Source organism: Panthera pardus, unplaced genomic scaffold (assembly GCF_024362965.1).
Source record: "Panthera pardus isolate Hobbes unplaced genomic scaffold, ASM2436296v1 HiC_scaffold_6, whole genome shotgun sequence".
NCBI lineage: Eukaryota > Metazoa > Chordata > Mammalia > Carnivora > Felidae > Panthera > Panthera pardus.
In genome coordinates, this window is record NW_026526991.1 from 112262517 (window position 1) to 112406695 (window position 144179).

General features: G+C 37.6%; 1 protein-coding gene, 1 non-coding gene and 1 pseudogene across 2 annotated transcripts; 2 read left to right on the forward strand and 1 right to left on the reverse strand.

Annotated features, from left to right (window-relative positions):
* The first annotated feature begins 36942 nt into the window (after positions 1-36942).
* Positions 36943-85876, forward strand: KIF5B (kinesin family member 5B). Its single transcript, XM_053894657.1, has 26 exons — positions 36943-37068; positions 44394-44481; positions 53193-53266; positions 54428-54532; positions 55134-55182; positions 55739-55794; positions 56086-56173; positions 56336-56460; positions 57560-57664; positions 57967-58112; positions 58813-58961; positions 59405-59598; positions 63220-63288; positions 65426-65632; positions 68368-68511; positions 72854-73042; positions 73576-73693; positions 74225-74290; positions 74387-74492; positions 75253-75354; positions 76716-76776; positions 76888-76959; positions 77132-77236; positions 78527-78743; positions 79475-79625; positions 83054-85876. The coding sequence occupies exons 1-25, from the start codon at positions 36943-36945 to the stop codon at positions 79603-79605; spliced, it is 2892 nt and encodes a 963-aa protein (XP_053750632.1). The 3' UTR covers positions 79606-79625; positions 83054-85876.
* A 9675-nt stretch (positions 85877-95551) lies between these two features.
* Positions 95552-95657, forward strand: LOC128775154 (U6 spliceosomal RNA). Its single transcript, XR_008419805.1, has one exon. It is a non-coding gene; the product is annotated as a U6 spliceosomal RNA (small nuclear RNA).
* A 12465-nt stretch (positions 95658-108122) lies between these two features.
* Positions 108123-108729, reverse strand: LOC128774980 (60S ribosomal protein L34-like; annotated as a pseudogene).
* Positions 108730-144179: the final 35450 nt, after the last annotated feature.

Sequence of the window (144179 nt, forward strand, 5' to 3'; positions counted from 1 at the left end):
ATCAATCATTAACATAAAAAAGATTCCAGGGGCCACATTCCTAGGTGTTGGCCAAGGGTCTATTATGGCTCCTTTGGAGACATGTAAGGAATAAGCATACAGACCTGCTGTGATAACTCTTTAATCACTGGTATTTTGGTATGAACCAAAGGGAGCAAGCTTGCAAGTGATAACCCTGAGAGCATGCCTCGTCCTTTCCCACTCTTCCATCACTCTTCCTTTCCCAAAGTTTCTCCTCCAGCAAGAATGTCTTCCACATCCTCTCCTGTCCTAATTTCTGAATCCCATATACCCTTCAAACTCCCAAGGTACTGGTTGATTCCCCAGAGACCCATGCTGAGCTGGTAGCCATTATCGTGCAGTCAGGACCAGCTACAGAATTTGCAGGGTCTAGTGAAAACTAAAAATACCAGGCCACTTGTTCAAAAACTATTCAAAAATTTACTACAGTAAAGCTTGACAGTGACAGTAAAATTTTAAATCAAGAGAAAGACCTAGCACAGAGAGCCCTGTTGCATGGGTTGCACACCCATGAAGCCCATCCTGAGTGCAATGATCTTTCAAGAGGCCAAATTACTGATCAGAAAGATGACTTGATGATACGTTCTGGGTCCATCCATGTTGTCACAAATGGCAAGAACTCATTCTTTTTTAACTCAGACAGAGAAAGGCAAATATTATATGATTTGACTTACATGTAGAATCCAAAAAACAAAGCAAATGAAAACAAAGAAACAGAAACAGCTCATAAATACATAGAACTGGTGGCTGCCGGGGGTGGGGGGGGGGAGATGGGCAAAATAGGTGCAGGAGACTAAGAGATACAAACTTCCAGTTATAAAATAAATAAATCACAGGGGCTCCTGGGTGGCTCAGTTGGTTGGGTGTCCGACTTTGGCTCAGGTCATGATCTCACGGTTCGTGAGTTCAAGCCCCACGTCAGGCTCTGTGCTCACAGCTCAGAGCTGGAGCCTGCTTCAGATTCTGTGCCTCCCTCTCTCTCTGCCCCTCCCCCACTCTCTCTCTCTCTCTCTCTCTCTCTCTCCTTCAAAAATAAATAAACATTAAAAATTTTTTTAATAAATAAATAAATCACAGAGCTAAAAAACACAGCACAGGGAAGATAGTTAATAATATTGTAATAATGTTATATGGTGATAGATGGAAACTACATTTATCATGGTGAGCAATGAGTAACGCATAGAATTTTCAAATCAATATGTTGTACACCCAAAATGAATATAACACTGTATGTCAATTATATTTAAGGTGAGTATACTCACCTTAAAGTCAGTTCGCTCAGTCCTGCCCATCACTGGCAGTGTGACCTTGGAAAGTCACTTAGCCTCCCAGACTATTTCCTCCTCGATATAACAGGAATGATATTGACACTGAGTTCATAGGGCAATTGTGAGTGTTGAAAGAGATAATGTACATGGAGGCACTTTGTAAACTAAAGTGCTATGCAAATGTTATTAGCCTTCTCTGCCTAGATATTTCCTTCTAGGTAATGAATACTGGCTGTTATTTCCTATTCCCTGGATAGTACTCGAGATGCACTGGCAAATACTTTCTTTTCTGATCTTTTCCCCCAGACACTAATACTTCTCTCATGATAGCATTATAACATAACCTCATATTATGCTTTCCAAGTCATACAGTACAGTTGCAGTGACAGCTGATATGTCAGGAGAGACTGATACATTCATATCATCCCGGTTGAATATCTTCTATGGATGGCTAATCTTCTGCACCTGATGTTTTATTCCAATTAACTTCAAATTCATAGTGTCATTTCCAAAACTTGTCCTAAATTGCAGATCCATCATGCTATATAATGCCTGCAGTTGTCTATGAGCAAAGCACATTTTTCTCTCATAATCTCTTAGCTTCTTTACTACGGCTATGTATACATAAAGATCTTGGTAAATATTTTGCCAAATGAATGAATCAGTAAAGGAATAAATGAAGAAAGGTTATAATCTGGAGATACCAAAAGATTAAATGCTGAAACTTGTTTATGATCACCAAACATGATTACCTTTGATGTCAGAAATAATTGTTTTCCTGATTGCTACCTAAAGACTTCCAACACACGGAATTGTATCCCAGGTAGTCACAGTACTCAATCCTAGGAAAGACACAGTCGTAGTGAGAGCAGCTGCTTGGGCTGATGTAGAGTAGAATGAAGTGAGATGAGCCACAGATCAGCTTATGCACACCAGCCCTTCCTGGATGGGAACAGAGCTCTTGCCTTGGGGTTCTGAGTCAGTTTCAAAGTTGTCAAAGGAGGCATCCTAGAGCCAGATCTGGAAGTCGGTGGCACTATTACTTCCTGACTTCCCTCCTTACTCTCCATCTCTCCCCTCTTCTTCCCCCACCACATAACGAACACACAATCAGGGCCACTGTTGATCTCTCTTAGGCCAGATTCAAACCATGAGTCAGCTCTAGGACTGTCCACATCCCCATGGAGCACAGGAGTTGGACTGGTCCTCTTAGAAGAAGTGTAGTGTGGACCTGAACTCTTGGCTCTGAAAGACTAGTCTAGCTTTTGGAAGGTGCTTACAGGAAAGAAACCAATGATTTTCATTCCAAAATGAATGTTTTTTTATATGTCTTTGGGTGGCATGTATTATCAAAACTCAATTAATGTGTGCTGTAAAACTGAGTAGAACTCCCACTCTGGTCAACTCACAGAAATGGAGAGGTCAAGTATAGAATGTGACTGTGATCTCTGATAAGTCTCTTTGTCTGAATATTTGGAGACTACCCAAGAAATTCCAATGAAAGTAAATTGCTTACTCTAAAAATGGAAGTGTTCAATTTTTAATGCCATGAAAGAAACAATTGAATGACTCAGAGCATTCAGCCTTTAGGATGATTAAGAAACCCCAAATTGTTACGACACTAAGTACTTCAATGAAGCAGAATCCTCTTTGAGCAAGTTAAAATCTTTGCTGCCTGTGCTCCCAGGGCCCTCGAAACAGAGTGAAAATAATTAAAGCATGATTATTGCAACTTTGACAGCACTCCTGATTTGGAGATGATCTTCAGCCTCAGAGATCACAGAATGCTTCAGTTATATACTGGCTCTATTAAATAGAATAGTAAGTCAAAATGTGTCATCTTGGAGGAGCTAATGTTTCCTAGGGGTGGATTTAGTGAATAGAATTTTTAGCAGTTAGAATGAGATTTTTTCTTCTTGCTATAAGAAGTGGCTTTTCTCAGCTAGACATTGATGAAACTCCCTACTGTTGGAAAAGGAGAGAACAGTCACAAACTATGTTATAATGGAAGACTCAATATGAACTTTGGCTTTTAAAAAAAGCCATAATTTGGGGCGCCTGGGTGGCTCAGTCGGTTGAGCATCCGACTTCAGCTCAGGTCACCATCTCACGGTTCGTGAATTCAAGCCCCGCGTCGGGCTCTGGGCTGATGGCTCAGAGCCTGGAGCCTGCTTCCGATACTGTGTCTCCCTCTCTCTCTGCCCCTCCCCCATTCATGCTCTGTCTCTCTCTGTCTCAAAAATAAATAAACGTTAAAAAAAATTTTTTTTAAAAAGCCATAATTTTCTAGCTTGATCACTATTAAATTTGCTCCCACCGCAACAGCAACACTTTTGCTCCTTACAATTTTTGGTCCCTAACACTATTCTCTACCAGAAGGTGAAAGGACTCCTAGAGGGTACCAGATTCCATGTCTTGGGACAAGAAAAACCAGGATGGTTTTAGAAGATCACATCTTGCCAAAAAGCAAAAATGTCTCTAAGGAAGCTAGAAACAGGGCTAAAGGGCAAAGCAACTTGCTTGAACAGTCTCCTGCTGTAAAATAGAGCCTCAGCGAACAATAAATGTTATTGTTAATATAGTTAGGACAAGTTGAATCTAGGAAAGGCCATGACTTTACGATACCCCAAAAGAAACATTAACATAAAATTATACAAAAGGTCATTGTGGTACGTACACAAGTGAGTGTGAGGAAATATTTTATTTGTATTGAGTATGTGTGTTTTCTTTCTTTTTTTTTTATTTTAGAGAGAGAGGGAGAGAGGGAGAGAGCACGTGCAAGCAGAGAAATGGGGCAGAGGGAGAGACAGGGGAATCTTAAGCAGGCTCCATGCCCACCACAGACCCCAGCATGGGGCTTGATCCCATAACCCTGGGATCATGACCTGAGCTGAAATCAAGAGTCAAATGCTCAACTAACTGAGCCACTCAGTTGACCCTTTCTTTCTTTCATTAAATTTATCCCTATTTATAAAGTATGGACATTACCATCACACTCTATCCATGTGAGTGAAAATAGTGAATATAAGCTAGTGGCAAGTCCCAGAAATTGTGGACACAGTACAAAGTACAGGACATTTCTGGTGGTCACACATAAAAACAGGGAAGAAAGGGTTTAACATGTAATCACTACAGATAGTCATACATAAGACAGCAAAAAAGGGTTCAACAATGAAAAATGAACCAAATGTCCTAAAAGAAAGCTAACTATGCTTCTAGGTAATTAAACCTCTTGATGGCCCTACTAGTTATAATGAAATACCAAAAAGGAATAAAAATGGTTTTAATAATGGTAACAGATGAAGTGGACCTATCAAAATGGAAAACATGTTATTTCATACTAGCCAGCCAGGAGTTTAAAAATAAATCATTTTGAAGAAAGATACCAAATTGTAAAAACAAAAAACAAAACACCTAAAACATATGCTAAAAATGATCTTGAACAGTTTTACTAATAAATGAAACTGATAAATGGAGCTTGACTGTACACAGGAACTTCTGCCCTATTGCCCACAGACTCACTCAGGTCTGACTCACATCAGATCCTGTGCTCTGACCAAAATTTAGTTGATCAGCTCCATCTTATAAATGGTCCAGTCCGGGAATATTCTTTTGGATCTGGTAAGATCACTGCAATCCTGGGAAAGTATCCAAATAATGTAATGAAAACCTTAGAAAGATATTGAAATAAGAATAGCTGTAACCCCCAAACAGTATAAAAACAAGTTCAGGGGAAAATGAAGAAATATGGTAGGGCCATTTTGATGATATCTCAGAAATAATCTGAGTGTGATAATACACTTTATAATCATTTGTGTATGTTTTATCAACTGTTCAAAGGATTTCAAATGTTTTTAAAAATCATCAATACTAATACATATACCTGTAATCATTTAAATTGTTTAAGGGAATTAATTAACTTGATTTTTAAAATTTTATTTTAGAGAGAGAGAGAGCACACGAGCAGGGGAGAAGGGAAAAGGGAGAGCAAGAGAGAGAGAGACAGACAGAATTTCAAGCAGGCTCCACATTCAGCACAGAGCCGGATGCAGGGCTTGAACCAACAATGTTTGGCATTGGGTGCTCAACTGACTGAGCCACAAAGGTGCCCCTAATTAATTGTTTTTTAAATGCTCAAAAGAAGTTTTAGTTTTCAGTGATACTTACTAAGGTATATGAGTTTAACAACCTGAGCATTAAACAAAGTATAAATAGTTGTGAATATTCCTTTCCATGTCCCAAAGCATTAAAGAGTGTAAACATTAGGAGAGGTGACATGTGGCAGGAATAGCCTGGACTAATGACAATGCTTAATCAGGGAGGTGGTAATGCACTGGGGCAGGGGAACAGAAGGCCTTCCTTGTACCAGATTTATTATGTAGGCTTGTGGGTAAAGAGATGTTTATAACATTATACTCCATACATTCTTCTGTGCTAAAATATTTCATAAAAAAACAAATTTACAAGTGTACTTGAAGGAAGAGAAACTCTCTCTGATAAGAAAGAAGGTCTTAGTCCAAAATGAATGGCTAGATTAGCTCAAAATATACTGAAAAGTGTTCACACCTTGTAATCTTAACTCCAAAGGCAGAATTTTTCCAGTTCAAAGCTATTTTAAGATATTCTAAGCAACGTATGATGACAAATGGTAGCTCCACTTGTGGTGAACAGAGCATATTGTATAAACTTGTCAAATCACTATGTTGTGCACCTGAGACTAATAACACTGTGTATCAACTAAACATTTTAACAACTGGTCAGGTTAGATAACTACATTACAATTATCTTGTATCATTTGATTCTAATGGCATTAACCATTAAGCATACGTTAATATATTACATGTCTTAGATTTTTATGAGATTGTTTAACATAATTTCCAGAAATTAAGTCACAGTGCCTCTGCAGACTTTTGCTTCTGCTGTGCTTCAAAAACTGCATGTCTGGGGCGCCTGGGTGGCTCAGTTGGTAGGCAACCGACTTCGGCTCAGGTCATGATCTCATGGTTCGTGAGTTCAAGCTCCGCGTCGGGCTTTGTGTTGACAGCTCAGAGCCTGGAGCCTGCTTCGGATTCTGTGTCTCCCCCTCTCTCTACCCCTCCCCTGCTCACGCTCTGTGTCTCTGTGTCTCTCAATAATAAGTAAACATTAAAAAAAATTAAAAAAAAACCTGCATGTCTATGTGGGAAAACACTGCACTAACAGTGTTTGATTTGTTGGCTTAAGCAGGCAAGTCAACAATAAGTTATTTTTAGCTCTTAAAACTCCAGTCTGGTTAATGTACAGTGTTATATTAGTTTCAGGTGTACAGTACCGTGATTCAATAATTCTACAATTCAATTCAATTCTCAGTTTTCGTCATGATACGTGGACTCTTAATCCCCTTCCCCTATTTCCCCAATTCCCCACCCACTTCCCCTCTGGCAACCACCAGTTTATTCTCTATAGTTAAGAGTCTGGTTTTTTATTCATCTCTTTTTTTCTTCATTCATTTGTTTTGTTTCTTAAATTCCACATGTGAGTGAAATCATAAGGTATTTGTCTTTCTCTGACTGACTTTTTTCACTTAACGTTATACCTTCTAGATCCATCCATGTTGTTGCAAATGGCAAGATTTCATTCTTTTTTATGGCTGAGTAATATTCCATTGTGTATATATACCACCTCTTGTTTATCTATTCATCTACTGATGGACACCTGGATTGCTTTCATATCTTAGCTATCTATTGTTAATAATGCTGCAATAAACATAGGGGTGCATATATCTTTCCAAATTAGTGTTTTCATATTTTGGGGGTAAATACCCAGTAGGAAAGTTACTGAATCCTATGGTAAGTCTATTTCTAACTTTCTAAGGAACCTCCATACTGTTTTCCATGGTGGATGCCCCCATTTTCATTCCCACCAATGGTGCACAGTCCACATCCTCACCAACACTTGTTGTTTCTTGTGTTTTTTTTTAATTTTTTTTTTTTACACTTTATTTATTTTTTTTTTTTGAGAGAGAGAGAGACAGAGCACAAGTGGGGGAGGGGAAGAGAGAGAGGGAGACACAGAATCCAAAGCAGGCTCCAGGCTCTGAGCTGTCAGCACAGAGCCCGATGTGAGGCTCGAACCCACAAACCGTGAGATCATGCCCTGAGCCGAAGTCAGTTGCTTAACCGACTGAGCCACCCAGGCGCCCCTCTTGTGTTTTTTATGTTAGCCATTCTGACAGGTGTGAGGTGATATCTCACCATGGTTTTGATTTGCATTTCCCTGATGATAGAAGTTGTTTTTATATTAACTTTGGGAAGCAACAGCTATCATGAAAAACAAAAATACAACTAATTCACAGCAATAACCCATTAGTGCAATATAGTGGATTAACTTTACAAGAGAAGACAAATACGAAAAATGCACATCTAGTGACATTCTGTACCTTATGCAGAACTTTGCAGTGGTGCAAAGCTATCATTTCATGGTCTGAAAATTGTGGTCCGTCTAGGACACAGAGAGGGCCATTGTCAGCACAGGGAATTTTGTTACTAAGATCCACTTAAAATGGGTTCTTTTGTAATAGTCTTCAAAGAGAAGCTCTGTATTGAAGTCATTGGCAGGCCTCATGTCTGAATTAAGAACTCAATAGCCAAATTATGAAAGAGCCCAAATGTCCATCAACTGACGAATGGATAAAGAAGACATGGTATATATACTCAATGGAATATTACTTGGCAATCAAAAAGAATTAAATTTTGCCACTTGCAACAACGTGGATGGAACTAGAGTGTATTTTGCTAAGTGAAATAAGTCAGTCAGAGAAAGACAAATCTCATATGATTTCACTCATATGTGGAATTTAAGAAACACAACAGATGAACATAGGGGAAGGGAAGGAAAAATAAGATAAAAATAGAGACAGAGGCAAACCATGAGAGATTCTTAAACACAGAGAACAAACTGAGGGTTTCTGGAGGGGAGGTTGGTAGGGGGATGAGCTAAATAGGGGTTTAAGGAGGGCACTTGGGATGAACACTGGGTGTTGTAGGTAAGTGATGAATCACTGGGTTCTACTCCTGAAACCAATACTACACTGTTTAACTAACTTGAATTTAAATAAATACTTTTTTTTTTTTAAAAAAAAGAACTCAAAATCTCTAGACTTTTCTCATGTCTGGAATCAAGAACTCAAAATCTCTACCTTTAGGAAAGATTACTTTTTTCCCATAGTTGCCCCTGAGGTTTAGCAGCAAAGTGGAAGCTGAGAGAATTCTTCACTCATTCCAACTGGATTGATTCCAACTGACTATCCTTAATGCGTGTATACTAAAACTTTGTGTTGTAATTTCAGTTAATCAATTCTGTATTTGCTGATCCCACAGTTTCAGAAATGTCAAGATTTGATGCTTGTTATTTGAATCCAGACTGGCTCCTAAACATTTTCTTTTTTCTTGGTAGCTTGTAATATTACCTCTCTGTTGTATCTTGTAATAATTACTTTTTTATTGCTAAACTCAACTCTAAGACAATGGGGTTTTGGGACATCTCTCCTTATTAACACAGTCACTATCTGCTAAAAGTGAAAACAAATAAAGGAAACATAACACAGGTACTCACAGCACTGCCCACAGGATGTCTCAGCTCTGCAAGGATCCTGTGGTAGAGGGGAGGCACCACCATGTGGTCCAACACAGCTGAGTTGGGCCTCTGGCTTCTGGCATTTGGCTGTGTGACCTTCAGCTAAGTATTTTACTTTTCTGGGTCATAGTTTTCTCAGTGAAATGCCTAACAATACCTTTCTTAGTACGGATGTTGTATTCAGGGCCAGGATTAGGATGAAGTAGAATAAGATGGTTACATAAGCACAGAATTGGAAACTTTCTTTACTTAAAAATGTTGATATTTGTTACATTGTAGATTTATTTGCATTAATTTTGATTTTTAAAATAGTGCAGGGGTGTTTGGGTAGCCCAGTACATTAAGTGTCTGACTCTTGGGTTCGGCTCAGGTCATGATCTCATGGTTTGCAAGATTGAGCCCCGAGTCGAGCTCTGTGCTGACAGTGCAGAGCCTGCTTGAGATTCTCTCTTTCCCTCTCTCTGCCTCACACCCACCCCTCAAAATAAATAAAATAAATAAACATTTTTAAAAAGTCTTTAAAAAATGGTGTATTAAAGTATATTATTATTTATTTCCTTAACTGAATTTTTGTGAATCCCTCTTAATTTACGCTTGAGACATATGCCTCATTTCCTCACTCTGGTCTCAGCACTGATTGCATTTTCTATCTTTATAATTTGCACCATTATCCAAGGCAGAATTCTGGGAATAATCCCAGATCCCTCATTCTTAACCCCCTTCTGCATCTAAACAATTTGCAAACTTCATAGATTCTACTCTTCCTCTCTCTCATTGCTCTTCTGTTCTCCATTCCTATAGCCCTATTTGTGTCTCATCACTTCCCTCCAAGATGACTCCAAGAGCATCCTAACCAGTCCACTCTAACTAGTCTACCTGTCTTCCTTCCGATGCATCCTCCAAATCATTGCCAGTGATATCTTTCTAAAAGGCAAATCTGATCACATCGCTCTCCTGCCTTCAAAGATTTCTCCTAGCTTTCAGAATAGCCTAAGCTCATTCCCAACCCTTTCATACCCTGGCCCTTGCCTAGTTCTGCAGCTCATTTCCTGCTGTAGCCTACATACACTCTCCGTACATTGTGCTGTTTCATGTCACCGTGCCTTTGTACATACTGTTCCCTCTCTCTGGAATGCTCTTCCCACCTCTTTATCCAGCTGACTTCTTTTGTTTCGAAGTTCACCTCAAGAATATATCCTCTGGAAGGACACCTGTGTGGCTCAGTCAGTTGAGCATCCAACTCTTGGTTTGGGGTCAGGTCATGATCCCAGGATCATGAGATCAAGTCCATAATTAGGCTTTGCATTGAACATGGAGCCTGCTTAAGAGTCTCTCTCTCTCTCTCTCTCTCTCTCTCTCTCTCTTTCCCCCTTCTCCCCAGCTTGCTCTCTCTCTCTCTCTCATTCTCTCTCATTCTCAAAAAAATTTTTTTTCCTCTGAAAAGAATTGGCTGCCTACACCATTGAATTTATCTACCTAGTTTCTGTGTTTTCAAAGCACTTCATGTATCTATCTCTATCTACTATCATGCTATGCTGAATTCATTGATGTACTGACAGTACGTTAGACAGTAATGTCCTTTAGAACAGGAATCGTGACTTTTTATCTTTGTTTTCTTTTTTTTTTTATTTTTTTTTTTTATTTTTTATTTTTTTATTTTTTTTAATATATGAAATTTACTGTCAAATTGGTTTCCATACAACACCCAGTGCTCATCCCAAAAGGTGCCCTCCTCAATACCCATCACCCACCCTGCCCTCCCTCCCACCCTGCCCTCCCTCCCACCCCCCATCAACCCTCAGTTTGTTCTCAGTTTTTAACGGTCTCTAATGCTTTGGCTCTCTCCCACTCTAACCTCTTTTTTTTTTTTTTTTCCTTCCCCTCCCCCATGGGTTTCTGTTATGTTTCTCAGGATCCACATAAGAGTGAAAACATATGGTATCTGTCTTTCTCTGTATGGCTTATTTCACTTAGCATCACACTCTCCAGTTCCATCCATGTTGCTACAAAAGGCCATATTTCATTTTTTCTCATTGCCATGTAGTATTCCATTGTGTATATAAACCACAATTTCTTTATCCATTCATCAGTTGATGGACATTTAGGCTCTTTCCATAATTTGGCTATTGTTGAGAGTGCCGCTATAAACATTGGGGTACAGGTGCCCCTATGCATCAGTACTCCTGTATCCCTTGGATAAATTCCTAGCAGTGCTATTGCTGGGTCATAGGGTAGGTCTATTTTTAATTTTCTGAGGAACCTCCACACTGCTTTCCAGAGCGGCTGCACCAATTTGCATTCCCACCAACAGTGCAAGAGGGTTCCTGTTTCTCCACATCCTCTCCAGCATCTATAGTCTCCTGATTTCTTCATTTTGGCCACTCTGACTGGCGTGAGGTGGTATCTGAGTGTGGTTTTGATTTGTATTTCCCTGATAAGGAGCGACGTTGAACATCTTTTCATGTGCCTGTTGGCCATCTGGATGTCTTCTTTAGAGAAGTGTCTATTCATGTTTTCTGCCCATTTCTTCACTGGGTTGTTTGTTTTTCGGGTGTGGAGTTTGATGAGCTCTTTATAGATTTTGGATACTAGCCCTTTGTCCGATGTGTCATTTGCAAATATCTTTTCCCATTCCGTTGGTTGCCTTTTAGTTTTGTTGGTTGTTTCCTTTGCTGTGCAGAAGCTTTTTATCTTCATAAGGTCCCAGTAATTCACTTTTGCTTTTAATTCCCTTGCCTTTGGGGACGTGCCGAGTAAGAGATTGCTACGGCTGAGGTCAGAGAGGTCTTTTCCTGCTTTCTCCTCTAAGGTTTTGATGGTTTCCTGTCTCACATTCAGGTCCTTTATCCATTTTGAGTTTATTTTTGTGAATGGTGTGAGAAAGTGGTCTAGTTTCAACCTTCTGCATGTTGCTGTCCAGTTCTCCCAGCACCATTTGTTAAAGAGACTGTCTTTTTTCCATTGGATGTTCTTTCCTGCTTTGTCAAAGATGAGTTGGCCATACGTTTGTGGGTCTAGTTCTGGGGTTTCTATTCTATTCCATTGGTCTATGTGTCTGTTTTTATGCCAATACCATGCTGTCTTGATGATGACAGCTTTGTAGTAGAGGCTAAAGTCTGGGATTGTGATGCCTCCTGCTTTGGTCTTCTTCTTCAAAATTACTTTGGCTATTCGGGGCCTTTTGTGGTTCCATATGAATTTTAGGATTGCTTGTTCTAGTTTCGAGAAGAATGCTGGTGCAATTTTGATTGGGATTGCATTGAATGTGTAGATAGCTTTGGGTAGTATTGACATTTTGACAATATTTATTCTTCCAATCCATGAGCAGGGAATGTCTTTCCATTTCTTTATATCTTCTTCAATTACCTGCATAAGCTTTCTATAGTTTTCAGCATACAGATCTTTTACATCTTTGGTTAGATTTATTCCTAGGTATTTTATGCTTCTTGGTGCAATTGTGAATGGGATCAGTTTCTTCATTTGTCTTTCTGTTGCTTCATTGTTAGTGTATAAGAATGCAACTGATTTCTGCACATTGATTTTGTATCCTGCAACTTTGCTGAATTCATGTATCAGTTCTAGCAGACTTTTGGTGGAGTCTATCGGATTTTCCATGTATAATATCATGTCATCTGCAAAAAGCGAAAGCTTGACTTCATCTTTGCCAATTTTGATGCCTTTGATTTCCTTTTGTTGTCTGATTGCTGATGCTAGAACTTCCAGCACTATATTGAACAGCAGCGGTGACAGTGGGCATCCCTGTCGTGTTCCTGATCTCAGGGAAAAAGCTCTCAGTTTTTCCCCGTTGAGGATGATGTTAGCTGTGGGCTTTTCATAAATGGCCTTTATGATCTTTAAGTATGTTCCTTCTATCCCGACTTTCTCAAGGGTTTTTATTAAGAAAGGGTGCTGGATTTTGTCAAAGGCCTTTTCTGCATCGATTGACAGGATCATATGGTTCTTCTCTTTTTTTTTGTTAATGTGATGTATCACGTTGATCGATTTGCGAATGTTGAACCAGCCCTGCATCCCAGGAATGAATCCCACTTGATCATGGTGAATAATTCTTTTTATATGCTGTTGAATTCGATTTGCTAGTATCTTATTAAGAATTTTTGCATCCATATTCATCAGGGATATTGGCCTGTAGTTCTCTTTGTTTACTGGGTCTCTGTCTGGTTTAGGAATCAAAGTAATACTGGCTTCATAGAATGAGTCTGGAAGTTTTCCTTCCCTTTCTATTTCTTGGAATAGCTTGAGAAGGATAGGTATTATCTCTGCTTTAAATGTCTGGTAGAACTCCCCTGGGAAGCCATCTGGTCCTGGACTCTTATTTGTTGGGAGATTTTTGATAACCGATTCAACTTCTTCGCTGGTTATGGGTCTGTTCAAGCTTTCTATTTCCTCCTGATTGAGTTTTGGAAGAGTGTGGGTGTTTAGAAATTTGTCCATTTCTTCCAGGTTGTCCAATTTGCTGGCATATAATTTTTCATAGTATTCCCTGATAATTGTTTGTATCTCTGAGGGATTGGTTGTAATCATTCCATTTTCATTCATGATTTTATCTATTTGGGTCATCTCCCTTTTCTTTTTGAGAAGCCTGGCTAGAGGTTTGTCAATTTTGTTTATTTTTTCAAAAAACCAACTCTTGGTTTCGTTGATCTGCTCTACCTTTCTATAATAACACTGAATGTAAATGGATTAAATGCGCCAACTAAAAGAAATAGGGTATCAGAATGGATAAAAAAACAAGACCCATCTATTTGCTGTCTACAAGAGACTCATTTTAGATCTGAGGACACCTTTAGATTGAGAGTGAGGGGATGGAGAACTATTTATCATGCTCCTGGAAGCCAAAAGAAAGCTGGAGTAGCCATACTTATATCAGACAAACTAGACTTTAAATTAAAGGCTGTAACAAGAGATGAAGAAGGGCATTATATAATAATCACAGGGTCTATCCACCAGGAAGAGCTAACTATTATAAATGTCTATGCACCAAATACCCGAGCCCCCAGATATATAAAACAATTACTCATAAACATAAGCAACCTTATTGATAAGAATGTGGTCATTGCAGGGGACTTTAACACCCCACTTACAGAAATGGATAGATCATCTAGACACACAGTCAATAAAGAAACAAGGGCCCTGAATGATACATTGGATCAGATGGACTTGACAGATATATTTAGAACTCTGCATCCCAAAGCAACAGAATATACTTTCTTCTCGAGTGCACATGGAACATTCTCCAAGATAGATCATATACTGGGTCACAAAACAGCCCTTCATAAGTTTACAAGAATTGAAATTATACCATGCATACTTTCAGACCACAATGCTATGAAGCTTGAAATCAACCACAGGAAAAAGTCTGGAAAACCTCCAAAAGCATGGAGGTTAAAGAACACCCTACTAACGAATGAGTGGGTCAACCAGGCAATTAGAGAAGAAATTAAAACATATATGGAAACAAACGAAAATGAAAATACAACAATCCAAACGCTTTGGGATGCAGCGAAGGCAGTCCTGAGAGGAAAATACATTGCAATCCAGGCCTATCTCAAGAAACAAGAAAAATCCCAAATACAAAATCTAACAGCACACCTAAAGGAAATAGAAGCAGAACAGCAAAGGCAGCCTAAACCCAGCAGAAGAAGAGAAATCATAAAGATCAGAGCAGAAATAAACAATATAGAATTTATCTTTGTTTTCCATCTCCTAGCACAGTGCTGATGGTACTCAGTAAATATTTGTTAAATGAATGAATTATATGAAAGACATAATAATACCCAGGATACAGTAGGTACTCAAAAGAATGGGTCTTCTTTTTTTGTTTGTTTTTACACCCAACTACCCTAATAATAAATTTAGAGTCATCGTTCTCAATAACCAGATACTTTTTAAGAATTGATACTTTTCTTAAATAAAGAGTCTCAAGGCATTTGTTGATTTTATCACCACTGGTTGGAGGCTTTGTTTGAAGTTATTTTAAGTTAACTGAACAAACTGGGTAATGACGTGTGCTTGTCCCTGCACCCTAAAGGATGGATAAGAAATGATTGCTGATCTCAAATAACTTTCAATTTAATACAACTCAGTATGACAAATACTCACTATATGCTTCTATAGGGCATATTGCAATAAAGTGCCAGAAAGTGTCATACAGAAACTATGGGGATCACATAACTTGTACTTGTAGAATCAGTGGAGTGAGATGCTGGAAAGGACATTCCACATGGAGGGTACAGAGGTGTGGATGTGGGAAGCCACAGAACATTTGGAAACAGAAAACAGGTCCAATGGGGTACATGTAGGAGAACGGAGGGAGCAAACGTCATTGAGAATATACTGCAGAGGATGTAAAATACCACAGTGAGGGATTCATGATTGACCTAAGGCAACAAGAAACCATAGAAGGTTGTTGAGCAGAAGAGTGTCATAACCAGAGATTTGTTTATGGCAGGTTACTTTGCAGTAATAGTAATAGTATCATGGATGTTTACCATCTCAAAGGGATCAAGCCATTGTGAATTACTTAAAAAAAAACTTACAAATACACTAAAAACTGTACCTCTCATTGAAAGACTAAATGTGAGAACTCATACTTAAAAAAAAAGGAAATATACACTACATTTGAGTAACCTAAAAGATTTTAAATTTAGGAATATTTGTGTGCAAAATATGGTTTTTCTCAAGTTAGAAGGAAATGTTGGTGGAAAATTGTTGCTTCTTATTTACTGAGTTGGTGATTTTCCATTCTTCCTACTCAAGGACAATCTGTGGTCTGGAGGTCTTGCCATTCATCCACCTAGATCTAACAGTCAACACAGAAACTGGCTACAACTCATCTCTTCTCTTCCACATCTAAAAAGACCCTGAGTGTGGCAATCTCCATGAAGAGATATGAACTAGCCGATTTCTAGAACCCAGAATAGCTGTTTCTCTAGAACATATGTTCACAGTAAAACACCAGTAGTGTGCATAAACTATTTCAAAATACATGATGTAAGTGTCATCTTAGGAAAATCTGATGTAGAAATGTTTGTGAAATCTGAAGACATAGATAAATAAAAGTGTGATTCTTCATACTTATTTACCTTTGCATTTAAGACAATTAGATGTATATATGGACTTTTGAGGACAAATGAGTCATGAGAAACCAAGTTTTTCCATACTTCAGCTCTCTTAAAAATCTCAGGTTACAGGGGTGCCTGGATGGCTCAGTTGGTTGAGCATCTGACTTTGGCTCAGGTCATGATCTCACAGTTCTTGAGTTCAAGCCCCACATCAGGCTCACTGCTGTCAGCATACAGACCCTTCAGATCCTCTGTCCCTCTCTTTCTGCCTCTCCCCCGCATGTGCTCTCTCAAGATTAAATAAAACATTTTTTTTTAAATCTCAGGTTACAAAGAATCAGGTGAAACAAGAATAAGGAGGCACAATACAAAAGCTAAGAAGCTTTTGAATTATTATTACTCCCAGGAAAACAACTTCTGGAGCAACAGGGCAGTGGTGTTCTCAAACTGTGGTATAAACTAGAATCATGAAGAAGTTCTATAAGGGGCACCAGGCTGGCTCAGTCAGTGGATTGCATGACTCTTGATCTTGGAGTTGTAGGTTTGGGCCCCACATTGGGTGTAGAGATTACTGAAAAACAAAATCTTCAAAAAAAAAAAAAGAAGTTCTATAAAGAACTGTGCCTGGGCCCCATCTCTGGAGATTGTTTTGGTAGCTCTTGGGGAGGAGAGGAATCAGTTATCTGCATTAAACACACATATATAATTTTGATACCAGCAAAGTATGAGAACCACTAAAAAAAGGACTACTCAACCTCATGTCTCCCAAATCCCCAAGGACCCAACTGTCTTTTTATATTTGTCTTTAAAAAAAAAATACTTGTCTTTTTATATTTGTACAGTATTTTCTAAAGAGAATGCATGCTTTAAATCCTTTATGATTAGAGTAAAATTCTTCCAGATGGTTGAAATTCCATCATCTTCACATTCTTTCCATATTTTATAATGAGCTGACATATGCCCATGGAAAACTAAGAGAATAGAAATAGAAATGCCGTCGGAAGATGTGTCGGTCCAGATGCACTGAGCAGCACAGGCCAAAATGGGATTAAAATGTGCGAGGTTTTTATTAAGGAAAATGATGCTGTGAGGGAAAGTGGAGGCAGGACGAGGGGAACTAGGGAAATCTGGGGAGAACTCACCAGCCCCGCAAATCTGACCCCAAGTGAAGGCGGAAGAAAGAATGCTGGGCAGCGGCATCTTAGACCACTGTATAGAGCAAGGAAGATTCAGCAAAGCTGTCAAGGATTTCTCAAGATGAAATAGACCTAAGTTCTTAAAAAAGGATTTAGATTTTATTTCCAGATTCTTCCTACCTGGGTGATCCTCAGAATCAACCTAGAAAATGACCTTGAGAAATTAGTGGCTTTGAAGTTCATCGTATCTCCTAAAGAAAATTTCCAATCACCACTGAGATCTTGGAGTATTTTTTTAAATTGATTATTTAAACCTCACCCCTGGAAAAGGGAGAATTATCACCATTCCATTGGGGATTCTATATCATTCATTCATTAAATTAACAGAACAAACAAGATTCTAGAAATAGCTCCTTAAATGCAGAGTGTTCTGATGTTAAGCACTTTCCACTATTCTGGCATTACCAATATTTTGGATATTCCCGTGCATATCACAGTCTTTGATTCTCAGGCAAATCCTAGAAAGACAGCTGGGTCAATAACAATGATTACTGGTGGCAGTTCCATAGAGTAGATCTTCATTATTTCAATTGTTTCCAGAGCATCCAGCAACATATTAGGATCTGCCTAATCCCTACCATTTTAGAGCTTCCTTTCCTCATATGGCATCCATTTACCCTCCAATGACATAGTGCTTAACATTTCAGTCTGAAGCTTCCAATGAAGTGCCTAAATATAACTTGTGTCTAAGAGGAAGGTTTTCCAATAGTAGTATATGCAAGCAGCCCCCACTTTGTATAGTTCCTGTGTGCCTGAATTTCAGTTACCATGGTTTAGGTAAACAACACTAGTTCTCCACCAGTAGTTCAAATTTCAGTTACCATACACTCGACAGTATGGAGTAATTGCATTCAGTAATTGCTCCTAGGCCTTCAGTCCACAAATCTCTATGTAAATAACAGATGTGCAATACAATCGGCATCCAACACATCACTTCTTTCCAGGTCTACCAGTTATTGGCCGTTGCACGTCTGCTATTCAGTTCTTGCACAAACAGCAAAGTGTGAAGTTGTGTAGACTTTGTGTCTCCCAGCAATAAACTCACGTGACATTTCACAAAAATGGGTAACAGAAAGAAGGAATTGGCCAACAGAGATGAGAATGCAGCAAAGAAGCAAATAGTGATAAAGCTAACAGGGAAACTTGAACAGAACACATGAGTTCTAGAAGAACTAACAGTGGGAATGGTGTCTCTGCTCCTGTGGACACCTCTAGAGGTACAGCCAGAGGAATTCAGTGAAGGCAACTTATCGGCATAAACGGGGAAAGCGGTCATGATGGGAAAGGATGAAGATATCCCAGAGGAAGTGAGGTTGGCAAAAAATTCACACTAAAGGAACTCACGGAGACACTACACCATATTGAAAGCACAAAAGATAAATGTCGGAAACTTAGGAATGTGACAATTCACTAAGGCATATAAAAGTTGCTTTTTCCATATTGCAAGTTACATGACAAGAAGAAGGCAAGCGCTATCCAAATTATTGATAGCTTTTTTACAAAGAAATTAAACACATTAATCTTTAATGTTTCTAATGTGTTAACTTATAATGTACTAAATGTCAGTTCTACTATTTTTTAATTTTTTAATTTTTATTTACTTATTTATTTAAAGTAGGCTGTATGCCCGGCATGGGGCTTGAACTCACAATCCGGAGATCAAGAGTCACATGCTCTACCAAGTGAGTCAACCAGGCACCCCAGGTTTGTTTGTTTGTGTGTTTGTTTGTTTTTCTGTGCCTTTATAACTGACAGAGTTTTTAACGTTTTGAGAAAGTATTTAAAGGTCATAGAACAATTGTCATTTTTTCCCACTAATAGTTAAGATTGTTTTGCATGTTTCCAACTTACACAGTCATTTTTACAGTCCTGCCCTACTGTGCAAAGTGAGGACTGCCTATATACATTTCAAAGAGTCAAAATATCAAGAAACAAAATCACAGAAATTTGTATCCAGTTGATAGTCTTCTGTAGTACTGAAACACACTTCTTCATTCTACCAATTGCAAATTGTCATTTAAGTTTTTATTTAAAAGAAGCAACTGTTTAAAAATGTTCTTTGAGAGCAAAACCCATCACAAACCATGTTTGACAGAAAAACACAACGGTTCAAAGAGCCTCAGAAAAGTCACCCTTGAATACATTTTACTACACACACCATTGTAACAGTTACTGCATTATACCAAATTTCCAACTCCTTTTTCCCCCAGTAAAGCTTAACGTTTACATTCAATGCCATAAGTCTGAGGCAACCAGGAAGATAGTTTCTTAAACAAATAGAGTTTGGAAGTTGCAACCTTCAACTTTCTGCTCTTTGCTCCATATATTCTCTGTTTTTCCCCCCACCTCTTGTGGAATCCAACCCCCCAAATTACATTTCCAGCCCTGGGTGTTCCCTGGGCCAGCATTACTACACCAGCTGTACTGAGAACACCACTGTACTACTTAGAGGGACATATATTTTACATGTGCACACAGACAAACATAATTGAGTGAAGGAAGATATGAGAAGCAGATCTGGGATTGTGCTTCTGCACCGAAGGACTAATGAATTAAAGAGTAAAGCTGGGGTTGGGATTTGGGGGAATTAGAGGAAGGTGGTCAAAGGTAGAAACTTCCGGTTGTAAGACAACTAAGAACTTAGGGATGTACTGTAGAGCATGACGACTGTAGCCACTACTGCTGTGCGACATATAGGAAAGTTAAGAAAGGTGATCCCAAGCGTTCTCAACACAAAGAGAAAATTTTCCCCTTTATTGTTTTCCTTTCTTTTCTTTTTACAGTATCTATATGTTCCCTGAATCTGTTGTGGTCATCATCTCACAATACGTGTAAATCAAACTGTCATGCTGTATGCCTTAAACTTATGCAGTGATGTACATCAGTTATTTCTCAATAAAACTTGCAAAAAAATAAAGAGAAATGCTTTCTGCCTGACATGACCCTTGTGCTGTGAAAGCAGCCAATGGCTTGGTCAGGATGGAATTCCTATGAGACACCTGGGACAGTTGCCCTGAGGTGGGCTGCCAGGGATGAGTCACAGGGAGAACTGGGAATCTACCCTTCCCAGCCCCTCCTTTAAAGGATGAAACTTTGATGACACTTCATCAGGGAATGCGGTTGCCAGAGTATGTGTGGCAGTGAAAATGTGTAACCGTGGTTACGTCACTACCCTGATCTCCCACTGTGGGCTTCACCCACTCCTGGACAGTGCTGGATCTTCCCTGCTTCCTACTTCCCACACAACTTCCTATTCTCTCTGCTCTGAAGGCAGACTGGGAAGTTACACTTTCAAGGGAATAGGTGGTTACATTTTCAGGGCTTGGCAACCAAGAAGAATGGCAATTCCATATACAGAAATTTCTCTTCTTACAAAGACATAAACAAAGTCATTTTTTCATGTTTATTTATTTATTTTGAGAGAGAGAGAGAGAGAGAGCATGAGCAGGGGAGGGGCAGAGAGAGAGGGAGTGAGAGAGAGTCCCAAGCAGGCTCCAAGTTGTCAGCATAGAGCTTGACATGAGGCTGGATCCCACAAACCAAGAGATCATGACATGAGCCAAAATCAAGAACTGGCCACTTAACCAACGGAGCCACCCAAGCTCCCCTAAACAACGCCATTTCTTAAGCTGTCCTAAGTGACACCACATTACTGATTAGTGGTGGTAGCAGGGCACAAGTGATGTATTTTCCCCCTAGATCAGCTTTATTGGTCTCTAAGATGATGGAAAAGCTGCTAAAACATGGGGCACTTGGAGATGACTGCTGGGAAGGGGAGGGGGGATGTGGGCCATGCCTAGAGGTGGCGTAAAAGATAAGACCACCAGGTAATGCTAGAGGCAGAGTCTCAAATTCACACATGAAGCCTCAGTCCCATACCTTAGAATGTGATGGTATTTGGAGATTGCGTCTCTAGAGAGGTGAGTAAGTTAAAATGAGGCCATTAGAGTGGATCCTAATCTAATCTGACTGGTGTCCTTATAAGAAGAGAAAATTTGGCACACAGAGAGACATCAGAGATGTGCACCCTCAGAGGAAAGACCATGTGAAGATATGTTGAGAAAGTGACCATCTGCAAGCCAAGGAGAGAGGCCTCAGAAGAAACCCGTTCTGTTCACACCTTGATCCTGGACTTCTAGTCTCCAGACCGTGATAAAATAAATTTCTGTTGTTCAAGCCACCCAGTCTGTGGTATGTTGTTATAACAGCACTAGCACGCTATTAGAGGCTTGATAGACCATAATTAAAATTAAGATTCACCTGAAATTTTTTTAAAAGGGAAGAACTGCCAAGGTCCCCCCCAAACAAAGAAAGTCTGAGGAATTGTCACAGGCAAGAGGAGCCTAAGGAAATATGATGATTAACTGTAAAGTAGTATCCAGATGAAATCCCAGGGGAAAAAAGGATATTAGGTAAAAACTAAGAATATCCGAATAAGGCTTGGACTTTAGTTGATAATAATGTGTCAATATTTGTTTGCTAAGTGTAATCAAAATACCATATTAATGATAGATGTTAGCAGTAGGGAAAAATGGGCAACGGGTGTGGGATTCACAAAAGCATTTTGCATTAACTTCACAATTTTTCTGTAAATCTAAAACTTTGAAGTTTAATTTTTTTATTTATTTTGAGAGAGACAGAGAGACAGAGAGAGGGTGCAAATGGAGGAGGAGCAGAGAGAGAGGGAGAGAGAGAGAGTCCCAAGCAGGCTCGGTGCCCTCAGTGCAGAGCCTGACACAGGGCTTGATCCCACAGATGTCGAGATCACAACCTGAGCTGAAACCAAGAGTCTGACGCTCAACTGACCAAACCACCCAGGCACCCTTGAAGTTTAATTTTTAAAAAAGAATGGGAAGCAATATATAAAATTCTAAGACGCTCTAGTGGCAGGAATGCCATCAGTAGTTGCCTAGGAGGGGGGTTTGGGAGAGAGACTCACCTGCAAAGGGGCAGTTGGTGGGGGGTAGAGGGACTATTATGGTGGTGGCTACAGAATTGTACACCATTAAGAAAATTCATCAAACACCTTAAAATGTGTGAATTCCATTGTATGTAAATAATACCTTCATAAAAGAGACAAAGGTAATGGAAAGATGTTAAAAGTCTCTTAAGTTGTTGTATAAGTGGTTGTGGAAAATCACTTTAGCAGCAGGATAGAGAATGTTTTGGGGATGAGATCAGCCCCAAGGCAATTGCAGAAGCCCAGGCAAGAAGAACAAGCCAGAGTCTGAACAAAGAGCTAGTGGGTTGAGATGGATGATTTCAAACTGCACTGGAGAACAGCAATGGCAATTTAAACAGCTAGTGCTCACACCTGTTTTCTCTTTTCTCCCAGCCCCTGAGAAGGAGAGGACATCATCCTTGCTTTACAGAGAAGAATTGACTCCAAAAAAGTTAAGAAAATCCTAGGAGCTTGGAGAGATGTCACAAATGGGCTGCTGGCAGGTATCAGGACACTTCTCTTCCTGTTAGAGTTCACTGCAATTGATCTTTAGGTCTTAATATTGTCCTTGGTTATAATATTTGTTTACGCTATGGAAGGTGATAGTTACCTAAAATATAGCAGTATTAGCTATCACGTAGTCTTCCATTTTAAAATTTATAGACCACAAAAAATAAATAAAATAAAATGTATAGACCACAAAGCTCAGAGATTAATAGCACATTGCATATCAACTTCCAGATCAATAACACATCTCATATCTACGTTCAGGGAAAAGAAAACCAAAACGTGCCCAAGTCAGACATTAATAACAGGTTATTTATTTTTTTAATGTTCATTTATTTTTGAGAGAGAAAGAGCGTGCAAGTGAGCAGGGGAGGGGCAGAGAGAGACGGGGAGAGAGGATCTGATGTGGGCTCTGGGCTGACCGCAGAGAGAACCCAATGTGGGGCTCGAACTCACGAACCCCAAGATCATGACCTGAGCCGAAGCAAGACACTCAACCAACTGAGCCACCCCGGTGCCCCAATAACAGGTTATTTTTAAAAACACCTGATAACTGAAGGTCATTGAGTTCACACTTCTCTGTATCCCCCATAGTGGGTAGCACTGTGCACTATTCTTACTTGAAGTACTATAATTATTCCTTGATTGGTTTGTCTTGACTACAGTCTTATTTATGTGATTTGGGGGTAAATGAAGGCATTTCCCACACTGGAGCAGACTTTAATAATAACCAAAGAAATTATTTTTTTTAATAGATGACACTGTATGAATGAAACATCCCAAGGGAAATGGAGCTTATTTTCATTCACATGTGGTGACAAATAAAATGTATCTGTGCACACACATGATTGAGGGGACCACTTATTATATGAACCTGGAATGGCTCTAACATTTACTGGATGCTTATTTATTGAAGTATTTGTTTTAAAGCCTTTATTCCTCACTAGAAGGGGAAACGTCTGCATTATTTGCCATGGTCACTGACAGGTTTAGGAATCAATAAACACCCATTGATTAAATGTGTTTGTTACTACATAATGAGGCAGGGATTTTGTGTGTTATCTCAGTGAACCCTCTCACCAGCCCAAAGGGTAAGAATCATTCTGATTGGGGCACCTGGGTGGCTCAATCAGTTAAGCTTCCGACTTCGACTCAGGTCATGATCTCGTGGTTTGTGAGTTCAAGCCCCGTGTCCGGCTCTGTGCTGATAGCTCAGAGCCTGTTTGGAGCCTGCTTCGGCTCTGTGTCTCCCTCTCTCTCTGCCCCTTCCCTGTTCATATTCTGTCTCTCTGTCTGTCTGTCTCAAAAATAAATAAAACATTTTTAAAAATGTTAAAGAATCTTTCTCATTAAACAGATGTGTAAACTACAGAGCTTCAAGGTTCTACAGCAAGTAAGTGGCTACACCCAACAGGAATTTGAAACCAGAGGTACATAGACCTGCAAACGTGGGCTTTTCCACTGATTAAGAGTAGAGAGACAGGGCGCCTGGGTAGCTCAGTCGGTTAAGCACCTGACTTTGGCTTAGGTCATGATCCCACTGTTAGTGAGTTCCAGCCCCGCATCAGGCTCCATGCTGAAAGCTCAGAGCCTGGAGCCTGCTTCCAGTTCTGTGTCTCCCTCTCTCGCTGACCGTCTCCCACTCATGCTCTGTCTCTTTCTCTCAAAATAAATAGATGTTAAAAAAATTTTTAAAAAAAGAGTAGAGAACCACCTAGGAACCATGTGTGTGTGCCTGGAAAAAGTGCTCTTTGTTTTTGCTACCCCTTGGGTGCTTCCTCTAAAAAACAAATTAAAAAAGGCCCTACGTATATTACTATTTTCAACCTTCCACTGGATAATGATTATAATTTCACATTTAGATTTTCTTTAACTCATGAGTTATAAACCAGCAGTTTACAGGCTGAATCTGATCCTCCAATATGTTTTGTTTAGCAAGTGATTTTTTAAAAATTGAATTTTTTTGGGTGCCCGGGTGGCTCAGTCGTTGAGCCTCCGACTCTTGGTTTCCACTTAGGTCATGATCTTACAGTTCATGAGTTCAAGCCCCGTGTTGGGCTCTGCGCTGAAAGCGCGGAGCCTGCTTGGGATTTCTCTCTCCTACTCTCTGCCCCTCTCCAGCTTGCTCACTCTCTCTCTCTCTCTCTCAAAAACTAAATAAACAAACATTTTTTAATTGAATTTTTGCACAGCCCCCACCAGACCCTGTTGTGTAGGACCATGCTGTTTTGCTCATTTATGTTACCTGCCTAACCACTTGCAGGCAGCTCTAGAGGGGCTAAATTAAAACCAAAGCCCAGTTAAAATGCTAATGCCCCTGGCAGGGGTTAATACTTCTGTCAGTAGTTTGTACCTTCCTGTGACTAAGTGTACACCTCTACCGAGGAGAGATTTTTGAGGGGGAAAGATCGAACATCTGAGTGAAGAAAGCAGAGGACATACTGGGAACTGGAAGAGTGAGAAATCAGAGATGGTCCATACTTCTCCCATAATCCTCTGCCTCCCTGCCTCCTGTCCACCTTTCAAAGCTTTCCTTTGTCCACCTGCTTAATCTCAAGTAGGAATCCTCAACCAATAATTTCCTGCTAGTTAGCATTCGTTTCTCTGGAAAACTTAATAACCACAATAATTACCCAAGGCAATAATGTTCTGTAGTAATCTATAACTGAGATATGCCTACTGTGTCAGCCTTGCAAGAGCTCACTTCCCTTTATGCCAAAACATGAATAGTCTAAGCCTCCATCCTGTATGGAAGGCCAGTATTTTTATTAACAATAATTAACTTTTATTGAATACTTATTATGTGCCAGGTACTTTGATCTTAGTTTAAGCAAGAATATACCTTGTTTATATAAATCTTCATGAATAATCAATAATTTTCAAGGACAGAAGAAGCAAAACCATATTTAAGAAAGAAACATTACCTGAAAGAAATAATTTGCAACAATGTAACCCTCACAATGAAGACAAATGTTGGAAACATTAGTGAGGACAGTATAGCTCATTTTCTAGAATCATTTTTTTAAAGTTTATTTATTTTTGAGAGAGAGAGAGAGAGAGAGAGAGAACACGTGGGGGAGGGGCAGAGAGAGAAGGAGACAGAATCCAAAGCAAGCTCCATGCCATCAGGACAGAGCCCAGTGCAGGGCTAGATCTCATGTATGAAGAGATCATGACCTGAGCCAAAGTCGAACACTTAATTGACTGAGCTGCCCAGGACCCCTCTTGGATCTTTTTATTACAAAACAGTATCTTTACTAAAAAGTTAATCAACATGTTTTTCCAAAAACAGGGGTGTCTGACTCTTGATTCCGGCTCAGGTCGTGAGTTTCATGAGTTTGAGCCCGTGTCAGGCTCTGGGCTGACAGTGCAGAGCCTGCTTGGGATTCTCTCTCTCCCTCTCTCTCTCTTTCTGCCTCTCCCCCACTTATGCACCCTCCACCCCCACACTCCCTCCCCTCCACTTTAGCCCTCCCACCTCTCACTCTCATCTCCCCCCTACCCCTCCCTGTCCCTGCTCTCACACTGTCCCTCCACTCGTGCACTCCAGAGCTCTCCCACACACGCATGCTCTCTCTCTCTCTCAGAATAAATACATAAACTTAAAAAAAAAAAAAGACTTGCAGGAACAGAACTTGTGGCTATTTATTCTTCCTAAGGGTATTATAAGTGGGACAGGCGAATAGGATTTGGGTTGAGGGGAGCAAGGAGGAAATAACAATGCAGACATAAATGATTTAATATGAAAGTTACAGATTATATATATACAAAGTATATATCACAGATATGTGTATTATAGATGTATGTACATATGTTGCATATATGTATGTGAATATGTATGTGTATAAAGAGATAGCAAAGAATTCTATTATAAGCTTAGCTAGATCTCACATTTTCCTTATAGTCCTGAAAACAGACAGCAAGTTATTTTACAGTGAGTGAAATTTGGCAAAAGATACTCTGAACTACTTTCCTATATTGATTTGAAGATTTTGTAGTCAGGACACACATTGTACTCTGATGCTGGCAAATCATTTGCTTATTCTCAGCATACCAATGATAAAATGGAAAAGCTGCCTGTGAATTATAGATACCCTACCTAGAGTTTCCATTTTGACTTGCTAAATCAATCAAAGTGTATTTGATTCCATTTTATCACAAATATAGTGTTTACATTCTAGCAGAGTCTAACACTTTTATAAGTCTACCAAATCTTAGAAGTCAGGGAAATAACCCAAATAAAACTTGTCCACTGATCTTCAATTTTTCTCATTTATAACAACACATTTTCTTTCTAGTGGTTCCCCCACTCATCAATAGTAAAGCCAGCTCTTTGTTTTCCTGAACATCAGATCTATCAACTGCAAATGTGCTGCATACAAACCACTTTCAGAGACATCGAGCAATTACATCCATTCTAATGCTGCAAATAGAAGGTTCGATGCCTAATAGGTTCACCCAGCAGATGAGATCCAGCACTATTTAATTACTATCCATAAGTGATATATTTGCAGTTCCAGGATCTTGAAAAAGACCACAACCCTTATAACAGTTGTGTTTATACAGCTTTGACATAGTAAATAACTTGATTATGTTGCATTTTGTGCAGCTGAAACCCAAAGGCGGGGCTGTAGTTATCCTGATTAAAGTAGTACTTTCTTGCAGAAGGCTTAGCTGGAATGGACGTTACAATAGGATCAGGATTAGGATGAGAGAAAGCTCACCTTCTTAACTAAAAGGGTCCCCCACTTTAGTTTATTTTATTATTATTATCATTTTATTTATTATTCATTTATTTGAGAAAGAGAGTGCTCCTGTGTTCAAGTGGTGGGGGAGGGGCAGAGGGAGAGAGAGGATCTTAAGCAGGCTCCACCCCCAGCACAGAGCCCGACTCCACCGTGAAATCAGGACCTGAGCTGAAATCAAGAGTTGGGTGCTTAACTTACTGAGCCAGGGCCCAAGAGTCTCCTACCTTAATCCTGTCTATACCTAAGATGCCTATGGTAAAATATCAGACCATATTGCTAACAATTATATTGCCAATAATACTTAAGCTCCTCCAAAATAAGAGAAAATTATTCATTATTTTGTAAATAAGCTTTGTCCTGACTTCAAATCTTGTGGATTGATAGTAATGAATAGAGTCAAAAGGCAGGTGGGCAGTGGTGACGCACATCCGGGTTCAAGCTTTCAAAGGTTCATCAGCAGTAGGACACACACTTAGAAAGAGTTTATTATGGCTCTCTGTTAGAAAAGCTGGAAGGAAGTACCTGAACTTCTGGGTAAGTGTTCACTAAAAATGAATTTTAACTTGTCTGCCTTTCAATTCAGTTATTTAGGCATTTGCTTCCAATTTTATTTTTGGTAAAGGAAACAGCAGTGGAAGGAAGAACATAGACTGAAGTTCTATTACAAATCAAGTCTTTGCAGGAATACACAGTATAGACTTGCTAAGTGCTCTGCAATAGTGGTATGGTGGATTTCGTGATGTGTCAGCCAAGCTCCCAAATCCCCCATTTATGATGAAGGCTGGTGGTTGACTCCCAGTCTCCCTGGGAATCATCTTCCACAGAAGGGAGCTGCCTCACCTAAAATCAGGCCCCTTCCCCAGGGGTAGCCAACATCCAATGACCAGCTTTTTATCTGTATTAGAACGACTTTGATGGGCCATCCCTGTTCCAGAGCTTTCCCACAAAATCATTGGAGGCAACAACGCATCACACTGCCATTCCTCTACTTGATGCTGCTTCGCTCATTTTCTTGTAGGTGGTGTTGCTGAGAGCACACCCCAACGAACCTCCTGCAAGCAAATCTCTGCCTTCGAGACTTTTTCCTGTCAAACCCAACCTAAGACATATGGCAAAAGTTTTTGGTAGACTTAAAAAATAACTACTTTTATGTCATTGTAGATGATTACTGTATTAATTTGTTTTGAGCAAATGGACTGGCTGCAGTAAAATTCTTGCTGGTTTTCCTGTGCATCAGTCTGCTTATTCCTAAAAATATAAACATGGTTGTATATATGTTTATTTAAAAAGGAGTCTGAAAAAATTACAAATTGTAGAATATATATAAGTCCAGTTTAAAAAAAAAGAATTAACAAGCTTGCCAAATCATAGTAAATACATGAATAAATAGGAAGGTCTTCAGTTTCTACTTTCTCAGTTATGGGCATTCTCCTTATAATGATTATAGTTAACATAATATATATTTAGTATTTATATATATGACATATATATTATTATATGTAATTGTTAATATTAGAAATAAGAATAAGAATGAATAAGAATAAGAATAAGAATGAAACCTTGGGCATTGAAGACATGACCAGAATGTACCTGGTCAAACCATGGTACATCCAACCCAGTGTTTTGCATGTGAGAGGCAGATTTGGGGCAAGATCTTGACTGTCATCCCTGATCTCATCTCCAAAATGTCAGGAAGTTTCTCCAAAATATCCATTCTTTATGCTCTCATGGCACTACTTTTAAAGGACCTATCCCTGTGATTTATGTTTATTTTAACTCCTCCACTAGACTAGGACCTCCTCATTGAGAAATGATCCACATTTGTATCCTACACCATCTCTTGAGCAGAGCAACCATAATTAATAGTTACTCATTGAATTTCAATTTCAATCAGTATAGGATTTATTAGCACTTATGAGATCCTGAGCACTGAGCTAAACATTGTTGAAGAAAATGAGTCACACTTACTGTCCTCAAAGAATTTATTATATTCTTGGGGTTAAACATATTTAAACAGCTAGACTGGCTAATTAAGTATGGCAAGTTGAATATTGACATTTATCTTTGATCCCCCTGACATTTCACTAAAATAACAGTAAAGAAATACAAAAGTCCTAAAGCTACAAGTGGAAAGAAAACTTGAAAGATCATCAGCAAACAGGATTTCAGCAAAATGTTGAAAATGTGTAACTGCCTACATAGGCTGGAGAATGCTAAAACCTAGGCTTGCAGGGCAGAAAGCCAGAAAGTAAGTCAATTCTTCACACAGAATGCAGAAAACCTCAGGAATTGTAGACACCAAGAGGCAGGGGTGCAAGGTAGAGCTGAAAATAGGTAGGTTTAGTTGAAAGATTATGTTGGGAGCAGTAAAATGCAATCCCCTCCTACCTAAGTGCCAGAAGATTGCCCCATTCCTCAGCACAACAGAAGGAAGAAAACACTCTCTGAAGAAGTTGAACCAGAGAGACTGTGGATTCAGGGACACCAGACACAGCTGAAGTTGTGATGAGTTGCCTTACTAAAAACAGTGGCTCAGTGGGTTGAGCACCTGACTTTTGATTTTGGCTCAGGTCATGATCTCACAGTTCGTGAGATCAAGCCCTGCATCGGACTCCATGCTGACAGTGCAGAGCCTGCTTGGGATTCTCTCTTCCTCTCTCTCTGCCCCTCCCCTCCCCTCTCAAAAATAAATTTAAAAAATTAAAAAGAAATCCATTCATTTAGAGAATAAAAATTTAGAAAATCATATATATGTTTATACACAAACATATATATGTTTATATATATATGTTTATTTCAGTTTGGGATCAGCATACCAAAAACATTAGCATATCCAAGAAATGTTATCACATATTTGTGTACACACACACACACACACACACACACACACAAGCCAACATAACAGTTAAAAATAAACATGACACGGGGCACCTGGGTGGCTTAGTTAGTGAAGCATCTGACTCTTGATTTCAGGTCAGGTCATGATCTCATGGGTTTGTGGGATCAAGTCCCACATTGGGCTTAGTGCTGACAGTGTAGAGCCTGTTTGGGATTCTCTCTCCCTCTCTCTCTGCCCGTCCCCTGCTTGCGCTCACTCTCTCTTGCTGCCAAAATAAATAGATAAACATTAAAAAAAATAAGCATGACACACAAAAGCCAGAGATGGGAAATAAGAAAGACAAGAGAAGCATAGGTAAAAAGAAACTAAAAAAGCTGCCTGGAAGAAAAATGCAGATCACACACAGATGATCAGGACTCAGAAGGAATCAGACTTCTCAACAACAACAACAACAACAACAGAAGCTGCAAGATGGTAAAAAGAGCTATACAAGTTAGGTAATATAATTATAATGCACAATTTAGCTAAGCTGTGAATGATAGAATGTAAACACTGTACAATAATTAACTAAAAATGGTGATGGAAATATGTTGGGAAGATAAGGGGAAGAAAATGTGTGTGTTGAGTCAGATGAGGGGCAAAATATAAATAAAATATATATAAACTCTGATATAAAAGAGTTATATTTTCCTTTAAAAAGAATAATAAATCAGGGGTGCCCAGGTGGCTGAGTCAATTAAGTGTCCAACTCTTGACCTCAGCTCAGGTCTTGATCTGCGGGTCATGAGTAGAAGTCTCATGCTGGGCTCTGTGCTAGGTGTGAAACCTACCTAATAATAATAATAATAAATCAAAAAGCAGCAATAAAGGAATGTTATGTTATTTAGGACATGAAGATAAATACCAGAAAAATTGTTAAAGAGTTAAAGTGATAGCTTTGAAGAATAGAAATGAGGACTGGAGTGGGTTGAGCAAGAATTTATGTGGTTCATTGTCGTAATTCTACTTTAATTATTTTTTAAGTTTGTTTATTTTGAGAGAGAGAGGGAGAGTACACAGCAGAAGAGGGGTAGACAGAGGGAGAGAAACAGAATCCCAAGCAGGCTCTGCACCATCAGTGCAGATCCCACATGGGGCTCAAGCTTATGAACTGTGAGATCATGACCTGAGCCGAAATCAAGAGTCCAATGCTTAACTGACTAAGCCACCCAGGCGCCCCGTAATTCTATTCTTAAACAATGGATGTGTGCTATTTTGATAAAACATTTTAAAAATATGTTCTAAAGAATTAAACTGTGGTCTTAAATAGAGTGCAGGAGTTTTCTATCTGACTGTGAAAGAATTCTATTCTGAACAACCATTTGCAGGAGGTGGAATTTGGGGAAAGATGAATGGAGTTTGGTGGCCATAACGAAAATTCAGGGTGAGATCACAAGACTTTGAAATTAGCAAAATATAAGGGGTCAGTGAAAAGGCCAGTTGCCAGGAATCAAGAAAGTAAGATGTTGAACAGTGAGAAAATCCTACATAAATAGGGGGAAGTCAGATGATAGAAGGCTTTGGACTCTAAGCAGAAGAATTTGAACTTGCTTAAGTAAGAAAAAAGGTAGTTGTTGTGGGTTCTCGAGCAATGCAATGATGTAATAAAGAAAGGTTTTAGGATATTTAATGTGAAAATTATTGTATGTAAAATAGTGGATATGGAAGGGAATTGTTTGGTCTCTTTCACCATTGTATCCCCAGAACCTGTCTCAGTGCCTGACTGGTAGTGGGAGCTCAACCCATACTTACTGAATAATCAAATGGAAAAGAGGCTGGGCATTGTCCTAGTAATCCAGGCATGTGGTAGTAAGGCTTGGGACTAGGAAGGGATAATAGAAATGGAAAGGAACAGGTGCCTCTTGTACACATTTCAAAAAAAGAAATACTGTAATTTCCTATTCTAAATGCCCATTTAAAAAGTCATTTCACATTAAATGTAAACAAATTTTCTCACAGTAATAATGTTATAAATAATGTTACATTCTTAGGCCCTCTCTAACTATAATTAGTCTAAAATATAGTCCAATCTAAGTACATATATTATGCTTAAGTAATATTTAATAGGGTCGTTTCTGGTAGATAAATTTTAAGTTCCAAGTTGTGGGTTTTCATACCAGTTGTGTATTGCTATTAATAAATTTTCAAAATTGAGCATCTTTAAACAATAACCATCTTATGACATCTCATGATTTTGTGGGTGAGGAATTTGGGCAGGCCTCAGCTGGGTGATTCTTCCGTTCCAAGGGTGTCACTTAAGATTACTCACTGATATTTATCTGCAGGGTGTACTGGTCTGGACAGTTCAAGGTGGCCTCCTTTGCAAGTCTGGAGCTTGGGTAAGGACAGCTGGAAGGCTGGGATAAGCTGGGACTATGGTTAGAGTGCCTACATAAACATGGCATCTCTAGCAGGGTAGTTGATCTTTTTATGTGGCAGTTGAGACTTCTCTGAAAGAGTGTTCCAAGAGATCTAAGTGGAAGCTACAAGACTTCTTCCCACTTAGTCTTAGATAGCATGCAGTACATCACAATTCTGCCACGTTATATGGTTACAAGTAAGTCAAAGGGCCAGGAGAGAGGCCTAAATCCAGGGATGCTTGTTTTGTTGGAGGATCATCTTTGGTGGCTAACTTCCACAATGGAGATTTAATGTTCTAAGTTTGTATAGGTACTTAATTCCTATCCTTTTCAAACTATTCCAAAAAGTACAAGATGAAGGAAAACTTCTGAATTCATTCTCTGAGGCCAGTATCACCCTGATACCAAAACCAGATAAAGACCCCATAAAAAAAGAACTACAAGCCAATATCTTTCATGAATACAGATGGAAAAATCCTCAACAAAAATATTAGCAAACACACCCAATGATACACTGAAAAAATCATACACCACGATCAAGTGGGATTTATTCCCAGGATGCAAGGGTGGTTCAATATTTGTAAAACAATCAATATGATACATCACATCAATAAGAGAAAGGATAAAAACCATATGATCATTTCAATAGATGCAGAAAAATCATTTGATAAACTACAACATCCATCACAATAAAAACCCTCTGCAAAGTAGGTCTAAAGGGAACATACCTCAACGTAATAAAGGTCTTATGTGATAATCCTACAGCAAACATCATACTCAATGGAGAAAAACTGAGAGCTTTTCTCCTAAGGTCAGGAATAAGACAAGGATGTCCACTCTTACCACTTTTATCCAACATAGTACTGGAAGTCCTAGCCACAGCAACCAGACAACAAAAAGAAATAAAGGGCATCCAAATTGGTAAGGAAGAAGTAAAACTCTCACTATTTGAAGATGACATGATGCTATACATAGAAAACCTGAAAGACTCCACCAAAAAACTACTAGAACTGATAAATGAATTCAGTAAAGTCGTGGGATACAAAAACAATGTACAGAAATCTGTCGCATTCCTGTACACTAATAATGAAGCAGCAGAAAGTGAAATTAAGAAAACAATTCCATTTTCCATTTACAACTACACCAAAAACAATAAAATATCTAGGAATAAGCTTAACCAAAGAGGATGAATTTCTTTCATTAGTGTTTTATGGAAGATATTCACAAACCAAGAAACAAACTCTTAAGTATGGAGAAATGATGGTTACCAAAGGCAAGAGGTGGGGGAATGGGGATTAAAGTTATACTTAACATGGTAAAAAAAAAAAAGAAAGAAAGAAAGAAAAGAAAAGAAAAGAAAAGAAAAGAAAAGAAAAGGAATGCCTCTGTCTTTACTGTGCCAACGTTGTTTAAAGTTTTTTAAAACTTTAGCATTAATAAAAAGATTAAATCTCAATCAATCTGTATAGGTACAAGTACCACTCACATTTTCATCAGAAAAAAGTTGTATTAATGATTCTCAAACTATGCCCTCAAGGAAACCTGTTTCATTGCTAATGTGGAATAATGCCAGTCTTTTCCATATTTGGAAGAAAAACTGGGATTAACCAATTTTTAAAAAGTCAATCTTTCGTTTCACTATGAAAATAATTCTTAAAGCCTATTGCCTGATACCACTATTCCTCACTGATGTGACAGGACACTTTTTTAGAAATATTTTGTTTTCCAAGTAGCATTTATCTCCTTCCTGTTCCTAGGCAGAGTCAGGTTCTTTAAGCTCCCTTGCCCAGAAAAAGTGTGTATGTCAGATCTGAAAGCAGAAGGCTCTTGCAGACACTTCCCTTTCTGGATTTTGTTTTCATAAAGCCTGTGCTTCCAGAATCTGCTGTGCAGGAGGAAGGAAGAGGCAACAGTTGCAACCAAAGTGCCTCAAACAGCAGATGTTTCCAGAGCTTAATTCCTTGGCCCTTCCATCAACCTCCTTTCCCGTCCCACACACGAGTCACCTGAGTCACCTTTTTGGAACCCCTACTCCACGGAGACTTTGAAAATCACTGCTCTAGAGCAATCATTCCCCAGGTCTGAGGTGAAGACACAAAGGAATGGTGGAGTGGAAGTTGAGGAACTTCAGACACAAACTACCAGATTTCTCTTCTGCATGTATAAAGGATGAAGTAAACAGTGGAGTTAGAGGTACCTGGAACTTTTTCATAGCCTGTGAGTATGGAAGAATGCTGATACTGGTAATCAAACTGGAAAAGTTGAGTAGTTGAACTGAGTATTGGCAGGAAGCAGAGGATAATTAATTCGTCTCTAGAATGAGGTAATGCATCCTAAACAAGGTGGCCTATAAGCTGCTAGAGGGATGGGAATGTCACACAAGTGAAAAGGTCAGGGTTGTAGATAAGAGTCTAGCAATTGTTGAAGACATGGGCTCAGAGAAAGAGCAGAGTGCTGAGGACAGGGTTGTCATGAAATCCTGTTAAAAAGATGGAAAACTAGTGGCCCACCTGCCACAACAACCTCCTTCTTTGAGTGATTGCTGCTCTCTTTCACTGAAAATTTCGTTCTCTAAAATTATAGACTATCAGAATCATTGTTTGAAATTATATCAGTAAGAATAAAACATCCTACTCTTTCTTCGAGGCTCTAAGACATAGAGAAGCTGCCTTGATTGACTTCCAAGACAGGTGCAGAGATTTGGGTCAGAGGTTTCTGAAGACAACTTTCCACATCTATCTTAACTTTGTAGTCCCCAAGGAAACAGGACCTTGGGTCCACTTGTACTCTAGACCTGAGGTCACATCTCTGCTTTGTTTGGAGCCTACTGAAACACAATTTTATTAAAATTTTACCTAAATGCCACACTTCCCCCAGAGCTCTTTAACTCCATCTTTCCCTTTGTTTGGCGAGATGTCCCAGAGTTCCTCAGGTGTGAACTCTCCCTCATTGCTGTGGATCAACAAAGCTGTGTCTGTTGAAGTTTGGATTAATTTCTGGAGGCATTTGGATGGTAGGGCGAAGACTGAGCACTGGAGGTTTGTACAACCCAATCATTCATTTTTTACAAACCAGAGAAAGGGTTCCTGATTGTCTTTGCAGTTCTTCACAGCACCTTAGAGAGACTTCCAGTTGAGAGTCATTATGGTATCCACCTTTCTAAAAAGCCACTTCAGCTTTTTAGCTGACATATAATCCACAAATTTATCCAGGTCTTTTAAGACCATCTTTAGACTCAGGTCAGTCATTCCTTCAGTGTTGAGATGGACGAGTTCCATGTATTTATTACCGGAGAAGCGGGACCTCCGATTGACTGAGGCCCTTCTCCCCAACTACCTTGCTCTTCCACATTTCTTCAGCAATCTTCTGCATTCCTTAAGAGAAATGTCCTTTTTCTTTCTTGTCTCCCCAACGCACTCTCTCAGTAAAGAGTAACCGCTTAAACCAGAGAGCCAAGCCCCACGCTTCGCTTCCAATCTTCCTTTCTCTGGGAAAGCGCTCTTAAAAACGTGGGCTAGGAACCCATTTTATCTCCAGACCAAACAGAAGGCAAACACCTCCTTATTAGGAATACGGTATTTTATTTAAACAAGCTACAACATAAGGTAGTTTTAACAAATCCCTTGACCCCTGAAGAAGAGAAAACTAAGCGCGTCTGCCTTCGCTCTGGGAAATTCTGCGGCCGGAGAATTGCCCGGTCAGGCGGCGGGGCCACCAGAGGTACTTCTATAAGAGAGCTTCCAGTAAAACTCGAATCGGCAACCCCAGGGCGAAGAGTGGCTGCAGGGCGGCGGCGCGGCCCAGCGCGGACGCGGATTGGTCATCTCGGCTGGGACCCGCCGCGCGTGCGCCGTGCTCCGCGCGCACCGCCCATCCCGCCGCTCAGTCGCCGGTCTTCGGCCTCTGAAGTGGTCGGGCGGCTGCCGGCAAGCCGGCGATCAGACTGCCCGGCGGGCGGACGGCGGGGCCGGCCTGCTGTCTCCGAGGAAGAGGGACGTGGCAATTTTTCCGGTGTCTAGAATCCCGTCGGACCCGTGCAGCCTGCCCAGGCCGACGAGGGAGAAACTGAGGAGCCGCAGACTCCACCCGTGCCGCCGCCGCCATGGCTGCCATGATGGATCGGAAGTGAGCCTCAGGGCGACTGCTACCGGCGCCGGCGCTTCGAGTCTGGGTTCCCGGGCCACCGCCGCCGCGGGAAGGGCGGGCGACGCGCCAGACTGCTGACTCTCTCGGCCTTCGCGACCCCTGTCCTCAGCTCGGGCCTGCTTCCTTCCAGACTGAGAGGCGGGGAGTGGCTCCCGGTCTCCGGCCCCGGCAGCGAGGAAGATGGCGGACCCGGCCGAGTGCAACATCAAAGTGATGTGTCGCTTCAGACCTCTCAATGAGTCTGAGGTGAACCGCGGCGATAAGTACATCGCCAAGTTTCAGGGAGAAGACACGGTCATGATCGCGGTGAGTGACCACCGCCCCTACCCCCAGTCTAGCTCCTTCGGGCCTGGCCGAGCCCCGAGTTCGGGGAAGTGGCGGGGTGCAGAATTGAGAGCTAGCAGTGATGACCCCAGCCCCGCCCCCCAGTAGAGTTTGCCGGTTCAGATAACCCTGGGGAGGGAGACTGCGCGGCTCCATGGCTGTTCCTGGATCGCCCCTACCCCGATCTTAAGTGCCCAGAGAAGGGAGGCGCCTGGTCTCTGTCTGGGACACTCCCCCACCTGGGGCACTGGAGGAACTGTCCGGGGTGTAAGTTTAGTGCATATTTGCCTGTGTGTGTGTGTGTGTGTGTGTGTGTGTGTGTGTGTGTGTGTGCGCGTGCGCGCGCGCAGTTACTGATGCTGTTGGTGTTTTGGACTACCCCAAGTGTACCATTTGTAACATGTGCAAGATTAAAGTTTAGCTAGGAACGTTGAGCTTTAAGACTAGCCCTATTGTACCTTAAATAGTGAAGATACTTAGTTTTATAGGAGATAAAGATACAACTATTTGCTGAACCGTATTGTTTGCCTCACGGGAGAAGGAAAAATTATCAAACAACTACAAATATACCTGTACCTCAAATGTTCACCCACCCGTCCTTTGAGTGATGAATGAACGTTCATGTTAACTATTATAAATGACAAATTGAGGACTGTAAAGAGTGAGTTTTCTTTTGAAATCGGAGTGATCAATTTGTTCAATTTTATAGTAGATCTAGCAGATCAGATTGGGTCAAGTAAGTGCCCAGAAAAATCTGTAATCTCTTACTGGGTTTTATGGGGTAAGAGCATAGCAAAGAGTGTTAACTTTTTGTATTATAAAGGTAAGCTTTTTAAAAAAAATTAAAATTTGACCAGTAAGCTGGATTGATTTCTTGTTAGCATTAGATCTCTACTTCTGCCTTGAAGAAAAACTGATTTTGATAATCTTAAGGACGGAGAAATAGTGTCCTTTGTACTATAAAATATAAAACATAACTAGAGTTGGCTGATCATTGTCAGGGAAACCAGAATGTAAGGTTGATTTTTTTGTGGTCTGATCTCTGGTATCAAAAGGTCCTCTGGAAATAGAATTCCCAGGTTAAGAAGATTAAAATGGGTAGCAGAATATTACATACCTAATTGTGACTAAAAATTAAATTTATCTTTCTTGGTAATGCGATTGTGGCAGAACTTTTTTCTACATTGCTATCATGGTACAAAATCTTAATGTTAATCTTTTCTCTAATGGCATTCCATATTTAGCATATTTGCACAGCCTAATTTGGAAATAGGACAAAGGGTCACAGGAGATGGAACATTGATGATTAAGAGCATTGACATAGGAGATAGGACTGAACCTCTTCAAGAGTTTCTATGTGAAAGTTTGCAGAATTAAGCTCTAGGTAATGAGTGTCGTGTCATAGCCCTTTGTTGCTTGGTAGGCTTTTGGCAAACAAATCATTAGATTACTAACAACTGCCAGCCACTACTGTGTAAAGAGTGTCCGGCTGGCTTTTTGTTAACAAGTTCATGAGAGAAACTAAATGATACCATGGTGAGACTAAGAAGTTAAGCACAGAAGTAGTCATCCTTTTCCTTTAGGATGGTATCTTCTGTGGAATCAGAGGAGGCTTGCAGGGCCTGGGTTGTTGACAAACTGGCTACTAGTTGCTCAGAGTTTTTGTGATTACTCAGCACATTGAAGCTATTTCCTTTTTGATTTGTATTAAGAATGTCTCATTTCTGCAGATTTTTGTGTGTTTAAACAAATCTATAAGTATTACCAGGATTCATTTGTTGGAATGATAGGATTTAGGATTCACAAGATGTATTGAGAAGGCAACTTTCTGCCCAAATATGACATAAAATATGAGGACAGTTAAAACAAGTAATTACCACTGGAAGCACACATGTATTCTAGGTTGTTCCCTTTGAATAAAGTTCTTGGATGTTCCTTAACAATGTAAATACATTTAAATGATAATAGAAATAATGAATAGGTGATTGAGTTGTGAATCTGCAATAACAGTTGGCCTTTAAGTAAACTGGTAAGCATTTTTTTTTTTTGAGTTTAAGCAAAAATACAACAGAGTCCTGTAGCCTTAAGAAATATAAGAGGACAGGTTTAGTTCATTATTTTCAAGAATTAATCTGCATTTACTGGGTCATTGGTTACTCTGAGGTCTCAATTTTTTAAATGAATTTATATTTTAAAAGGTTGGGAATTTATAAGGAATAGCTGAGAGAGTGAAATTTAAAAATTTCTAGGTAAAGTCGTGTGTTGGTTTATTTTGTTCATTTTACTGGATCCTGATTCAAAAGAAATGGTTTTAAGAAGGAATTGCTGCAGTGCGTCATTTAAAACTAAATTATTTTAAACATGATTTAAACACATTTTGTACAGTCTTCTGGTTAAATCAAGATTTAAAGCGTAAGTAGTTTATAATGTTACTGAATTATAGGTATAATCTGTGCTCCTTTAGAAGATAATTTTTAAGGATTCTCATTTTCATTGAAGTTCAATTTCTAATATATTGTCCAAACTTTTTTCTGTTACATCAGTGATTTTAATATAGTATCCCATGGCAGGCAAATCTTGTAATCCTATAGTGTCTCTCTGTGTTTTGCAACTTTCATACAGATTTTTTTGATAATTAAGTGCTTGTTAAAGAGGTATAAGTATCACATATTGAATGAAATAAATGGATTATTTAAGGAAAACCTTTAAATGATAAAAATAGAACGTATTTGCTTTAAATAAGAGAACTTGTTATCCACAAAAAAAGGAGGACAAGGGAAACACCGTATTTAGTTGAAATGAGCCTGCCGAAAACTCCAGGGAAAAAAAAAAGTCAATAGAAAAAATTATTTCTTTATGCATCATAAAAGTGGAACATGCGTATGTGTATCATTAAGTATCTTTATTAATCATTGTTCCTTATATGGTATACTGTAGAGGCTGTCAGAACCAAAAACAGGCTGTTGTAGTTCATTGAAATTAGAGGAAAGTAAAACCTAATTAGATAATCTTGTCCAGTTCCTTGCTTATAGCTCAACATGATTTCTCTTTTCAAGTGAATGATGATTTGGTGTTTGATCCTAATTACGTTAAGAGTGAACATTAAAAGAGAAGAAGTCATCATCACACCTGTACAGTTGTGGAATCTTAGCTAACAGTCATTGTCAAACTAAGGAAAATCTGATAAGCTATAATCCCATGTGATCTGAGGATCACTACTCAAAATTTTAGAGAAAGGTATATATGCCTGCTAGGAGGGTGTCCTTTATAACCAGATTTGATGTTCTGCAGATACAAACAGGAACCACTTCACTAAGAAATCTGAGGTATGGGGTGCCTGGCTGGCTCAGTCTGGAACATGCAACTCTTGATATTGGGATTTTGAGTTCAAGCCCCACGTTGGGTATAGAAACTACCTAAAATTAAAATCTTAAAAAAAAAAAAAAAAAAGACAAATCTGAGGTATGGTTGCAATTCAGATAAACATTCCTATTTGGTTTTGTCCACTTGAAGCCTAAGTCAGATATGAATGTATCTTATGACTTGGGGTATCTCTGAAGGTTCATAGAAATAAGACTATATAATGTACATTTCAAGGCAAAGAACCAGGATTTTTAAGATACAGATGTCTAGATTGTGAGTATTCCTTTGTTTAATTCATTTGAAAGATTTTTAATTAAGAGATGTCCCTTAATTGTAGACCCATTAGAAGTTTTAATGTTTCATGTATCTTGTTTTTCATCCCAGGAAGCTATGGTCAGTTAGTAACTTCAGGTCTTGATCTCTAATCAAAACATTTGCCTTATTTAACAAAATTATAGTTTAGTTTTGGAATTTAAAATAAAACTTTTGTCAACTTAATGCTTATAAGTACTTAATTTTTGATTTAACAATGATCTAACATCTAAAAAAATCACTCAATCCTAGCTTAATTATTTTTTAGTTTGCGTATTTGTGATAAGGAATGCTATAGTAAACAGCTGTATAAAAGTACTTTTGAGGCAGGTTTTACTATTATCCATTATTTTGGGTATATCTCTTACTAAGTGAAAGTTTAAGACCACTGTTTTTATTGATGTGATAATGGAGATGACTTAAAACTCAGTCGTGTTTGTTCTTTATATACATATATAATTTTTTAAGTTTATTTTATTTTGAGAGAGACAGTGTGAGCAGGGGAGAGGGAGGGAAAGAGAGAGAAAGAGAAAGAGAAAGGATCCCAAGCAGGCTCCACACTGTCAGCGCAGAACCCGACAGGGGGCTTGAACCCATGAAACTGAGATCCTGACCTGAGTTGAAACCAAGAATCAGACACTCAACCAGCTGAGCCACCCAGGCGCTCCTGTTCTTTGTATTTTTTATTTTTATTTAAAAAATTTTTAAAGTTTATTTATTTTGAGAGAGTGAAAGTGGGATAGGGACAGAGTAGGGGCCGGGCGGGGTGGGGAGGGGAGTAGCGAATTCCAAACAGACTCCTTACGGTCAGTGCAGAGCCCTATGTGAGGCTTGAACCCACAAACCGCGAAGTAGTAACCAGAGCTGAAATTGAGAGTCTGACGCTCAACTAACTGAGCCACCCAGGCACCCTTCTTTATATTTTCGAAATGTTTACTTTAATAAAATTGTATTACTTGACTTACTTTGGAGGATGCAGTTGTCTTCATGCTATTACCTATTTTCTGTTGATTAGTTTGTTTCATGCAAGCAAAATTTGAATTAATCATTGTTTAAATCTTGTTTTCATAGTATTTTTTATACATTTTTTATTAAATGTATATTTTGGCTAATTGCAGTCTGAGTTCTTTAATGCCAGATGCTGACTCCATTTCAATTCAGTTAACATTGCATGACCACTTACATTAGGTCTTAGTATACAGCTTCTTACCTTAGTATTCAAGATTCTACCCAGCCTTATTCTCTGTTCTTTGAACTCTACAGTCTGTACTAGCTAAATAACATTTCTAAAACTCTGTTAATCGTTTAGGATATCTGACACCTGATACCTGATAGGTGCTAAATGTTTGCTGGATACATACAGAGGAAAAGTTACTTTCTTTTTGCATAGGAAGAATTAGCATGGTTTATCTGTGGATGGGGATTGTTATTTTGATTGTACATGTGTTTGTTTTCAATCATGATTATGTCTTATAAAATCAGTAAAAGAGTAGTTTTTTTTTTAGTTGCACCTGTAAAATTGAAAGTTAATGTCTTTGTAGAACCTTAGTGAAAGGACATTTAGGCAAAGAATAATCAGACATTGAGATGCCTACTTTTAATTGAATACCAAAGTGAGGTCATCTTAGTATATCCTTTAGGAATGCTTTCAGCTGCAGAAGGAAAACAACTAATAGTGGTTTAAATAAATATGAGGTTATTTTTCTCAAATATAAAAAGTCTGCAGGTAGGCCCTTACTACTACTACTACTTAATGACTCTGTTATCTGTTGTCATCCTTAAGTTAATTGATTTATCATGATGTTTGTAAGATGGATGCTACAGCTCCATCATTCCAGAAAGGAGAAAGGGCAGCTTCAGCTGAGATGGTCCTTTTTATCAGAAAACAACCGTTTCCCCAAGACCCTTCAGGATACCATCACTTTATTTACAGAATCCAGAACTGGGTCACGTGTCCACTAGTTGCAAGGAGACTAGGCTATCTGGTGGTTAGCTTCCTAACGTATGTAGTGGAAACTGGCATGGGGAAGGGGAATTAGGAATGACTTTGGATAGCCCTTTAAGAGTGTCTGTTTCGTTGTAATTTTCATTATAACTATTATTGCAGACTTTGGGGAAGGAGACTGTGGGATGTAGTTTCTAAAAAGTAAGGTCTTTTTTTTTTTTTAGCTAAGGCCTGAGAAGTCTTCTGTAATGTTAAGGATTGTTTGGGAAGTCATGATTGTTTTATATTTTAGGGTCCAGTGTCTGTCCTTTCCTTTAGGAGCAGGTAGAAAGCAGGCATACGCTTCCTTTCAAATACTTAGAATCCCCTTGCCCTCCTCTCATCTGTGCATGCTTACTTTTTCTCATTGATTACTAGATTGTTCCTGCCAGCATTTAAACTTGTTCGGGTCTTACCCATCTTTAAAAAAAATTTTTTTAGACCTGTAGCCTGATTTCTGCTCTATTCAGTTACTTCTAATACTTTTTAAATCTCTTTCCAGTCTGACCTTTGTCATTGGATACTTTTCAGTTTTGCCTTGACCTCACAGCTATATTTGACACAATCAGTCCCTCCTTGATAATTCTTCCTTGACTTGCATGGACACTGATTTTTTTCATTCCATCCCTGTGGCTCATTCATCAGACAATATCAGCAGTGTTCTAAATGAGTCCCCAAGATCCTTTCAGGGGACCCAGAAGGTCAAAACTATTTTCAAAATAACACTAAGATGTTATTTGCCTTTTTCATTGTGTTGTCATTTACATTTGATCTTTGTTCCTTAAACTTCCAACTTAACTTCTTTTGGCTTCCTGCATTCTACAAGCTTCTTTCTGCCATAGGATCTTTAAGCATCCCAATACCTAGCTAGGCTACTTCCCACCCTCACCCTCCCATGACTAGTATTGAAGAGACAGGTAGTGAGCTATTCTTCAGTTCTTAAACATCCCTTCTCCAGAGTCATTCCCTGCTATATTTCTGCTTTCTCCCAGACTTGGGTTCTTTTATATGCTGTCACAGCACTCCATTGCATGAGTCAGATATCTAGTCATTTAATTATTTGTCTGATGCCTGCCCCACTATTACTTATGCTCCATTAAAGTAGAGAGTGTATCTATCTTGGTCATCATTCTAGTAAGATGTCTAGTATATTAGGCATTCCATAAATATTTGTTAAATGAATGAATGATTGGAAAGCTGTTGCAGTAAAATGAAAAGCCTAATGGGAGTAGTGGAAGGAGCTCTGAACTGAAAGGAGATTTGGATTTAAATTTTAGTTTTGTCATTAACACCGTTTATACCTTTCAGGATTCTAGTTTCCTTGTCTGCAAAATGATACTATTGAAAATAGAGCCTCAGTACTTGCCAGAGTAGACACTCATTAAATAAAAATTCACTCAACAATATTTCACTATCATAGTAGTGCTAGGCCCTGGAAATCTAACAAAGACATTTTTGGTTTTGTAAAGTTTATTCTAGTGAATTCGTACTTAGTGATCCCTAAGGTCCTTTCTATAAAGATACTATGACATGAAGTAGTAAGTACTCTATTTCAAAGGTTAAATATATGATGACATCTTTAAAGGAGCTTAGAAGTGTCCATTCACCTTTAATTTGTGATGTTGACACCTTTGTTTCTGTTTTTCAGTCCAAGCCTTATGCATTTGACCGAGTGTTCCAGTCAAACACCTCTCAAGAGCAAGTATATAATGATTGTGCAAAGAAGATTGTTAAAGGTAAATATATTGCTATGTTGTCCCAGCAATAAGTAAAATTTGTTTGTGATCTTCTCCATTTACCCAACATTTTTTTTTTCATTTTAATTGCCCCCCCCCTTTTTTAGTTAATTGTAGAAGACAGTTTAATAAAAAAGATAACATACAATTAGTAAACACACTGTTGCTCAAATTCCATGATCTAATTCATATACAGTACCTAGTGAAGGGTATTATAAGAATTTTAGTGTTAACACACTTATTCTAAAAGATGCATTTCTATTAGGTATTCCCAGGAGAGTTTCTAAGGTAGCAGTTATAGAAATACAGCAGCATGAGAATGAATACAAAATAGTTAGACAAGTTTCTAAAAAATAGTAGAAAATGGTAGCAATCTATCATTCTTCCATTCCATTGTTATTTCTTCCCCAAAGACTTCTCTTGTGTTCAACAGAAAAATGCTTGAGGAAGTGTGTACATTCCAGTTAATACTATTAATTTGTACTAAGATTTTCCAAGTTTATATTTTCTAAAACCATAGAACCCTAGAGTTGAGAGAGGGTATGAGTGATATCCCAGTGAATACTAGGATAGAGGGGATGGGATTCGGTATAAAAGTGGACAGGTTAGGGTTAAGTAGGAGCACAGACAATTCATCCAGTAACAGGAGAATAGGTAGAGTTTTTGGATAGAAGTCTATAGGTGTGATGGAAGAAAAATGCAGATCTTTTCATATTCCATTTTGTATGTGATACAGGGAGCAAAGTCATCACAGAATGAAGATGAGGGGGAGGGGTTCCTAGGAAAAAGAATGAAGTTGTCTGGCAATAGAAGTGAATGGATTAGGGAAATGTGGCAGTATTGCCAGGCAGCATTAAGGGCCCACTTGAAGTTAGTAGACAGAAGAGTTGAATTTACCTAGTTGGTGTTTTACCAGATGAGTACAAAAGAGGGAGAGAAAGGCAGGAGAATTGAGGCTGTAGTCAAGAGAATGATGTGATAATAGTGAACCATGGAATCTACGGTGAGTGAGGGGAAGGAGAGCACAGGTGGGAGGAATGGGTTTGAGGGACATGAAAAGAAGCGGTAAGGTTAGTATATTATAGTCTTTGTGGGGTCAAAGGTTTGTTGGAATCAGGGTACTAGAAGGAATAATAGGGGGTAGATACTTAATTGAGCTTAGGGAAACAGTGTAGTTAGTAATTAAATAAAAGGTCTAGAATATAATTGTAGAATTGACATCTGAAGGAGTAAAGGACAAGAGATCATGGAGAAAACTAGGCCCAGGATCTGAGAGACCAGGGTATTTTAATAGGATCATCTACTAAATGGACATTGGAACCACCAAGAATTACAACAGGAATAGTATTGATGAGAGACAGTGGACTGGATGTTGAAATCTTCATAGAATGATGGAGAATTAACTTGATTCTATAAATGATTACAACAGGGAGGAACAGGCAGTGTCCTCTTTTGTTTGTAGGCATCAAGTAATTTTCCAAATGAATCTGTCATAGAACACAATTACATTACATTCTTTGATTTTAACATACTTTTTTAATCAGTACAGCCTAAGATTTTACATGAGCTTTTTTTTTTTTTCAATGTTTATTTCTTTATTTTTGATGGGGGGGGGGCGGTGGGGAGAGGCAGAGAGAGGAGACTGAGAATCCCGGGCAAGCTTTGCACTGTCAGCACAGAGCCCAACGCAGGGCTTGAACTCATGAACCTTTGAGGTCATGACCTGAGCTGAAATCAAGAGTCGATGATGCTTAACCGACTGAGCCACCCGGGTGCCCCACATTCACTACTAAGTTATTGATTCATAAGCTCATGGGCAATTTAAATGTACAGATCTTTTTCACATCTCCTGTGGCCAACATTAAACCCTCTTCCACACTTGAGTATTGGAGTTTTAAAATTTGACTATAGGGGCGCCTGGGTGGCTCAGTCAGTTGGGTGTCCGACTTCAGCTCAGGTCATGATCTCATGGTTTGTGAGTTTGAGCCCCGCATTTGGCTCTGTGCTAACAGCTCAGAGCCTGGAGCCTGCTTTGGATTGATTATGTGTCTCCCTCTCTGCCCCTCTCCCTGCTCACTCGCTGTCTGTCTGTCTCTCTCTCTCCCTCCCTCCCTCCCTCCCTCTCCATTTCTCTCCCCCTCCCCCCTTCTCTCCTAAAGAAACATTAAAATAAATAAAATTTGACTATCAGCTTTCAAAGTGTGGATTCCATCTTATCATTTTAGCTCTTGATTATATTTTGAGTGTTGTTTTTATGGTTATCTTATTGGGATATATGTTGGCTGTCAGCGTATTTGATAAGTCTGTTATGATGTCAGGGACTTGGAATTTTTTTTTAAACTTTTTATAGGTGTTGTTGTTTGAAAAATATGACTCTAAATCATTTATAAAATGCTTAACGGGAGGCGCCTGAGTGGCTCAGCTGGTTAAGCGTCCAACTTTGGTTTTGGCTCAGGTCATGATCTCATGATTTGTGGGATTGAGCCCAGTGCTCTGCCTCTCCCCCCACTCAAAGTATAATAAGTTTTAATAAAGGCTTAATGGGCTGTGTTCCTTTGCCTAGTCTTCTGAAAACTAAATAAGGTTTTTGGCAGTTAATTAAATCACACTGGGTATCCATCCGACTTCAGATTCTCTTATACAGTTACCTAGTTCTTAGCTTGTCACATATCAACAAAAATTTGATGAAAAATTTGGATCCTTTTATGAAGTCATGGTACATGAGGCTGGTGTTTCCCCAGAGTATCAGTTGGGTGACCGTATCGAGACAGCAAATGAGTTTAGTTCAACCATAGCTTTTCCTTAGTGAAATTTTGTGTACTTGTCTGTAGTTCCCATAATCTATCATTTTTCCTTTTTGAAAATGAGTATAACATTTACAAGTTAGTAATCTGCTGTTACTTTTCATTCCCCATGGCTTTTAAAAATTAGCTTGGTGGCTGTGAAGTTTTTATCCATGGAATGTATTTCTCCTATAACTAGTAACCTGGGCTCATTTAAATCCATTCTCTGGATGTCTTATCCACTTCAGCCTTAAAGTCTTTCTTGGCAGTGTTTATTTTGTTGTTCCATTTTGAGGATAATTGTGTAGAAGGTGGTAATAAAATGGGAATACCTCTGTCTTATACTATCTGTTAACATTTTATTCTCTGGGCTATGCAAGTCTACTCATATATTAGTCTTTTTCTGAATATTTTAAAATCTCTTTTTAGGGCCTTAACTTTTTTGTTTTGATTAGACTCACTCATTATGGACTTCGATTTTTCTCATGCTGTTCTAGTGATTTTTATCTCTTGTACATCCTTAATTAGTCTCTTAATAATAGTTTCATACTTACCTTTCTCAGAACCCTTTGTAATCTGAAGTCCTGAGGTACATGTTTCTATTACCTTTTGTTCTTTTTCATTACTGCTTACAATTTTAAGATGACATGATTCATTTAGTGAAATTTCCCTCCTGTTCTCAAAATTTGATCCCTTTTACTTCACAGCAAATTTCTGTTTTACTGTTTAGAACTGAATTCTGAAGAGCAGTTCATTTGTTTGCATTATGTTAAGAACACAGTCTTTGGAATCAGACAGACCTAGATTGAAATCCAGGCTCTGCCACTTTCTAGCTGTGCGACTTTTGGCAAGTTACCTAACCTTTCTTTTTTAAAAAAAAATTTTTTTTTAACATTTATTTATTTTTGAGAGAGACAGAACACAAGCAGGGAGGAACAGAGAGAGAGACACACAGAATCCAAAGCAGGCTCCAGGCTCTGAGCTGTCAGCACAGAGCCCGACGCGGGGCTCGAACTCACGGACTGTGAGATCATGACCTGAGCTGAAGTCAGCTACCCAACCAACTGAGCCACCCGGGCACCCCTTTTTTATATATATGTATTTAAAATTTTTTTTTTTAACATTTATTTATTTTTGAGAGACAGGTTACCTAACATTTCTAAGTCTCCATTTCCTGTTCTGTAAAATGAGGGTACTGTGAATATTTAAAAAGATGATTCCTGGAGGGACGCCTGAGTGGCTCAGTTGGTTAAGCGTCTGGCTCTTGGTTTCGGCTCATGTCGTGATCTCCCGCAGTCCATGGGATCAAGCCTCAAATTGAGCTCTGTGATGACAGTGTGGAGATTGCTTGGGTTTCTCACTTCTCTCTCTCTACCCCTCTGCATGCTCTGCTCTCTCTTTCAAAATAAATTAATTTTAAAAAAAAGATTCAAGAAAAAGAACTTCACCCAGGGCCTGGTATGAAGAAGCAAATACACAACAGATATCAACTGATGTTTGTTTCCTCTGTCTTCTAAGAGAGGAAATTATTTTATTAATTTAATCATCATAATTGTGCTTAGGGTAACTCAGTCTACAATATTTTCACTCTACAAAATTAGGCTTCAAGCAACTATTACAGTAGAAAGTTCTGTCACTGTCTCTCTCCAGCTTCTTTGCCAGCTTGTAATTTGTATTAGGAAAGTATCACCTGGCTATGACTTGCTCCTTTTATCTTCACCCAAATGCTGTCTACCATTTTGGAGAAGGCTGGATATTGATAGTAGGTAGTGGGACTTGTCCTGGGCAAGAACATGAATGTGGCAGAGTTAACGATAGATACATAGATGTAAGGAGAGCGATGAGGTAGAGGTAGGTGGTGAGTGCCTGGAGGTATGAGGACAGGAAACCAATTTAAATACATAGCAGGTTGTCCTTGGGACAGTTATTGGCACACAAATTAGGTGGAAGGCCATGGTTAGAAACTGTTGGTAGGCAATAGTCAGCAAAATGATAGGTGAATTGGTTATTTCTTCTGAGATGTGGATTTGATGAGCAAGCTGCCAAGGACGACCTGAAAGCAGCTAGTACTCTTTGGGTTCCTGATGGTTCACTGAAGCATTGTTTCATAAATTTCTGTTCAAGTTTATGTTTGTATAACTTTATTATGTACAAAGTTATTACCTTTTCCTTTCTATAGATTCAGTAGATAGGTTTTCTTTATTTTGAGCAAGGTTTACCCACTTGTATTCTCTCGTGAATTCCAAATCTGAGGGATATCTCTTCAGTTCTCTGTATGAAGTAGTTGTCATTTATTCAGTACTTGCTATATGCTAGTCATCTTACCAGTCCTTAATAGATTTCTCTGTTTCCTACCGGAGCTTCCTGACCTGAACTGTTTGCCACTTCATTTACTTTTAATTTTTCCAGATGTGGCCTCCCATATATTTATTTTAGTTCCTGTGTTCCTTGATAATACAGTCAAGAGTATGTCTTTAAAGCCAGGACTGTCTGGGTTTGCATCCCAGCTCTATCTTACTAGCTGTGGAAGTATGGGCAAATTAATATCTCTGTTCCTCAGTTTTGTTCTCTGTAAAGTAGGACTAAAAATAGTACCTTTCACAGGGTTTTGTGAGAATTGAATACATTAATGTATGAAAAATTATTAGAGCCTGGCACATTTTATGTTCTCAGATGTTAACAATTTTCTGATTTGTAATTCTCATAGCCTTCCTTAAGCAGACATTTTGCTGATGAGGAACCTGAAGTTCAGAGAGAGAATTGGCTTTTAGAAGGTGTTATGCTGTTGTCTTGCTTACTAAATGTTTTTCTTTCTTTCTTTTTTTAACGTTTTATTTATTTTTGAGAAAGAGAGCACGCGAGTGGGGGGGGCAGGTGGGGACAAGATCAGAAGCGGGCTCTGAGCTGATAGTAGAGAGTCTGATGAGGGCTGGAACTCACAAACTGGGAGATCATGGCCTGAGCCGAAGTCAGATGCTCATCTGACTGAGCCACCCAGGTGCCCCTAAATATTTTTCGTTTTTACAGAGTATGAAAGAAGTAATACTTGTCTATAGTTGTCCATCTCTGTTTCTCACAAGAACAGCAGAAGTATATTTTAAAGGGTGAGGGAGGCATTAGAAAGATGCTGTGTGTTTGTAATGGTAACAATTATTCAGCAAGCATTCAAGTCCCTACTAAGTGCCAGTCACTGTGCTAGGAGTTAAACACAGTCCTGGCTTCAAGGAGTTTACAAGCAGGTGAGGAAGGTAGACAAGTTAATTGACTGTTGCAATAGAGGAGGGCAGACAAGTTAATTGACTGTTGCAATATACAGTAATAAGTATAATCTTTAAATGTAGATGCTATAAGAACACATAGGATAAGCTGCTCATCCAAATTTATTTGGGGTGGTTTATGGTGTTGGGTTGGAGAAAAAAGTAAAGCCTAAGCTAGTCTTAAAAGATGCACAAAGGGGCGCCTGGGTGGCTCAGTTGGTTAAGCATCCGACTTCAGCTCAGGTCATGATCTTGCGGTCTGTGAGCTCAGAGCTTGGAGCCTGCTCCAGACTCTGTGTCTCCCTCTCTCTCTGCCCCCCTGCTCATGCTCTGTCTCTGTCTCAAAAATAAATAAAAACATTTTTAAAAAAGATGCACAAAGAGTAGGAAGGAGAAAGAGGGGTGCCTTGTGGGCAGAGGTGACATTGCATCAAGGCATACCCACCTGAGAAGAGCATCGTGAATGTGGGAAACAACATATATTATGGTATGACTGAAGTTGAACCATGTGAATTTGTCAGATTTGATCATTTTGACCACCAAAAGAGCATTGTGAGAGGAAAGATGATGGGAGGTGGAGCTGAAAAGCAAACAAGAGCCAGGTCAAAAAGAGCCTAATTTTACCTGATTACAAATGTATGCTCTCCAGGACTTTTAAACAGATGAGTATTATTTTTTATTTTTTTAAAGATTCATCCTCAGGATGGGTACATTTCATTGTATATAAATTTTTTACCTCAGGGATGGAAACTGGAAAATGGATCCTAGTTAATGATATATGCATGGTGAAGTATTTTAGGTGAAAGTGTACTGAAGTCTGCAGGTTACTTTGAAATGCATTAAAAAATGAGATGGATGGATAGATACATGATTAAACAGTAAAATTATAAAATGTTACTGATCAGATTTTAGTGGTTATAGGAGTGTTCCCTGTAAAATGTATTCACTTTTTCTGTATGTTTAGATTTGTTGGGGGTAAGTCACTAAAGAAAGCAAAGTCAGGGCTGGATATGAAGGTAGGCAAGAATTATTTTCCTACCTATAAAGTTTATAAACTTACTTTAGTTATAATGTGGTATGTCTAGAAATCCCCTCTAATCAGTCATTGTTCTATCCCTTGCACCCAGAGCAGAGCTTAGATCCTAGCAGGTGTCCAATAAATATTTGAATGTTGAATATTCCATAATCTCTGTAATCATACTAAATTTTTTAAGTTATGCTTGAAGTCCCAAATACAAATGTATTGTATACATTTGTTATCCTAGGTCCCTTCACATAACATAGTTTCACATAACCACAAATAATACTGTAATATTCTGTAGACATGCTAGTAAATATGATCTTGAGAAAGTCACTTGTTCACTTACCAGTATTTATTAAGTATTTATTTTGGTGGTTGCTAGGTATTTGGATCGTATCATGAATAGATATATCAAAAATTTGGATTTGATTAAAAGATATTAAGCAGAGGGTGTGACATAGACATACTGAGAACAATTATGTGTAAAGGAAGTGAATTGGAAAGGGTCTAGTACTTTTTTCTCTAGATGATTTCTTACTCAAAATTATACTGCAATGCCATCCATTTTAAATGTGATAGAAGATCTCTCAAAATTTTCCCAGGGGAGTAAATACCTTCTTTTGTTGTTGTTGTTGTTGTTGTTAATAAATGTTTCTGTAGGAAATCTGTTAATATCTAGTTAGTTGAGCCCAATGTTGGGATTGTTCTTTTTTTTCTTTTTTAAATAACCAATTAAAAAAAAAATACAAGGATTGACTTGCTTACTGATTTACCACTGTTGCCATCAGCTATTTCCAACAGTCTTCTCTTTTTACTTTAGCTTCCTCTAGAATACAGTGTAATCTCTTAGTACCTTTTCGTCACCAAAATAATACAACTAAATCCCTAAAAATTGAAAATAAAAAGGTCACCTTGTTAAATTTTTTTTCCCTTCAGCCTAGTAAAGAAAGATATTTAAATTAAGGTTAATAGTAGATTTTGGAGTACATACAGGGCTAGAAAATACTTAATTTCATAGGAACTTTCTGAGAATTTATTTTTGAGTTAGAACTGGGCTTATTAAGCTTGTGTAAGGGAGACTGTTGTATGGGTTTGTGAGATTTAACCACCAGTTAACCACTAATCAGTAGTCCTAGTTGTAAAAGTGAATTCATATCTCTGTGTAAATTTGCAGGACATTTTTTTCCTTTTAGGTCACATAAGTCTTTGGAATACAGGTATAATGACATTTGAGATATATGTACACTTATATAAGAAATGAATATAAGCAATGGAATTTAAATTTTGTGTTTTATTGACCACAGAAAGTAATCTGGGCTGGAGAGAAAGTAACTACTCAGGTGGATCATTACTAAGAAAATTACTATTAATGTATTCTTATTTTTTTCTTTAATGTCTTTATAAATTTTTCATGAACTAAACTTTGTGATGGTATCTTTCATATTAGTGAAAAGAAAATCTGAACCTTCCTTACTGTTCTTCCCACAAATATTTTATTGTGCAGTTTTGATTATGCATGGATGAGGAACAGGGTTAATATGTATGTGAATTTTTTCAGTGTTTTCTAACATTCTTAAGTAATTTCTCATGAAACTTCCTTAAGGGGAAAAATAAATGCCCTGAAGTACAAAATCTCTTATTTTCTCATAGATGTACTTGAGGGATACAATGGAACGATATTTGCATATGGACAAACATCCTCTGGGAAGACACATACAATGGAGGTAATATTTTATAATCTGTACTTGCGTGTGGTTTGCAGAATAGAGGTGCATTCATTCATTATTTGCGAAATGATTTTACTGTGTTTAAACAGCTTTATTCTGTTGCTTACTCTCCTATGAATAATACATAGGTAACATCACTGTTGGAATCTAATCAGTTCTGGAGTTTGAAATTATATATTTGAAATCATATCTAGCTTTGTTTTGACAGCATAACCACACAATTATAAACATTTTAGAATTAACAGGAATTTTCTTTATAATGGAAATTTGAAATCTTGAATGTTTTATGTTTTCATTTCTATTCAGAGCAATTCGTTCTCCTCTCCAAATACCTGCCACTTTTCTTTATTTTTTTATTTTTTTATTTTTTTTAAAATTTTTTTTTAACGTTTTTATTTATTTTTGAGACAGAGAGAGACAGAGCATGAACAGGGGAAGGTCAGCGAGAGGGAGACACAGAATCTGAAACAGGCTCCAGGCTCTGAGCTGTCAGCACAGAGCCTGACGCGAGGCTTGAACTCACGGACTGCGAGATCATGACCTGAGCTGAAGTCGGCCGCTTAACCGACTGAGCCACCCAGGCGCCCCCTGCCACTTTTCTTTAATAGGAATGTGTCCACAATTGTCGGTGCTGCCATTATAATAAGATGTGGATCTGCCCAAACTTTGCTTCTAGAAAACATCCTATATCTTATGCTGCTGCTACAAAGCATCTGCTTTTGTCATTTATCTGAGCATTCTGTATAAATGGCTGAGTATTTTAGTGTAATTCACATTACTCGTTTCCATAAAGTTATGGAGAACAAGGACATTTCTAGCACTTGCGTGGATTCGACTTGAAGGAACAGTATGAACTTACATTGGAAGAAACAAACTAAAACTCTTTCTTTAGAATATGTTCATTTCACAAGCATGGACAATCTAAATCTAATGATTAAATAAAAGGCTAAGATCAGTTGGTAACCCATGTTGTTGACATGCAGTATTTATGTATAATTTACAAATATATGTAATAGTTGAATTGGATTTTTTACATATTTGTAGAGCCATTTCACAATAAAATGGCAACAATTACAATTTCTATCCTCTATTGGCTGTAAATTGTAGATTGGAAGTTTCTACTTTTAATTCATACTTAAAGTCTCATTTTCTGTTTAGGGTAAACTTCATGATCCAGAAGGCATGGGCATTATTCCAAGAATAGTGCAAGATATTTTTAATTACATTTATTCTATGGATGAAAATTTGGAATTTCATATTAAGGTAAAATCCTTGGGGTATTTTGTTTTATATTAGAATAATTTTATTCCAAGAAATAATAAGTGCTCTTTTGTTTTAAAAATATTTTTAGTTATTTTATGGACAGTTACAGTAGAAAGATCATTAGAGTTAGTAAACTGAGGGTTCTTAATCTGCCATTAGATGACCTTAAACAAGGTCATAAAGTCTCTTTTGTCTTAGTCTCCTCTGTAAAATGATGGAGTTTATTACTGAACTCAAAGGTTCTTACTGCTCTCATGAGTCTAATTCATTGAAGATGGAGATATGTAATAGAAATTGCTTTTTAGTTACATGAGCAGTTTAGAGAATTTAGATACTCCTGTTAGAACATGAGCTGTGGCTGAGTTGTTAACTCTGTCCTCTGGTATAGATGGTGCTTGGCACTCAAACCCCAATAAATTTAATGAACTAATTATAAATTATTTTATACTACTATAGTAGCATAAAATAGTAGTATAGTAGTAGTATAGTAGTAGTAGTAGTATAGTACTAGTAGTATAGTAGTATACTATTATACTACTAATAAATTATTTTATAATTTTAATTAGTTGATCTTTTTTTACTTTATTTCTTTGCCCTTCAGGTTTCATATTTTGAAATTTATTTGGATAAGATAAGGGACCTGTTAGATGGTAAGTTAAATTCTTGCTCTTTTATCATTTTAAAATAGCACATGTTACTTTTTTAAATAGGTGTGAGACCATTTCTAAGTAACTTCTATGAAATTGACTTAAATTACAAGAAACCAATTTTAAAGTTCTTTTAAAGTTAGTTGAATTTCTTTTACACATTGAATAACTTATTTAAAGCACATATTTATGGGTGCTTGTGTTTCTTAAGTAGTAATTAGAGAAATGGATTGTAGTTAGAGGTCTGAGTCCTAGTCTGCTGTCAGTTAGATACATTGCCCTTGGGCAAACTGTTCAACCACTCTGGCTTGTTATTTCCAAAATGTGGGTGGTAGAGGTTGCATTGGACCTAAAATTCTATATTGCTGCATTAAGTTTCTATTCAGATCTCCTCTACTGTTTCTACAGAGTCTTTTTTAATAGTGATGTGTTCATATTTTTAAAATTTACCTATTATTAGGCCGCTTGGGAAAGGAAACAATCTATTGAATTAGCTATTTCATGACTAGTGTTAGAGTTTAGGACAATGTTGCTGATATTATTTATTTGTCTTTTTCAGTTTCAAAGACCAACCTTTCCGTTCATGAAGATAAAAACCGAGTTCCCTATGTAAAGGTACTTATAAAATAATACAGAATGCTTGTTTAGAAAAATCCTGTAATAGGGGCGCCTAGGTGGCTCAGTTGGTTAAGCGTCTGATTCGGCTCAAGTCATGATTTCAAAGTTCATGAGTTTAAGTCCTGCGTTGGGCTCTGCTGACAGCTCAGAGCCTGGTGCCTGCTTCAGATTCTGTCTTCCTCCCTCTGCCTCAAAAATAAATAAACATTAAAAAAAATTTTTTTTTAAGAAAAACCCTGTAAGAAAATTTTTTAAGGTTATTGACATATTAAAAAAATTATTTTATAGGGATGCACAGAGCGTTTTGTATGTAGTCCAGATGAAGTTATGGATACCATTGATGAAGGAAAATCCAACAGACATGTAGCAGTTACAAGTAAGTAGAATGTTTATTAACAGGAGTTAAGGTACAGAGCTGCCTTAAAATATCTTTATCAAGTTGGTTAATTGTAAGATTTTTATGTAAAGTGATGCTTTAGAAATTATTACTAAGGGAAAGCCATGTTTGTTTATAGTTGTTTGTGTAATTTCATTGCAGATATGAATGAACATAGCTCTAGGAGTCACAGTATATTTCTTATTAATGTAAAACAAGAGAACACGCAAACGGAACAAAAGCTGAGTGGAAAACTTTATCTGGTTGATTTAGCTGGTAGTGAAAAGGTAAAATCTTTATATTCTGGTAGATATTTAAGCATTTTTATAAACTTTAGCTTGAATTTGGACTTAGGCATTATTCATTGTTAACATCTTGAAAACTTATCAAATTGGATTTGGTAGTATTTTTGAGAGTTTAAAAGCACTGATGCATTGCCAATGACTACTTAAACTGAAAAATCAGTTGCAAGTTACTATCATTTGTGCCATAGTCCAGTTCAACCAATAGGTGTTACCTTTTACTTAGGGTATATGTTTTTATTGAGAATTAGTTCAGCATATATTGTTATCAATTTTATTAGTTATTCTTTTCCTAATTTTGGTATCTATTTTATCCATATTGGCAGTGGGCTCCCTGTGAAAACTGATAACTATCCATTAGTCTTTTCTGGTTTGGTTGTACCTATTTTCTTTCCTTTGGATGATTATTTAATTATTACAGACTCTACTGTGGACTATCATCTGATTATAATGTATGTGAAAATCAAAATAAGTTCAAATATTTTAATATTGATCTCTGCAACCATTTTTGCTGTTTCACTAATTTGTTTCTTCTGATTAAAATGACATACCTACTCCCTTTTACTCAAGCCTTAAACATATCCTTCAAAGCCTGTCTTTAATTTTGTGAATTCTGAGAGGCTGTTTCTTCAGCCGACATTGCTAGTCTACTATTTTATCCTATCTTTAACATATGTATTTTATATCTTTTTTAAAAGCAGGTTTGCTTATATATTTAAATTCAGTACATAACAGAATATCAACCTTATGATTTAGCAAATTTTAAAAGGTTCCTCTTTAATGGAGCAAAGGGGATTAACAAATAGTAAATTGGAAATGTACCTGAAAATTTGTTATTTTCAAGAGCACAAACTAAAAATAAAATTTGGGATCTCCTTAATCACATTCTTGTCATGGACCTACACTTGTCAGAAGACCAATACTCAAGTAGTGATAGCTTAGAGTAAATAATTGACAAAATCATGAAGCTTTTCATTTTGTTGTTTGCTGGTTATTGATGACCTCTGAACTTTTTAGAAAATTCAAAGAAAATAATTCTTAAACTTACAGTTTTGTTTTCATTCTTTTGAAATCTTATGCATAGGTTAGTAAAACTGGAGCTGAAGGTGCTGTGCTGGATGAAGCTAAGAACATCAACAAGTCACTTTCTGCTCTTGGAAATGTCATTTCTGCTTTGGCAGAGGGAAGTGTGAGTACACACGTCTTCTCTTTCCCTATGGTTATCTTATGGGGAATTACTTAAATATCAATGTATGTATATGCACGGATGTTTGTGGGGCCAGGGTGGAGCGGGCATCTGGTGTTTTTAAGTCAGTATGTGTAAATTAGTTGTCTTTAGGAATTTATAGTAGTATGTATGTTCCAGTTCCCATCATAATATTATCAGTTAAAATAGCCAAAATCCCTTTGTAATTTACTTAGAGTATTTATAAACAGATTTTATTCTGTAGAAACCCATTGGTCTTTGTTTCTTTTGTTTTTGTATCGTAGACGTATGTTCCATATCGCGATAGTAAAATGACAAGAATTCTTCAAGATTCATTAGGTGGGAACTGTAGAACCACTATCGTAATTTGCTGCTCTCCATCATCGTACAATGAATCTGAAACAAAATCTACACTCCTGTTTGGTCAAAGGTTTGTTGTTAAGAAAATACAAAGTCTAAGTGTAGATAGGTCTTTTGTTTATTAAGTCTAGGAAAATATAGGTAGATATTCAAATCAGTGCATATTGATAATATGACACAACTTTTTAATTGAGAGATAATACAAGCAAGGTCCATTTTTAAAACTGCTTAGATTTGAATTAAGTTTTAGTACATATTGAAATCAAATGTTAAATTCAGTCAAATTTATAGGAGAAGCTTTAAACATTAAAGAAAATAAATATTTGAGTCAGATAACAGAAAAGCTTGACAAATCTAATTCTGTGTTAGTCTGTTGACAGGTTCAAATAATGAGATAATATGAATTGGTTAACCTAGGAAAGTCAGTAGTGATGATTTTATTTTTGACCTTCAGCAATAATTTTTTTTTATTCAGCCTTGCAAAAGAATTAGGAAAATATGGGCCCTTTTTTTTTTTATCCTCCTCTGGTGGTTAATTTTTTTTGTCTTTAAGCTATTCACAGATTTGGGGACTGACCCAAATTTATTTAGCTTGTTGAAGAAGCACTGTAGTAATTATGGGTCTTTGTATTTAGTCTAAAGATAATTAAACAGTCAAATTACTCAGCCATATATGCCATACATATATATATAAAAAACAGAGATCTATAGATAGTAATTGAAAATAGTTAATTTTAGTCACACTTTTTTCCTGCAATTACTTCTTTTAGGGCCAAAACAATTAAGAACACAGTTTGTGTAAATGTAGAATTAACTGCAGAACAGTGGAAAAAGAAGTATGAAAGAGAAAAGGAAAAAAATAAGACCCTGCGGAACACCATTCAATGGCTTGAAAATGAACTCAACCGGTGGCGTAATGGTAATAATTTATAAAATCTGTCATTTTGAGTTTGTTGAATATGAATGTAAAACTATTTTATAAATTTGAGACTGACACGAATATAAATAAAAATAGCAAAGCGTATCCATTTTTATTTTTTAAGCATTAGAGATCATCAAATAAAAATGACTAGTCTTTTAAATTCTGATTTTACCTGAAATAATAAATAGAGGCATAAAGGCCATCTTGGGAGCTATAGCAATCAAGGCACAGATGGCAAGTTTCCTAGATTAGGGTGGCAGCAATAAGAATTACAAGATTTGGTGACTGGATTTAGAAGATGGGGGTGAGTGAAAAGTAATTGTAGTTTTTTAAATCTCAGACTGAGCAGATAAAGTTGGTGAGAGCTGCTGAAATTGAATAAAATTGTCATTAGTTTTAGACAGGTGGATGTTTATTAACTATCTGTTGTCTTATTTTAGGAGAGACAGTGCCTATTGATGAACAGTTTGACAAAGAGAAAGCCAACTTGGAAGCTTTTGCAGTGGATAAGGATATTACCATCACCAATGATAAACCCGCAGCTACGATTGGAGTTACTGGAAACTTTACTGATGCTGAGAGAAGAAAGTGTGAGGAAGAAATTGCTAAATTGTACAAACAACTTGATGACAAGGTATGTATTATTCACATTCTATTTTGTTTTAGAATGTTATGACATACAAGTATTTTTATTATCTAATTTTAATATTGTGGGTCCAGGTGACCTGTGTATACATCTTTCCTTGATTTGTTAACCTTTTGAAAATCGTAAAGTTGACGCTCAGACAACACTGGTTTGAACTGCATGGGTCCACTTAGATGTGGGTTTTTTTGATACAGTACAGTAATATAAATGTATTTTCTTTATGATTTTAATAACATTTTCTTTAAATACTATATATAATACATATAACATAAAAAATATGTTAATTGTCTATATTATTGGTAAACCTTGTATTCAACAGCAGACTACCAATAGTTTAAGTTTTGGGGAAGTCGGAGGTTACATGTGGATCTTCAACTCCATAGAGGGGTCAGCACCCCTAACCCTTGTATTGTTTGAGGGTCATCTGTTTTAATAAAAAATATAAAATCACAATTTCTGTTTCTGTGCAGAAACTATGTATGAGACCTAATTTTTTCCCCCTCTTCTTTAATTTTCTGAAGGAAATTGAACATTGGGTCATTGGAGAGCCTTAATGAAATGATCTCTTAGAATCAGGGGTCTAAGGACTCAATAATAAAGGTGATGCAAGAGATTAGAGAGGGAACAGAATAAAGTGGTAATAGTGTTTTCCTGCTTTGATTATATCCATTAGAAGTGTGAAGAATAACAAATTACAAAGCAAATAGGAAAGGGAAAACGAGAACAGTGAAGAGACTAGAAGAAAGTAGTTCTGGTTTTGTTTTTAGGTGGAATTTTATATGTGTTGTAGGCAGATATGGCAAGTTTGAAGTAGCTGAATGGCCTTTCTATCTATCTTTCCTTCTTTCTTATTTAAATTCAAGTTAGTTAACATATAGTATAGTCTTGGTTTAGGAGTAAAACCCAATGATTCATCACTTAATATAACACCTGATGCTTATCCCAACAAGTGCCCTGCTTAATGCCCATCACCCATTTAACCCATCCACCTCCCCTCCAACAGCCTTCTGTTTGTTCTGTGTTTCAGAGTCTCTTATGGCTTTCCTCCCTCTCTGTTTTTATCTATTTTTCTTTCCCTTCCCCTGTGTTCCTCTGTTGAGTTTGTCAGATTCCACATACGAGTGAAATCATAAATCTGTCTATCTCTGACTGATGGATTTTGCTTAGCATAATATCCTCCAGTCCTATCCAGTGTGATGCAAATGGCAAAATTTCATTCTTTTTCATCACCAAGTAGTATTCCATTGTGTGTGTGTGTGTGTGTGTGTGTGTGTGTGTGTGTGTGTGTGTGTACCACATCTTTATCCATTCATCAGTTGGTGAACATTTGGGCTCTTTCCATAATTTGACTATTGTTGATAGTACTGCTGTAAACATGGGGGTGTGGAGGTGTATGTGCTCCTTCGAATCAGCATTTTTGTATCCTTTGGATAAATTCTAAGCAGTGCAATTGTTTGGTTGTAGAGTAGTTGTATTTTTACTTTTTTGAAGAACCTCCATACTGTTTTCCAGAGTGGCTGCACCAGTTTGCATTTCGACCGACAGTGCAAAAGGGTTCCCCTTTCTCTACATCCTTGCCAACATCTGTTGTTTCCTGAGTTGTTAATTTTAGCCACTCTGACTGTTGAGGTGGTATCTCAGTGTGGTTTGGATTTGTATTTCCCTGATGATCAGTGATGTTGAGCATCTTTTCGTGTGTTTCTTAGCCATCTCCATGTCTGCTTTGGGAAAATGTCTATTCATATCTTCTGCCCATTTCTTCCCTGGATTATTTGTATTTTGAGTGTTGAGTTTGATAAGTTGTTTATAGATTTTAGATATTAACCCTTTATCCAGTGTGTCATTTGCAAATACCTTGCCTTTTAGTTTTGTTGATTATTTCCTTCACTGTGCAGAAGCTTTTTTATCTTCATGACATCCCAATAGTTCATGTTTGCTTTTATTTCCCTTGCCTCCAGAGACATGTCAGGTAAGAAGTTGCTCCGGCCGAGGTCAAAGAGGTTGTTGCCTGTTTTCTCCTGTAGGATTTTGATGGTTTCCTGTCTTACATTTATTTAGGTCTTTCATCCATTTTGAGTTTATTTTTGTGTATTGTGTAAGAAAGTGGTCCAGTTTCATTCTTTTGCATTTGCTCTCCAGTTTATCCAGCACCATTTGCTGAAGAGATTGTCTTTTTTCCATTGGATGGTCTTTCTTGTTTTGTTGAAGATTAGTTGGCCATATATTTGTGGGCCCATTTCTGGGTTCTCTGTTCCATTGGTCTGTGTTTGTTTTTGTGCCAATACCATACTGTCTTGATGACAGCTTTGTAATACAGCTTAAAGTCTGGGATTTTGATGCCTCCAGCTTTGGTTTTCTATTTCAAGGGTACTTCAGCTATTCGGGGTCTTTTCTGGTTCTATACAAATTTTAGGATTGTTTGTTCTAGCTCTGTGAAGAATGCTGGTGTTATTTTGATGGGGATTGCATTGATTGTGTCTTGCTTTGGGCAGTATTGGCATTTTAACAGTATTTGTTCTTCTTTCTGTGAGTGTGGAAAATAGTTTTCAGTGTACAGATCTTTTACCTCTATGGTTAGGTTTATTCCTAAGTATTTTACGGTTTTTCGTGCAGTTGTAAATGGGATTGATTTCTTGATAGCTCTTTGCTGCTGCTTCATTATTGGTGTATAGAAATGCACCAGATTTTCTATATATTGGTTTTATATCCTGTGACTGCTGAATTTGTGTATCAACTCTAGCAGTTTTTTGGTGGAGTCTTTCAGGTTTTCCATGTAGACTATCATGTCCTCTGTGAAGAGTAAGAGTTCGACTTCTTCCTTGCCAATTTGGATACCTTTTGTTCTTTTTGGTGTCTGATTGCTGAGGCTAGGACTTCCAGTACTGTGTTGAACAACACTGCTGAGAGTGGGCACCCCTGTTGTGTTCCTGATCTTAGGGGGAAAGCTCTTAGTTTTTCCCCATTGAGAATGCTATTAGCTATGGGCCTTTCATATGTGGCTCTTATGATGTTAAAGTATGTTCCTTCTTCCCCTATTCTTTTGAGAGTTTTTATCAAGATGGTGTATTTTGTCAAATGCTTTTTCTGCATCTGTGGAAAGGATCATATGGTTCTTATCCTTATTTTTTATCACATTGATTGATTTGAGAATACTGAACCAACCCTGCAGCCCAGAAATAAATCCCACTTGATCACGGTGAATAATCTTTTGATGTACAGTTGAGTCCGATTTGCTAATATCTTGTTGAGAATTTTTGCATCCATGTTCATCAGTGATGCTGGCCCGTAATTCTCCTTTTTAGTGAATGGCCATTATTTTCAATAATAAATTTAAACGTGTTTATTATTTTTTAGCATTTAAAGTATTTAATGAATAACTTGTATAAGCTTAAGCTTTTTTAATTGCATGGTAAGTGTTATAATTATTAATTGAAAGACATTCCATCTCTTTCAGCATTTTTTTAGGAGATTGAAATAAGCAATGTTGGACTTGGAGAAACAGTTTTAAAATACCTTGATTGGGGGAATAGTAACCTTATAATTCGTATTAGAAAATAATTAGAATCAGATTGTGAGCTACTTTGTTAACTTGGTACTTTAAAATTCTAGGATGAAGAAATTAATCAACAGAGCCAGTTGGTAGAGAAACTAAAGACACAAATGTTGGATCAAGAAGAGGTAAGTTGAATACTTTACATATTGCTTTCAGGAGAGCTTTATAATTTGTCATTATTATTTGAACATAAAAGATGAACCTACAGATCTCAAAATATACTAGAGTCCATTTAAAAATGTTTTGAATGTGACTGGTTCTCTGTGGGTTGTGCTCTCTGTGCTGTCATATGGGTTGAAGCAAAGATTGATTTCCTCTTAAAGTATTTGTTTTTTATTATTTTTTTTTAATGTTTATTTTTGAAAAAGAGAGAGACACAGTGTGAGGGGGGAGGGGCAGAGAGAGAGGGAGACACAGAATCTGAAGCAGGTTCCAGGCTCCAAGCTGTCAGCACAGAGCCCAACGCAGGTCTCGAATTTGTGAACCTTGAGATCATGACCTGAGCTGAAATTGGACACTTAACCAACTGAGCCACCCAGACACCCCTAGGAATATGTTTTTTGTTTTTTGGTTTTTTTAAGTTAGAGTTCTAACTGGAGGGGAGAAGATAACAGTTTTCAGTATTATTCTTTAACATATTTCTAATGGACTTTTTAACTCTGTCTTCTTTTCTTGCTTAAAATATGGTGCTGTTTTATCTCCTTATTCTCCCCAAAACATTTCTTACTGATTCTTGAGAAAGACTTACTACACTGGACTGGGATAACTTCAGACTCTCCTTCCCTTCATGGAAAGTATTTCCCCAAGGAAATGAAGGAAAGAATATAAAAAAACAGCATGTTTTATTATCAGTCACTTAAACACACAGAGTTTAAAGGGATGATTAAAGAAGGAAAATACTGATTTCTGAATTACTTTGACCTGTCTTTAATAATTGCATAATTTGAGGTATGACTTATTGTGGGAATGAGAATATCAGTGAATGAAATCCTTTGGGACTCCTCTCTCACCATGTCTACCCTCATTGAACCCATTCATTTCTGCCTTCTTTCAAGTTTCTCTTCTCTAGTTTGTCACCTAGTTTGGACCGTCAATTTATCTTACCTGGGAGAGCAGGGGGATAATTGAAAAATGGTACATCATGTAAGGTTTGTTTTGGAAATGTGGGGAAAAACTGTATAGCTTCAATAAGGAAAAGATAGCCACTGTCTACCAACTTAATCCTGGTCACGTCATCTTTGCACTTACTTAAATTATAGCATGTTTTCTCAAAAGGGGCGCTAGTAATTTGCATAATTTTTCATTATATTATTCTGTTTTGTATGTTATAGGACATTTAGTACCCCTGGTCCCTACTTCTAAGTGCCATTAGCATTCTGCCCCATTAGAAATACTCCTACACATTTCCAAATACCCCTTCTTTAAAGCCACTGACCCTGGATGATTACAGTGTTCTCCAGTCTAGTGTCTTGATTTCTCTCCAGTTCAAATTTTATTTGTTGATACTAAATTTTCCTGGGGCATAATTTAGGTGTCACCCCTGGTTGCCCAAAGAAAATCTGAAATCTTCTAAACATCAACTAATTTCCTTGTTTTTCTATGCTCACCATTCATGAATCTAATATGCCTGTTCTTTTCTATTACATTCATTTACACATGACTAAGATACCTATTCTAGGGGCATCTGGGTGGCTCAGTGGGTTAAACCTACAACTTCGGCTCAGGTCATGATCTCACGGTTCGTGAGTTCGAGCTCCATGTCTGGTTCTGTGTCGACAGCTTAGAGCCTGGAGCCTGCTTCAGTTTGTGTCTCCTTCTCTCTCTGCCGCTCCCTCACTTGCATGCACATGCACGCTTTCAAAAAATAAACATTAAAAAAAAAGTTTTTAAATGCCTGTTCTAGCCTCCTTCTTCGTGAATAACCTACAGAAATACCTACCCTCCTGTTTTAAATACTACCAAGTACTTTGTTATGTGTTATGTCCTGTTGCCTCTTTTATGGCTCTTACTTAACATTCTATCTTATGCGTTTATTTATGTACCTGTGTTTCTTCTACTAGATTCCTCAAAGACAGAGTCATTATTTGATTTCCTTGCTGTCTCCCACAGTGTCTAGCACATTGCCTGCACATAGTAGTTAGTAAATCTGTTAAATGAATAAATACTAACAGCTAATTGCATCCATATTTTATTCACTGTATATAGCATATGATGAAGCAAATAGATTTTTTTAAACCTGTATACTTTTACTCTTTCATGTAGCTTCTGGCATCGACCAGAAGAGATCAAGATAATATGCAAGCTGAACTGAATCGCCTTCAAGCAGAAAATGATGCCTCTAAAGAAGAAGTAAAAGAAGTTTTACAAGCCTTAGAGGAGCTTGCTGTCAATTATGATCAGAAGTCTCAGGAAGTCGAAGATAAAACTAAGGAATATGAATTGCTTAGTGATGAACTAAACCAGAAATCGGTAAACTATGATTTTGTTTTGTTAATACTTTATTATTATTTTTTTAATGCTTGTTATTTTGAGAGTGAGAAAACATGCATGCGTGGGAAGGGTGGGGGAAGAGAGAGTGAGAGAGAGAGAGAGAGAGAGAGAGAGAGAGAGAGAGAGAATAAATCCCAAGTAGGCTCCACACTGTAGCACGGAGCCCGGCATGGGGGCCAGTCTCAAGAACCATGAGATCATGACCTGAGCCGAAATAAAGAGTCAGATGCTTAACCAGCTGAGTCTCCCAGGCGCCCCTAATACAAGTATTCTTAATTGAAATTATCTCAGTAACTTATTTCTATGTAAGCCCAGGACTGGTGGTATCAATTCATAAGGAATTCCAGGTCTCAACTTCACTTCCTCCTTTATATGAAGCCTTAGAGGTAAAGGAAGAAGGCTGTTTTTTTAGTTCCTGAAAGTCTATTAATGGGTAATTAAAATGCCATTTTAAGACTTGCTGACTATTCTTAATATTCTGATGTTAAAGGGGAAATAAGTTAGCTTCTAGTTGCTAGAATAACTTCTAGTAAAGTTATTAGATGATTGTTCAAACTGTAAATTGAGAAAAAGAAAAATATATAACTTCATATAATTTGGGTTTTGTTCACTGTTACATTCCCAGCCCCTGGAGCAGAGCCCACCTGGCACATCTTCCTTGTGATTCCACAGTAGATAAGAATCTTTGTTTGTCATCATTGCTATAGAACAGGATTTGCCACCCTCCTGGAGTGATGCTGAAGATAATAGATAGCTGTGATAATGACTGCTATACTTCCAGCATCACCGTGGATGAGCTTTCTCATTAAGGATTTATTATTGCTAATGCTAACTTCTTGTCTAGAAACCACATCTAGAGTTGGACTCAGGATCAGTGTTCACTGCTTACTTCCCTGTCCATGTTCATCTATCTAAAGGAGCGCAGTCAACACTATTTCTAAAGTTTTCATACCCCTGATAAATTCATTTTCCCTTTCTAATCTCCAAAGTTAAGCTGGAAGTTACAATTTCACAGCATGGAAACCAAGGTGCCTTTATAGCTCTTATTGAGTTGCATTATTAGCAAACCTAATTACCGTTTGGAAGAGCAGTAGGAATTTCTTACATCTCTATAAGCTGTAAGTTGGTCTTTGGTCACCTATTTCAGTCTTTAAGACATTTGTGTCTGTGTCCCAGTTACGAAGCTGAATCTGTCAGCACTGTATTGGTAATAGGAGTTAGAAACCTTATAGCATTCTGCATCTTTGTATATGCATACAATATTCCTGCTCAGTTGTTAGAGAAAATACCTGGTGATTTAGACATTAAAGCTTACTACCTGGGGCTCCTGGGTGGCTCAGTCAGTTGAGCGACCGACTTCGGCTCAGGTCATGGTCTCACGGTTTGTGAGTTCAAGCCCCACGTCAGGCTCTGTGCTCACAGGTCAGAGCCTGGAGCCTGCTTCTGATTCTGTGTGTGTGTCTCTCTCTCTCTCTGCCCCTCCCCCCACACATGCTTTCTCTCTGTCTCAGAAATAAATAAACATTAAAAAAATTAAAAAATAGGGGCGCCTGGGTGGCGCAGTCGGTTGAGCGTCCGACTTCAGCCAGGTCACGATCTCGCGGTCTGTGAGTTCGAGCCCCGCGTCAGGCTCTGGGCTGATGGCTCGGAGCCTGGAGCCTGTTTCCGATTCTGTGTCTCCCTCTCTCTCTGCCCCTCCCCCGTTCATGCTCTGTCTCTCTCTGTCCCAAAAATAAATAAAAAACGTTGAAAAAAAAATTTAAAAAAAAAAAAAAAAAAAAATTAAAAAATAAAGCATATTACCTTATGAGAAAGATACCTGGTATTTTATATTAAATTTGGTGAGTACACTACTGATATTCAGAAACTTAAGGAAATGACCATAAGAAACAAAAAACTGAAATGATGGCATCTTTACTCATTTATTTTTAGTGCAACTTACTTTTAGTCAGTATCTGACTTGTGCTATAATGATTAGTTTTAAAGTGGCCAAAATGGTTGGACTTTTCAAAGCTGTGGTGACTTTCTTGTTGATAAACTAGCTATTATTTTAAACTTAAAGTAATTAAATTCAGTAATACTATTTTATCACTATCTCCTAAATAACTTTATATCATGTAGTAGTAGTAATTATCAGGTGGATTCTTTCCAGTGACTGTGTATGTAGAAAGTATATAAAGAAAACCTACAGACCATCTAGAAAATTCAGTTCTAACATTAATTTGCTCAGACTCTGTTTCCAAATATAAGCTATACTGTGGAAGTAAAAGAAAATTCAATCTAATTAATATGGAAATTTCCCATTTCTAGGCAGAAAATATTACCCAGTCTCAAAAATTAGTGAAATGATACAAACTACCTGCTCGTAATGGAGCATAATATGGCTATTTTATGTAGTCTATTAGGTCTGAAATATTTTGTAAGTTTGAACTGAGAGCTGTCCCAGAACTCAGTAGAATAGTTAGTTCAAAAAACTGAAAGTAGAGGGGCACCTGGCTGGCTCAGCTGGTGGAGTGTGTGACTCTCGATCTCATTGTTGTGAGTTCGAGCCTCACGTTGGGCGTAGAGAATACTTAAAATTAAAGTCTTAAAAAAAGTCGGAACTAGAAAATAATGCTTTTGTAAGTACCGGGTGAAAACTTGGGATGTGTCAATATTTGAAGTAATATTTCATTGAATAGATTTAACTGTGTCTTTTGTTTGGATTATGTTAGGCAACTTTAGCAAGTATAGATGCTGAACTTCAGAAACTTAAGGAAATGACCAACCACCAAAAAAAACGAGCAGCTGAGATGATGGCATCTTTACTAAAAGACCTTGCAGAAATAGGAATTGCTGTAGGAAATAATGATGTAAAGGTAAGTAATAATAACCAAATATTAAGCATAATTATTTGTACACCACTCATACTTATGTTTACTACTAACTTTTTGCAAATTTCTTTTCATACCCATTATCTCATGCACAACAGCAATGCATAGTAGATGGTAATAGGTGAGAAAAGAATAAGGGGCACTCAGAAAGTGTATTCAGTAAGTATTTGGACCCCATGTTTGGTTCTTTACTATGTATGTTTGCATTTAGGAATTATGTTAGTTACAGTACTTGAAAGTATGTCACTGGGACAACAGTGAAGATTAGCTCAGGGAGTAAACTTGTAAATGAATTGGCCTGTGGTTTGTTTTAAATGTTTGAAAAGATAAAAGATGGATATGCTTATTAATTTTTTTAGGTTTTATTATAAAAAATTTTAAACAGTAGAGAGAATAATACTGTGAACCTCAGAGTTATTATCAAAAATTTGCCACACCTATTTTATTTATGCCTTTTTTCTGATAATCTTTTTTAGGGTACTAACATTGGTTATGTTAGCACTAGGCATGTGGTAAAAAAAAAAACGTTTAGTGACCTGGTTTTAAAACTTAGAGCAGAAAAGCACACTAGGACTCTTAGCTGCAAGCACATGCACATAATATGCAAGATTTGTATGTTGCGCTAGGTATTTGTTTGGATTTTATCTTCTTGATTAAAGCTTAATTTTGTAACAAAGAGAACAAACTAGGGTTGATAGTGACAGCCTACTAAGAATAAGAAGCCCAGTTTAACAAGAGCTTGAAATGAGTAAGTTTGCAATATGGAACACACATTCCTTTTGTCAATTGTTATTCAAATTTGCTGTTTGTTGATGGAGGCAGGGATTCATTCTCCTCATATATTATTGGTTAACATTGTCACGCCATTGAAACAGAGGAAAAATGTTATTGTTAAATACTGGATGACTTGACTTGTTCTCTCTCTTCACTCGCTTGTCTTTTCACTCACTTCATCACTCGCTTCTGTCATTCATTAGGGTGGTCTAATGTGAGATGATAGAGCTGTGGGAATCTTTTGGGATGGAAAAGTAAATTTACTTAATATCACTAAACACTAGAATGGTGTTCAAATTTTGCTTTGTAGATTTGCAGCTTCTTTTTAGAAAAATCTTCCCATTTTGTGTTCAACTAATCTTACATGAAAAGGTGGTAAAGATAGGGAAAATAAGAGTAGAAATTTCAGCTTATGTTCAGTGGTAGAGCCAGTGATAGAATACAGGTTCCCTTACTCCCAGACTGCTTTTTTCACTATACCATTATAGCATTTTGAAAACAAGTCAGCCTTGCAAATAGCTTCTTTTTTTTTTTAATGTATGGATTCTCAATATTTTTGTCAGTTGTATGTAATTCTTTTCCTCTTAACATCACCAGTAAGTACTGCTTGTGTTTTTTACGTTATGGTTCACTCATGTTGTACAATTTTGTGCATTTTGACAACACATAATTCAGATCCACCATTACAATATAATAATGTAGATTACCTAACAAATCCCTTGTGCTTTTTACCCTATTCATGCCTCAGCCCTGAACCTCTAGCAGCCAGTGATCTTTTCACTATGTGTGCAGTTTTGCTGTTTCCAAAATATCACATAGTTGGAATTAGACAGTAAATGTCCTTTTCAAACTGGCTTATTTTTCTTAGCAATGTGCATTTAAGGTTCTTCCGTGTCGTTTTGTGACGTGATAGCTCATTTCTTATATCACCAAATATTCCATTGTATAGATGTACTAGTTTGTTTATCCATTCATCTGTTGAGGGCCATCTTGGTTACTTCCAGTCTTTGGCACTTATACATAAAGCTGCTATAAACTTGTGTACACGTTTTCCTGTGGGCATAATTTTTCAATTCAGTTGGGTAATACCTAGGAGCATGATTGCTAGATCATATGTTAAGATAGTGTTAGCTTTGTAAGAGACTCCTAAGGTGGCTACAGCATTTTGTATTCCAACCAGCAGTGAGTGAGAGTTCTTGTTACTTCACACCCTCACAAGTATTGGTGTCACAAGTATTGGTTTTTTGGTTTGAGATGTATAGTGTTGTTTTAATTTGCATTTGGGATGTTTTCTTATCTTGAGTTCTTTGTATATTTTGGGTAACAGTCCTTTATCAGATATGTGTTTTGCAAATATTTCTCCAAGTCTGGCTTTATCTTTTCATTCCCTTTAATTTTAATGACGTTCAACTTGAAAATTTTTTCTTTCAGGATTGTGTTTCTGGTATTGTATCTAAAAACTCATCTCCAAACCCAAGGTCATCTAGATTTTCTCCTATGTTCTAGAGGTTTTTTGGTTTTATACTTACATTTAGGTCTATGATCCATTTAGAATTAATTTTTCTGTGAGATAAAAAGGGTCTGTCCAGCTTCATTGTATTACATGTGGATGGATAGTTTTTCTAGGACTGAGTCTTGAAGATCTATCTCCAGGTTACCTGGGTGGCTCATTCGGTTAAGTATCTGACTCTTGATTTTGGCTCAGGTCATGATCTTATGGTCTAGAGATGTGGGCTCTGCACTGAGTGTGGAGCCTGCTTAAGATTATCTCTCTCTCACGCGTGTGTGTGCATTTGTTCTCTTGTGTTCTCACTGTCGCTCTTAAAAAAAAATCTCCATTGAATTGCCTTTGCCCCTTTGTCAGAGATCAATTGACTGTATTTGTGTGTGTCTATTCCTGGGCTCTCTTCTGTTTTAGTTACCTGTCCTTTTGTCAGTACCCCCACCATCTTGATTACTGTAGCTTTAGTAAGTCTTTAGGTTAGGTAGTGTCAGTTCTTTGATTTTGTTGTTCTTTAGTGTTGTGTTGGCAATTCAAGGTCTTTTGCCTTTCCCTTTAAACTTTAGAGTCAAATTTGTTGATAGCCATAAAATAACTTGCAGGAATTTTGATGAAGATTATGTTAAATCTATAGATCAAGTTAGGAAGAATGGACATCTTGAGTCTTTCTTTCCATGAATATAGAATATCTTCCATTTATTCAGTTCTACATTGATTTCTTTTGTCCTATTGATTTTATACCTATTCTATTACATTTATGCCTAAATAATTCTTTTTTTCTTTTTATTACAATGTCAGTGCCACTGTGTTTTTAATTTCAAGTTCCCTTGTTCATTGCTGGTATATAGGAAAGTGACTTTGGTATGTTAATCGTGTATTCTGCAATGTTACTATGGTAGTTTATTTTAGGAGTTTTTTTTTTAAACAATCCTATCTGCAAACAAAGACAGTCTTAATTTCTTCCTTTTCAAGCTCCACTTAATTTTGACACTGAATATTGTACTGGAATTTTGTAATGAAACTTAAGGAATGTACAGTTACCACAGTTCTTTTGGTGAGCTTAAGAGTCATCTTTCCTCTGCCACCTACACATCAGTATTTGTAAAGTTTTAATTTGGACTCACATATGATTAGGAATGAAGAGGAAATCAAAAATAGAAGCAAGTGTCATCAGTTTTGTTTGTTTTTAGGTTGCATTTTTTTTTTTTTTTCTCTTGCAAGCATGTATTAACATTAAGTTTTAGAAAATAAGGAAGGCAAGGGACTCCTTGGGAGGCTCAGTTGGTTAAGTCTCTGACTTTGGCTCAGGTCATGATCTCACAGTCTGTGGGTTTGAGCCCCACGTCAGGCTCCATGCTGACAGCTCAGAGCCTGGGGCTGCTTTGGATTCTGTGTCTCCCTCTCCGCCCCTCCCCTGCTCACCCTCTGTCTCTGTCTCTTTCTCTCTCTCTCTCAAAAATGAATAAACATTAAAAACATTTTTTAAAAAAACAAAATAAGGAAGGCGAGGCGTCTGGGTGGCTCAGTTAAGCGTCTGTCTTTGGCATAGGTCATGATCTCTCAGTTCGTGGGTTTGAGCCCCGTGTGGAGTTCTGTGCTGACAGCTCGGAGCTTGGAGCCTGTTTCAGATTTTGTCTCTTTCTCTTTCTGCCCCTCCCTCCGAGTCTCATTCTCTTTCCCTCCTTCCCTCCCTCCCTCCCTCCCTCTCTGTCTCTCTCTCTCTCTCTCTCTCTCTCTCTCTCTTTTTCTCTCTCAAAAATAAATAAACGTTAGGTGTGCCTGGGTGGCTCAGTCAGTTGAGCATCTGACTTTGGTTCAGGTCATGATCTCACAGTTCATGGGTTCAAGCCCCGCATCAGGCTCTGTGCTGACTGCTTGCTTGCTTCAGAGCCTGGAGGCTGCTTTGGTTCTGTGTCTCCTTTCTTTGCCCCTCCCTTGTTCCTGCTCTCACTCTTATCTCTCAAAAATAAATAAATAAAATAAATAAATAAATAAAGCAAGCAAGCATTAAAAACCATTATTGTTTTTAATTTTTCTTTTTTCTTCTGACAGCAGCCTGAGGGAACTGGCATGATAGATGAAGAGTTCACTGTTGCAAGGCTCTACATTAGCAAAATGAAATCAGAAGTAAAAACAATGGTAAAACGCTGCAAACAGTTAGAAAGCACGCAAACTGAGAGCAACAAAAAAATGGAAGAAAATGAAAAGGAGTTAGCAGCATGCCAGCTTCGTATCTCTCAAGTATGTATTATTATAGAACAAAGTTTAAGGAAAACGACCTTCTATAGGTTATTTTGGGTAACAATTAAAAGGGTAATGCAAGTATTTTTTTCCTAGGTTCGCTGCAGTAGAGCAACATGAATGAATTTAACTGGGTTATGTTTACTGACATGTATAGAAATTTATTAGAAAGCTGTAACTGATTTGACTATTGAAGAATTCTAGGGTAGACAAAACTGCAAGATCCGTTTTCTGGCTTTGGCAACTGAATGGATGAGGTCCTTCACCAAGATAGGAATTATGTAAGGAGGGAAAGAGAGTAGTATTAGATGGAGAGAATAGTAAGAATATTATCTCATATGTCAGCTTTCAGTACCTTAATGTGCAAATGTTATAAGTTAAACAGGTGACCATTTCAATGATTAAATTCTTTATTGTTGCAATATATATTTAGATACATAGATAAAACCTTGCTTTCTGTTAACTTTATCTGTAAAATGTGTGTGTAAGATTTTTTTGCACTTCATTCATATCAGTATATTTTTTCCCAAAAGCATGAAGCCAAAATCAAATCATTGACTGAATACCTTCAAAATGTGGAGCAAAAGAAAAGACAGCTAGAGGAATCTGTCGATTCCCTCAGTGAAGAACTAGTCCAACTTCGTGCACAAGGTATTAGCTTTCAGTGTTTTATGACTTCTTGTCTATATTCTTCCCTTAGTATAATTGTAGTAAACTTATATTCAAACTGATAGAAAATAGTAGGAATATGGGTAATTTGCAATAGGAAACAAATAATACCTTTTAATGTGGCTTTGATGCATATTTTTGCAAAATTGTGTTTGAATGTGGAAGTGGTCAATCTAGGAATTTCCCACAAAGTCATGAGGTTGTATATATATGTATAAATCGTAATATAGGGGATGTGGTGGAAAGCTATCTCATTCCCTACCATTCCCTAACCCATCTATTCCAGGATTAGGCAAAGAAAATAAAAGAAACCGTAACCATAATACTAACACAGTGGATATAACTAAGAGTCAAAATGTTCTGAACTTCAAGAGCAAGATTTACTGTATGGCATTTGGATAAAGTCAAGTACTGTTAAGCAACAGATCCCTCATTAAACCTATTTGCTCCTTGGTTTATAGGAAGAACTTTAAGGCTTATTTCTTCTCCTGTTTTCTCTCTCTACCCAAACAGAGAAAGTGCATGAAATGGAAAAGGAGCACTTAAATAAAGTTCAGACTGCAAATGAAGTTAAGGCAAGTTTGATGTAGCATTAGATTCTAATGACTTGAACTTGTTATTCTTGTGTTGATTAATCTTATCTTAACATCCTTTTCCCCCAATAATTTTAGCAAGCTGTTGAACAGCAGATCCAGAGCCACAGAGAAACACATCAAAAACAAATTAGTAGTTTGAGAGATGAAGTTGAGGCAAAAGAAAAACTTATTACTGATCTTCAAGAGTAAGTAAACTTTTCTTCCCTCTAAGATATTAGAAGTAAGACAGAAAGATGGACTGTTTAGCAAGAGGCAATAATAAATTATTGATGGACAGTATGTCCATTTTAGAAACCTGCGTTTTTCATTGATACTGTCATTTTGACTTGAAGATAAAGATTTTTTTTAGTTCATGAGCATAACTTCTAAGTTCCAGATGAAATTTTTAAAAATTAACTTCCTCTTTGAAAATTTGTTAACAGAGAAAAAACTTTATTGGAAATTGTGAGGTTTAGAAGTTTTTAAGTTTTTATTTTATTTTAATTCAAGAAGTTTTTTTTAATAGTTGTTGTCATCTTAGTTTTTCTAGAAGAGGTTTTCCCTGTTTCCATAGCCATATGCATATATAGCCTAGAATTTATAGAAATTGGAGGTCTGCAACCAAATCATGATTTGAGTAAGAACCAGAGGTGACTAACAAAAAATGATAAATTTTGACATGTGGATCTTAATACCTAATTGATTTAGGGACAAGGGTTCAGGGAATTGATGAATATAGAATGAGAGTCATGATTTCAAACCAAAATATGAAAAATATTATATGACTGAAAGTAGTAGCCACGTGCTCTTCCTTTCTTTTCTCTCTACTGTGAGGACAGGATAACAGGTAGTCTTGAGTATTTCAGTGATGAGATTATAGAACTAAAGAATTTGATGAAAACATTTTAATGGTGCCATTCAGAAAACAATGCTGTTGATACTGTGTTATGTTTGTTTTTTTGTCAGCCAAAACCAGAAAATGATGTTAGAACAGGAACGTCTGAGGGTAGAGCATGAGAAATTGAAAGCTACAGATCAGGAAAAGAGCAGAAAACTACATGAACTTACGTGAGTAAATGTTTTAATTCAAGTTTAAAAATAAAAACTAGAGGGGCGCCTGGGTGGCTCAAGTCGGTTAAGTGGCTAACTTTGGCTCAGGTCATGATCTCACAGCTCATGAGTTCGAGCCCCGCATCGGGCTCTGTGCCAACAGCTCAGAGCCTGAAGCCTGCTTCGGATTCTGTGTCTCCCTCTCTCTCTGCCCCTCCCCTGCTTGCGTGCTCTCTCTCTCAAAAATAAATAAACATTAAAAAAAATAAAATAAGATGAAAACTAGAGGGATATCTGGGTGGCTCAGTTGGTTAAGTGTCTGACTATTTCAGCTCAGGTCATGATCTCATAGTTTGTAAAATCAAACTCCAAGTTAGGCTCTGTGCTGACAGCATGGAGCCTGTTTGGGATCGATCCTCTCTCTGCCCCTCTCCTGTATGCACGCTGTCTCTCAAAATAAATTTTAAAACTTAAAAACCTTTTAAAAATAACTAAATTAGAGGATTGCAGGTATTATTCTTGCTATATCCAATGAATACATTTTTCAGTTTGTATAGGTTAAAGGGTATTTTTCTTAAACCTCTGATTTGGATTGATTTATACCTTAAAACTTGGCAGTAATATACATATGTTATTGTAGTTTAGCAAAGGCAAGATACTGTATTTTTCACTCATAGTCAAGATTCAGATTTCTGTGCTACCATATTAGTTGAAGATCCATTGTAAAAATATACCTTATATGACAAGTCATTTCAAAGATTTCAGGGTCTGCCAAAAAAATTGAATTTTTGTCAGATTTGATTTTGCATAAAAGACGATTATTGTTTCAGCCTTGCCTCTTGAACAGAGGTTTTCACCATTTACTTTTTTCCTAACATACTAAAAAAATATAGTCTGTACTTATTTTTCTAGAATCTGAGCAGGTACAAAACACATGATTATAACTTTTCCTATCTTGAATTTATGAAAGACGATTTGTAAGTGGAACTGCTGTTATTAGGATGGTCACAGATCAGGATCAACTCAAGAGTTGGTTTTATAAAAACTAGCAAATCTCAACCATAATTTTGTTTAGAATAATTCTAATATAAAATACATAAAATGTTTTAGTCTTCAATAATTTATAATCTCTAATTCCCACTTAATAGGAATTATTTTGGATAAATAGCAGTGTGTTCTATGTGGCACTAAACTATCAGAACCACTCCTTATTCTTTGAATTCTGCTGCATTTTATTTCATCTCTTCTGCTATAAGAGGGGTTTTTTTCCTAATAAACTATAGATTTAGAAGGAAATTATAAGGCATAAAAATTTATTTGAAAATAAAACTATGACTTTACGAAATTCAACTTGAAAATTATGTATATTCTTCTGTTAGAGTCATGCAAGATAGACGAGAACAAGCAAGACAAGACTTGAAAGGTTTGGAAGAGACAGTGGTAAGAAAAACTTGAAAATAAATAAGATAGTGGGATGTTTAATGGGTTTCCCCTGGCTTATGACTAAAGTTAAAGACCAAATTCCAAAAACATTGCTGTTCTTAATTCAAGGCAAAAGAACTTCAGACTTTACACAACCTGCGTAAGCTCTTTGTTCAGGACTTGGCCACCAGAGTTAAAAAGGTAATAAAATAATGCTGAGGTGGGTATTTATATAAGTGGTGTTTACTATGATTATTTATGTTCATAAGTGAAATAATTTTATATTATCAAAACAATTTCTGTGTAGTTAAGGTTAGATTTTTTTTTTTAATCTTTAATGTTTTTGTAGTATTCATTGACCTTCTTTTCTTAGAGTGCCGAGATTGATTCTGATGACACTGGAGGCAGTGCTGCTCAAAAGCAGAAGATCTCCTTTCTTGAAAATAATCTTGAACAACTCACTAAAGTGCACAAACAGGTAATAGAGAGTGTATTTTCTCGTAGCTGCAAATTAAAAAAATTGAGGAGTGTTTATATATTTCAGAGCACTAAGGAATTTTCATACCCTGAGCTGTTCCATTATTTTAATCAAGCAATTATATAAATAAATCACTAGCAGTTTTTAGGGAACTTAATATTTTTAACAACCCTTTTATCAAGAGGCCATTGAAAATGGTTAGTATTATTTCTTTTCTAGGATTTTAAATCTTGTCAGTTTTTCTCAGTTATTCATGGTAATTAAGAAACATTTTTTTATAAATTTTTTTTAATGTTTATTTTTGAGAGAGAGAGAGCATGAATGGGAGAGGGGCAAAGAGAGAGGGAGACACAGAATCCTAGGCAGGCTCCAGGCTCTGAGCTATCAGCACAGAGCCTGATACGAGGCTCAAATCCATGAACTGCAAGATCATGACCTGAGCCGAAGTCAGATGCTTAACCAAGCCACCCAGGTGCCCCTTAAATTTTTTTTTGGTGTTGTATTATTTTCTTAGTGCACGAGCAGGGGAGGGGCAAAAAGAAGGAATTCCAAGCAGGCTTTTCACTGTCAGTACAGAGCCTGATGCAGGGCTCAAACTCACAAACTGTGAGATCATGACCTGAGCCAAAATCAAGAGCCACTTAAGTAAACTGAGCCACCTAGGCACCCCCATGGTAATTTAAAAATCTTCAATAGATAGGTCTTTGTAGTTACAAATACATTTTTTTTGTCTTTTGTCTTTTTACATTTAATGCCCCAGAGTGTGAAATAAAATAATGAGGCAGTTCATTTTTTTTTTTTAAATAATGCTTTCACATTACCTAAACTATGTGGGTTTTTATTGTTTTGCTTTCTGTGCCTTGATATGTGACTTAATTATTTTTAAAGTTTCTTAGTGCACTCAATTGTACATTTCGTTATTGTAGACCTGATGTTTGCACCAGAGTAAAGTTAAGGGAATTTTAGCCTTTTTTTGCTTTCAAAACTTGATTTTAACACTTAACATGGTATTTACCAGATGTTACAATTTCCCGTCATTGGCTAGTGGGGAGAAAGAACCCTTTCCCTCAACCCCTCCCAAAATTAAATGAAGTTATATTTTGTGAGACACACATATGGATCTGTATGGATGTATGTATTCTTTGCTTATTGCTGCCTAAGTTGTTAGATAAATGGAAAACATTAATATAAAATGTAGTTTTCTTTTCCAACGAGAAGTTATGAAACATTCATATTTCTTCAATTCATCTTGTTAAAGCTAAAATCCTTATTTTCTTTATGTACTTTTAGTTGGTACGTGATAATGCAGATCTTCGCTGTGAACTTCCTAAGTTGGAAAAGCGACTTAGAGCTACAGCTGAGAGGGTAAAAGCTTTGGAGTCAGCACTGAAAGAAGCCAAAGAAAATGCATCTCGTGATCGCAAACGCTATCAGCAAGAAGTAGATCGTATAAAGGAAGCAGTCAGGTCAAAGAATATGGCTAGAAGAGGACATTCTGCACAAATTGGTTAGTAGAACACATTAAAACCTTTTAACCTTGCTTACTTTGAGTGTTTTTATTTACTTGAAAACGTAATCTGATTGACAGATTCTGTGTTGTCATGGTTGTACTTGTCTTTATTTCTAACTTACCTAAGAGTGGCATTGTTGAGAATGAAGAGCAAACTGAGGAATAGCCACATTCACAGGAAAAAAAGATAAATAAGAACTAGACTAGCATGCAAAAACGGTCAGGAGGAGGTGAAGCTATAAAAAGCATTTTTTTTTTTTTATGTTTATTTATTTTTGAGAGAGAGAGAGGCACAGAGTGTAAGCAGGGGAGGAGCAGAGAGAGGGGGAGACACAGAATCCCAAGCAGGCTTCATGCTCTAAGCTGTCCGCACAGAGCCTGACCCGGAGCTCGAACTTAGAAACCACAAGATCATGACCTGAGACCTCAGCTTAACCAGCTGAGCGCCCCTGTATAGAGAGCATTTTTAAAGCAGAGAGACTTGCAGGAATATGCAATCTTTTAGCAACAATGTTACATGTTTTAGAATAATTATTGATACAGGAATTAGGTTCTTAAGAGACTAGGGATTGTATAGTCCTGGAGAAAAGGCTATAACTGAAAAAAAGAGAAGAATTCTCTGAGGAACAAAAAGGCAAAGAAAAACCACATTTGGGAATTGTTGTGAATAAAGAGAAGAGTCATGTGTTAAGATTTATGCTAAAGTCAGCTTTTGTTTTTCACACTAGCTAAACCTATTCGTCCTGGGCAACATCCAGCAGCTTCTCCAACTCATCCAAGTGCAATTCGTGGAGGAGGTGCATTTGTTCAGAACAGCCAGCCAGTAGCAGTTCGAGGTGGAGGAGGCAAACAAGTGTAACCTCTACACATTACCCACAGGTTTGTAGTTTATATCTGGCTTTGAGTCACAGCTCTACATGGAAATATTCAGCCATTGGTTGTTAAATACTGCTTTTTTGGATATCCATATTGGGTTGGTTTTTTTTTTTTAATGTATGTGATTATAAAAGTAACTTGGCATAATTCCTTCTAGTCTTTTATCATAGTTTAGATCTCATACTTTATATTCAAGTTTGTGTTCCTAACGTCTTTAACCTTACATACTGGAATATTTTTAAAAGCTCTTGTATTTTGTCTAATGGATATACCATGGCTTATAACTATTCCCTTTATGGGACATTTAATTAAATTAAGCATGCTAATTCTTTTTCTATATTTACTATAAAAAGATGTCTCACATTTCGAATTTCATATACGGAAATTTCAGTTTGGAAAATTTCAAGTGTGAAATATCTTTTTGTGTTCTCTTACCTTTTAGATTATTTTCAGAAGATTCCCAGAAGTGGAATTATAAGAAAGCATGAATATTTTTAAAGTTCTTGATACATACTAGTACATTGCTGTCTAGAAGGACTAGGCCAAATTGCGTCATAGCCAGGGATACTGTCTATTTTGTTCCATCTTTGCCAGTATTGAATATTAATAGTTTTTAAACTTCTGTTTTAATATAAGCATCTCATTGATTTATTAAGAAGTTGGATTTTTTTCATATATTTACAGGCTCATTTATATTTCCCTTTTTTTTTGAGTTATTCCTGTATCCTTTTCCATTTACCTATTGCAAGTGATTTTTATTTGTTTCTAGTTGTACAGGTAATGTCTGTTCCTTATAGGAGAGTAAAGAATTCTCACAAAGTAGAAGATACATTTCATCCAGAGATACCACACAATTTATTGTGTGTATCTTTCTGGTGTTTTCTTTACATATTATAATTTTCTTTTAATATTTATTTTTGAGAGAGAGAAAAAGCATGAACAGGGGATGGTCAGAGACAGGGAGACAGAGGATTTGAAGTGGGCTCTGTGCTGAAACCAGACAGCCCAATGGGGGGCTTGAACTCACTAATCATGAGATCATGCCTGAGCTGAAGTCAAACTGACTGAGCCACCAGGTGCCCACATATTTTAGTTTTTAGATTAAAAATTTCTAACTGTTGATAAATACTCTAATAACATACTGCTCCTATTCTAGTACATGTTTCTTTGTAGCCTTCTTTAACTTGGCAATGTGTTCTGAACATTTTCTTCTACAACATGATTGACTAGTTAATAAGCTGCCTAGTATGTCATCATCTAGCAGAAACACAGATTTTTGTTGTTTAGAAAGTCCCAGATGTATAAACGCTTTGGGTACTAAAAATACTAAAATTATTACGTTACCTATTAACACTTTCTGACAAATACTAAAGTCCACTTATTTGCATCTTGCTTATTTTTACTTTGACACATTGGATAAGAATGGCTCTCAGTTTGAGTAGAGAATTAAGCAATAGTCTGAAGGATTCAAATATCCCAATAACTCATAAAAATTTTTTGTCCACAAAGTATAGGATTTAAAAGAGAGTAACATAGTGAAGAGTACAGACATCGGAGTTCCATCTAAGTTTGAATCCTGAGTTTTCTTTTAGGAACTTGAACAAGTTACTTTATTTGTATATAATTTCTTTCTTGTTTTGACTCCTTTTAAATTTCTTAAGTATGAAAATAAATTATGTGTTTATGATCTAAAACTAATGTATCTGTAAACATAACATTTTTTCTATAATCACAATAGTATCACACCTAACAATATTTTTAAACATTGTCTAATACCAGTCCATATTCATATTTCTCTAATTGTTATTTTTTTCCTAAGTCCTTTTATAGCTGGTTTATCTAAACCAGGGTATAATCCATGACTGCTGTTTACATTCAGTTAGACCTCCTTAGTCTCTTTTAATCTAGAAAAATTCTCCCCTTTTTAATGACATTGATTTACTGAAGAGACTAGGCTAGTTCTCTTGAGCATATGCCACCTCTGGGTGTGTTTGTTTCTATGTATAGTAAGTAGCTTTGTTCCTCTATTCGTTGTAATGAAAGCATTTATTAGATTGGGCATAAGTAACCATTCTTAATGAGACTACCACATAAAGTAATAATGTGTTTAATATTAATATTGTATTGCATTAATTTAATATTAATATCGTATTGCATCAGTAAAACAGTGGTTTTCCTGCCAATTAGAGGTGGCCTGTTTTTCTCCATTTGGAGTAATTAACTTGTTGAAGCCCCTTTGCCACAAGAATGAAAGTCATGCTTGAGAATTCTACAAGTTAAAGTGTTACCTAGTACACAACAGTTGTACAGTAGATTCAAGTTGCCTTTTCTGGAAGTGTAGGTAGGCAAAGGGATTTTCAAAGCATATATATACATACAGATAAAAGTTTATTCTTTTTGGGTATTGTCAGAATTCATGTGTAAACTTTGCACTATCATTCATAGACAAGATAGACCGTGGCCTTACTTAAATATAACTAAGTTTTAGCTTGAAAGTAGAATGGTGATCCCAGTGTAATGACAGCAGTTTAGCACATGAGGGAGATAGCTAACCTGTCCAGATGAGGTTTCAAGACTTGAAGTTACTTGAAAAGTGTAGTCATTTGCAGGTTTGTTTCATTGCTGAGCCAGAGGATAGTGGTTGTTAATTTTTAAAGCCTTGCAGTCTTAAACCATGATTGAGGAGTATAGAAGCCTCATAAGTGATAAAGTGTTGAAAAATCAAATAATATGTAGAGAAATTTTTAATTATTAAGAAACATTTTGAGACACTGGATTTATTTCTGGGAAAGACAACAGTGTATTAATAGTGATTCTTTTAGAACCCAGTTTTACGTGGCTGGTCTTGTAGTTTGCATAATACTTTCGACAAGTTGAGTTTTCCTAAGCACATAGGTAAAGAGGTAGTTTAATACAAGATGCCTCCAGGTAACAGCAGTTGGAATTGTTTATTTTAAGGTCACTTTTCCCACTCCATGTATCTCTTGTATATCCCTATTCCTGTCCCCAACCCCCACTTTTTGTTTTTCTTTTCCAGCTACCATGTATAAAACTTTGCTAGTTCATGATCCTTGGCTTAAAAATGTCATGGATATCGTCTACTCCCATTTTATTAACCATTTGTTTCTTTTTACAAAAAAATGTAATTCCTTCATTTGCTCATTCATAACTCTCTTGTGGAGAATAAAGGGCTGACTTTTTAAGCACTATACTGCTTATAAACTACCCTGTTTAAAACTTAAGTAAAAGGAAAAGGAATAAAATCATTTAATATTGCCAGTCTTTTTAATTTGGGGGAAAGTGGTCTAAGCCGTTGGCTAAAATGTTTTTAAACTATTGTGTATTTTATGAACTTACTTCCATCTTTTTCATGATTGTTTGGAAACAAGTTTTGTATAAATAAAAATATTTTGTTTTTCATCTATTTTCAGGCATTGAAAGTAATTGAATATGAAGAGGACATAATATCAAGCAGAGTCTTTCAGTGACTACCCCCTGGGAATTGTAGAATTATAACTTTTTTTTAATGTATAAATTATACCTGGCTTGTACAGCTGTTTCCTACCCACTCTTCTTGTAAACTCTGCTGCTTCCCAACACAACTAGAGTGCAATTTTGGCGTCTTAGGAGGGAAAAAAATGACAGTTTACAACTGTGGTCCTATTTATTACACAGTTTGTCTTTTGTGTCTTAAATTTAGTCTTCACTGTGCCAAGCTAACTGTACCATATAGGATTGTGCTTTTTGTACTTCTTTTGTGTGTGTGTTTATTTTTTAATCTCAGTTTAAGTTACCTAGCTGCTACTGCTTTTTATTTTGCTTTTCTTATTACGATGTCTTCCTTATTTAGGGAAAATGGAACATTTAGATTAAATGTCTTAAATTTTACCACTTAAAACACTACATGCCCACAAAATATATCCAGTCAGTACTGTACTTTAAAATCCCTTGAAATGATTTCAGAGTTAAAATTATTTGTATCGTCTCTGAAGTTTGCTTCTGAAAACTACTGTTTGAGCACTGAAACCTTAAAACTGCATAAGTAGGCATTTGAGACTGAGCAATGCTACTTAATTCTCTCATGAAATGTCTGTTGCTAAATTATCTTGAATAGAAATATTTTATATCAAAAGCAGTCTCACTTTAAGAAAGAGAGTTTGGAGACTCTTCCCAGTTCTGTAATCAATATGGCCTGATGGAATGAAAATACCCTGCTTCATTCTGGTGAGCCTGGCTAATTAATATAAGAATTGGATAGATTAATTTATCATCTTAATATAGTGAAATGAATTAAGATACTACACGATCAAACAGCATTTTATATTGTTAGTGCTGTATCAATTATTCTAAATTTATAGCCTGTGAAAATTGAAAAAAAGTATGGAGGAACAGGACAAGTATATGGTGGACTTACAAACACGTTGATTAATTTTGGTCTGAAATCCTTGAGGTGTTTTTAATCTGTTAACACCAAGTCATACACTATAATTTATTTCTTGTTTAGTCTAGAAATAATAAATTGCAAGTCACTAATCCTCAAATTATTGTGTTGGCTATAGCCCCTAATTTTGTAATTAGTACTAAGTGTACCTGTTTTTGCCACTCTTCTCAGCTGATTAGGCGACGTCAAGTTTATTTTCAGAAGCTATAAAAGTAATAAGGAAAGAGGTTTCAATATTTGCTTCATCTGTGCGTGGGGTGACTACAGCTATATTAGCAGAAATTTGCAGAGGATGAGGATTTAAGGTTATTCAGTCAGTAAAGAAAGTTGGAGAGTTCTGTGTTAGGATCTGGCTGGCAGAATTAACTTTTTGAAAAAGTTTTATACACAGATATTTGTATTAAATTTGGAGCCATAGTCAGAAGACTCAGATCATAATTGGCTTATTTTTCTATTTAACTATTGTAATTTCCACTTTTATAATAGCTTTGATTTAAAAGATAAATTTATTTATTTATTTTTTTAACAGTCAAAAATCCTTGCTGTTATAGTATGCGACCTTTAAAATGATTGTGTTGCTTTTGATCAAAGAAACACTCCAGAAATTGAGATGAAACCTTGGTGTGCAGCAAGATTGAAGTAATACAGTTAACTTTAAAAAAAAAAAAAAAAAAAAGTGCTATAGCCTATTTATGATGATAGTTTTCTAAATGGAGAAATATTTGGCTGCATTCACATAGACATTTATATTTTGTTTTCAAAAGAAAGCTTGCTTCTTTGGCAGTACTCTTAAATGAAGCAGATTTTTTTTTTCTCTTTTATCTGAACATGGTAGTTTCACTCTTGTTAGATGTATCACGGGTATTGGTGCTGTGTAACAAACAATTGTAACTAGCATGTGGTTCAGAATACACAATGTTAGGGTTTTTTAATATTGAAATGGTTCTTTTCTATTTATAATTTCAAACTTTCACAAAGTGTACAAAGAATTTCATAAATTAGTTTTCAGTGAACTCTATTTGCTACGGTAGGTCATTAAACAGCATTTACTCTTACAAATGAAAATTTCTGATCATCTGGAACATTGACGCTTATTTCAATTTGCGGTGTCTTTTTTTTTTTTTTTTTTTTTTTGACAATATCAAAGTTCCTCTGAATGGTATTGATAAATGGTTCAGAAGAGAAACTCAGTGAAATAAAAGAATAATATTTATTCATGGTGAGCAATTAAATTATTTGCCTAACTTAAACTACTATTTGTAACTTTCAATTTGATATGAGGTGACAGAAAAGAGTCTTGAGTATACCTGTGGAGTATGTGGGTTTATTTTCAGTGTTTGAAGATACACTCAAAGATCATTGGTTTGGGAAGACGCCATATAATTTTAAGTTAACCTGCATGCTGTAAATGTGTTTTATGTTTAAATAAAGAGGAAAATTTTTTTGAAATGTAATAACTTTCTTAAAACTTAGTTGATGAAGTATTAGGTTGATTTTATATGACTAAGAGGCCTTTTGTCTTGACAGAATAGTGACTAATGTGTCATTATATTCATGTATATTCTGTTTCCTAATGTATTACTTACTCTTTGGACAGTGGGTATTAAATATGTAGGCTGAAAACTTCAGAGCCAGAAATGAAATCAGTCTCACCCATGTTATTTTACTTTAGCCTACCTACATGGTTCTGTTCATCTGAGCCTGATTGTTTTATTAACCTGTGTAAGAAGTGTTTGTTTTTCAATGCTTACTCGGTGGTCCTCAGTGATCATTCAAGCCTAGCTGGAGAAAACTAAAGAAAGACTGTTCTTAAGTTCTAGTGGTGATTTGGCTTTTTGTTGGGGGGGGGGGGGGGGTGTCGGGGTGTATAATATTAAATTCTTTAATAGAAATGTTTAATTACATATAAAAGCATACAGTAAATAATGAACGTCCAAGTACCTCAACAATTTTCAACTCAGGGCTAATTTTGTTTAATCCATAACCCCCACTCATGTGCCCCCTCCCCCATATATACATTAAAGCAATCCTGGATATATGCATTTCTTCATAAAATTTCAGTATATTATGCATATTAAAATACATGCTCGTTAAGCGGTGCCTGGTTGGTTCAGTCTGTTAAGCATCTGACTTGATACTGGCTCAGGTCGTGATCTCGCAGTCATGAGAACGAGCCCTGCATGGGGCTCTGGACTGAACGTGGAGCCTGCTTGGGATTCTCTCTCTTTGCCTCTCCCATTTTCCACACTCTCTCAAGTATATACTCCTTAAAACATACAATACCAGATACCATTATCACCAAAAAAACGAATAATTCCCTAAACAAATTCAATTTTATAAACAATTTGTTTGACTCAAGATCCAATTAAAATCCATATATTGCAGTAGCATCCACTTCATTTCTCTTTCTCATTTTTCCCCCTGTAATTAGTTTATAAGGAAAGCAGGTTCTTTGTTCGGTAGTTTACCAGATTTTGCTGTTCACATTCCTTTGATACTAACTCCTTGGTCCTTTATATTTCCTATAAATTTATCCTGGATCCACAGACTTCATCAGGTTTAGCTTTTCTGTTGAGAGAGGTGCAGCATTGCTTCATAGATGCTGTTATTCTTCCATCAGGTGGCACATAATGTCTGTTCTCTTCCTGGATTATTATTTGCCATTAATGATCAGTGCCTTTATCCACCAATTATTAGGGGTTACAGAATAGCAGTAATATGTGATGATGCTTTCATTTGTTAGTTGCAGTAGAGAACTGCAGAGGAAAAACAGGATAAATGATTCCTTGCAAGTTTCAAAGTCAGTCATGTCACTACTATCTTCCAGTGGTGACCAGTAGTGCATTTTTTCCCTTGTTTTTGTTACTTGGTTTTCTTTTAAGTGTGCTCTGTGAGCCTCCAAATCATCTTTCCCTTCTGTGGAGGAATTGAAATGGAAACCGATTCTTACGTATTCTCTCCCACACTGGACACTGGTACAGTGTGTCTTAGGGACTCCACTGTGCTAGCCACTTCTGTCGCATTTATTTCGATAAGCTTAAAGGTGTTGATATATGTTCTGTGAAGTGACCAGATGTCCAGAACTCTCAAATTTGACAGAGGTCAGGAGAGTTAACATGGCCCTGGAGCAAAATTGTACATGAATGTTGTCTGCTACATATGAATGTGAACTGCTTATAATCTGAAAGGAGCACGTTATATACTGTTTTGGCCAGTGGGTGTGGGAAGGGAGGGCACAGCAGTTTCAAAGGCTTCTGTTTGGCCTCTGGGATAGCCTGTGTCCTACAGGCCAAAGATGCATGTGGGGCGCCCTGCCATTTATTATGTCAATTCTGGTTACACATGGAGAGATAAGGAAATGACCTATAAGCTGAGTCCACAGTATATACAATTTTTTTAAAAACAATTCTATACATTACCCAGTGCTCATCATGATAAGTGTACTCGTTAATCCCATCACCTCTTTCATCTGTCCCCCACCCACCTCCCCTCTGGTAACCATCTGTTTCTTCTCTGTAGTTAAGAGTTTGTTTTCTTGGTTTGTCTCTCTTGCTCTTTTTTATTTTTCCTTGGTTTGTTTTGTTTCTTAAGGTCCACATATGAGTGAAATCATATGATATTGTCTTTCTCTGATTTTGCTTAGCATTATGCTCTGTAGCTCCATCCATGTTGCAAATGGCAAGATTTCATTCTTTTTTATGGCTGAATAATATACTTTTATATATATGTGCCACATCTTTATCCATTCACCTATCATTGGACACTTGGGCTGCTTTCATAATGTGAGCATTGTAAATAATGCTGCGGTAAACATAGGGATGCATGTATCCCTTTGAATTAATGTTTTTGTGTTTTGGAAGTAAATACCCAGTTAGTGCAATTGCTGATCATAGGACAGTTCTATTTTTAACTTTTTGAGGAACCTCCATACTGTCTTCCAGAGTGGCTGTAATAGTTTGCATTCCCATGAACCATGCAAGAGGGTTCCTTTGTCTCCACATTCCCACCAATACCTGTTGTGTTTTTTATTTTAGCCATCCTGACAGGTGTGAGATGATATCTCATGGTGGCTTTGATTTGCATTTTCCTTGATGATGAATGATGTTGAGCAAATTTTCATGTGTTGTCTGTTGGCCATAGGAGTCTTTGGAGAAATGTCTGTTCATTTCTTCCACCCATTTTTTTATTTGGATTTTTTGTTTTTTGAGTATTGCATTGTATCAGTTCTTTATAGATACTGGTTATCAGATACGTCGTTTACAAATATCTTCTTCCATTCAGTAGATCGTCTTATAGTTTTGTTGACTATTTTCTTTGCTGTGCAGAAGCTTTTTATTTTGGTGTAGTTGCCAATAGTTTATTTTTGTTTTTGTTTCCCTTGCCTCAGGAGACATATCTAGAAAGATGTTGCTACAGCCGATGTCAGAAAAATCACTGAGGATTTCTCTCTAGGATTTTTATGGTTTCCTGTCTCACATTTACATTCTTAATCCATTTTGAGTTTATTTTTGTGTCCAGTTTCATTCTTTTGCATGTAACTGCAATTTTCCCAACTCCCATTTGTTGAAGAGACTGTCTTTTTCCTATTGCATACCTCTTTGTTGAAGATTAATTGACCATATAATTGTGGGTTTATTTCTGGGTTTTCTATTTTGTTCCATTGATCTGTGCATCTGTTTTTGTGCCAGTACCATACTCTTTTGATTACTGCAGCTTTGTAATATAATTTGAAGTCTGGAAATGTGTTACTAACAGTTTTGTTTTTTCAAGATTGCTTTGGCTATTCAAGGTCTTTTGTGGTTCCATACAAATTTCAGGATTATTCTACCTCTGTGAAGAGTCCTGTTGGCATTTTGATAGTGATTGCATTACATTTGTAGATTGCTTTGGGTAGCATAGATATAACAGTACTTGTTCTTCCAGTCCATGAATGTAGGCAGTATAAGAGCACTTAACACATACATTTATAATTTGATCAACACTGGTGTTTATTACTGTGCCTGTACGTGTTCTCCTCCCCCTCTCCCCACCATGATGATGCTTCAGACCCCTGAGTGTCAGTGCCAACCCAGACTCTGTCCAACAGCCTCCCCTCAAAACATTGGATATATCTATCCCTCTCTCCAGTGTACAGTTCTAAGTAAATGGCCAGAATTCCGTTTGGGGTCAGATAGGGAATTGTTTTAGTCTGTGCATGCTGTGTTGTTGCCAGGTCCTTCCTCCTGGGTACCAAACCTGTTCGTTTTGTGTTCTGGGTTGAAAAACTGGCTTGGGTTAACTGGGAAAGGTATTGTGGCTTTATTAGGGCAACTGCCCTTAGCTTCCTTGTTGTCTTCCATCATTAATATTCTGATGGTAAAAACTGAATAGTATCCTTATTTGCTGCCCATATATGTTGCCCTTAGACATACTGTGTTCTATTAGCCATATCCATAATTGTGAATCCAGGCCTCTAAGCTGCCAGGTCAGCCCTGCTACACAGTATGATAATTATATCCTTCTGTCTTCTGGTAGTTAGGTATCACCATCTGGTCTTTATATTGGAGAGGGTAGGGAGAATTTTGTCATCTCCACCGCTATCAGTAATTCTAGTGGGGTTTTGTTTTGTTTTGTTTTTTGTTTTTTGGGATTTTTTTTTTTTAGCTTTTTTAATGTTTATTTTTGAGAGAAAGAGCATGCACGCAAGCAGGGGAAGAGTAAGAGAGAGGGAGACAGAGGTTCCAAGGCAGGCTCCATGCTGACAGCAGAGCCCCTGTGGGGCTCATACTCCCCAAACCACAAGATCATGACCTAAGCCAAAGTAGGAGGGCTCAACCAACTGAGCCACCCAGCCACCCCAGTGAATCTTGTTCTATAACAGCCTCATTTACCATCAGGCATCGGGCCCTACCATACAGAAGAAAGTCACCGCTGAACTTTTTACCTTAACCAAGTGATCACCAATGATACATGTGGATATCCTGTACCCTTGATATGTAATGAGAGCACTTTCCTGTTATTCTCCGCCAAAACTCCTAACCCCAATCTGATCATGAGAAAAACATCAAACCAAATAGAAGATCATTCTACAGAATGCCTGACTGGTACTTTTCCAAAGTGTCAAGGTCATGAAAAACAAGGAAAGACAAACTCACAAATCACAGGAGACTATGGATTCTTGACAACCAAATGCAGTATGGTATCCTAGATTGGATCCTGGAACAAAAAGTCATCAGTGGAAAACCTGGTGAATAAGTAACGTATCACTTAGTTTCTTAATTTTGAAGCATTGGTGATGAAAGATGTTAACATCGGGAGAAACTGAGTAAAGGGTATAAGGGAATTCCCTATATTACTTTACAACTTTGTAAATCTAAGATTATTCCAAGAGAAAAGGTTTAATAATTTATAAAGCAGTAAGAAACAGAGATACAGCAGTAACATTCTGGAAACTAAAGCAGACTCCAGAAACCTGACATTGAAGTCAACAGTGAAAAGATTACTAAGAAGCAACCCAATATCTCACCTCCTGTAGAACTCCCAAATGTTCATGAATATGACATCAGGTACCAGTAGAAGGAGCTTGAATATAGGATGCGTTGAAAGTATTTAGGACTTTCAGTTTGATCCCCAGATGGGCTCTTCAATACTATACAGCTTGGCAACAGCATCCCAGCATAAGCCTGTGTGTTTATTTAGAGGGGTAAAACAAGGTCTCTATACTAGGAAACACCACAAAGAGTTGAGGGGAGGGTAACATACTGAAAACAAAGAGTAAGGAGCATGACAATTATCAATTTATTGCCTCTTATCCCCAAACTCACCCTTCATTGCTAATAGAAGTTGAATTGTGCTCCTCCCCCTGCCCGCCCAAATTCCTATAATAAAGTCCTAACCCCTAGTACCTTAGAATGTGACCTTACTTGAAGATGGGGGTCTTTTCAGAGGTAATCAAGTTAAAGGTCACCAGAGTAGCTCTAACCCAATATGGCTGGGGTCCTTGTAAAAGACAAATTTGATACACAGGGAAGATGATGTGAGGAGACATGGGGAACAGCGATCTACAAGCCAAGGAGAGGTCTGGCACAGATTCCTCCCTAAGCCCTTAGAAGAAGTCAACCCTGCCAACACCCTGATTTTGAACTTCCAGCCTCCACAGCTGTGAGACCATAAGTTTCTGTGAAGTTAACTAGGCTGTGGTACTTGATTACGGCAGCCCTAGCAAACTACTACAATTGGCTACACTACAATATTGAGTTGGACCCTCAAGCATTTTTCCTTTTCTCATTTCTTAGCTGGCATGCTTTCATTTGCTTTTCTTGTTAACACTATCCAGTTTTTAGTGGTGTGTTTGTGGTTTTGGATGGAGACATCCAGTGGCTCTCAACCCCAGGGTACAAAGTCTCTAAGCGAGCTTGCAGCCCTGCAGCATGTGACCACCTCTCTGGATGGCAAATAGACTTCCAAAGTCCTGACTCCCTCTGAGCCTACCCTTCAGCCTCGTGGAGAGGCATTTCCTGCTCACCTGTACTCTGGAGGGATGTGCTAGCCTCAACCCTGTTGTATCCCAGTGAGGTGTTTCCTTTTTCCCAGTTCCAGTCATGGTTCCCCACTTGCCAACCTTGGCCTGACTGCAACCCAGAGGGATGGTTCTTGCTTGCCTGGTGACTGTGGTCCAGTTCTAGCCTGAGAACCCTAGCAAACTTCACCATTCAGTGGGCTGCAATCACCTTCACCAATTAAATCTGAATCCCAGACATGGGGAAAGGGGGCCCCCTTCTAAGTTTGTTCCATTCTTGGGTACTTTCCCTTAGCCCTAGACTGTTCTTTAAAGTTCTCTGTACCCAAACCCATGGGGGAGGGGAAGGAAAAAAAAGAGGTTAGAGTGGAAGAGAGCCAAAGCATAAGAGACTCTTAAAAACTGAGAACAAACTGAGGGTTGATGGGGGGGGGGGGGGGGTGGGAGGGAGGAGAGGGCGGGTGATGGGTATTGAGGAGGGCACCTTTTGGGATGAGCACTTGGTCTTGTATGGAAACCAATTTGACAATAAACTTCATATATTGGAAAAAAATAAAAATAAAAGTTATCTGTACCCATTTATACTTAATCCCCTTGGACCATGACTGATACAGAGAGTGATATGAAAGTTTATAATGTGAGTATTTAGAACCTCAGCCCTTTATTCCCTCACTTGGCTACCTGAATGCTGGCAGCCAGGCTTAGACTCTCCATCCAGGAGATTAGAAGATTGCTCTGTGAGAGTGGCCAAAATGAACAAATCAGGAGACTATAGATGCTGGAGAGGATGTGGAGAAACGGGAACCCTCTTGCACTGTTGGTGGGAATGCAAACTGGTACGGCCACTCTGGAAAACAGTGTGGAGGTTCCCCCCCCAAATTAAAAATAGACCTACCCTATGACCCAGCAATAGCACTGCTAGGAATTTACCCAAGGGATACAGGAGTACTGATGCATAGGGGCACTTGTACCCCAATGTTTATAGCAGCACACTCAACAATAGCCAAATTATGGAAAGAGCTTAAATGTCCATCAACTGATGAATGGATAAAGAAATTGTGGTTTATATACACAATGGAATACTACATGGCAATGAGAAAGAATGAAATATGGCCTTTTGTAGCAACGTGGATGGAACTGGAGAGTGTGATGCTAAGTGAAATAAGCCATACAGAGAAAGACAGATACCATATGGTTTCACTCTTATGTGGATCCTGAGAAACTTAACAGAAACCCATGGGGGAGGGGAAGAAAAAAAAAAAAAAAAAGAGGTTAGAGTGGGAGAGAGCCAAAGCATAAGAGACTGTTAAAAACTGAGAACAAACTGAGGGTTGATGGGGGGTGGGAGGGAGGGGGAGGGCGGGGGATGGGTATGGAGGAGGGCACCTTTTGGGATGAGCACTGGGTGTTGTATGGAAACCAATTTGACAATAAATTTCATATATTGAAAAAGAAAAAAAGAAGATTGCTCTGTGAAAAATTTGACAGCCAATACTGGGGGTACCCAAGGAAGCAATTTCAGAAATGCAGGCAAATCCTATTCATACGAACCAATTGCTTCCAGTCAGCTTCTTTGCGTCCCCATCTTAAATATGTACAGTCAAGGATCATCAGACATTTTAGGAAAGCCCTTATAAGGTGAAAGAATCAAAACAAACAGAATTTTAAAAAAATATATTATGACAGGGAGGGAGGCAAACTATAATAAGAGACTCAAATACTGAGAACAAACAGGGTTGATGGAGGGTGGGAGAGAGGGGAAAGTGGGTGATGGGCATTGAGGAGAGCACCTGTTGGCATGAGCACTGGGTGTTGAATGGAAACCAATTTGACAATAAATTATATTTAATTAAAATAAAAATAAATATTATGACAAAGAGTGGCTCTATGAAGGGAGAAGAGAATATTTTAAAGAAATGCCACTAATATTCTCAGGTTTTAAAATAGTAAAAAAGTTTGTCTCCACTAAAAAAGAAATTAAAAACCAAGGGACCATAAAAAAGAAATATTCAGAAAACAAAATATCTTGAAAATAGAAATGAAGGGGCACATGGGTGGCTCAGTCGGTTAAGGTCATGATCTCACGGTTTGTGGGTTCGAGCCCCATATTAGGCTCTGTGCTGACAGCTCAGAGCCTGGAGCCTGCTTGGGATTCTGTGTGTCCCTCTCTCTCTGCCCCTCCTCCACTCATGCTCTGTCTCTCAAAAATAAATAAAAATGTTTAAAAAAATAAAAGAGGGGTGCCTGGGTGGCTCAGTTGGTTAAACGTCCGACTTCGGCTCAGGTCATGATCTCACAGTCCGTGAGTTCAAGCCCCGCATCGGGCTCTGTGCTGACAGCTCAGAGCCTGGAGCCTGCTTCAGATTCTGTGTCTCCCTCTCTCTCTGCCCCTCCCCTGCTCATGCTCTGTCTCTCTCTGTCTCAAAAATAAATAAATAAATAACATTTTTAAAAAATTAAAAAAGAAAATAGAAAATAGAAGTGAAAAACTCAATAGAAGGGTTAGAAGATGAAGTTGAGGAAACTGCTACCAAAACAGTACCCAAAAATGTTGGAAAATAGGGGGAAAAAAGAAATTAGAAGACTAGAACAAAAAGATCCACATGGGAATAATTAAACATCCCACAAAGATAGAACAGAGGAAATAATCAATGAAATAATTCAAGAAAGTTTAACGAAAGGTCATCAGTTTCTAATGTACAGCACAATGGGTAAAAATAGACCCACACTAAGGTACATCATTGTTATATCTCAGTACAAAGAAGACCTTAAAAAAACAACAGATTTCATACAAAGGGCTGAGAATCTGAATGCATCAACCAACACTGGAAATTATAAGAAAATGTATTACTACCGTCAAAATTCTCAGGGAAAATGATCTCAATTCATATAAAGGAAGTAAAAGGTTTCCAGACACACAAGTTCTCAAAATTTTACTTCTTAGAACCCTTTACTGGGAAACTATTGCTAACCAAAATGAGGGATTAAACTAAGAAAGAAGGTGTGGGACATGCAAAAGAAGGGTTCAACAAAAGAAGGGAATCATCAAGGTGACACATAAAGAGCAACCAGTCCAGATTAGGGCCAGTTAGAAAGCTACCAGAGATATGTTTCCAAAATAAAACAGATTAATTGATGCGTTTAAACATTTGGAGAGGAAATTTATATAACTGAAGAGTAAGGTTAACCAAATGATTGGTACATAGAACCATGAAAGAAGGTAAATTACTGATTCAAAAAGGAACCCTAAGTGAGAAAGGAAAAGTTGCCATAATATTTAACATGGCTCAGCTGTGAGTGGCATATTTCATTGTCACAGTATATAAACACTGATTATTAAATTCATAAACATGAATTATTAAATTCATGATATGACCTTATTGAGAAGAAGAGGGGTTAAGGGTGTGGTGTGTATGTGTGTGTGGGGGTGTGGGGTGTGTTTGTGTATGTGGGGTGTGTGGGGGGTGTGGGGAGTGTGGGGTGGGTGGGAGGGGTGTATTTGTGTGTGGTGGGAGGGGTGTGCGTGTGTGTGTGTGTGTGTGTGTAGTAATGAAAAGGGTTCATTCTTCATCTTCCATAGTGATAACTGATGATGCTTAACCATGAATAATCAAGAAGTAGCAGGGATTTGGAGATGAAAAAAATGAAAAAGTCTGCTTCTGGAGAGTGGGAAAGAGGTGAGGTGGGGCAGGGGACAACTTTTTAGTTTTGTTTATTTTGATTGGGGGGGAAACCACTGTTTTTGAAACAAGTTTTCTACAGCACGTTTGACTTTTCAGGGCTCAGCTCTGTATTCTGTCATCAACAGCTCTGCTGTGAAGATGGCTTTGGATGCTAGCCCCAGGTTCTTGACTTAACAGACTTTAACTTGTTCATTTGTAGAACAAAGAATTGTCATTTGAAAACCGCAAGGTGACTCTTAGATCTCTTGTTGCTCTATAATTCTTTGATGCCAACTAACCTTTCCTGGAGATATAAATATAGCAACTGGTGCCTGCTTCAGCAGCACATATACTAAAAATTGGAATAATACAGACAAGATGAACATGACCCCTGTGTAAAGATGACATGCAAATTTGAAGCATTCCGTATTTTTAAGTAAAATGTTTGTCTGAGTTCAAATATATATATAAGATAAATATATATATCTCACATCTGAAGGGTTCATTTTAAATTAAGCCTTTATAATCACTGACGATGTGCAAAAACAAATCCACAAATTCTCTGAAATGGAAAGTTATTGAAATTACTTCTTTATGAAATAAATGTTTCTAAAGTTTGAAAATTTAGAAGGGAATTTTTTTAAATTGTGGTAAAATGCACATAAAATAAAATTTACCATTTTAATAATTGTTAAGTGTACAATTCAGTAGTGTTGGAAAAGAAGTGCTTTCTAAAGAAAAATGTACACGGATATTAGCTCAGGACTAGAATTATTTGTGTCATGATCTATACCAGAATATTTATTTAATGCTCTTCATATTAGCTTAATGAATTAATGTTAACATTACGAACTTTCAAATGTGTCCACTGAAGCTAAGATTAGAACCTATGACAACTATTTAAAATATCCAAGAAATTAATTCATTTTTTCACCCACTTAACAGTTGACAGCCATTTGAAATAAAAAATAAAGTAGCGTAACTAAATCTAAGCAATCCCAAATAAATGCTCATTGTTTCTGGAGAGATAGACAAGACATCACCAGTGTGAGCTACAGAAAACACCCACATTAACATCTTGGATATATTATTTTCTCGCTGAATAAAAAGTTAGGCACACAGCTTTTCTATACAATAACTGGAATTGTGCACAGTCCCCCTCCACACTGCTCTGAAAATGAACTTTTGTTTTATGCAGATGTAGGCGAGTTAGAATGAACAAAAGGCACACATTTGAAGGCTGAGAACATTCAACTGAAAAGGAAAAACAGATTTTTCTCTCATTAGACAGGACACCAGATGCAAATGGTTTACGGATTGTTTTGCAGTGGGCAGGTTAGAGGCAGACCAGAGGTCTTCGAACTGTCCTATCTTTGACAGTGGCTGTCCACCAGCAAGTGTTTTCTAACTGCTCCTGCCAAGGTTCCCAACGTGGCCTATCTGAAAGAATACACAGGAACAAGCCTGGTCTCCTTTCTGGTCTCCTCTGGCCCAGTATCTGTGTCCAGGACCAACTTCTTCCTATACCCAGTATTGCAATACCTTGCTCATTTTGGGGTCTGAGTAACTTGCTAGAGGATTGAGCTCAACAGAGAGCTGATGGGACTGGAAAACTGCAGCAGACCCTTGAACTTTTATGGGAGAAGAAGCATGTATAATCCTTCTCAAGAAGGCTGATGGAAAGATGCTTGGTTACCAGGAATGTGGAGGTCAGATCCCTGAGCCTGGACGCAGAGGCAACCGTGAGCCCTTCCTACCCCATCCTCCACACACGTGCTCCAAAAGTCTAAGTTCACTCTGACATCTGACAATAACTCCACTGAGAACTAGGAAGCCAGAAAAGTGTGCTGTGTCTTTCCTTGGCCACTGCTAGTGGTCACGGTCCAGAATGATCACACCCTCTACTCCGCCCAATTCAAGCTTTCTTCTCCACATTTCTTGATCCATCCCTTAAACACTGATGTTCCCATTGCTCTTCTGGCAATGCATGGATTCTGTTACGGGCTTTCATGGTTCTAATGCAACCATTATCTATATGTCGATAAATCCAAAATCTGCTTCTCTAACCCTAAGCTCTCCCTTAAATTTCTAACTCATATGTCAACAGCAGTCAGGCCATATACACTTGAAGACCTCACAGGCACTAAAAATCCCCCAAGCATTATGTGTGTAAATAAACTCCACAATCTCTTAGTTGAAATCCTTGGGGACAAACATTTTATGGAATTTTGAGTTTCACGAATTTAGAAAAGATAATAATACACAGTATATAAATACCACCACCAGTGAGGTCTAGACCAGTATCTTATAATCAGTTTTTTTCTTCAGCAAAATGTACCACTACTCCCATTAAGCGGAATTTACAAAGGCTAAAAGTAGTCTTATGTCAGCAGAGGTTACATTTTGTTATCAAATGAGTTTGCACCAAATTTGCTAAAAACTTCAGAGCTTTTCAGATGTTGGAATTGTGAATAAGTGATTCAACCTTATTTGTTCCATATATGATATTAAAGGGCTAATGTCCCTAATATACACAGAGCCCTTAGAAATCAATAAGTAAAACAAAGATGAAACCTAAAAGGAAACTGGATGAAGGACACAAGTAGACTATTTAAAGACAATATTTTTTAAATGTTTGACCATACTAAGTATAAGCTGCAAAGATATGAAACCTGAAATAGTAAATTATTTTCTGCTTATCAGATAAGCAGAGACAAAAAATAAATAACTTAGCAGGGAACCTGGGTGGCTCAGTCAGTTAAGTGTCCAACTCTTGGTTTCAGCTCAGGTGATGATCTCACAGTTCATGGAATCAAGCTCCACGTCAGGCTCTGTGCTGACAGCATGCAGCCTGCACGGGATTCTCTCTCCCCTTCTCTCTGTCCCTCCCCTGCTCGTGCTTTCTCTCTCAAAATAAATAAATAAACATTAAAAAAAATAATTTAGCAAAGGTAGAGAAACAGGCACTTACATATACTATTAGTGAGCTTATATTTGTAAAAGCCTTAGAATAGTTGCCTAGCACATAGAAAGCTTTACATAAGCGCTTATTAAATAAATATTGGTAGACATTTTTATTGGTAAAAACTTTTGGGAAGACAAGTTTTCAATAATTGATATTTATTAAAATTTTAAATGTGTATATGCTGATATCCAGTACCTCTAGTTCTAAGAATTTATTCCACCAAAAGACTCAAACAAATATATTTTACATAGAAAGATGTTCATCAAATCACTGTAATCATGAAATTTGGAAACATCATTTCCCTAGGGGAAGAAGAGAATATCTTCCTGGGGCTCACATTTAGGAGTAGAAAAGCTTTTCCTAGAAGCTTCCCAGTAGACTTTTCTCTTGTCTCATTGGACATTTCTGGAGTCCATGAACATTCCCATACCAATCCACAGCAAAGAGAATGGCATTCTTCCAGGCCAGTGGTTCTCAAACTTTTTTATCTTGGGACCAACCCAGATGCTCAAAAAAATTTATCTCCCCTGGTCGCGCTCTCTCCCAAACAAAAAATTAAAAAGAAAATAGCAACAATAAACCCGTTAAATGTTAATATAAGTTAGCATAGTTATATTTTCCAAAGCAAAAGCATTTTTTTAATGTTCATTTTTGAGAGAAAGACAGAGCATGAGAGGGGAGGGGCAGAGAGATAGGGACACACAGAATCTGAAGCAGACTCCAGGCTCTGAGCCGTGCACAGAGCCCGACACAGAGCCTAGACCCATGAACTGTGAGACTATGACCTGAGCCCAAAATCGAGAGCCAGATGCTTAACCGACTGAGCCAACCAGGCACCCCCAAAGCAAAAGCATTGTTAAAATAAAAATTGTCAGTATTTAAGGTGTACAACAGGATGATTTGACATACATATAAGTGGTGAAATGATTACTACGATCAAGGTAATTAATAAACTTGTCCTCTCATAGTTACCATTTGTGTGTGTGATGAGAGCACCTGAAATCTATTCTCTCAGCAAATTTCCAGTATTCAAGACAATATTATTAACTGCAGTCATCATGCTGTATGTTAGATCTCTAGACTTATCCTACATACCTGCAACCTTGTACCCTTTGGCCAACATCTCCCCATTTCTCTTACCTCTAGGCCCTAGAAACCACCTCTCTACTCTCTGCTTCTATGTATTTGCCTCTTTTAGAGTCAACATACAAATGAGATCATGCAGGAGTTTTTTTGTTGTTGTTGTTATTGTTTGTTTTTGTTTTGTTTTGTTTTTGTTTCTTCTGTGTCTGGATTATTTCACTTGGCATAGTGTCCTCCAAGTTCATACATGTTGTCACAGGTGGCAGGATTTCCTTCTTTTTTAAGGCTGAATAATATTCCATTGTATGTACATATCACCATTTCTTTATCAATTCATCTGTCAATAAACACTGAGGTTGTTTCCATATCTTGGCTTTTGTGAATAATGCTGCATGAACATGGGAGTGCAGGTATCTCTTTGAAATGACAATTTCATTTTGTGTGTGGGGGAGGCCGGGGGTGGGTGGGTTATACCCAGAAGAGGGATTTCTGGATCATATGGTAGTTGCTTTTAGCCATATAGTAAACATATTTGATGAGAACAGTGGCCTTGCTTTCCATCTTTGCAAAGCACCTTAATATTTGGTTTAGTATAAGACAGCTCGATTCTCATACATGCTTTTGTATTCATTCAATCTGTTGGAATCTATTAGTAGTAGTGTTTTTTTTTTTTAATGTATATTTATTTTTGAGAGAGAGAGGAAGACAGAGAGGAGAGAGAGGGAGACAGAGGATCCGAAGCAGGCTCTGTTCTGACAGCAGAAAGCCTGATGTAGGGCTCCAACTCACAAATTGTGAGATCATGAGATGAACTGAAGTCAGACTCTTAACCGATTGAGTCACCCAGACGCCTCAGTAGAAGTATTTTTTAAAAATCCAGGCTCATTCAGGGGCACCTGGGTGACAGCTCAGAGCCTGGAGCCTGCCTCAAATTCTGTGTCTCCCTCTGCCCATCCCCCCACTTGCACTCTCTCTCTCTCTCTCTCTCTCTCTGTCTCTCTCTGTCTTTCTCTCAAAAATAAATAAACATTAAAAATAAATAAATAAGAATCCAGGCTCATTCAGGTATGTAGCCGGAAATGGGAGAAACTCACAGACCCTCGAAAAGGATCTCAGAAACCCCAGGGACTCTGGCTGCATTTTAGGAAGCTCTCCCCTGAAGGGAGGCCCACCCCTGGAGAAGGGGGTAGATCACTAGGGCCTAGGGCTGTTAGGAGAATGGGTGGATATGTAAACTAAGTCACACTGTGTTGGGAAGGAGAGAGGAGAAAATAGATTCTGTCAGGAAGAGGAGACGACAACCAGCCACGCCCCTCTACAAACTTTTCTCCAGAACACATCGAGAACAAGGTTTGGTTGTTTCTGTTTCCCAATTGTGGTTAAATACGCACAACATGCACTTTTCCATTTTAACCATTTTTAAGCATACAGGCATCAAGTACACTCCCACTGTTGTGCAACTGTCCCCACCACCCATCCACAGAACTCTTCATCTTGCAAAACTGAAACTCTGTCCCCATTAAGCAACCCTCCATTCCCCGTTTCCCCTGGCACCTGACAGCCACCACTCCACTTTTTGTCTCTAAGAGTTTCATGACTCTGAGTACCTCGTATAAGTGAAATCGCACAGCATTTGTCCATTTACACCTAACTTATGTCACTTAGCGTAATGTCCTCCAGGTTCATCCACGCTGTAACATGTGTCAGAATTTCCTTCTTTTTCAAAGCTGAAGAATATTCCATTTATGCACATATACTTAGTTTATCCATCCTGGTGATGGGCAGTTGGGTTATTTCCACCTTCCGGTTATTGTAAATAATGCTATTATGAACATGGGCCTACAAATAGGTGTTCAAGTCCTTGCTTTCAGTATTTTGGGGCAGACACCCAGGAGTGGAATTGCTGGATCCTACTGTAATTCTATGTTTAACTTTTTGAGGAACAGTCATACTGTTTTCCATAGTGTCTGTACCATTTTACATTCGCACTGACAGCGCACAAGGGTCTCAATTTCTCCACATTTTCACCAATACTTGTTATATATTTATAAATTCCTAATAAGTATGAGGTGGTCAGAGTAATCTTTTAAAAACATAAACCAGATCATGTCATTTTCCTGGTAAAACTACAACGCCTTTCAGCTATCTTGTAAAAGTGAAACTCCTTGTTATGAGTGCTGAGAAGGCCCTGTGGATCTGGCCCCATCCTCTTCTCCAACCTCCTCTCCTACACTCTCCCCTTGCTCACTATCCTCCAGCCCATGAACTTTCTGGTTTATTATTATTATTATTATTATTATTATCAATGTTTATTTATTTTTGAGAGACAGAAAGAGGCAGAGCACAAGTGGGGGAGGGGCAGAGAGAGAAGGAGACACAGAATCCAAAGCAGGCTCCAGGTTCTGAGATGTCAGCACAGAGCCCGACCCCGGGCTCGAACTCTCGGACCATGAGATCATGACCTGAGCCACAGTCAGAAGCTTAACCGACTGAACCACCCAGATGCCCCCCTTCCTGTTTTTCAAACATGCCAAGGCGTTTCCACCTCTCAGCCTTTGCACAGCCTCTTCCCTCTGCCTGGAAACCTCTAGAAACCCCAACCCTTCCCAAGGCTGGCTCTCTCCCCCTCACTCAGGTCTGAGCTTAAATATAGGTATTTCCTGAGTGCTGCTCCCAATCACTTGTATCAGACATTTCACAAATGTTTCTTAAGCATCTACTACATGACAGGCCCTATTCTAACTGCTGGGGGTATAGGGTGGACAAAACACTAAAATCCCTACCCTTATGAGACTTCTATTCTGGTGACTGTCTACAAGGTGCTAATCACCACTGCAATCGTCTTGTTCATTTTTTCAATGTTTATTTTATTGGCTGGTCATTTTGGCATCATTTATAAAGCAAAAGTTGGAAACAACCCAAATGCCTGGCAGTGGGAACTAGTTTAAAAATTTATCATTCATCCTTAATAATATAAAGTCATACGTCTGTTTTAAAGAATGAGTAGACCTATACGTACTGCCACGAAAAGGCAGCCACAATATACTTACATGGGACACATGGATGTACGCCTTCTGAGTTCCCTCTGCACCAGCCTCCTCTCAGACCCTCAGCTTCCTCTTCACCTCAGCACGTGGTTCTACCATCTATCTGGGCCCAACACACGGGCCCAATCCCTGGGCCTGGGAGAGCAAGGCTGTATCCTCTTGCTGCCTCTACATAAACAGGCCAAACACTTGCCCAGAGTTTACCTGCTCCTGCTACTTCTGCCCTTGGATGAGACCACATGGCAGGGCATGGGCTCTGACATCCTAAGTGGCCACACAAGAGGACAGGTGAGGTAACATGGAAATGTGGGGGTTAACACCCCCTGGGAGACTTTTGCCTTTACTGAGTATTTCAAAAAGCTTTTCTTCATATGGCTTACATCTCTCCACATTTATCATATTAGAAATTAAAAGTGAAAAAACATTTAAGTATTTATTAATTGATTTTAAACATCAGCAAACACTCATTGTATGCAAACATAAATAGCATATTTTATATGAAAACAAAATATATTTTCCAGAACAAAAAAATTAAGCAAGAAGAGTGGTATTGCTTTACACTTTAGCAGGTCTCTTATCAGAAAGCTCAATTCTCATATCTGCTTCTGCATTCAATCTGTTGCAGTATCTTACTTTATTATTATTCAAAAAAATTTTTTTCAATGCTTTTATTTTGAGACAGAGAGAGACAGAGCATGAGTAGGGGAGGGGCAGAGAGAGGGAGACACAGAATCCGAAGCAGGCTCCAGGCTCTGAGCTGTCGGCACAGAGCCCAATGTGGGGCTCGAACCCACAGACTGTGAGATCATGACCTGAGCCGAAGTCGGAAGCTTAACTGAAGTCGGAAGCTTAACAGGTGTCCCTGTTGCAGTATCTCATTTTGGTTTAAGTTCATGAAGATAATCTGGCTGCAGATGTGCAATTGGAAAAAGCAGACATAGCGTTTTCAGATAACTGGATATTCTTCTTTGATACTGCACCAAAACTTGACAAGTATTAGTTTCTGAAAGGTTAACTGCAACATGGAATCTGAAACCATATCAATAAACTCTCTGCACTCCATTATATTAAAACACATTGTTCATTTGTACTTTGGGTGGATATTTCACCCAAGTGTAATACTGATCTTACAGACACCTGAAAGGGTCTTGGGGATTCTCAAAAGTCCATGGACCATACTTTGAGAAGTGATTTATTTATTTACTTGTTGATAGTTTGTTCTTCCCAATCCTACCCTCCAGAAAGTCAGCTTCACAGGAGCGGGAACATTGTTCATCTTCAATCCCTTGAACCTAGAACAGTACTCAATAGTCACTAGTTCAATGAATGCACCTCAGTGATTCTTTAAGAGAGGCACCCCATAAAGTTATCTTATCACCCTACAGGGATGGCTCATGGTTCTACATGATTTGAGACTACATAAATTATTTCCCCAGGATTTAAAAAATTGATGTCATAAAGATAAATTAATTTAAAACTAACTAGCTTTAAAATTCACAAATTTTGCCCTTAAGAAACAGATTGTGACTTTCAATAATAAATATTTATTTCCATAAACATTAAATAAAATACAATATAATACAATGTCAAGTACCCTTTAAGAAATATGTGGTACAAAATTCTACATATGAGGTCTATCTAACCAATGCTTTATGAAGGAATTCTTCCTTCTTTACAGGAAGTAAGCAGAAAGAAGAGTAAATGAGATTAGGCTAAAAGAATGTTGTAAGAAAAAGATGAAAACAAAATAAGAAAAAGGTACATGGCATCTTTTAAGAATATTCATAAAAGCTCTGGTATTTCCTGGAAGTTAGAAATGAAGAGTCTCAGGCCCCACCAGACCTACTGTGCAGATGATGTTTTCCAAATATAGCCGTACAATATGTTCCATTCCACATGTTGTGAAGTTGACCCTTCTCCCATCAAGTGATGGGGGCAAAGTCTCTTCCCCTTAAAAATGGGAATACCTTTTGGACTGACTCAACCAATAGATTATGGTAGAAGTGACACTAGGTGACTTCTGAGATTACATCATAAAAATGCCATGCACTTCCACCTTGCTTTCTTGGGCCACTTGGTGAAACCCAGCCACTATGCCGAAGGGAGCCACGCATACACTTGGAAGGGATACATGTGAGCTTCTGGTCAAGAGCCTCATCTAGGGTCTCATTCAACAGACAGCATCAACCACTAGACTGTGCGAGTAAATATTCAGATGATTTCAGTTCCCAGCTGTTAAGTTATCCTCAGTATCCAACTTTCCCATCTAAGCATGTATGGGGACAAGCTTTCCCTACCAGACCCTGTTCAAATTGCAGGTTTGTGAGCAAAATAAATGAGTAATCACTTAATGGCTGTTTTAAGCCACTAATTTGGGATGATCTGCTGTCCAACAGATAACGAGAACACCCACTGAATCTGTATCTGCATTTTAACACAATCCTTCAATAATTTATATGCACATTTCAAATGTGGGAAGTATTGTGCTCGCTTTGGCAGCACATATACTAAAATGTGGGAAGTATTGATTTTTTAAAAGTTTTTATTTAGACAGAAACAGAGGGAGAGAGAGAAAAGAGAGAGAATGCAATCAAGGGAGGGGCAGAGAGAGAGGGAGGGAATCTGAGTTGACAATCTAGAGCCCAATGTGGGGCTCGAGCCCAGGCACTGTAAGATCATGACCTGAGCTGAAATCAAAAGTTGGCACTCAACCAACTGAGCCACCAGGCACCCCAAGAAGTATGGATTTAAAGTAAAATTGTGTGACATGTAATTCTCCTACTGCCTTTAACAACACTGATTGCAAATTATGAAAAACTTCATACTGAGTTAAAATTGTATTTACAGTAATTATTTCCAGAAAGCTAGATAACTGTTCTCTGTTAAATGTGCTGTGTTCTCTAGGTGTTAAAACTTGTCCAGATCATGGGTCTGACTCACAGTTGGAGGGTATTTTCTCCATGAGAGATGGAGAAAACTGGCTAAATAATCGAGGCAAGTCAAAAGATTCTAGAAGCCAAGATTCCTGAAATGTTGTAAAGATGAGGACTGAGGATGTGTGACTGTCTAGCAAACTTACTCATGTCGAGGGCAGTAATCATTTTAATAGCAGGTGGCTTAAAACTTTTAAAAACAGATGGTGTCATGCTACCAAAATGAAATGCAGATGAACATATGCAGGTGTTTGCTATTGTTAAAGTATAACAACAAAACCGTAATTCATCGCATTCTCTGGGGGCAGGTTGTAAAAGCGTGTTAGCTAAAGGCCTATGGTTTCCTAAAGCAGTGTAGAGGATAGCTTTCATTCCTACTCGTGCATGTGATTAATATCACCATGGTTAAGTTCTTTGTTCAGTGAAGTTGAACATTTCACTCATAGTGCTCTAAATTCTAAGTCAATCCAAATCACAAAGATCCATGAATAATAATCATCAGCTGTCACATGATGTCAAACAATTGGATATTTGGGAACATCTAAATTTTTAAATTCGTTTTTGCAGTTTCCAACCAGATATTTGGCATCCTGTGACCACAGCCAGGTCATTTAGCATTTCCTCCTATCCCTATCAAACTCACCTGCGTTTAGACTATTCCTGCAAAGAATAGCCCTGCAGCTGCTGTTACATTAATGTGCAGCTTGCTTTATTCCTTTTCCAGTTATAAACAATAACTCATTAGTAAGGGTTCTTGGTTGCAAACAACAGAAACACATTCTGGCTAATGTAAGCAGAAAAGGATTTATTGGAAGACTAATAGGGGCTCATGAACACACTAGGGGGAGGAGTTCCAGGCTTGGGAAAGGGCGGGGGTCAAAGAAGTCCCAGCCCCACCCACTTCCGCACCTACAGTGCTACCACCGCAGGGAGACTGTCCTCCAAAATATCTACCATTCTTGTAGGGCGGCCTCCTGGGTCAGAGTCCTCCTGGCTTCTGTAAGAGAGAGGTGGATGTGAGATGGGCAAGCTGAAATTTCCCCTTCTGCTGAGATCCCTCACTGAGGAAGAAATACTATTTCCCATAAGAAAACTGGGATGTTATAAGGAAATAGGATGATGTTGGGCATCCAAAACCCTCTATACATCTGCTATAAATAATGTGTAAGACTTGTTTACATTATGAAATAATGCATGTTCATTGTGGGAATATATAGTATTGGTTTTTTAATGTTTATTTGAGAGAGAAAGCGTGCGTGAGCGAGGGAGGGGCAGAGAGAGGGAGAGAGAGAGAGAGAAAGAGAATCCCAAGCAGGCCCCTCGGGGTCAGCCTAGAGCCCAAAGTGAGGCTCTATTTCATGAACTGTGAGATCATGACCTGAGCTGAAATCAGGAATCAGATGCTCAACCCACTGAGCCACCCAGGCGCCCCTATAGTATTTTCTTTCTATATTTTTTTTTCTAAAATTGGAATTATATTGAATGTACTATTTATAACCAACTTTTTTCTCCCAACACATTATGATTATTTTCCATGTCATTAAACTATTCATCTGCTTTTCAATTGGTTTTCAGTGTTGGCACAGTATTTCTTCTCTGTATGTATTTTAATCACTTAGGCAATTTTTACTTTACCTTTTACTATTGTAAATAATGCTGAGCTGAACATACACTTTTTTTTTTTTCTCTTTTGCTTAAGTATGTTGAAGGCTTACCATATATCAGGTAATATGCTAAGGTGCTTCGTGTGCATTTCCTCGTTTACTCCCCACAATGCCCTGTGTGGTAAATCCTATTATTATCACCATTTTCCAGATGAGGAACATGCTGCTTAGAGGCTATAAAGAATGTGCCTAAAATGACACGGACACTAAGGGACACTAATTGATGTGAAGGTCACACAGCCAGCAGAAGCAGAACCAGCCTGCAAAGCTACATATAGCTCAGGCTCTGAACTTCTTAAGTTCCTTCTTATGTAGCAGTTGTTGGATAATCCACAAATAGTTCCTTAGGATAATAAATAAATCAAGAGAAGTGGCACTGAGGGAGTAAAGGCCTTTGATACATATTATGAGCTGCTCTCCTAAGAGCACCAATTTTATACAACCCCAGAAATCAATTAAAGGGCCTATTTTCCCACACTCTGGGGAAGGGCCTAGATGGAATACCTGCTAGGTATTACCTTTATTAGAGAACCTTTGTGAATCTACCTGGTAGGAAAAAAGGTACCTTGGTTTTTAAATTTTGCATGTTTTGTATTATATGATAATGTTACCTATGATTTATGATGTTTTACTATGTGTCAGTCAAATGTAAGCCCCAAGAAGGTAAAGATTATGTCTGTTTTGTTTATTGCTGTATCCCCAGCACCTAACAGAGTGCTTGGGACACAGCAGTCACGTGATAAAAATTTTCAGAGTGGAATAAATAAGGGAATGTGCCAGGCATTGAGTTTAGCACTTTATGTGGGTTATCTCAATCTCATAACACTCTATGCTTTAGCTAGTATTGACACCATTAATACTTTCACTAGTATGTCTGATGCAGTAGGAACTGCCAATGCCTTGCTTTGAACCTCAGGTTCAGCTGTTCTAAAGTAGGACTGCCCATCTCCCTCGGTCTTTCCCCAAATGGATTCCTTGTACAATACATGAGCTATATTTTAGGTCGAATCACCCTGAAATCATTCCAAACTTGGTGAAAATATGCCCATCCACTTTCCATGAAGTAGTAATGGAAACTTAATTTTTTAGGAGTCTTTTGCTTTTTTTTCTTATTTAGAAAAGGTCCATTTTTTATTATTTTTTAAATTTTTTTTAATGTTTTCTTTATATTTGACAGAGAGACAAAGCAGGAGCAGGAAGGGGCAGAGAGAGATGGAGACAGAATCTGAAGCAGGCTCCAGGCTTTGAGCTGTCAGCACAGAGCCTGACATGGGGTTTGAACTCACCAACCATGAGATCATGACCTGAGCTGAAGTTGTTTGCTTAACCGACTGAGCCACCCAGGAGCCCCAGAAAAGGTCCATTTTTTAATTTAGCTTTCTGATTCTGTGTTTGTGCCTTCAACACTTTCATAATGATTTTCTGCTCCTCGATCAGAAAAGCACTCTTGATCCTGTCCTGGAGACATTTAGCAACCACGGAAGCACCACAGGCCTGGAGGACATGTTTTTTTGGTTTTAGACAGTCTCATAAAAACTTTAGATCTCATTGCACAAACCCCTTGAAGTTGGCCTGGGCACATGCCACATGTGGATTTTGTGTACTGTCCCCACTCTTCTTGTTTTAAAGAGAAACAATTCTAATACCAGGGGCTCAGGGCAGCCTAGTTTTGCTAGAGGTTGTATTTGTAAAATCGCCTACAATGGTATGTCAAATGCTGGACCATTTGAATGCCTCTAGATACTATCCCTAAAAGGGAAAAAACAGAAACCTAATTTTATTTATAGAAGTTGGAAAGAACTCTCCATGTCTTAAAAACATTAGCCCTAATCCTCTGTCATCCTTTGTCATATAGTTTGCAAATACCTTCCAATATTTTTATTTGCCTTTTAGTTTTATTTACAGTATTTTTTACTTGTAAATATGTTCCCTTTTTTGTAGCAAAATCTGTCTTCCCCTTTATGTTTTCTTTCTTTGCTGTTATGCATAAAAGTCTTTTCTACTTTAAGTAGGCTAATAATCATATATAATAACCATTTCTTGATGGAATTATCTGGATATAGAATAAAAACTCTGGCTTTCCAATGCAAAATCAAGCTGGTGGTGCACAGAATCCCTCTATTTCCATGTAATGGCATGAGATTAGCTTTGAAACTGCCCCAGGGCAATCTAACCCACTCAAGGGCCTGGAATGTCAAAGTTCTCTACTCTGGAAGAGAAGATGGGAGCATCAGTTTTGTTTCCTCTCCAGATCCTACAGACTGGTTATATGCTCTCCAAAGAGCATCTATCATCACAAGCACTACTTCAGTTCCTTGGAATCAATAACTTTGGGTATGTTAAAAAAGAAACATTAGGATTTCCAAAATGGAGCCACTTGTGCTAAACCCCACATCAGCAAGCCAAGAGAGGTTAATATCTAAACTAAGTGCAGTTTCAGCCCCTCCTAGGATGTAATCTTAACCAGTCAGTCTGAAATGTCCAAATCAGCACTAGTGAGGTAATCCTAGTGACTTTGACTTTGCTTGAAACAATCCATTCTTTTCCCCCTTCTGCCTATAAAAGCCTTCCATATTGTAGAGCTCCTTGGAGGTCCTTTCTATTTGCTAAATGGGATTCATGAATCATTGAAAAAAGCCAATTAGATCTTTAAACTTACTCAGTTGATTTTTTTAGCACTGTAGGAAATGAGAAGGGATGTCTGTATGTACACGTGTATATTCATACAATTTTCCTTATAAAGCTCAAAGGACTGAACAACAACAATAAAAACTAACTAGCATTAAAACAGTTCTCTATAAGAGTGGAAAGTTAAATAAGGAAGAGGAAAAAAAACTCAACCAAATGTAATGTGTGAAAACGGAATTTTCTAGGCACATGAGTGAGAATTGCTTAGGATGAGTGAATTTGTACCATACAATGAGTTAACTGGTAACAAACAGTGAATTCCAGGTATTCACTGAATTCCAGTGAATTCCAAGTAAAGGGCCCTGCTTCCAGTCCTGTAAGAGAAAACCTGGAGCCTGAAGGTGGTGGCCAAGGAAGACCATGACTGAACTCAACTTCCCCCACAGATACCAAATCTATAGCTACAAAAGGGATAATTCCCTCTAAAAGAGAACAGAAATCTAGCTGAACAGCTCTCTCCATAATGAAGGACAAAGGGGCCACACTGAGAAAGGAAGGAGAGGCAGAAATACAATCTCACCAAAAACTTCATTCCCCACACAACATGCAGCAACCCATACACAACAGGGAGGTATCTCACAGGTCTGGAGTCTCTCCCTGAGAAGTGAGAGGTTTATGCCCCATATCAAGCACTCCAACCCTAAGGATCTGCACCGGAGAGATAAGACCCCCAAAACATTGACTCTGAAAATCAAAGAGGCTTATATCCGGGGAAACTGGGGGGCTGTGGGAATCTGAGATATTTCCTATGAGGGGCTCACATGCAGACTTACTCATCCCAGGAACCAGCACAAAGATAGAAATTTGAGAGGTGACTGGATTACATGTGAAGGACACTCATTTGCTAACCTTAAAGCATCTGCCAGAGGGGCCAGGGATGAGTTGAGACATTCTTTGGGGATGGAGGCACCAGCTAGTGTCATTTTTGCACTCTCCCTCTATTTTGCTAGTACAGGCAAATACGTGTGGACACAGCCTCACTAAAGGCACCAACGAGCTGCACTCCCAGCATTCCCACATCTCCCTAAACCTGTGGACATGTATGGCCCTCGGCACACTCATGCAGCTTTCCCCAAGCCTGTGTGTGAGTGCAGTCTAAACAGGGGCTGTCTCTTGATGGTCTGGCCCTGGAAGCCTGAGTAACTTGTGTTTCTGAGTCCCAAAAGACTATAACAATTGGAAAGTTAGTTCTGGGCAGGCTATAGCACCCAGGGCACTGCACAGATAGCAAACTGAAATGTACTCTCAGTGTACCTGAGAAAAAGGCCCATCTACTTGTCCTGGAGCTTCAATCAGAGGGATAGCCTTCAACTTTGCCCCACTTTAGAGGTTACAGAGGCACTTTGAGGGAACATAGCAGGGAAACACCATCTTTGAGCCCTTCCTTGGTCTCACCACAGCTTGCTGGCACCTGCCAAAAAGGAATTTATATACCAATCTGAAGCTGATTTTTGCAACACGGTTGATGATAATGATGATGATGATGATTCTACAGATCTGTATATATTTGCATACCTTATTTTTACTTTTTTAATGTCTTTTTTAAAATGTTTTTATTTATTTTCAAGGCAGAGAGAGAGAGAACGCAAGCGGAGGGGGGCCAGGGGGTGGGCAGAGGGTCCAATGTGGGCTCTGTGCTGACAGCAGAGAGCCCTATGTGGGGCTCAAACTCATGAACTGCAAGATCATGACCTGAGCTGAAGTCAGACACTCAACTGACTGAGCCACCCAGGAGACCCTGTCTTTTTTTTTTTTTTTAAAAAGAGAGTCACTTCAGATCCAAGGACACACACACAAACTGAAAATAAAGGGATGGAAAAAGATATTTCATGCAAGAAAGCTGGTGTAGCTACACTTATATCAGAAAAAATAGACCTTAAAACAAAGACTGTAATAAAATACAAGGAAGGGTATTACATAATCATAAAGGAATCAATCTAGCAAGGAAATACAACATTTATAAATATGTGTGTATCCAACATAGGAGCACTAAATATATAGAGCAAATATTAACAGATCTAAAGGGAGAATACACCAATACAATAGTAGAGGACTTTAATACCTCACCTTCATTACTGGGATAGACTACCCAGACATAAATTCAATAAGGAAACATCAACCTTAAAAGACACATTAGACCAGATGGATTTAATACATATATACAGAACATTTTATCCAAAAGCAGCAGAATACACATTCTTCTCAAGTGCATGTGAAATATTCTCTGAAATAGATCATATGTGAGGCCATAAAACAAACCTCAATAAACTTAAGAAGACTGACATTATATCAAATATCTTCCCTGACCACAAGAGTGTGAAACCAGGAATCAATTACAAGAAGAAAACTAAACAAAATCACAAATATGTGGAGATTAAACAACACACCACTGGACAGCCAATGAGTCAATGAAGAAATCAAAGGAGAAATTTAAAAAAAAACCTTGAGACAAATGAAAATGGAAATACAACAATCCAAAACCTGTAAGATTTAGCAAAAGCAGTCTTAAGAGGAAAGTTCATAGTGATACAGACATTGCTCAGGAAACAAGAAAAATATCAAATAAACAATTTAACCTTACACTCAAAGGAACTAGAAAATGAAGAACAAATGGAGCCCAACATTAGGAGAAGGAAAGGCATAATAAAGATATGAGCAGAAATAAATGAAATAGAGACTAAAAAACAATAGAAAAGATTAATGAAACTAAGAGCTGGTTCTTCGAAAATATAAACATAACTGACAAACCTTTAGCTAGATTCACCAAGAAAAAAAGAGACAAGTTCAAATAAACACAAGGAGAAATTAAAGAGAAGTAATAGTTGACATCACAGAAATACAAAAGATCGTAAGAGACTACTATGCACAATTATATGCCAGCAAACTCAATAACAAAGAAGAAGTGGATAAATTTGTAGAAACATACAATATTCCAAGACTGAAAAGACGAATTACTAGTACAGAGATTGAATCAGTAATCAAAAACCTCCCAACAAACAGAAGTCCAGGACCAGATGGCTTCACTGGTGAATTCTATCAAACATTCAAAGGAGATTTAATACCTGTCCTTCTCAAACTCTACCAAAAATTGAAGAGGAATGAAGGCTTCCATACTCATTTTATAAGGCCATTTTAATTACCTTGATACCAAAACCAGACAAGGCCACCACTACAAAGAAGTACAGGTCAATATCCCTGATGAGCACAGATGAAAAAATCTTAACAAAATAGTAGTAAACTTAATCCAATAATACATTAAAAGGATTATACACCATGATCAAGTAGGATTTATTCCAGGGATGCAAGGATTGATCAATATCCACAAATCAATCAACATGATACATCGCGTTAACAAAATGAAGGATAAAAATCATATGATCATCTCAATAGATACAGAAAAAACATTTGACAAACTTCAACATCCATTTATGATAAAGATTCCCAGCGAAGTGGGTTTACAAGGAATGCATCTCAACATGATAGAGGCCATATATGACAGGCCCACAACTAACATCATAAGCAATGATAAGAAGCTGAAAGCTTTCCAAGACCAAGAATAAGACAAGGGTGCTCACTCTTGTCACGTTTATTCAGACAGTATTGGACGTCCTAGTCATAGCAATTAGGCAAGAGAAAGAAAAAAAAGGCATCCAAATTGGAAAGAAAGAAGTAAAATTGTCACTATATGCATATGACATAATACTATATGCATAGAAAACCCTAAGGACTCCACCAAAAAAAACTGTTAGAACTAATAAATGAATTCAATAAAGTTGCAGGAAACAAATAAATATACAAAAATGTGCTGCATTTCGATACACTAATAACAAATTAGCAGAAAGATAAATTAAGAAAACAAACCCATTTATAATTGCATCAAAAATAATTAAATACCTAGGAATAAATTTAACCAAAGAAGTGAAAGACTTGTATACTGAAAACTATAAGACACTGATGAAAGAAATTGAAGAAGACAAAAAATGTAAAGATATTCGACACTTATGGGTTGGAAGAATTAACATTTTTAAAATGTCCATACTACCCAAAGCAATCTATGGATTCCATAAAATCTCTACTAAAATTCCAATAGCATTTTGCTATTGGAACTAGAACTAGAATAATTCTAAAATTTGTATGGAACACAAATAACCCTGAATAGCCAAAGCAATCTTGAGAAAGAAGAACAAAGCTGAAGGTATCATGCTCCCTGATTTCAAAGTATACCACAAAGCTACAGTAACCAAAACAGTATTGTATTGGCATAAAAACAGACATATAGATCAATAGAACAGAATAGAAAGCCAAAAAACCCACACATATATCATAAGTTAACTTACCATAAAGGAGCCAAGAATATACAGTGGGGATAAGATAATCAAGAAATCATGTTAGGGAAATTGGACAGCCACATGCAAAAGAATGATATGCCATATACAAAGGTTAACTCAAAATGGATCAAAGACTTCAATGTAAGACCTGAAATCATAGAACTCCTAGAAGGAAAAATAGGTAGCAAGCTCTTTGACATTGGTCTTGGTGTTAACTTCTTGGATCTGACCCCATAAGCAAAGACAACAAAAGCAAAAATAAACAATTGTAACTACAAAAAGTGTCAGGAGCACCTGGGTGGCTCAGTCAGTTAAGTGTCCAACTCTTGATCTCAGCTCAGGTCTTGATCTCAGGGTAGTGAGCTCAAGCCCTGCACTGGGCTCTGTGCTGGGCGTTAAACCTACTTAAAACAAAAAACTAAAAAGAAAGTAAAAAGCTCTGTACACCAAAGGAAACCATCAATAAAATGAAAAGGCAAACTACTGAATGGTAGAAAATATTTGCAAATTATACATCTGATAAGGGGTTAATATCCAACACATATAAAGAACTCAAACAACTCAATAGCAAAAAAAAAAAATCCAATTTAAAAATGGGATAGGTTTTAACTAGACATTTTTTGAAAGAAGATATACAGATGGCCAACAAGCACATAGTGATATTCAATATCACTAATCATCAGGGAAATGCAAGTCAAAACCACAAGGAGGTATCACCTCACAACTGTCAGAATGGCTATTATTAAGAAAGCAATAAATAACAAGTGTTGGCAAAGATGTGGAAAAAAAGGGAACCCTTGTGCACTGTTGGTGGGAATGTAAATTGGTGCAATCACTATGGAAAACATTTCAGATGTTCCTAAAAAAATTAATAACAGAGCTAACATATGATCTACCTATTTCACTTTTGAGTATCTGAAGAAAATGAAAACACTAATTTGGAGAGGTTTATGCACCCCTAAGTTCACTGCAGCATTATTTGCAATATCCAATGTAAATAATTTCAATGTACATTGATGGGTGAATGGGTAGGGAAGATGTATATATACATAATATATATATTATTTTTTAGATGTAGCTAAAAATATTTTTATATTATTTGTTTATATGTAAGTTTATAAATTATATAAAAATTTATTTATAAATAAATATATTCTATGTATTCTATTATATATATTTATGTATAAATTTATTTATATTTATACATGTTTGTGAATATATATTATATACATATAATATATATATGAGTTTTTCATCTATACAATGGATAGTAGTCCAGTGTGTGTGTGTGTGTGTACACAATGGATTACACGCAGTCATAAAAAAGAAGGAAATCTTGTCATTTGCAACAACATGTATGGACCATGAGGGTATTATGTCAACTGAAATAAGTCAGACAAAGAAAGTCATGTGATTTCATTTATATATGGGACCTGGTGGTTATCTAAGAAGAGAGAGTTGGGAAGTGGGTGAAATGGGTAAAGGGGGTCAATTGTATGCTGATGGACGGAAACTAGATTTATTGTGGTGATCACTTTGTAGTGTACACAAATATTAAATTATTACGTTGTACACCCCAAACTAGTATAATGTTATATGCCAATTTTACCTCAATTAAAAAAAATAACCTGTAGCCTACAAGTAGATGGGAGCATACTTTAGGCTCACTTTGAGACACTGATCTCCCAAAATAACCAAATCAACTTTGTTTTGGATTCTACATTGAACACACTATCTGCATATAGTTATATCTTACAGAAATTATAGCAAAGGTTGTGCCGTTCCTGGTGTTACGTAATTATCAAAAACACCTTCAGAACTTGTTGGAGCCTCCATCTGTCATATTTGAAGACAAGGAGTTACAGCAGTAGTGTCAGGGTTGTGTGATGACAGGGTGGATTGGTAATTAGTTGCTAATTAGAATTTTCTGAAATATTAGGGTAATCATCACAGGAAAATCCCACTCAACATTATATGTAAGTTAAAAATGCCACAGGGTAGCTATTAACTTCTGAAAATAGTAGCAGGTAGAAGTACTTCAGTTGAAGGTAATCAATATTTCTATTACCTACTTAGTTTTTAGAGATTAAAACTTGATTTTTTTTAACGTTTATTTATTTTTGAGACAGAGAGAGACAGAGCATGAACGGGGGAGGGTCAGAGAGAAGGAGATATAGAATCCGAAACAGGCTCCAGGCTCTGAGCTGTCAGCACAGAGCCTGACGTGGGGCTCGAACTCACGGACCGCGAGATCATGACCTGAGCCGAAGTCGGCCGCCCAACCAACTGAGCCACCCAGGCGCCCCAAAACTTGATATTTTTTTATTGGGCTACATCAGTCTGGTGTTTGTACCCAGGTTTATAAATCTATAAATTTAAAAATATCTTTCATTTTATTGTGAAGCTGCTGCTAATGAAAATTGGCTTTAATAAACATCATTTTGATATTGGACTTAGTCCTCTTTCTTTTTCACTTGGAGATCTTTTTTTAGACTTTTCATCAGGGAGAGGTACTTAGGTAACCTACAAACATGAAGACATAAACAGATCTCAAAGACAAGTCATGTTGACCTTATTTGGACCTTAACTTCGTGGTGATTTATTTCAGATCTTTTAAACAATGAGTCAAAGGAAACTTGGCAAAATGATTCTTTTTTAACCTCAGATTACAATTGAAACCTCATTTGAACCACTAAAAAATTAGAGAAACAGCAAAGAACATAGCCAAATAATGTAGTCTAGACTTTACCTAGTTACAGAACGCTGTAATTACTGTATCTTAATTTAAGATTTAAATGTTTAATTTTGTAGAGAGATAGAGCAAGCAAGCAGGGGAGGGGCATAGAGAGAAAGAGAGAGAATCTCAAGCAGGCACCGCACTGCCAGTGCAGGGCTCGAACCCCTGAACCGTAAGATCATAACAAGCCGAAATCTAGAGTTGGATGCTCAACCGACTGAGCCACCCAGGTGCCCCAGGTATCTTCATTTAAGATTTAAATTTAGGGGTGCTTGTCAGTAGGTAGAGCATGTGACTCTTGATCTCAGGACTCTTGATCCCAGGGCATTGATATTACCTAAACATTTTTTTAAATAAATAAGATAATATGCAGTCTGTTCATGGATAAAAATAATACCTGATAGTTTCTTCTAGGGGCAGAAAGTTAGTTTTCTTCAAATTCAACACAGAAAATATTCAAACATGACAGAAGTCATATTTGACATTTTTACAGATTTTTTTTTTCCTCATCCTGTAGGTTTTTTTTTTTTTTTTTTTTTTGGTCATTTGCACATAAGACCATAAATATTACCTAATAATGGATCAACCCCAGTGTATTAGTTGTCTATTGCTCTTTAACAAATACCCCCAAACTTAGTGACTTATAACAACAAAAATGTATGATCTCTCAGTTTCTGTGGATCAGGAATCTGGGTACAACTTAGTTGGCTGCCTCTAGCTCTAGGTCTCTCAGGAGGTTGCAGTTGAGCTGTCAGCCAGGTCTGTTGTCTCATCAAAAGACTAGACTGGGGAAGGATCCACTTCCAAGTTCATACACCTGGTTATTATCAGTCTTAGAAAACGCACTTCCAAGCTCACTTACAAGAACCTCTCCATGGGACTGACTCACAACATGGTAGCTGGCTTCTACACAGGGTGAGCGATCCAAGAGAAAGCCAGAAAGTCAGAACATCCAAGATGGAACCTGCAATCTTTTATAACCGAATCTCAAAAGTGACACACCATTACTTCTATCATATTCTCTTCTTTAGAAGTGAGTCACTAAATCTAGCCTTTGAAAGAGAGAGGATTACAAAAGTACATGGATACTAGGAGGTGGGGATTGTAAGGGGGGGTGTATCTTTGAGGCTTCTATCGTAACTGTAATCAGTCAATGATGATCTTTTAGAGAAGTAGATCGTTGTTCTCTCTTATTTTTTGTCTGCCTGCCATATTTTTAGAAAATGATTTCTTCCTGATTTTCAATCTGTGTGGTTCTGAGAGCCTTACTACCTAACCTCATCACCCTGGTTTTTGTGGGAAGCACTGTGGTGCCCTGGCCTTGCCAGTAAGAATGCTTAAACTTTTTGGCCACAGTGAGTGGTACAGGGATGGGCCATTTGGTATCTCTTTTCAGGAACTGACATGGGTGCTGGGAGAAAAAGGGTTTCCTAAGATCCTAGGTGCAGTAGAACATTGAAAACTGGAATTTCTTCCATCTCCCATACCTATATACAGGCTACCTTTGCTCCATGTGGAAATATTTTTAGAATAATACCATACAGAATTAAATGGAACTCAGAAGTGGAAAGTGAGCGAGTTACACCAAGTTCTCATGACATCTTCTGCCTCTCTATACCCAGCTACACCTAAAGCCAGGCTCTCCTTTTTTTTCAAATTAGTTTTGATGTGGCTTTCTGTTGCTTCTGACAAAAATGGTCCTAATATACTAATATATCCAGATATTATGGGTGTAGCTCCAAATATTCTAGGCTACTTTAACAATACCATCACAGCAGTGCCTTTTATGAAATTATCTAAATATTGAGAATATTTATATGCTTCAACCTTATCAGCTTAACTCTTAGAACCTAAGCTCCAAGTGTTTCTTATTATGTGAACTACTTCCTTTATCCACCTTAAATTTACTTTTCTCAAGATTCAGGAAAAATCTTCTTGTTGTATTTAAGTTCTCTAAAAGCAAGGAGAAATGCCTTCTTAATTATTAATTTCCTCCCCAAATTGCAGCACAATATCTGGCCACGTAGTCAATCCTCAATAAACCTTTAATGAGTGAATGGGTACATGAATATTCTAAGTACACTTCAGATTATTTTTGTCTAAGTTCAATACTTTATTTTTGCCCAAAGATCAATTCAATACTTGCTGCCTATTCACATAGCTTCATACTAACTTCAGATTATCCCCATATACTTGAGCTTTTCATACTCAGAAGAACTTGTTGTCATTATGCCTTCCCTCCTCCAAATAATTAATAAAAATATTAAACAGGGCAAGTTAGAGAGGAATGCCATGTTTATACTTCTTCCTCCAAGAATGCCCTTTTATCCTAAACCATTGTTTCTTGTCTCTAAGCAACTTCCCTGTGCATTACACCAGTCTCCATCATACCATGATGACTCAATTTTTAAAATAGCCTTTTGTGTGGAGCTCTGTGAAAGGCTTTTTGAAAATCTAAATAGACGCCATTCATGAGCTTTGTCCATATGCATATGTGCCTCCTAAAAGAACTTTAATAAACTGATGAGGCCTCATTTCCTCTTATGGAAACCATACATTTTTCTCCAGCTCCTTCCTTGCCTCCCCCAGTTATATTGCCATACAATTAATTGTCTTTTGGGGAAAAGTTCTTTTCTGTTGATCTGCTCTCATTGGGTCTTTAATCCTTACTAGGTATTGTAGAATTAAGCAGGGTTAAGATAGCGCAAATCTATCCTAAAAGAGATTCATATCTATGGTTAAGTTAGCATGTTGAGGTCAGAAACAGGGAAGTATGGACTAATGCGTGGTAACTATGGGCAAAAAAACAGAAGTAAGTTTAGAAATGTTGGAAGCCAGGGGCGCCTGAGTGGCTCAGTCTGTTAAGTGGCCAACTTCAGCTCAGGTCATGATCTCGTGTTCTCAAGTTGAAGCCCCATGTCGGGCTCTGTGCAGACAGCTCAGAGCCTGGAGCCTGTTTCAGATTCTGTGTTTCTGTCTCTCTCTGCCCCTTCTGTTCATGCTCTGTCTCTCTCTCCATCAAATATAAATAAATAAATTAATTAAAAAGTATAAATAAATAAATGATGGAAACCAATCAGAGTCAAGGATGTTTTAGGTCCTTCAGGAATTTGACAATGTTACTGATTTCTCTTTTCTTTAGATTCTCCCTTCCTTTGATTTCTCTACATCATGCTCTCACCCTGCCTTGGTAAACAGTCTTTCTCCGAGTCTTTCCCTGGATGCTCTTTTTCTTTTTAATATGACTGTTTTCCAGGTCCCATTATTGTTTTTGTGTCTCTTCTACATATTCTCTATTCTCAATTTCATATAATCCAATGGATTTAGGTAAATTCTTATGGATTTAGGTACTCTATTTATTCTGTAGAATCAAAATGTAAATTTGGGGCACATGCTTCTTCCCTGAGCTTTAGAGAAGTCTATTCACCTACCTAGTGGACATTTCCACACTGATATTCCATAGACATTCCAAACATGCATCCAAAAATCAAATAACATTTTAACATGTCCAAACTCAAATGCATCACCTGTATATAATTTAAGACCTTTTTTCATTATATGTGACAAAACTTACATCTCGTGGAATCTAAGAGGGAGCTGAACAGACGTGGATACAACTAAGCTCAGAAAAAACTGAACCTAGGACCTGGAAAACTTGATGATTTCTCTCTCCAAATTATACCTCTACTTTCCTCTGTATGTCTCTTTTTCCCCTTGTTACAGACTAACTTCTGTTTCTCAGTCTACTTGGTGGGAAATAATGAAGATTTCTATGTTCTTACTTCAGTCACACAGAATGAGACTGGCTTTGTTCCCTTTGGGTTCTAAATTCAAAATATCAAAAAAGAAAGCCCTTGGCTCAGCCATGGCCAAGGTGTCCACTCATAAAGCAATCAACTTTGGCCTCAGGTACAGAGTTACAATGTATGCAACTTGAAATTTTCCCATAGCTCACTGATTCTCTGGTCATTTTACTTTCAACCCTTTTTCTCTGTTTGTTTCATTTTAGATAAATTTCTATTGCTATGTATTCAAGTTTACTATGCTTTTCTTCTGTTGGGTCTAATCTGCTATTAATCCCATTCAGTATATGGGGTGCCTGGGTGGCTCAATCAGTTAAGCACCCGACTTCGGCTCAGGTCACTATCTTGTGGCCTGTGAGTTCGAGTCCCACATCAGGCTCTATGCTTACAGCTCAGAGCCTGGAGCCTGCTTTGGATTCTGTGTCTCCTCACTCTCTGCCTCTCCCCCACTCAGGCTCTGTCTCTCTCTCTCTCTCTCTCAAAAATAAATAAAACTTCAAGAAAAATTTAATCCCATTCAGTATATTTTTCACCATAGATATATTTCTCATATCTAGAGTTTATTCTTAATATCTCCCATTTCTCCACTTACTATGCTCCATCATTCCTTTAGGTTCTTATACTTATGGAATATAGCTATAATAACTTTTAATGTCCTTGTCTACTAATTCTGTCTTTGTATAAATTAATATCCATGTCATTTCTGGGTTTGCTTCTATTGATTGATTTTTTCCTCATCATTCATTGTATTCTCCTGCTTGTTTGCATGCCTAGTCCTTTTTCACTGGATGCCAGACATTGTCAATTTTACCTTCTTAGGTGCTATTTTTTATCCCTATAAATATTTTCTTGAACCTTATTCTGGGAAGTGGTTAAATTACTTGGACATAGTTTGATATTTTCAAAGGTTCTTTCAGGCTTTGTTAGGCAGGATGAGCAGCCTTTAATTCAGAGCTAATTTTGCCACACTACTGAGGCAATAACATCCTTTTCATCCAAGGATTATTCCCTCTGTTCCTATCCTGGAGTAGTTCCCACATGCTCAGGTGCTGATCAGTACTCAGCTGAGGACTCTTGGGGGCCTCCTCTAGGAGCTCTCTCCCTGTGTGACACTCCTCTCCCTGCTACTGTGCCTGGGAGCTCAAGATGCCATGGCCCCCTCGGACACTCAAGGCCCACACAGATTCCCACTCTCTAAATCACACCGTGGAAACTCTCTCCAGGCAGTAAGCCAGGACAATCACAGGGCTCACTTCATTTGTTCTCCCAGTCTCAGGGATCACCGTCCTCTGCTGCCTGGCACACAGTGCTGAGAACAGTTGTTTTCTGTGTTTTGCCTCTTTTTAAAGTTGTGCCAGATGCGAGGAGGGTAAATCTAGTTCCTTCTCAATCCATCTTGGTCAGAAGTGGAAGTCCAGTTTTTCAGAACCCTGGGCCCTTGCATGTCCAGCATTCCTCTTCTGTGCTCCGTGGCTTTAGACCCACATCATACAGTTGGTTCCCCTCACAGAACTCTATGTCCTGTGCCCACAAATCATAGCTGATTCCTCTTTGTATTTTTGAATTTAGCATGGCTGAAGCATAGCAGGTGCTCCACATATGCTTCGCAGAATGAATAAAACATTGTAGATAATTACACCAAAACAGAGAACAATCTTCACTGTTTTTTTCAGAGTAGTTTATGAGCTGTTACCTGAAAAATGAGTTATAACTTAAGCATCTCTATATTCTGAAGTTCTCGTATTACATCTCTCTGAGTCAAGTAAGTCATTAGCAAATTTCTCAGCCATTAGACATGATTCTCAACAAAAGTGGTTTAATTAGAAGTGTCTATTTGCCTTCCTTTGAGGAGGGCTGGGGATTGTTTGGCACATGACTGGGCATTTGGTTTGGTCGCATATACTGAGCATGAAATCTTTTCAATGTGTCATAGATTTTGAAAAAGCATTTGTGTATTTACAGCTCATGCTGAGCAGAATGCAACCAGACTGCCAAATATACAACCTCATTATTTGCTTCTCATGATTGCCTTCTCTGATTCCAAACAAAGTCACGCCACAATCTGTAGCTGTGCATTGTATTTCATTTCAGTCCCATAGTCTGCTCAGTGCAGATACATGGAAAACTTTACATTTGTCAAGAGTTAGATCTCTGAGATTCTGTAATAGGTCCTTCCCAGGCCACACATGTTCTCTTTTGCTAAAATGTGACACCTCTCTCAGCACTGCCTTCCCCAGATCTCTGGAGCATTCTGAGCTGAAAGCTACTTGACACCTTGGTGCTTTCTTTTTTGACCTAAAATGTTAAGTTTATAAAAAACTGACATAGATAGGACTGGTGTTAACTGTAAATGAAACTAAATATTTGTGTATGAGCAAATAAATAAATGTCACATATAATGATGCCAGTCAGAATGTATCATATATCACTTATTATATATGTTGTATACATGTTATATACATTATACATATTATATATCTTATGTTGTATCTACTACTTGGTAAATGGTAATCTGTTTTCCATCCCCCCCGTATCTTTCCAAGTCAATGAATATCTTTTTTAATTCCCCAAAATAAAATCTTTTACAAATATTACTTTTTGTTATGTTTCCACTCTTTCTCTTTCTTTCTGGAGTGTCTATATTTTAATAAAAAACTCTTGAAGGCATAACACCCAACATAAAGGTATTAATTACTCTCAAGTGGTGGAATTTAAAGCACGATGGGGATAGAATTTTGAGTGTTTTTAAGTTGCTGTATTCACTTCATTCATGCAGAAGGCCAGCTCTGCCATATTATGAGTAACCATAACAGCGTCATTGAATAAAAGGAGCAAAACTAGAAGAGACCATTGTAAAAATTCCAAACGTAATGTTCCACTATGTTCTAAGTGACAACTACTTTTAGTAACAGCAGTGATAGTTGTGAAACTTTACTACCTAAAGGAAAAGAGAAAAGAAAAATCTGTGGTTTGACAATTCCAACATTTTCCAATAGCCGTCTAAAGCCAACAATGAGCAATTTAATTGATTTCTTAATTTTATATTTGTATCTTGAGTTGGGGCAGTGTGCAACCAATTTTCTTGTCTCCTTTTGGGGGAAAATATCTATCTCTGAAATAGTCTAATATAGGAAGATAAAAACATTAATGTTAAGGTCTCTTTGGTAAGATATACTAGTTCCAAGATAGTAGGAATGATGTCTACCTCTAGTGTCTAACATGGTGCCTCACAAAGAATAGGTGCACAATACATATTTACAGAATCTAATCAAGTGTCAGTATGTTTGTAAGAGTCACTATTTGCATTTGAAAACAAAGCGTCATCTAAAAATTAATTTTTTTCTTACCCCTTTGTTTTAGAATGACATTGATATACATACAAAGTATACAAACACACATATCAGGGTTTCTAGCCTTGATACTATTAACACTCTTTGTTGTGAGGGGCTGTCTGTGCACTGTGCACTGTGCACTATAAGATGTTTAGTAGTCTCTCTGGCCCCAACCCACTAAATGCCAGTAGCACCTTGCTCTCCTCCATGTTGTGACAATCAAAAAATATCTCTAGACATTGCCTAATATCCCCTGGATGGGGGGATTGCCCACACATACACACACATACACACAGACACATGCACACCCACATATACACACAAAGTCAGGACTGTTGAGAAACAATTACAATGACTCTTTAAAAAGACATCATTCAAGTGACATATTACTAGTAACACATCAGTTCAAAGGAAAAATTACCCAGCACCTTTGTGGCTCAGTTGGTTAAGCATCTTCTGACTCTTGACATTGGCTCAGGTCATGATGTCTCAGTCATGAGATTGAGCCTGATTTGGACTCCGCCCTGAGTGCAGAGCCTGCTTAATATTCTCTCCCTCTCTCTCTGCCCCTCCCCTGTCCTCTCTCTCTCTCAAAATAAATAAATAAACATTTTTTTAAAAAAGAAGAAGGAGAAATTACAAGGGTGCCTGACTGTCTGAGTTGGTAAAGCATGTGAACTTGATCTCTGGCTGGTGAGTTCCAGCCACATGTTGGATGTAGAGCTTACTTAAAAAAAATAAGAAATAAAAATAAACAGCTTTAAAAAAATAAATGAGCAAATGAAAATGAAAAGAAAATGAAAGATTACTTTAAGAAGTAGGAATATTTACCTCAATTTTCACAAAAATGGCTCGTTATCTTGACAATATTAACTGGGTTCTGAAAAATAAAAAGACCTGTACCATGTAAAAAACAACCCCTTTGCAATAGTCATGCATTAATTTTACGCATCCAGTTATGTACCTGAACTTTAAGAAAAATATCTGAAATCAAATCGGCACCAATATCCTAGTGATTCAAGTAGACTACATTTCAATGCCTTCAAATTCAGATTCTTTCATAATTAATGGCATTCTTGTTTACTTCACTATGTAAAAGTTAATTCTCAATGATCCATGCATTGATTATTCTGGTTCTGCCAGTGACACACAGGGCCTCAGTTTCTTCATCTGCAAAATAAAGGTAATACTAATATTGACTCCTAATTGTTTTGTCAGACTTGAAAGAGCACCCACAAGTGCACAGAACAATGACTGACCCTCATAGAACACCCGGTGAAAATAAATAATATTATTAACATCTACCAATTTGTAACCAGTTTTTCATATCAGAGGACTCATTCTTCTCTGTCTTTGCCACACATTATTTTTGGCTAATCCATCCCATCAAATTATACTAAGCAAAGTAAACTTATTTCAAGATTATCTTACATAAAATATAATTGGATATATACAGCTGTCTCACTATTCTATTAATGCTATTATTCTTTTCTTTAATATAAGTAAAAAATTAAGAATTCATGAGAAAAGGGAAGACTGGCTGGTTTAGTTGGTAGAGCAGGCGACTATTGATCTTGGGGTTGTGAGTTCAAACCCCATGTTGGGCACAGAAATTACTTAAAACAACAACAACAACAACAACAAAAGATTTATGAGAAAAGAACAACAGTCGCTATCCTAGATTCTCAATTTATTTCTCCTCAAGTTAAAAAGCAGTTTTAAATTCAGTTTTTTCAGGTGATATGCTTTTTTTCTGTGTGAAACAAGAACAATAATGAGTACAATTGACACTTGAATAATATGGGTTCGAACTGCCAAGGTCCAATTATATGTGGATTTTTAAAAATAAATATAGTACAGTACTGTAAAAGTATTTCCTCTCTTATACTTTTCTTACTAACATTCTTTTCTCTAGCTTACTTTATTGTAATACAATATATGATACATATACAAAATATATTAATTTTCAATGTTATCAAGGCTTCTGGTCAATGGTAGGCAATTAGGAGTTAAGTTTTGGGGGAGTCAAAAGTTATATAAGGATTTTTGATTGTGCAGGGGGTTGGCAATCCTAACGGTTCAAGGGTCAATTACTTACACAGCATTTATCCTCTTTCAGGTACTTTCCTAAGCATAAAATTTAATCCTCACCCCTATAAGAGAGGTATTTTATTATGCCCATTTTACAGATGAGAAGCTGTAGCAAGACAGATTACATGACGTGCTCAAGGACATTCAGCTAATAAGTGGCAGAACTTGTGGAAGAGTCTAGGAAGTCTGAGTCTGTGCTCACAAGTGTATATGACTGAAAACAACAGCAGCAGCAAAGACACAGACATAAAATTAAAAGCTCTTTTCTCTTGACTTTTATGTATCTTCTTAAAATAATGACTTCTCATTGTCACTGTGAAGCTGAATGACAATATCCCAATTCAATCACTTATTTGCAATTGAAATGGTTAAGTGAATTTTCGGTTGCAGCCAAGGGAGCAAAATTAGCTCTCAGTCCAAAAAAAAGCACATTGTATTACACTTAAAAATAAAGCTCTAGAGGGTGGGACATCAGCAAGATGGCAAAATAGGAAGCCCCAGGCCTTTGTTCCCCACAGAGACACCAACTTAACAACATCCAGATCAAACTGCTTTTGTCAGACTTCCAGAAACTAGTTAAGAGTCTGTAGTACCTGGGCTAAGACAAAGCCAAGAGAGCCACAGTGAAGTGTGTAGGAAAGTTTGTTCCATTTTGCCTGCCCTCACTTCTTCCCTACCCACCCCACCCACCCTACAGTATGGTGAAATTGGGAGAAAATTCCCGAAGACCAGTTTTTCGTTCAGGAAGGAAAGAGAAGATTGGGACATTTGTCTAAAGATTTTATGGGGCTCCTTGAGGGAATATTCTGTCTCACTTGACTAAGTGCTGATGCGAACTAGTGACATAATTGCTTGCTAGGTTGGGGGCCATTGAGAAGAAAGGCAAGCATCAAGATGTTGTAGCAGTAGGGAGACTGCAGTACCTCAGGCAGACACCAGCAGGAGAAAGAGATTACACTCTCATGAAAAGAAATAGGAAAAGGACTTATTAAGTAAACAATCACATGCAATAGCTCAGAGGAGACATATCTCTAGAGAAATTCTGAGACGTCCCAGAATCTTTACTGGGTTGATTGGTGATGGTCTTCCCCTGCATAGAGGCAGTCTATAAAGACTGGGAGAGGTGACTTTTTTCAAATGCCAAAATCTCGACAAAAGATCACAAGGTACACAAAGAAATAGGGAAACATGGTCCAATCAAAAGACCAAAATAAATCTCCAGAAACTGACTCTAACGAACCAGAGATTAATGGACTACTTAACACAGAATTCAAAATAACTATCTTAAAGATGCTTAATAAGGTAAAAGAGAACAAAGACAAACAAAATCAGGAAAATGATCATAAACAAAATGAGAATATCAATAAGGAGATAGAAACTATAACAAAAAACAAATAGAAATTCTTAAACTGGAAAATATAATAACTGAATTAAAAAATTTACTAGAGGGGTTTAACAGCAGACTTGATAAAGCTGAAGAAGAATCCGTAAACTTGAAGATATTGAAATTATTTTTTAATGTTTATTTTATTTTTGAGAGAGAGAGAGACAGAGACAAAGGGAGGGGAAGAGAGAGAGAGAGACACACAGGATACAAAGCAGGCGGCAGGCTCTAAGCTGTCAGCACAGAGCCCAATGTGGGGCTCGAACTCACAAACTCATGAGATCATGACAGCAACCAAAGGTGGCGCTCAACTGACTGAGCCACCCAGGTGCCCCATAAGATATTGAGATTATTGAGTGAGAAGAGTAAAATAAAATAAAACAAAAGTGAAGAAAAGTAAAGATAGCCTAAAGGACTTAAAAGGCACCGATAAGCAAACTAATATATACATTATTGGAGACCTGGAAAGAAACGAAAGGGCCAAAGAGTTTTTCTCAGAAAATAATGGCCAGAAATTTCTCATATTTAAGGAAAGAAATGAACTTACAAATTAAAGAAGCTCAAACAGTTTCAACAAGGAAAAACCCAAGGAGAACTATACTGAGGCACATTATAATAAAACTGTCAAAAGTCAGTAGTAGGAGGACCCTTGGCTTATCTCATCCCTCAAACACAACTAGATAACTATTGAATCATTCTGAACACCAAAAAAATTGACCTGAGGACTGACAGACCAAACTGCACAACTAGAGGGAGACAGGAGGCCACATCAAGGAAGGTAGGGAGTGTGGAGACGTAGTTTAGGAGAAAAACAGATTGCAGGTGCTGCGGAAGGTTGAGAGCCCTGGTCATGAAGAAAGGCAAGAAAGAAGGGAGTGCACAGGGATACACACAAGGAAAACACTTCCCCAAAGCCACTGACTGGGAAAACAGGAGGGGATAATTTTTGTGAGTTTTTGTAACCAGTAGGACTTGAAGACTAGAGTTTTAAAAGTTGGAGGGCTTGGCTGGGACAGAGCCCTGAGGGTGCTGCCCTACTCCTGAAGAGAAGGAAGGCAGGTAATCCCCGGGCAGACTGCAAGATCTGAGGAATGCCTGGGGCACACAGTAGGAAGACTGCTCTCCCTTCTTGAAGCACATGTGTGAGAGGTGGTGTTCACAGAGATGCCTCTCTGGGGAAAAAAAGAGGTGGTGGGCACCATTTCCCTCCCCCACCCCTCAGACACGGAGCCACCTGCCAAGGGCAGCTGGGCCCTGACACTGGCTGCCTAACCTGCTTGCTCCAAGTCCCATGCCCCTGCACTCTGGAGCAACTGCCCTTCTTGGTCAAACCTGCATCTGTCCCAGCACAGCAAGACCCTCCCCAAAAGACCAGTGCAGCCCCTGCCCACACTACATCCCTAAATCCTGGAGTTTTAAAAGTCAGCAGGCTTAGCTGGGACAGAGGCAGGAGGGCACTGTACTGCTCCTGGAGAGAAGGCAGGCAAACAACCCAGAGGCAGACCTCATGAAAACCACCATCTCAAAAACACTGAAACACACAGTAGGGAGATTATTCGCTCTTCTGGGAGTGCTTCCCTGAGAATAGCAAGCACGGAGACCCCTCTCCCAGGACGAAGGAGCTGGCTGGCACCATCTCCCTCCCCTGCCCCTCAGCATAAACACAGAATCACCTTCAGTAAACAGCACAGCACTGACACTGGCTGCCTAACTTGCTTGCGCCAGGTAACAGCCCACTGCTCTCTATTGGTACTGCCCAGTAAAGTGTACCTCAGTCCCAGCACAACAAACCCCCCACCCTAGAAGACCAGCAGAAACCTCCTGCTCACACCACATTTCTCAACATAAGAGTTTTTGGCAAGGCTTCAGTTCTTGTGGAAGTAGCATCAGGTCTCAGTTAACAAGCACAGCAGAGAAAACCAAGTTAAAATTCGCCACATTCTGGCCAAGGGCCAAACACTGCCCACTGCAGGCAAGGAGAGCCTCTGTAGACGACTAACCTAAGAGACAGAGCAGCCAAAACACAATAGCAGAGTACATGCAGCACACACCAAAGATATTCCCTGAAGCACCAGGCCATGGACACTATATGGCCTCTTCTTCATAAAGCCATTACTCTCAGGAGCAGGAAACATAATGGGCTTTTCTAACACACAGAAGAAGACAGAGATTTAGACAAAATGCCAAGACAAAGGAATTCATCCGAATGAAAGAACAAGATAAGGTCATGGCCAGGGATTTAAGCAAAACAGATATAAGTAATATGCCTGATGGCCTGATGGAGAATTTAAAGAAACAATCATAAAGATACTTGATGGGCTTGAGAAAAGAATAGAAGGCTTCTGGGAGTCCCTTACCACAGAGATAAAAGAGATAAAAACAATGAGTCAGAAATGAAAAATACAATAACTGAGATTCAAAACAGACTGGATGCAGTAAACACAAGGATGGAAGAAACAGAGGAATGAATAAGTGATATAGAAGATAGAATAATGAAAAATAATGAAGCTCAGCCAAAGAGAGAAAGAAGAATTATGCAACACAAAAATAGACTTAGGGAACTCAGTGACTTCATCAAACATAATAACAGAAGTCCCAGAAGAAGAAGAGAGAAAAGGGGGCAGAAAATTTATTTGAGGAAATCATAGCTGAAAACTTTCCTAATCTGGGGAAGGAAACAACCATACAGATCCAGGAGGCACAGAGAACTCTTATCAACATCAACAAAAGCAGGCCAACACCAAGACATACTGTAATTAAATTTGCAAAATGTAGTGATAAAGAAAAACATCCTAAAAGCAGCAAGAAAAAAGAAGTCCCTACCTTACAAGGAAGGACCCATAAGGCTAGCTGCAGATCTCTCCACAGAAATTTGGCAAGCCAGAGGGGAGTGGCATAATATATTCAATGTGCTGAAGTGGAAAATTCTGCAGCCAACTCTATCCAGCAAGGCTATAATTCAGAATAGAAGGAGAGATAAAGAGTTTCCCAGACAAACAAAACCTAAAGGAGTTCATGACCACTAAACCAGACCTACAAGAAATATTAAAGAGGACCTCTGTGAGTGGAAGGGAAAGAACAAAAGTGACAAAGACAAGAAAGGAACAGAGATCTCTAGAAACAATGTCAAAACAAGTAATAAAATGGCACTAAATATGTATCTATCATTAATTACTCTGAATGTAAATGGACTAAACACTCCAATCAAAGGACACAGGGTGTCAGCATGGAAAAAAAAAGCATTACCCATCTGTATGTTGCTTATAAGACGGTCATTTTAGACCCAAAGACATCTGCAGATTGAAAATGAGGGGATGGAGAAACATTTATCATGCAAATGGAAATCAAAAGAAAGCTGGAGTAGCAGTACTTACACCAGAAAACTAGACTTTAAATCAGACTTTAACAAGAGACAAAGAAGGACACTATATCATAATAAAGGGGACTGCCCTACAAGAAGATCTAACAATTGTAAATATTTATGCACCCAATGTGAAAGCACCCAAATATATAAATGATTAATAACAAACATAAATGAACTCATTGATAATAATACATAATAGGAGGAGATTTTAACAACCCACTTACATCAATGGACAGATCACCTAAGCAGAAAATTAACAAGGACGCAATGGCTTTGAATGGAGAGCAACACGCAGAAGAATGAAACCGGATCACTTTCTTTAATTTTTTTTTAATATTTGTTTTTGAGAGAAAGAGACAGAGTGCAAGTGGGGGAGGAGAAGAGAGAGAGGGAGACACAGAACTCGAAGCTGGCTCTAGGCTCTGAGATGTCTGCACAGAGTCCGATGCGGGGCTTGAACTCACGAACTGAGATCATGACCTGAGCCAAAGGTGGATGCTTAACCGACTGAACCATCCAGCCTCCCTGAAACTGGCTCACTTTCTTACACCATACACAAAAATAAATTCAAGATGGATAAAAGACCTAAATGTGAGACTTGAAACCATTAAAGTCCTAGAGAAGAACACAGGCAGTAACCTCTTTGATCTTGGCTATAGCAACTTCTTACTAGTTATGTCTCCTAGGGCAAGGAAAACAAAAGCAAAAATGAACTACTGGGACTTCATCAAAATAAAAAAGCTTCTGCAAGGTGAAGGAAACAATCAACAAAACTAAAAGACAACCTACTGAATTAGAGAAGATACTTGCAAGTGACATATATGATACAACATTAGTATCCAAAATATTTAAAGAACTTATCAAACTCAACACCCAAAAACCAAATAATCCGATTAAAAATGGGCAGAAGACAGGAATAGACATTTTTCCAAAGAAGGCATCCAGATGGCCAACAGACACATGAAAAGATGCTCAACATCACTCATCATCAGGGAAATACAAATCAAAACTACAATGAAATATCACCTCACACTAGTCAAAAGGACTAAAATTAACAATGCAGGAAATAACAAGTGTTGGCAAGCATGTGGAAAAAGGAGAACCCGTTTACACTGTTGGTGGGAATGCAAACTGCTGCAGGAACTCTGGAAAACAGTATGGAGGTTCCCCAAAAAGTTAATATAGAACTACCCTATGATCCAGTAATTGCACTACTAGGTATTTACCCAAAGGCTACAAAAATACTGATTCGAATGGACAAATACACCCCAGTGCTTAAAGATGCACCATTAACAATAGGCAAATAATGGAAAGAGCCCAAATGACCATCAACTGATGAATGGATAAAGAAGATGTAGTATATATACACACAATGGAATACTACTCAGCCATCAAAAAGAATGAAATCTTGCCATTTGCAATGACATGGATGGAGCTAGAGAGCATTATGCTAGCAAAATAAGCCAATCAGAGAAATACAAATACCATATGATTTCACTCATATGTGGAATTTAGGAAACAAAACAAAGAACCATAGAGGGGAAAAGAAAAGAGGAAAACCAAGAAAGAGAGTCTAAATGACAGAGAATTAAATGATGCCTAGCAGAGGGGAGGTGGATGGGGCAATGGGTTAAATAAATGACGGGTTGTTTTTTTTTAATGTTTATTTATGTTTGAGAGAGAGAGAGTGCACGCACCAGCACAAGTGGGGGAGGGGCAGAGAAAGATAGGGAGACAGAATCTGAAGCAGCCTCCAGACTCTGAGCTGACAGCAGTGAGCCTGATGTGGGGCTTGAACTCACACACCGTGAGATCATGACTGGAGCCAAAGTTGGACGCTCAACCAATTGATCCACTCAGGTGCCCCTAGGTGATGTGTTTTAAGGAGTGTACTTGTGATGAGCACCAGGCGCTGTATGCAAGTGTTGAATCACCATATTGTACACCTGAAACTAATATTACACTGTATGCTAATTAAATGGAATTTAATAAAAACTTGGAAAAAAAAAAAGGATCACTGATTGTCTTCTGTCAGATTCCTCCACAGTGTTAGCAGTATTTGTTATGCTTTTTATTTGTTTAGTAACTATTTGTTGAAATAAAAAAAACTGTCAAAAGTCACAGATAAAGAGAGGATCCTAAAATTAGCAAGAGAAAAGTGATTTGTCATCTGTAAGGGAGCATCTTAAGATTACTAGTGAATTTCTCAGCAGAAACCTTATAGAATAGAAGGGATTGTGATGATTTAATCAAGGTATGTAAGAAAAAACTACCAGCCAAGAATAATATATTTAGCAAACCTTCCTTCAAAATGAAGGAGAAATTAAGATTTTCCTAGATAAACAAAAGCTGGGGGAGTTTATTACCATTAAATTTGCTCTAATGTTAAAGGGAGTCCTTTAAGTTGAAATGAAAGGACACTAGACAGAAACATGAAACTATATGAAAATATAAGACTTCCTGGTAAAGATAAATATATGAACACATACAGAATCCTGTAGTATTGTACTGTTGGTGTGTCAGCCACTTTTACTTCTTGTATAGAATTTAAAACATGAAAGCATAAAAAGTAACTACAAACCTATGTTAATGAATACACAATATAAAAAGATGTAATTTGTGACATCAATAACATAAAATGGGTGAGGATAAACATGTAAAGGAGTAGAGCTTCCTATTTACTTGAAGTTAAGGTGTTATCAGTTTAAAATACGTTGTTATAACCTTAAGATGTTTTATACAATTGCCATGGTAACCACAAAGAAATTACCTATGTAAGTACACAAAAGGAAATGAGAGACCTACAGTTTCTGGTCCAGCATGTAAGAAGCTTAGAAGCATGTAAAGAGCTTAAAAGTTGCCACTTTCGGGGCGCCTGGGTGGCGCAGTCGGTTAAGCGTCCGACTTCAGCCAGGTCATGATCTCGCGGTCCGTGAGTTCGAGCCCCGCGTCAGGCTCTGGGCTGATGGCTCGGAGCCTGGAGCCTGTTTCCGATTCTGTGTCTCCCTCTCTCTGCCCCTCCCCCGTTCATGCTCTGTCTCTCTCTGTCCAAAAATAAATAAAAAAACGTTGAAAAAAAAAATTAAAAAAAAAAAAAAAAGTTGCCACTTTCTCCTAACACATAAAGAGCTGAACAAAATGAAAAATCAACAATTCTTCTAAGATCTAGAAGAAAAGTGAGGTCACAGGGCAAATCACTGCCCCCAGGGTTGGAGAAACAGGCACATACAGAGATTCACAACTACTGGAGTAGAAATCCATGAGCAAAAATCTCAGCAGGAACCAGTGCCCAAGTAGGAAAACCTGAACAGTAATTGACAATTTGCTGGAGACTCAATGTGGACAAGTATGAAAGTTAAAAACTACAGAGGAGCCCAGTCATTGGGGAGGTGGGATCTCATCCTTTTGTGACTTTTACCCCATGGAGCTCTACTGGATTGTCACAGTGAGCACTGGGCAAAAAACCTCTCATGCCTCATGGGAGGAGGAGGAGAAAAGTACTCATTCTGAAGGACACTAGAACATTGTTCATTTTTCTTTTTTAACGTTTATTTACTTATATTTGAGAGACAGAGGGAGATAGACAGTTGGGGAGGAGCAGAGAGAAAGGGAGACAGAGATTCCCAAGCAGGCTCCGCAGCTGTCAGTGCAGGGTCTGATGTGGGGCTCGAACCCACAAATCCTGAGATCATGACCTGAACCAAAACCAAGAGTTGGACGCTCAACTGACTGAGCCACCCAGGTGCCCCTGGACCATTCTGTTCTTCATAATAAGGACTGTCCTCAGGAGAAGCTATCTACCAGAGACTAACTTGAATCTAGAATCTTGAATCTTGAATCTAATCTAGACTAACTAGATTAGACTAACTCTATCAGAGTCTAATCTATCTGAAGGAAGGGAAATATCCATTTCCAGCTATTTCTAGACTTCCATTTGGGGGAAGGAGAATATGAAACTCTAACCCCATCTTGCCATTTGTCCCAGGTAAGGGGAAAAAAAACCCTAAGAAGTACTGGTCAATTTCATAGTCTAAGGGCACAGGTATACCAAAAGACTGAGGCCTAGTCATACTGCCATAAATACTTACCCTCCCCTCAACACCTTACCATCACATTATTAATGGCCTGTTTACAGTAGTTCTTTTTGCCCAGTACATCATGTGTGCTTTCCAACAAAAAATTATGAAACATGTTAAAAGGCAAAAAACAGTTTGATCAGTGAAAAAAACATCAGAATCAGAGTCAGATAGGGCAGGAATGTTGAAATTAACAACCTGGAAATAAAAAAAATTTTGATGAATATGCTAAGGACTTTAATGGAAAGAGTAAAGAATCTGCAAGAAGAGATGGATAATGTAGCAAAGAGATAGAAATTCTAAAAAAATAAATAAAAGAGAAATGCTAGAGTTCAAAAATACCATAACAGAAATGAAGAATGTAAGATGGACACTAAATTACAGATCCAGGAAGCTCAGAGAACACCATTTGGCAAAAAAACTACACCGATGCATATCATATTAAATTGCAAAAAATCAAAAGAAAGAGTGTGCAGATAAGAGAGAAAAGTCTTCAAGGAAGCCAAAGGAAAAAAAACACCTTACACAGAGAAAAGTAAAGATAAGAATTACATTTTCTCCTCAGAAATCAAGCAAGCAAGAAGAAAATGGAATGAAAATATTCAAAGTATTGAGAGAAAAACCCATCAATCTAGAATTTTATAAACTGTGAAAATATCCTCCAAAAGTGAAGGAAAAGTCTTTCTCAGAAAAACAAACATTGAATGAATTTGTTGCCAGTAGATTTTTCTTATAAAAAATGTTAAAAGAAGTTCTTTGGAGTGAAGGAAAATGATATAGATCAGAAAGGAATCTACATAAAGAAAGGAATTGTATTAGATAAGGAATAAGTAAAAGAAAAATAAAAACTTTGATTTTTCTTATTCTTATTCTTATACTCTACTGACTGAGCCAGGCAGGCACCCCTGATTTTTCTTATTCTTAATTTAACTAACAGATAACAGTCAAAATAATACCAATGATGTATTCAATCATGTATGTGTAACTACTTATCATACTTATGTATAAATGAAATAAATGATAACAATCAAGAGACAGGAGGAAGGAGTTAGGAGTATTTTGTTTTCATAAGGTACTTGCACTACCAGTAAAATGTTACAGTGCTATTTGAAAGTGGACTTGGATTAGTTGTATATAGCAAGCTCTAGATCAACACTAATTAAAGTTTAAAAATTAAGTATAATTGATATGCTAATAAGGAGAAAATAGAATCTCATAAAATGCTCGGTTAAAACCATAAAGGGCAGAAAAAGTGTTACAGACAAAAATAGGAACAAAGAACAAGAGGAACAAATAGAACACAGTAATAAATATGGTAGATATTAATCCAACTATATCAATAAGCACTTTATGTGTCAATGGTCTAGGGGTACATGGGTGGCTCAGTTGGTTAATTGTCTGAGTTCAGCTCAGGTCATGATCTCCCAGTTTGTGAGTTCAAGCCCCACGTCAGGCTCTGTGTTGACAGCTCAGAGCCTGGAGCCCACTTCAGATTCTGTGTCTCCCTCTCTCTCTGCCCCTCCCCCACTTGCACTCTCTCTCTCTCTCTCTCTCTCTCTCTCACTCTCTCTCTCCCTCCCCCAAAAATAAACATTAAAATTTTTTTTAATGTCAATGATCTAAATACACTAACTAAATGACAGAGATTGTTGGAGAGGATCAAAAAGCAAGATCCAACTATATGTTGTCTGCAAGAAACCCACTTAAAATATAAAGACACATATAGATTAAGAGAAGAGGTATGGACCACATGATTTCATTCAAATGGGGAATTTAACAAACAAAACAGATAAACATATTGGGGGAAAAAGAGAGAGGCAAACCATGAAACAGATTCTTAACTATAGAGAATAAACTAAGGGTGCTAGAGGGGAGGTGGGCAGGGGGATGTGCAGAATGGAGAGCCCAGAGATATACTCACAAAAATATAGTTAACTAATCTTTCACTAAGGAGCAAAGGTAACACAATGCAGACAAACTGTCTTTTCAACAAATAGAGGTGGAAAAACTGGATATCTACATGCAAATAAAAGGATCTAGACAGACCTCACATCCTTCACAAAAACTCAGAATGAATCATAGAACTAAATGCAAAATTGAGAACTATAAAACTCCTAGAAGATAATATAGAAAATCCAGATGATCTTTAGTATTAGTATGCCAATGACTTTTCAAATGTAACAGCAAAACACAATCCATGAAAGAAATAATTGACTTCATTAAAATTAAAAATTTCTGCTCTGTGAAAGCATCTGGGTGGCTTAACTTGTTAAGCATCTGGCTCTTGATTTTGGCTCAGACCATCATCTCACGGTTCATGAGATGGAGCCCCATATTGGGCTCTGCAGTGATAGCATGGAGCCTGCTTGGGATTCTCTCTCTCTCCCTCTCTCTCTCTCTCTCTCTGCCCCTCACTCACTCTCTCTCTCAAAATAAATAAACATTAAAAAAATTTCTGCTCTGTGTAACACAATGTGAAGAGAATGGGCAAACAAGGGACAGACTGGGAAAAAAATATTTGCAAAAGACATATAAGATCAAGGACTATTATCCAGAACATACAAAGAGCTCTTTTAAAAAAAAATTATTTTAAGTAGACTCCACACACAGTGTGATAATTGAACTCATGACCCTGAGATCAAGAGTCCCAGGCTCCACTGACTGAGCCAGCCAGGAACCCCATACAAAGAACTCTTAGAACACAACACTAGGAAACAAAAACTTGATTTAAAAAATAGGCTAAAGACCTGAACAGACACTCACCAAAGAAATTAAACAGATGTCAGGTAAGTGTAAGTATATGAAAAGATGTTCAGCATTATACATCATTAGGGAACTGCAAATTAAAACAACAGTGAGACACCACTACATTCCTGTTAGAATGGCCAAAAAAACTGACACCATATACTGACAAGGATGTGCAGCAACAGGAGCTCTCATTTATTTCTGATGGGAATGTAAAGTGATTCAGCCACTTTGGAAGACAGTTGGGCAGTTTCTTACAAAACTAAACACACTCTTACCATATGACATAACAATCGCTCCTTGGTATTGAAAATTTATGTTCACACAAAAACCTACACACAGATATTTATAGCAACTTTATGCATAACTGCCAAAATTCAAAAGCAACCAACATTTTCCTTCAGTAGGTGAATAGATAAATAAACTGTAGTGTATCCAGACAATGCAATATTATTCAGTGCTGAAAAGAAATGAGCTATCAAGACTTGGAAAGACATGAAGGAAACTTAAGTGCATAATACTAAGTGAAAGAAGCTAGCTTAAAAGGTTACAAACTATGATTCCATGTATATGACATTCTTGAAAAGGCCAAAGTATGGAGTCAGTGAAAAAATTAGTGGTAACCAAGAGTTAGTGGGGGAGAGTGGGATGAATAGACAGAGAATAGAGGACGTCTAGGGCAATGAAACTATTCTGTATGATACTATATTGGTGGATACATGTCATTGTACATGCCCAATGTACAACTCAGAATTTGCAGCACCAATAACGATCCCTAATGTGAATATGGCCTTTGGATGACAATATATCAATGTAGGTTTATCAACTGTAACAACGTACCACTGTGGCACAAGATGTCAATTGTAGGGTAACTTTCGCCTGTGTGGGGACAGGAGTATATGGGAATGCTCTGTAGTTTCCCCTCAATTTTGCTATGAACCTAAAAATGCTCTAAAAAGTAAAACTTTTTTTCACAAAAGCATAACCTAAAAAACGATAAAAACCCAACCCCCTTCTAACAAAAAAGAAAATAAATGACAAAGCATGCCACTGCAAAAAATAAATGGAGCACAAAGAAAGGAAGTAAAAGAGGGATAGGTTCAGACATACAGAAAATAATGAACAAAATGGCAATATTAAGTCATTCCCTATCAGTAACTATTTAAATGTGAAAGTATCAAACCACAATTAAATGACATATACTGGCTGAATGGATAAAAAACTTACACACTGTCCACAAGAGACTCACAGAGATCTAATGACATGCATAGGCTGAAAGTGAAAGGATGGAAAAAAGATATTCCACACAAATGCTAACCAAAAGACAGCAGGGGTAGCATGCTTATATTAGACACAATATAATTTCAGTCAAAAACTCACAAGAGACAAAGGACATTATATAATAAAGGGTCAATTCACCAGAAAGATATAATGAAAAAAAATATATATATATATCTCCACCTAACATCAGAGCTCTTAAATACAAGAAACAAACATTGACAGACTTGAAAGGAATAATAGCAACACAAAAATACCAGGAGCTTTCAATACCTCATTTTTAACAATGGATGGAAAAACCAGGCAGAAGGTAAATAACAAAACAGAGGACTTGAACGACAATACAAACCAATTGTAATAAAGAGACGTATGCAGAACAATCCATCCAGCAAAAGAATATACCTTCTCACATGTACATGGAACATTCCCCAGAACAGATTACATGTTAGGCCACAAAAGAAGTCTTAAAACCTTCAAGAAGTTTGAAATTATACAAAGTATGTTTTCTGAATACAAGGGAATAAAATGAGACATTAATAGTAGAAGGAAAACAGGAAGATTTACACATATTTGGAAATTTAACAGCACACTTTTAAACAACCAATGGGTTAAAGAATAAATCACAAGGAAAATTAATAATTAACATATATATTATATATGTAATACATGTACATATTCATATATATAAATTATAACATCTAAAATATTTTTAGTGTTTCCTATTAAGGGTTACAATTTATATCTTTAACTTCTCACAACCTACCTTCAAATAGAATTTCACATAAATTTAAGAATCTGACAATAATTTATGTAAATTTCTTTTTTCTCAATTTTTCCAGTATTAGTTATTCATTTTACATGTAAATATGTACTAAACACCAAAATTCACTTTTACTATTTTTTCTTTAAAGAATACAAAATAGGGGGCACCTGAGTGGCTCAGTCAGTTAAGCATCCAACTCTTGATTTAGGCTCAGATCATGATCTCATGGTTGGTGAGATCAAGACCCACGTTGGGTTCAGTGCTGACAATGCAGAGCCTGTTAGGGATATTCTCTCTCTCTCTCTCTCTCTCTCTCTCTCTCTCTCTCTCTGCCCCTCAACTCCTCTCTGTCAAAATAAAGAAATAAACTTAAAAAAAAGAGTAAAAACTATTTACTCACATATTTACCATAGCCTGTGCTCTTCATTCCTTTTTGTTCATCCAAATTTTTATGTGGTTTCACTTCCCTCTGCCTGAAGGACTTCTTATGTGGTTTCATTTCCATCTGCCTGAAAGACTTTCACATATCTTGGTGTTGGTCATCTGGTGATGAATTCTTTCAACATTTATATGCCTCCAAATGTCTTTATTTTACCTTCATTGTGAAAAATATTTTCACCAAGTAAATAATTCTAGGTTGGCTATTTTTTAGTTTCATTACTTTTAGGATATTACTTTATTCTTTTCTGGTTTGTATTGTTTCCAATGAGATGTTTGTGTACTTAATGTCAGTTTTCTCTGGCTGCTTTTAAGATTCTTTTTTCTCTTTATCAGTAGTTTTAAGCAATTTAATTATAAGGTCTTATAAACTGCATCATGTTTCTTGTTCTTGGGCTTCATTGAGCTACATAGATCTTGTAGATGTATACTTTTCATTACATATAGAAAATGTTTGGTCATTATTCTTTAAATAGTCTTTCTGCTTCCACTCTCCCATATCACATTCTCTTCTTCTGCGACTGTAATCACATGTATATTAAGTTGCTTGATGTTGTCCCACAGCTCACTGAACTGAACTGTGTTCATTTTCATATCCAATCTCTCTTCCCTTTGTTTTTTATTTTGGATAGGTTTTTTTTTTTTTTGCTTTGTCTTCAAATTCACTAATCGTTTCTTCTGTGGTGTCTGATCTGCTGCTAATCCCATCCGGTATAATTTTTTGTATTTTCCATATTTGGAAGTTTATATGGGTTATATATTTTATATATCTCTTTGAAATGCTTCTTTAAAATATGTAGAATATTTATAATAACAGTTTTAATGTCCTTTTCTCCCACTTCTATCATGTGCTCCATATGTGAGTCTGCTTCTTTCTATTGATTGATTTTTCCTCTCACTATGGGTTGTATTTCCCTGTTTCTTTTTATGTTATAATTTTGTTTAAATGGGAGACTTTGTGGATTTTACATTGTTAGGTGCTGGATTTTTTTTTTAATTCTCTTAAATACTTTTGAGCTTTGCCCTGGGATGCAATCTAGTAAAACCTGAAACCGTCTGATCCTGTCAATGCTTACTTTTACACTTGCAAGGTAGAACCAAAACAGCCTTTACTCTAAAGCTAATTTGGCTTTTCTCCTAAAGCAATACCCTTCTGAGCATTCTATTTAATGTCTAATAATTATGAGGTTTTCATTCTGGCTAGTGGGAACAATAACCATTCCCAACCCTCTTTGATCTCTGAAGATCATTCTGCCTTTTTCCTTCAGGTGGGCTTTTCTCTAGCCTCAAGGAGTTTCCTCTCAGGTGTGTGCTGATCAATACTCAGCTGGAGACCTGAGAGGAACCCTCTGCAGTTCCCTGTAGTTCTCTTTCTATATAATTCTTTCTTCTCCAGTACTTCACCCTGCAAATTCTAACCACCTTCACCTCAATTCTGTCATTTCAACTCTCTTTCTTCACTCAGGCTCTGTTTCAGTTTATCCCTCTTTGAGCTATGGCCTGGAAAGTATAGAACAGTAAGCCGAGACAATGGTAGGGCTAACCTCGTTTGTTTTCCTTCCCTTAGGGAACACTGTCCTGAGCTTTCTGTCGTCCAATATCTGTGAACCAATGTTTCATATACTTTGTCCAATTTCTTATTTGAGGTAAGAGGGTAAGTCCGATTCTTGTTCCATCATGGTTGGAAGAAAAAACCACTTGGTGCTTTTTGGTTCTACTAAATGACTGTACTGACAATCTGACATCTACTAATAAGACAAAGAGGCCTATAATGAGAGTAATACACTCAGTCAAATATCCACTGTGTATCACTGACATTTTGTATTATGTGCTGATAAAGAAATACTGCCCCCTTTAAGGTTTTTTAAAATAATATTCTCTTCAGTTTTGTGTTTTTTCTCTCCCAACTTTTGATTTTGAAAAATGTGAACCCTTTTTTGGAGAATTTGAAAAAACTTGAAAAATGAAAATCCATAAGCTTTCACCTAGAATCAAAAATTAATATTCTACTGCATATGCTTTATCTCTGTAAATAAATTGAAAGTAAGTTTCACACCTAAATATTTATCCTTTATCTTTCAAGGAAAGGATATTCTCATACATAACCACAATAGTATTATTCTACCTAAGAAATTTAATAAGGGTTCCTGGGTGACTCAGTTGGTTAAGCATCCAACTTCAGCTCAGGTCATGATCTCATGATTCATGGGTTTGAGCCCTGTGTTGGGCTCTGTGCTGACAGCTCAGAGCCAAAGCCTGCTTGGTGTTCTGTGTCTCCCTCTCTCTCTGCCCCTCCCCAACTCGTGCTGTGTGTGTGTGTGTGTGTGTGTGTGTGTGTGTGTGTGTTTGTCTCCCTCAAAAACAAACATTAAAAAAATTAAAAAAAAGAAATTTAATACCAATACAGTAATATTAGGTAATACATAGCCCATATTCGAATTTCTCTAATTATCCTTTTCTCTTTCCACAATCACAATCCAATCAAAAATTACTCACTGAATTTGGTAATTATAGTCTCATTAATCTCTTTTGTCTGAAACAATCCCCCTGCTATTTTCTGTTATTTATGATGTTGGCATTTTTGAGGAGCTCAGGCCTGCCATCCTGTTTAATTTCAATTTTTAAAGATTGTGATAATCTTAGTAAATTTTATGACAACTGGGAAAGAGAAACTCCTCATTATTCTAGAATTATATTCATCCTGTCACTTTGAAGACTATGCTAAATTCTGAATATGAATAAAACTCATTTAAAGAACTAATACACTTGAAAGTTGCCCAGTGACTCAAATGTGCTATTACAGAATTTAGAAGTGGAAAATATCTCATAGTGCATTTCTCCCTGGCAAAGGGAAAGGCAATTGAGACATTTAGCTTCATTTTGTGTTGTCGTGTTTGTTTTATAGTACTAGGGTTAAAAATGTGGCCCAACTTTTTCACAAGTACTATTCTTGGATGATTGTTATAGAAAGTCAAATTTTTTCATCTATTCAGCAGCTGAACCTATTGTATACTCCCCCAAGTGAAATGGAAAAGGAAAATGCTCATTGATTTAGAACCCCAGAATATGCATGAGAGAAATAACTGCATATTTTCCCCTGATGAAAAGTATTTCACTTTACTTCCGGATATTTCAAAACTCCCATCTGGTAGTCCACCCTGTTTTTCCACCAGATGGCAATAATCCATAATGGGTGAGCAGGACGAATGGAATGTACACAAGGGCGTGAGCGTTAAAGGGCTATGAGCTTGCAATGTGGTAATGTAGGAAAAATGATGAGTCCCAGGAGAAGAGGATAAATAATGAGTTGCTAAGTCTGGCATGCTAAAAGCTAACAACCACCATCATAAAAGGGATCATATCATTCATCTTTAATTTATTAGTGTAAAATTTAAGAAGAAAACAAGTTGTGGCATTGTGATATTTTTTTGTTTGTTTTTAGAATCACATAGGAAAGAAAAGCTGATAGAGTGGAGAAGTTGTTGATTTTCAAGTAGAGTTTCTCAAATTCAGCACCAAAAAGACACTGTATATTCCTAACAGAAGTCACAAATTGAGGGATGCCTGGCTAGCTCAGTCAGTAGAGCGTGAGACTCTTGATCTTGAGGTTGTAAGTTTGAGCCCCACATTGGGTGTAGAGTTTACTTGAAATAGATAAATAACCGCATTAAAAAAAAAAGTCATAAGTTCAGAGCATTCGAAGAAAAGGGAGGGAGAAAGGAATCTGCAGGAGCTGCTCAGGAAACCTGGAGACCATTTCTCTTCCCCAGCACCATGGCTTGATGGGGAATCCTGCTGACACCTCACAAGTCTATCAAAATCTGTTTAACTGAATATTCCTTCTTGGTTTTGGTTTTGGGTGGTATCATACAAATCCAACCCAATGCTACACCATCTCATGCAAATAATTCCCAGTGTGTTATAGTGCAAAATTACTGTACAATTCTACACGTTGGCAGGTTTCCTTTCAAAAGACTTTTCCCCCACTGGATATCTGTCATTTTCTTCTCCTCTGGGTTCCTTTTTCTAAGTACTGAATATTCCTGTGATAAAGGCCAGGCTGCTCTTTTTGAAGACTAAATAGTACTAACTTTTATCATTGTTTTTACTATTTTCCTTTCTTTCATTTTGAAAAATAACAATATAGAGTTCAAAGGAAACTGAAAAGAATCTAAATGAAGTTGTTTATTGGAACACAATCATACAAAATTTCTAAGGAAACTGTTAGGAACATTTT

Coding starts and splice junctions, on each gene's coding strand:
- KIF5B (XM_053894657.1), top strand. CDS start 36,943: ATGGCGGACCCGGCCGAGTGCAACATCAAAGTGATGTGTCGCTTCAGA. Junction 55,795..56,085: donor ACCGAGTTCCCTATGTAAAG/GTACTTATAAAA, acceptor ATTATTTTATAG/GGATGCACAGAGCGTTTTGT. Junction 58,113..58,812: donor ACACTCCTGTTTGGTCAAAG/GTTTGTTGTTAA, acceptor TACTTCTTTTAG/GGCCAAAACAATTAAGAACA.